This window comes from Polyodon spathula, chromosome 19, assembly GCF_017654505.1.
Source record: "Polyodon spathula isolate WHYD16114869_AA chromosome 19, ASM1765450v1, whole genome shotgun sequence".
Lineage (NCBI taxonomy): Eukaryota > Metazoa > Chordata > Actinopteri > Acipenseriformes > Polyodontidae > Polyodon > Polyodon spathula.
In genome coordinates, this window is record NC_054552.1 from 1,062,601 (window position 1) to 1,206,779 (window position 144,179).

Sequence of the window (144,179 nt, forward strand, 5' to 3'; positions counted from 1 at the left end):
AGGTCACATGAAACAGTGATTCTCATGAAGGCTTACAGCACTTGCCCCATTAACCATTTAATTTGCTCGGGACCTTTATAAGAATTTCCTTTCTTACCTAAATATAAAGCAAAAAGCAATATTGGTAGGTTTAGAAATATTACAAGAAATGTAGTAAATTCAATGACAAACCTTTTGACTAAAAAGTCTTTGAGACATTGAGAAAGACTTTTAGTCAGAACATTTGTTTTTAAATATTTTCAAACAGATCAGTTTTAAGAGATTAACTTTAAGTTAATCTCCAATGCACAGAACAGCTGTAGAATTCAGTATAAGTCTTAATAGGCTTGCTATTTGTATTTGGTATTATTTATATTATTCTACTACAGGAAATACAGGGAAAATGCTATCCCTTCATCATGCATAATGCGACCAATTACTTGACCTAATGGCCAATGCAGGTAGTCATGGAATTGAAGGTTGCCTGAGCATTGCCATGAATAGGCAGGAATATCTGTCTATTCTGCAGGTTACTGATCTTTGGTTGAAATACAAATGTCAATGGAGACAAGATGTAGCTGATTGGTCCCTTAGCTGTTACTGGCGAGCAAATGATGACCACCACCAGAATACTGAACAGGTGAAATTCTGCTTTTGGCTCCATTAGGGTTTCATTAGAACAGACGTAGCAGATTACATCACCTGGGTACCTAGAGTGTCTCAAAACACCTGCAATCCTCACTGTTTTATTAAAGCATTGCTGTTTGCCATTATTATTTTTATACAGGTAGAGTGCAGAGAGAACAGTGTATAAAACACGCATAACTTCCTTGTAAAATACTCACTGGTTAGTGTACATGAGTCATTCTACAGTCCACTTCTGTACCTTTTCAAACTAATTGCATACTTAATCTTAAGGAGTCTGAATCTCACTTTAGTTTAAGGATACGTTTCCCAAAATGTCTATTCATGTTATAGATGGCCATTTATTACCATAACATTGCAAAGATACATTAAAAGTTTAAAGCTTCATGTCATGTCATGTAATTATCCATTTTTATACATGCCTATTCAGCTATTTTAATAGGCTGTTGTTATTATTGTATTGTGTCATCCTTTAAAACCCATGTATGAATGCATTGATTGTTTGTACATATACTTAAAATAAAGGGTTACAGCAGTCTTCTATTTGCAACTGTCCAAATGCTGGGGATAGTTTTACAAAGCACTTCTCGTTTGTCTGTGGTTTCAGGTTTTTGGAAAGAAAAGATGTATACATGGATTTGACTTTTGCTCTGTGACCCAATGTCCTTTAAATCCATGGGGCACTTCTTCTGAATTACAGCACAGACTCTTATCCTGCCCCAAATTATTATGCCATGCTAGCAGAAGCACACAATCCGATCCTGCTCCACAATTCAGTTAGCACACTGTGGTCAGTGAAAGGGCTGAAATGTCTGCTGATATGCAATAGGTGTGATGGTGTCTTTCAGTGACAGATTATTCTTACCTGGGTTATAGGAGCTGAAATAAGTGCAGGTGTAATATAAAGGAAGCCTTGCTTACATTCATGAGTAAATCATTGTAAATACGGTTCAAGTATGCAAAATAAATGAACCAACAAACAATGTGCTTAATGCCTGTGTCTGGATCAGCTGACACAATTAAAACAGTGGCACGTTAATAAACCTGGCCATGAGATAAATAGTTTCCATTAACTTTCTCATTAGTTCAAAGTAGGATTGCTTCTTTAGCTCCGAGTCATTTGTCTCGGCGTGTGCGTTTTCTATTTACCATTGCAGAAAGCTTTTTTTATTCCTTCTCGGGCCCTTTCCACTTCCCTGCTTATTTCCCATGAGCCCACTCCCCTTTTTTTATTGTGCACTAGCCTACAACAGTAAAATCTTTTTTTATGCAGCAGACAGGAACACTCAAAGGAACAACAACAGGTGTAGCCCCCCCCCAAAGACATTTCAAACAGAGTGGCATATGGTTTTTGTTTTTGTCCTTCTGCCGCTTGATGTCGTTTGAAATTCAAAATGTTATTGACATTAATATATTAGTTGCAAATTAAAGTTAACCTGGTTTGATTTGTCAAAAAAACAGCAGACATGGAATCTAATATTGTGCTGGTGCATGCATTTATTATGTATTACAGGAAATCGGGAAGGTGATAAATAGAGCTAACCGGCTTATATATTTTTTATTTCTTTCATTCTTTCTGTCAACCAGGCTGCGGTTTCATGAGATACGCCTGGTTTTCTTGACGTGTCTTTAATTTGAATGGTTAACTGAACCAAATCCCAATAATTTGAAAGGTCTACCTCCAAGGAACACAGGTGCTGTATTAAATCATTCCACATTGCCTGGGAGTAATCAGTTCACAATCTGTTAAAATAGTCACGATTTATCTAACAGAAAACCCCAGAAATGGTCAATAATACAGAAGAGAGATCTGATGCCTGTTGTAACTGCATTGGAGCACTTGAGATGTGGTTACTGTATACATGATCTCAGCAAACAACAATTACATTTCTTATTCAATTTATTATGGTCTCTGATATCCGTCATAATATGTTGCTTAAAAAATCCTTGATCAAAGTGCAAGCCTAGCACCTACACATAGCTAATAAATAAGAAAGATCAGATTTGAAGTATTCGGCACCCAAACTACCATTTGAATTATTTCATAATAAAAGCTGTTAACTATTCTAAATTAAAGATCAGTTTTTTTGTTGTATTTTTTTTAGGAACATGCATTCACATTGACCTGTACATAATGGCTAATTCAGAACAAGACATCTACTTTGTTTAATTATAAACTACAATGTTAATTGCTAATTGTTAGCACTTAATTAACTTTTGATTAGTGATTAGTCAACAGTAACCATCTAAATGTGTAGTGAACGGCATTGAGGAGGCATCATTTAAGCCTCACACACACACACACATGCACACACACACACACACACACACATCCACACACACCCACACACACACACACCCACACCCACCCACACACCCACCCACACACACACGCACACACACACACAGCACCCATTACTTACCTAGTAGAGAGCAAAACACTGCAGTGTAATTTCTCTTTACACACATACACATAGCAAGCAGAGGCAGCTTTCCATTAGGTGAAGTGACACAACATAATAGCACACACTTTTTCTCTCACCTGCCCTGTTCTTTTTCTCTCACCTGCCCTGTTCTTTTTCTGTCACCTGCCCTGTTTAGTTTGCTGCAAGGATGCCACATGTTAGCTCAGCCAAATCTCTGTCAAACTTTATTCTACGAGGCTGCAGCAAGTTGCTGACAGACCGTGTTAAACCTTCTCTTCATGGCCAATGCACAAGGACTTATACCGGATTTACTCATGCTGAAAACATTCCCTTTGGTTTAAGCGCTGCTGAATCTTTTTGTTTCTGAGTAGGATAAATGCAAGAAGGTGTGCATCTATTCACAAACAGGAATCCCAGGCTACACATAGCGCCTTCCTAATTCTTTGAGTCTCAGCATTTATTGAGTAAGCATACGGCACGTAATGCATAGAGTTGATACAACATAAATAAAGGTTCCTAATAGCCTTCTTAATAGCATCGTCTTGGCTAATTGCTGTCTCCACTCTGTCGCGAGTGCTCACGCGGTTTTGTTTAATATATATTTTGAAGATCGGAAAGGAAGCCGTGTTGCTTACCTCATACTGAGAATGTGGTAGGCTACTGCAAAATCATGATTTAGATGTGATTTTAAACACAGCTACCATAAAGCATGACTGTGTATACAAACGCAGTGACTCTGTGTGTTCTGTGATACAAATATCAGGTGATATATAGCTGCTGGCCAATTATGTTGTGAAGGATGCCTCTCAATCACAGTGCTTTTTAGTTGCATAGTGCATGAGGTCTTCTCTCCAACATCACTGCTGAGCCTTGTCCAGTGGCTATAGATGAACATAAATGCACTTTGGCACTATGTGGCTGATTAAAAAGGATCCAGTTATAGACCTTTTGCTTAATACAGACCATTAGGGAATGATGGATCAATAAGTAAGAATGACTCAATCTGCACCTGGTCAAGACTAAAAAAAAAAAAAAAAAAAAAAATATATATATATATATATATATATATATATATATATTACCAGTATTGATATCTATTCAGAAACACCATAGCAGCTGTGTTGACCTAAATTAATTCTGATGGCATTTTTTGTTCATCAAGATCTCATGGATGACAATCATGACCTACAGCATCTCTTTACACTGTATTTAAAGGGGTCAAAAACCTTGTGCTTATTATAGCCTTTAACTCTGTAATGAGGAGTAATTAACTGATATAGATGTATTTATTATTATTGTTTTTGGTAACACTTTTGAGTGTCACCCACATTATTTACTATGAATTCCAAAATGTATACTCGTGACATTGTTTGTTGTAATACGACTGTGTACTTACACCTAAATGTGCAGACATTGTCCGATCCTTCGCCGGTATGTATGATCATAGTTACACATGTTAATTTTCAACGATGTAAAAGCAGTTCGTCGAACTTGGGTTTAGTTGAGAACAAAGTTGGGAATAAGAAACGAGAAGCAACCAGTCTGGCCCAGAGTACAGTACTTAAATGCTGAGACCCGTACACCCTCTAAACCAGGTTACATGACAGGTTCAAGGATGGTTTGAGGTTCAGGGTTTGCATATGTGCACACCCTTGCCACAACAAACCTACATTCTGAAAGCCTGTTGACAACCTATTGCATTTTACACTAGTCTGTAAACATGCAGGAGCAAGCCATCACATTAAACTAGTTCTGTTCTGTTTCTTATCTGGTTTCAGAATAATTGAGACCCTGGAGTTGATACTTTTAGTGGATGCAATGCAGCTGAACATAAAATCAACTTGCTTTTTCTGCCCTTATATTTGTGCATGTGCTTCTTGTCATATTTGCCTGTGCTTTCAATATGATTTACTACACTTTGCTATTCTTTTACTGTTACATCGTGGTGGGCACTTATTTTAAAAAGGAGCCAGACATAGGGACTCTACACCATGAGCACACTTGTCCTGAGCTGAACACCCCGTGCCATGCGTCCTGGGTCTTGTGATGAATTGTGTGTCGGTTTTGAGATAAAACCTCCAAACTCTCTTTACTTTCAACCTGAGTTGGATTCAACACAGGGTCTCCAGAGGTAAAAAGCATGCAAGACAAGTGAAGAGAGCTGTCTTTCAGGAATAGGCCTGACTGACCCTATCTACAGCCAGTGTCAACAGTCATTACAGTGGAATGACTTTTAGTCCCAAATGCCCAGCACTGAAGTCTTTAGAACTAAAATATCCAAAATCAACTCAAAACAATGTCCACCTCCAGCCTGCCTCTGTGCATTCAGGAAGTTAGAACTAGCATAGCAAAATGCTAAAGAAGTACAGGAAAAGGTTTTAGGTTAAAACACTGGGTGAATTTATATGACTTGAAAGGTCCCAAGCTCCTGTCAACACAAGGAGATGAAATATCCTCCACAGGGGACTGATCAAACCACAACATTTGAAAGCTTTCGTAATCAGCAAGTCTTAGAAGTTCTAGTGGAAAGAAAATGGCTTTCTTTCTTGTTTTCATAGCAACTGGTTGGCAGCACAGGATATCAGCTTCATAATGTGGATCTGAAACAGAGCTGATTTTCTTCTCCTCCTAATTATGTGTTTCTTTTGTGCAGCAAGCAGAAGGTAGTGCGCTTCACTTACTTTAGTGTCGGTCCCTGATTAAACTCAGCTACCCTTAATGATGAGCTGCTCCTGTAAGTTCATTTTTGCTGATAAAGGCCATTCCTATTGAAACTGATAAGAGCTCCCATAGCCATTACAGTCAGCTGCCACTGGAAGATATGAATAAGCTTTGTGGTGAATATGAATATACTGGATATCTATTTTTTTCTGGTTTATTTATTTCATTCTTGGATTTCATGAAACATTCTTGGAAAACCCTTGCTTTGTATACACATGTGACAATCCCCAATTAGCACCGTATTACCTAAATGGGGACTGGTCACATGCTCTTGTGTATTCGGCAGGTACAAAATTAACCCCATCCCTGCCAAACTGAAATATAACCCCCCCCCCCCCCCCACACACACACACACACACACACATTAGAAGCTTTGTGATTGGAGTCCTTTATCTCAATACTGGAGCACCAGAATTATTGATGATTTAAACTTCCTCCTGACCTTGGTCTGGTATATTTGCAGTTGCAGGTCAAGATAAGAGTCAAGGCCATGCAGAGCTGCCCAGTGCTCCTAATAAGGTCAGCTTTTTGAAGATAGCAGGGGGGTTCAGCATTACAGTATATATATTCTCCTTTAGTTAAGAGACCCCTGTAGTGATCCTTCTGAGCTCAAAGGACTAGGTTCATCAATGGAATTTATGAGCTGAAAAGTGATTAGAATAATAACTGTGTCTAGCCAAGCCTTCAACTCGCACACAGCTCTATTCATTAAGCTGTAAAAATGCTTAGAGAAATAGTATTCCGATGTGTGATTCCAAATAATGACACATTAGGGATTTATCAAAACACCTCCTGTAATAAATGTTACAAAGAGTACTCAAGTATTTTCTGTGGCTTGATTTAGATATAAAACAGACAGATGATTGTGTGTGGAAGTCATTTCGGACCAACTATTAGCTGGAATTGGATTGAAAGTCTACTCAGCCGACATGTCCTTGGAAGATAACTTCATACAGTTTTAATGAAGAGCACTTTCAATGAGATGGCTCTTCATTTTGTTGTAGGTCTGTCTGTTCACAGCACAGCATGGAAGTTGGTATTAAAAGAGGTGGGTGTGAAACCCTCCAGACAACAATTTATTATATTTCACAAGTGGCCTTAGAGCAAAATCAGCTGAGGGATGCTAAGCATTAAAAGGAGAAATCTGTTTTTACCTTTGGAGAATAAATTGAAAGTTAACAAGGCTATTTACCTTAACCCAAATGTGGCAGGCACCAGATGCCCTTACTGGTTATCGTATAGTGTTGTGTGCCATTTATCTTTGCCCATACGTTTGAGTTTAAATTCTGGAAGCTTCGCACATCAGGTAACTATCTTTAAATCAGCCCTGAAAATATGTTATCATAGTAATTCCACAGAATTATCATACAAAACTTACAAAGCAATGTAATTGTTAATTGACATTTCTATTCAAGCTGTCGGGTGTAGTGGGTGCCTAATTACTATGCAGGGCACATTACAACGCCCATAGACAATTTTTATACAACCACTTTCTGAGCCACTCTACCCATCCAAGGACTCCAAGTTGTCTCTTGTTGTTAACACTTTATATGAAGTGTCTCTCATTACCATGTATGCACCTAGTAGTTACTTAGTAAATATGTGTGCACACCATTACAATGCTATTATGCATAATTACAATGTACTTAATGTATAAATCTTTTTGCATGATATATGCAAGTACACAATTGCTTCAGAAAAGTGTTACGGTTAGAGGGGGTTAAGGTTAGGTTTAGAATTAGGGGTAGGGTTATATCAAGCAAAAAGGTCTGCACACAAAGTACATTGTAACTATACATAATAACACTGTAATGATGTGTAAGTACACATGCATTTACTAAGTAACTACTATGTAAATATTCAGTAATTAGAAACACTTCATGTAAAGTGTAACCCTCTTGTTCTACTCCCCCCCCCCCTTGAAATACCACCTTCCCATTGCACCAGCTATTCCATCTGAACCAGTTATCACCAATTAACCAATCTTATGATCAGCCGATCAAGACAAGAACATACAGAGAAATGTGCAGAAATAGCTTCCTTGACTGTACCGCCAACGAGATGCCCAATTAAAATGCAGACACCAATATTCTCCAAGAGGGTTACTGTACAGAACACTCTAGTCCTGAATTCTAGAATTTAGAAAATACAACACAAAAGGTGTAGGCTCAGAAGTACTCTTGAAAGTACATGATTAGCAAAAACAATTCAAAATGAACTGTACCTTTACAATAGGGTTAGAGTTCAGGACTGGTTTGTGGAAAGATATTGTACAGTATGTTAAAATGCATAATTAACTATTGAACTGACACATAAAAAAGATTGCTAATATGTTCAGTTTATGTAGCGTATTTGATTTTCTGTTTCCTTTGTTATATTACTACCTTTGATTTCCAATTTTGCCCCTGTCCTGTAATTAGTGGTTTAACTTTGGAAGTTTGTAACAGTCCTCTATGGCAGAACACCTTAAAGCAAAATCAGAAAATAGCTAATGTGAGCAGGCATCATTTCCCACAATGATGCCTCTGAGGGTTTGACTATGCACTCCAACACTGACAGACAAACACGCTCTCTTTGCTGCTGACTGATATACCCTGGGGACACACTATTGACTTGCTGTTTCCAGAGCACAAAGATAAATGTCAGCTCACTCAAAGGGTGCAGGAAATAAAGAGGATTCGTTTGTGATTGTACCTACACACCCACACATCCACACAAGAGCATGTGTGAGCAAGTCAGGCTGCAGAGCAAATCATGTGGAACTGGATCTGGAGTGTGCAGAGCTAAGTGACTGAGGAAAGTTTCCCACATATGGAGCAGCACATGAGCGTTTGCACAAACCCACCCTGTATTTTTCTATTTTTAGGAAGTCTACTGCAGGTGCACGAGCAAGAATGAATAAATCAATACATAAATATGAAGTTTCTTTTCATTAATAAATTGAAAGGTAACACTTTATATTAAGTGTCTCTAATTACTCTGTATTTGCATAGTAGTTCCTGAGTAAATACAGGTGTATTTACACATAATTACAATGTTATAATGCATAGTTACAATGTACTTAATGTATAACTTTTATGCATGATATAACCCTAATCCTAACCCTAGCTCTAACCCTAACCCTGACCCCCCCTAACCTTAACACTAAACCCAATCTTAACCCTTTCTGATATAATTGTGTACTTACGTATATTGTGTACAGAGATTTACACTTTAAGAACATTGTAACTATGCACAATAACATTGTAATTGTGTGTAAGTATACATGTATTTACTAGGTAACTACTATGTAAATGCTCAGTAATGAGAGACACTTACAATAATGTGTTACCAAATGCAATAATATATTTCTAAGCCCAGTTGTGTTTGCATGGACCCTTTTTGCAGTCTTTGGGCAAACCTTTGTAGATGCAGGTGCTCCAAGAAACCTTAGCCCTTGGCACTGCCTCACTAATCGTCATCAGGGAGTTATACAAGGCTGCCCTAATTACTGTATGGCAGTAAGTGACTAATACAAAGCTCAGTGAAGCCTGAATGACCCCCTGGTAATGATTGTCTGCCTTCAGGTAAGACATTGTTGCTGATGAAGCTGTTGAAGGCAGTTTCTATTCATTCCTGTGGTCCTTAATTACTGATTCAAAATTTGAAGCATCTAAGTTATGTAGCTCCACCTGGGTCTATATACATAGTCTGCCGAGTAAGTTAGAATGGTGCTTTGTTATGGAACCCACACAAAACAAGGGTTTCAGAGGACAGTCCAAATCTTGCTCGTGCTGTGTTGCCATCTTGGTCCTACAGGGGGCACTCAGGGTAAGCAAGGAACCGCGACTACTACTGGTCAAGCCCCCAATGAGATGACCAGGCTGTGACATAGTGTGCATAGTGTGCACCTCACCTAATGAATGTGTACTTTTCTGAACATATGCGGTCAAAGATTTGTCTACTACTGCTATAGGGTAGAGTTTGAATCTGCCGATCTGATTGTCTAGAAGCAGTAGAAACAACAGTTAATGGATGACAAAGGTACGAATCTCCTTCTATCCATCAGGTCTTTTCTTTCTCCAGTGTAGCACACTCAGGCATTAGGTCTACTTTGCTATACAGTTAAGGCTTCTGTTCAATAATCCCCCTGCATAGCTGAAGAGGTGCACTATTAGTTTCAGTCAAGAAACTCGCTTGAATGATTTATGTAAATGCATTTGTTTGAAAAATGAAAACGGTGAGCTTAGCCAAGCACTCCAGGGCTGCCTTGCAGCTGCTTCCTCGATGGAATATTGAAGAAGACAATGAAGTGAGATACCCAAGCTTTCTTATCCACATTCCAGGTTACACGTGCATACCGACGGCATTGCAAAACCCAGGAGAAAGACAGACAATGGTGAAAAATGCAACGGCAGGCGATCGGAGTGAAATGTGAATATAATTGGTGGAATCAGCTTTTTTTTCTTTTCATTTTAGCTGATTCACTGGTTTCTTGTTGGAAACATTAATCTTGACTTGAAAGATGTGAGCAAATAACTGATCTACCAGTCCATCACTAACATGTTATATATTAGTACATCTGCAAATCTGGAATCCTATGCCTTGTCACTACAGTGTTTCAGTTTTTAAAACTCATAGAAAATAATATCTTTTTGTCTGTTGTATCAAGATAATGAAATAAATTTTTTCAACTGGTTTTCATTTTCACTGTTGGGTATTTATTTACTTTACCAGTGAGGTAAGGAGATGTGTTGTTCACATCACTGACTCAAAATGACACAGATTTAGTGCAGTTGCTGCTGACTTGTTCAAATTGGAATTTGAAATTAAATGAATGCTGCTGTTGTTGGATGTTGAATTCAGAACATTCTGTATAGACTCTCAGTGGTTCCTACCTCCAGGCTGTCACCTCCACCTCATTCACAGGAGCTGATTGAGTCTCTTCCACTTCCCCTCTTCTTTTGAGCTCCCTGAGACCCCCAGGGGTCGCAGAGACAAGGCCAAAGCTACTCTAACCGACCGCTAAATCCAATCTGGCTGTTACATTATATGCACATATATTAATTTCAGCTTAAAAGAACAATCCATTTCGTCTTATTTAGTCTAATTGCCCATGTGTCTGTTTACTTGAACAAATTGGCTTTTTGTTATTTGGGTAATTCAATATCTTTTTTTTTTTTTCTCCAAAAATAGGACCACTTTTAATTAAATGTCTGGCCTTGGTGTTCTTCCTTGAATGATTTCTCTTTGATCAGAATTAATGCTGCCTTGTATAAAGCTCTGAGGCCTGAGGGACTGGAGACTGCTGTGGAGTTCTGTCGCTTGGATGTTGAGGTGAAAATGTCATGTAGTCGTGATTGACTTTTCAGAAAGTCAAAGCACTGCGTAAGAAACATGAGAAATGGCAGCACACAATTATAATAACAAAAATCTATCTGCTGCCTTATGGAATAAATAAAAATAACACTTTCCATTAAGTGTCTCTAATTACTGTGTATTTACATAGTAGTTACATGGTAAATACATGTGTGCTTACACATGATTACAATGTTATTATGCACAGTTGCAGTGTTCTGAAAGAGTGCATCGGTTTGCATGATATATGTAAGTCACAATTGTATTAGAAAAGGCTTAGGGTTAGGGTTATATAATGCAAAAAAATACACATTAAGTGCAGTGTAACTGTGTATAATAACATTGCAATTATGTGTAAGTACACATATATTTGCTATGTAACTACTAGGTAAATGCACAGTAATTTGAGACACAATGTAAAGTGTTACCATAAATAAATAAATAAATAAATAAATAAATGATTTATTTTGGCTGCAGCGACAGTGATTATTAAAGTGTAAATTATATATATACACACACACACACACACACACACACACACACACACACACACACACACACACACACACATATATATATATATATATATATAATTTTTTTTCTCCCAGACAAAGTGTTTTCAGTGATTGGGGTGTGGGGTGAGTAATGGACTGCCCTTTTGGCTGTGATTTCCCATTTCCCTTATCCTTTTGTCTCTGATCAGCTGCTTTGATTTACCAATCTGAATCTGCATCCTGCGGGGAAGCCAGGAAAGTGCCAGCTAATAAACCACACTGACATGCTCAATCTGCTGTGCAAGAATTCACTGACTGAAAAACAGCGGCAGGAAAAAAAAAAGATGAGCACAATTCTCTATCTGTATTTACAACCCTCATTAAAAGTTCCATCAAGAAACATTGATTATTTTATGAAATTATTTTGGAAAATCGAACTGATTTTTCAGGCGATCCCTACCCTCAATAATACACACATGCATTTGAGTCCCAACAGATGTGTTTTTAGGTAGAGTCTCGCTAGGTTGTGCTTCATTTTAAGTGCCACTTTGTAATCTATTAACTGCAACTGGCTTACTAACAGGCTGTTCATGTTTTGTTAATGGTTAGTTACTAAACTGATAAAAAAAGGACAGATGGAAATCAGATCCCTAGTTACAGATTATCAACTCCAAGTCTTTCACATCATGCAGATAAGACTAGGTTTTATATTATTATACATCTTATTTTACAATGTTTAAAACTGGTATACGAGCTAGTAACACAAAATAAGCTATTTGTTAACAGTTAATGCACTAAAAAAATAGTGACCTGTTTTGTGATAATAATAGATAGATTTTGATAGCTAGGTAAAAAAAACCCTATTCATTCCAATCACATTTGAACAGTTGAATAAACACTTCCTCCATAAACTGCAGAGCTTCGAGAGCCATGAACGTTTCTAGTGCCCCTTCCAGTTTCAACTGTATTACAATAAAACAGCTGGACTTTCTAGTGAACTGACAGAGAGTTTGATATCAGAAGGAATGTATTGTTTAACTGACAGTGCTGTTTAAACACAACATTAATATTGCAAACCCAGCTATACAGTTCCAGTGTGTTCATTTAACACCCTGTGCATATCACACATACTGCGAGACACACATAACAAGAGTAGTATAATATACTGGGTATAGGGAAGGGTGCAGAAGGAGAATACTACACCAGCTATGGGTGGCAGATAGGAAATAATAATAATAATAATAATAATAATAATCATAATAATAATAATAATAATAATAATAATAATAATAATAATAATAATAATAATAATACAAAAATGTTTTTTCCCTTGACATAGGCCATGAGTTTCCATTCACTTTGACAAGACCCAAGTTGAAATGTGACATTCTCTTGCAAGTTCATTTACAGTCAGCACCTTGACTGTGACCCAGACAGTTAGGTCACTCGAGTTAAGAAATGATAGGACATACTAAACTAGGAACCAGTGCACGCACACACAGAGGCTAGGCAGTATATGAAAACAGTTTGGTGAAGACTGATACAAAATCAAAACAATTATTGTGTTCGATGTTGATCGTTTATAGTGTGACAGAAGCAAAAATGTATAACAGATCCTTAACTTAACGCATTCCAATTGGCAGTTAAGTGCTCCTAAGCTTGGAAAATTCATGCATTCAAATTGCTACTGACATTACAATCCCATGTGATTAAAAAGTGCTTAAGCAAAGGTTCCGATCTCATTTTATTCCAATCAGGAAAATCACAGTTCCATATCCTTAATGAGCAATAACATGGGATGTGGGCTGTATCAGTACAAACCACACATTTTTGTGTGTCACAGCCTGCAGTGGTTTATAAATAAACTGCACCACATAAAAAAAAAAAAACAATGGAAATAAATCCTTGCTACAGAACTTGCCTTTTTCATTTCTCTTCGGGTTTACAAGTAGACAGGTATAAGAGGACTAAAAGGGGAGGTGCTGCTGAATAGCAAACAGTTCTAGAAACTTTAAATCCCTCACCTGAATTCACTAGGCTGGCAGTGTTACCCACATAACATCAAAGCAGCCCATTTTTCTATGCATTTGCATCTTTATGACACCGGGCAACAGGACAAGAATGCTAAACGGTGTTACAAAAAAGAAGAAGAAGAAGAAGAAGAAGAAGAAGAAGAAGAAGAAGAAGAAGAAGAAGAAGAAAGAAAGGGAAACAAAGTCCAGGTGGACAGCTTGAATGCAAAGTCTTGTCATGCCTTTGTGTCATAACTGTTTGCGTGGTTTAATAGTTGAACCACAAGGGACACACAGACCCTGATTGATGATTGTCAGCTAACGATAAGCAAAGGAAGGCTTTTTCAACCAAGTTCAAGCACTGTCTGTGTTTTGAATACAGTATTTCATTACAGCAGACAGTCCCTTTTCAATGCTTTATTAAGGTCTATTCATCAGACTCATCTGTGGTCTGTGTCGACTGCAGTTTCACGGTTTTACTTCACAAGTAAAGATTTTTGGCATCTGTGTATTTCATGTTTCTATAGCTCAGGCTTCTGCATATTATACTTTATTAAAAATGAAGCACTGTGGATGTAGAGAAAAGGAATTCTTTCAGCTATTTTTTTATGAACAATGCCCATACAGTATACAAACGATTCAATGAGTGTTAATGATTTAGAAAGTTACACAGAACTATAGAATGGCATGCCAATCTCATTTGGTTTTGTGGAATAACTTTGTCATTCAATACCCTTCAATTATAAAAATCAAGAGGAATGGATCACGGATGATTGCGTGCGAAAGCCCTTTGAATCTCCATGCTGCAAACATAACCTCAGCTGTCAATCCAATGTAAATTTGCTGGAAATAAAGCAAGCTTGGTACTTTGTAGATCATGTAATCTGACAGTGTTTAATCACTGAGAATGATTTCTGGAATGGACATCGAGGGATGGCAAGGCAAAGTTTTGCAGGGTCACTAAATTCTCTTTTTTTCTTGTACTTAGATAACTCTACATTGAGATGTCCTGTACCTTCCCAAAATCTCATCGCTGGCAGTGAAAGGGTTAGCATGGCTTTTGGGCTAATGCAGTTGTGAAAAAATAATGATCTTCTGATTTGCAAACATTCTGTTCTAGTTTGTTCTATTCGGTGTAGAGAAACATTCCATATTGCAGTCTGGAGGGACACAGTTTCCCAGATCGCAATCATTCTTTTCTCAATATTGAATGCATTTAAATCATTTACTGGGCCAGCGCTTCATAATGAGATCCCTTTTATCTCAAATTATATTGTACCTCAAGGTATACAAATGGGGGATATTGTAAACATCAAAGGAAGTGCAGGATTAAAAAATAAATAAAGAAAGAAACCTTCAAAGACTTGCTTCTTAAAAGAGCCTGTTAGGTACTTTTAGCAGCGAATATGTAATGAATCAATTAAAACTTTTATCTGGCATCTCCTTACTGTTCAGCTGCACTGCCAGCACGTGGCACAGAGATGTGGTTTTTCTGGAATCCAGGGTGTTCTGGCTCAAGCAGGTTTTGATGTCACCTGATCTCCACTCATGGCTCTCATGCTTCCCTATTGGATGGTCAACAAGATTGACTCTCTGTCTGATTTTAGACACTCCAATCTGCCTTGTATGCATCTAGAGTATGTTCACTATGTTTATTAAGACCAGCTATTTAAGACACTATTTAAGGCATGAAAAAGTGTGGTAAATATCTATTCATGCTGTTATTTCATCATTTTCATATGGTTACATTTCCCTTCATTGCATGTCCATTAACATAAGTTTCTCGATTGAACTTAAATATGTAATCAGTATTATCAGTTAATTGCCAAATATTTATAATACATTATCAAATATTTATAATACAATGTAATTACATTATCTCCAGTGACAATGAAGTCATGGTGCCCATGCTGAGAATCTGTATAAAGAGCTTACAATAGGAGAGCATCAGTGGTATGAGGACAGTGGTGGTGTGAACCCACACACTGGCAATAATTGCAATCAATTCAATGTGTTGCAAAAATTGCATTTGTTAACAAAATATGTGGGTCCAGATCTCATTTTAACTAAAAATGATTTACAAGGATTTACAGTGCAGTTAACTATACATCCAATTGCTCATTCTTCAGGTGATAACGAAGAGCAACTAGCCATCTTTTCAAAGTGATTGCCCCCATCTTTAATTATGCCAGTGTTGCAAAAACAAGAAACAAACAACCAAAGTTGAAGGAATGCATGTATAAAACATGATATTTATGATCACTATATTCATGAACACTATATTCATGATCACTATATTCTGTATTATTAAGTGGGCACTATATTGTGCACTATGGCATACGCTGCATTAGTGTGTCTGTAAGTTACAGCATAATTTGTAACATTGTGTCAAGATAAGCTATAATATAACATTTACATAAATAATACGTGCTTATCCAGATAAATACCACTCTGCCCCTGTTCCTGACTCAATTGCATATGTAGATAAACATGTAACAAACCATCCATTTTTTATCATTTTGCTTTTGCTGTCAGAAACCAAAGATTCCAGGATTTCAGACCTCTGCTTTCTTGACTTAAGTCTCTTATTAATCTTGATGATTCGGAATTAATGGGCAGCATTCCAGTCTTATCATCACAGGTCCAGAGGACATTAAAAGTGAAAATAATTTATTTTTCAAGCAGCTGGACTTTCTAATGAACTGACAGAGAGTTTGATATCAGAAGGAATGTATTGTTTAACTGACAGTGCTGTTTAAACACAACATTAATATTGCAAACCCAGCTATACAGTTCCAGTGTGTTCAATTTCTGACGTTGTTTGGGGTATACATGGTCTGGTGTGCTAACAAATGTATTTCTATGTATTATTTTTGGGATTCAGTGAGGCCTCCAGAGTTGAAAGTTCACTGCATTGCGCAATCTCTTTGGATGCAGGAATTACTTAGACCAGTCGGACAACTTTCAATTTTTAATAGGCAGAGATAATGCCAAACGGATTTTTGGTATAAATAAATATTATTAAGCTTTCATTTTTGAGCAACAGAACTCAGAATTATTTAAAAGGCAAACAGGCAAACAATCAGAGAAAATGCACAACATGGCATTTGAATGATTAGCTGTCGAAATGATTGTCTCCCCTTAGAATACTGCAAACTTCAGTGTTCCTTTCCAACCTCATCAAGAGGGTTCCGCTGTCTAAAGCAGAACTCCTGAAAGGGTTTGTTAAATCATTACCCTTAGTAGTGTCAAACCCAGAATCAGAGAGATCTTTCTTCAATAAAAGGAGAAATCAATAAAATACAAGCATAGGCTTTTATTTATTGGCTTAACAGCATTCAACATTAAGAAGGGGGCCTTTAGTAAATGTTTAAATAGAGAGCTAGGAAGGCTGGGATAGTTGTTGCAAAGTTTAGGAACGCTGTGTGGAATTCTATGTGTTCGGAGGAACCATTGTGTTGATGAAAGGAAAACAAGGTAGAGCAAGGACTTCCCTCCAGTGCAAATTGAATGCCATCGAGTCTTGGCATGAATGGGAGACAGTGCTCTTAAATTTGAAGTAACGATGGTTTTCAAATGAATTCCTTAATTCTAATTAGCTTCAGTAGAATTCCACACTTCCCCTTTGTTTCATTCAAAAGCCCTTTTCCAACCTGAATAATGCTGTCCATGTTTTTCCCAGTGCATTCCCTGCTGGAGTCCCATTCCTACAGTTTCAGTAAAGCCGGACATAAAGCCAATTCAATAATTCCATAGATCTTACCTAACATATATTAATTAGCAGGACTCACGTTTCCCATATAGCTTGAATTTAGAAATCAGCCAACATGTGTGCACAGTGCAGTTATATACAGTATTAGATTACAATTAAGCAAGCACATGTACACCATTACAGAGGAAAACAATGATCATAGCCTTGGACAGACCTTATAACAATTACCATTAGTTGTGAAACAGCATAGTTCTCAGTGATGATGATGGGCTGTAAAAATGCCAGTGTGATCGATTCAGTTCAGCAAGCATTGTTTTCTATCAAACATTATGGTCAAGGACAGTGTCTTGCAAACTCAATAAAGCTGACAATCCGAAGAGGGAAGTGAGGACAGGGGTTTAGTCTCGTACTTTCGCTTTTACCTCGTGTTTGCTCTCTTTGCTGTTGTTGTAAGGATAACCCCAAAAGAAAAATGTTCCCTCTCACTGGTTTCATTCCCGTCAAGTAAGTAAATAAATCAGAAAGCTATTGCAGTATGTTTTAGCTGAAGGGTTAGAGAAGTCACCTGGAGATTTTCAACATCCCAGGCATTCAGTTTGTATTATTCTTAGAACGCTTTGAAACCTGTTTGTTACTGTCAGGGTTGCAGATGAAAGTACAGTATTTATTTCTTGTTTAAGTGAAATCTCCCAACAGGGAATGAGCGCTCATATTGAAAAACAAAAACACAGAATGCAGTTGCTGTAGATGGGTGAAGGATCACATGTTAAATTGCAAAGCTAAACCAAGTTGTACTGTAGTATACCTAAGCACAGTAAAGTGTAGCAAAATCCTAGCGAAGGCACGGTAGAGCATAGGCTAGCATGGTAAATCAGTGTTTAGTGTGATTAGTGTTATAAAGCAACTCATTGCATGGGAATGGGAAAAGCATGGTAAACTGCAAAATTAGGGTAGACATTTACCATCATACGCTTTCATAAGGACAAGGTTTCTCAAAAGGATTTACAAATGGTAGCTTTTAAATGGTTACACAAACTTGTCCCCAGTTTCATCAGGTAAATTGATTACCTGACCTTTGAAAGCACTATATCTCCTGGATCCTAGCCCTCAGGTTATATGGGCAAGCATGACAAAGGATATGAAAACCCTATCTACTAAATTTCGAAGAAAGACGATAAACAGATACAAAGTCAGCAGCTGGACAGAGCTTTCTGTAGCCTTGCAGTCTCTCACATGTTTAATCCAGGCATCCTCAGTTGTTCCCAAGAGATACAGAACCTCAGAATGCCAGAACATCTACAACGGGTACTATTTGATAAATTAACAGTTATTCTGAGCTACTCATTAGATTCTACAGCTATGGGACACCCCTAATGAGCTCGATCCAAAGGTTTCGCTATCAATATCTAGACAGATTACTATATTTAAATGAGATTCAGAATGCACTGATTGGTAATTAAGCTGGGTGATATGCAGGGATTAGAAAAAAGAAATAAACAAACAAAAAATACTGCAAAACCTGCTGCTAATAACATGCTTTGGCTTTTAATTTCTACAATGGGTATCAGAAAGCTCATTTACAATTGAATATACCCTTGGAGTTATCGACTGCTGTCACCAGCCTACCCACAAACTGGAGGTCACCTTGTAACTTGAACAGTTAACACTCACCTAGTGTTCACTAAAGAGAGCAATGGTGCTTAATGCTGCCAACTAGCAGATACCAAGGGAAGTGCATTTCCGAACGGTCCTCAGTGGAAACCAAAACTGATGCATGTTTGTAGAGTATGCCTGTGAACGTATGGGTTGCGGTGTGCAGTGAAAGGGTGATGAAGGTGCTCCAGTCAAGGACAAACACAGCGTTCCTGGTTTAATTTCTTTCTTTAATCTCCTTATGGTCTCCTTGATCGGGTTTAAATTATAAAGCTGGCTCTACCCACCAATGGGTATTGCCAGCATCAAAACAAGGGGTTGCAGTCCCAAAATACTAATTTAAAAAACACAGACACCGGACAGTGCGTGCTCTGAGTGCAGGTGCGGTGCTGGAACAGTGGTGCTGGTTCAGTGCAGGTGCTGGTGGAGTCCGGGTGAATCGCTGGCCCAAGGCTGCAGCTCCCAGATCCGTGCTTGATCAGTCTAGTGAAGACAAAACACACACAGTTGCAAAACAAGACAAAACACTTAACTCTCATTCCAAACAGTCCACGTTTCCTCCCATCAACCACAACAAAGGAACAGATTACGGCGTCACATCCCCCTACAGTAATCTCAGCCCCGCCCCCTCCGATAGCTAGTTCAATCACGTCTCCTCCAATTCATGAATGAAACTTCACTTACCTTGCTCCTGGTACAGTGAAGTCGTCCCTTTCCTGAATGGCCGGCTTCCGACTGCCTCCGGAATGAACTGCCCAACCATTCAGTACGGAGCATGCAATTCCTGCTATACAGTCCTCTCACAGGTCGAGAGGAAGACTGTTGATTCCGATTCATTCGCTCTTTATCACAATGCCCCAGATAGGTAAAAGGGAAAATTCCATAGAACAATTAGGCCCAGATTAATAAAAGGATTACACATGTTTTCTCACTGTAAAACAGGTGCTGAGGTTTCTGAATTCTTGGATGATATTTATAAAACACATGCAATGGCATAAACACGCAATTAATACGTAATTTGCAGGGGCAATGTCTCTGTGCGCTTTAGCCCTTGATGCATATGTAATTCTGTATATGCATATGTAATTCTGGGCATTTCTGAACGAAACCTCTAAAACTGGGAGGGGATTTTGCAAATTAGGTTTATTAAATATTCTGTTTAATTTATTAAAGCTGCCGGTAATTGAGGGCCTCGTATTTGCTTGAAAAGCAGGTGTTAATTTGCGGCAGTCAGATGGTAGGCTATATAAAAGGCAAGGTGATGTGGGAGACTTGTCTGCAGCAAGAAGGAGACATCATTTTCAAGGACAAAGAAACATTTAATAATGTTTTGGAAAGAGCTTATTTTTTAACCCTTTTGCTCAAGTCAGTTTGTAAACTGGGGTTTATAATATTGTTTTGCAAACTCCAATTGTCAATACATGTTTCATAACTTACATGACAAAAAGAAAATCTGCAAATAGAGAATTTAGAATCTGTGTAAAAAAAGGTTCTTAGAAGCACCTAAAAAGGTCTCCCCACAGTGGCAAAGCAAGGTTCTGTGAGAGCCTTTACTTCTTAGAGTGCAGGCATTATTAAAAGAATGGTGGGGGAGATTAAGAAAATATGGAACGATATTCCGAGGCGCACTAAAGAGAAAGTCTCATATACAATGAGGGCTCATCCTTCACTCTTATTTCAGTAATGCCTTCAGAATGTATTTTTTGTAACATGGCATTGTGGTATTTAACAATACTGGTTCAGGCAGTATTGTTAAATTTGAGTTTGAAAGAAAACTGTAAAAAAAGGCATAGAGGGATAGATGACGCAGTTAGTTTGTAGCTAGAGCAGGCACAGTTTTTCAACCATATAGACCATACAGATATGCTTTAAAATCATACATAGAGTCAGAAGTACAGTCATACATAAGACATAGGAGAGTTGTAACTGCATAAGAATTTAAGAAGATATAAGTTGTGGATAAACTGAAGTTTGTATGACGCTGTATGGAGTTATTGTTGCTGAACATATTCAGTGGAAAGTTTTTCCACCCATTTGACTGCCATGGATGTAAGTAAATAAAACGTATTGTTTCTGAAGTTTGAAAAGTCTATATGCCTGGAATTATTCTACACAAAATAAAAATTTGAACTAATATGCGAAGCACAGTAACTGGATGATGCGTTGTAATGTATAAGCAACCTAGACTACAAACTCTGAAGTGGTATGTTTGTTTATTAAGAAGCCACCGCGCAGTTCATATTTTATTCCTTTGTCCTGGTGATGATCTTCATGTGTTACAAGTACTGCTTGTACCAAAATCTCCAATTCCATATTGGTAAAATTAAGTTTTCGCTTCTGAGCATCCTCATCACCATGGCTAGTACCAGGCTGAGGTTTTTGTGTGCCATTCATTTTTTTTGGAATGTGTAGTCTACACAGACAGGGTTGACCCAAACCTGTTATTTATTGTGAGAGATGTGTAAGTCTCCACCGCTTATTACAGCGAGGTGTATTTAAATTGGCTGATTGTCAGAATTCACCTTATACATGCTACCTGCAAATTAAACTGCAGCAAAACCCGAGCAATTTTTAATATACATTTCAGGTGCTTGGTTATTGAAAACAAAGTCAATGAAGATGTTTGGGCATATTCAGATTTAATAGGAGCGTCTTTAAATTCAGATTTAAGCTATAAATTCTCATTTATAAATAAAGTGACAGAGTGATTTGAATCCCAAAGTAGTTGTCTGTCATCAATTATATATAGTCTTTGGGATCACAGGCCTATTAATTGTCTGTTAAGTGCAGTCTTGTTTTCTGTGCCACACAAACTCTGAGAGTTTATAAACTATGCAGTGGTGGAAGAAAAGAAAAACACTTATCAAACATACAAATATTTATTTCCTAAAGTGTATCAGTAAAGTTCAAATAGATTACTACCAGCTTTTCTTTAAAAAGTACGTAAATAAATAAATAAATAAGGCCACAATACAGGCTTCAATTACCTTTTGTGAAAATTCACTTTATTTTCAGTAAACATCTCTTTAGAAAAGTCTAAAGTAAATGTAGTTACTGCTAATTATTGCCAGAGTCAAATACTTTGATAAATACCCTGTCTCTAATTAACTGATTGCTTGGTAACAGCTGGTGCTTTTATGTTTAAATGTCAGCTACTTGTTGATACATGGCCCCCAGGGAGTGAGATTCTGCATGAGAAAATATTTTAGCCTTTTCTATACTTGTGGTTATGAAGGCGATTTGGAATTTGCCTAAACATGGAATTTGCTTTAACGTATTTAATGCTGTCAGACTCCCCCCACACTTTATGTACATTTTCACATGCAGGCGTTTGTATACATATAAAATATTCTTATAATACTGTCAGTGTTCAGTAGCTACTTCTAATCAAGGTGTTGTTTATTTCTCTCCGAGGCGAGCAAAGAGTACCAGCGAAAATACATGATTAGAAGATTCACCAAATAGTTAATTATAAACAAATTGTGTATTAGGTTAGGGAGTTCTATTGTAATTTTAAAAGCTTAATAAATATATATAATGAAGTGTTACATACATGGTATACATGTGTAATATAGCTAAGAACTGCAAACACAGATGGCAAACGTATTTATTTATTGCCTACAATCGTACATACTAAAACAGAGATGGCATAGATGGGTTAGGTTCCTTAGTTTTTTCTTTTTAACCAAAAAAAGATTGCAAAATGCACATTAAGGGAGTTGTATATAGTCCCCCCGAATGAGGGGAAATGACTAGCGAGGTTTTATTTTTATTTATTCATTATTTTTTTAAATTTGTGCAGTCCGATTTTTTCCCACACACCAGATATTTGTAAACCAACATTTTATATGTGAAGTGCTCTAAATATATACACATTCTGCATGACAAAATGCACAATTTTAATTGAAGTTTATAAATTATACACAGCATAGATATTCCCATTATTTATTATTTCCATTTGGCTGCTGTTCGCTGGTGGGAGAGTCGTCTCCCTGTACGCTAGTAGTTTCCATAACAGCGAATTATGCTTCCATTCATTTTTCTTGATCTCGTTAACATGCATTTTATCTAGTCATTAAGACAGAAAGTGAAGTAGGTGACCTGTGACAATTACGCTTTTTAACTAGAAATTCGTTCATTATCGACCTCAACGACTCAATTTCAAAGCATTAACTGATGATTTAATTAACACATTTTTTTACTTTCTCATTACTATACCACAAGTTAGATACAATAGCACTTTTTTTTGAAAATCTTGCTTTAAATGTTTTATTTAAAGTTAGTTTGAAATAAAGGTTTTGAGTTTATTTCAGGAAACCTCGTTCGACTGCTAAAGTTAATTATTATGTACATTCTTGTAGTTCAGAACACTTTGTAAAAACACACACAAAAAAATATACAAATAAATTACTTTCTCTGAAATGATCATTCTGAATTATATGCAATTTACAACTTTTCACGTTGACAGATTTCTTTTGAAAGTGGTTTAAGCTATGCACTGCAGTCCAATATCCCTACTGCACGCTGATTACAATATTAAGCTGCACGGTACTTAGGCTGCAGTGTCCTATAATACACATTTTGAAAGGATGGTGGTGTAGTTTTTTCTTTTGGTGTAGTGAGTCCTTAAGGGAAGACCTCTGTGCACCAAATATGGCGCTTCTAACTCTCTTCTCATTCCTTTACCAGTTACATCTATTGATGTCTCAATCCTAAAATTCTAGGTGATGCTTTTGGCTATAGCTGTAGTCTCTGTCTAGTCTCTTCATTAGCTGAAAGACCATAATGGTGTATAAATATTACTAATGGTACCTCATGCCAGCACCTGCAACCACATTCTCTCAAATTCTGTAATAGCTCTGCTTTAGCACTCTCCAGCAGACATGAGACACACATTCACGTTTTCTACAGCGCGCTGTTGCCATAGCAGGTGTATGTTAAAAAATAAAAAATAAAATAAAACCTGTTCTCAGATTTACTTGCACACACATGGCTTGCCTGTCATCAAATTGTAAATAAATACAGGGATGCAGCATTCAGGAGAAACTCAACAGGAAACATGTGCATCATCAAGTTTGACTTGAAGCCATAGTTGGAACCAATGATCAATGGTTATGAAGGAGTTTTATTCTTTTACCCGGTACAGCTAATGCCAGGCAGACCTTCTTAATGCTTACCACTGTATTTTTGCACTTTATTTTTTGCAATTTTACCATGCTTTCCCCAGGGCTATACTATGCATAGTTTACCCTGGTTTGCCATGTTTATTAATAAGCTATACCTTGTTATTCTTTACTTGGTTTCACTATTCTTTAACACACTTTAATACACTGTGCTGTGCTTTTACTGTGGTAAACTTTTATAAGGGAGTAGCTAAAATGATTACTTGACTGTTGCTTCTTATAGCAACAGTGAGTTCCAAATGCTGTGATATGGCAACTTGTGCAAACTCCGAGTTGTTCTCAGTTGCTCTGACTGAAATGGATGTTCTGTAGCCACTTTGGAAACCTTCAGCGGAAGGAAATATTGACCAATGAGTTTGATAGATGGGTCATGATGGGGACACAGCCCCCAACTAGCAATGCCTCTTCATGCTTTAACACCCCTCAGACAGCTGCTTTGTTTGATACTGAGATAGAGCCTCCCCTGCATACTGACAATGGAATTGTTTGGCAAAAGTATGTGCCAGGAATATCAGATCCAGAGATTTCACTGGCTGGGGTTTTATACACAAAAACATGGGTGGCTTTTATTTTGCATTGGACTAGAAATGTTGAACAGGAATCTGAACCTGAAAACAACATAACATGATTTTGGAAGTTCAAGCTGGGCCACTTAATAATGTTTAAGTACCTGTAGGGTACAGGGTTTTGGATGCACATCAAATAAAGGTTCCTTTCTCTCTCTCTCTCTCTCTCTCTCTCTCTCTCTCTCTCTCTCTCTCTCTCTCTCTCTCTCTCTCTCTCTCTCTCTCTCTCTCTCTCTCTCTCTCTCTCTCTCTCTCTCTCTCTCTCTCTCTCTCTCTCTCTCTCTCTCTCTCTCTCTCTCTCTCTCTCTCTCTCCTACTCCATGTCCCATTCCTTCCAGGGTACTAGTTAATATAGTAAATCATCATATCAGCTCCTAAGTGTGAGTGGGACAGCATGCGAGACAGTGTGCATCTATGTTTAAAGAAAGACCCTTAATCCAGTGGACTTATTGATAACTGATAACATTTGCACCACACCCTGACCTTCAGTTGTGCAAGGGACTTGCTCCAGGACAGTTCAGAACATTTTGCAAAAAGGCACTTTGTTTTAATGATTTCTTTTGAGGTGTCGGGGATTGTTCTTCACATACAATAAGGAACCTTCAGGGAAGTGGTATTGAAATTCTGCAACTCAAATAACCAGACAGTTTTTCTTTTCAAGCACAAAAGCAAAAGCTCAAAGTTGCTTTGGAGTAAACAAAAGAAATACACGACTGAAACTAATAAAATCCATTTCCAGTAGGTTACCAATTGTATTGATTATATTTGAACGTCTACATTGATTTTTCATCTAAAAGGGTGATCAGGGGTAAGCAATTCTGATCCTCCAATGCCACTTAAATAATTCAGTCCTTTTAATATTTAAAGACATCATAGTTGGAAAAAAGATCTGATCTGGAAGGGCTTTGATCAATAATATTCAACCTGAGGGTCATTGAAACCTTCAGTTGTATTCCAGCCAGTTCTGTTCCTTACTGATTTATTTGACCCTGTTTGAGTGAGTGGTTTGTTCTCAAATAGATGCACAAAATGTGCTTGTTTTAATTATTTACCTGGACTACTATGCATTTGACAATTTGCATCTAGGAATGTATGGAACATTGCATTCCCCTGTGTGTATTATTTGTGACACAGCCATTGATGGTCAGACGTTACATAACTGTGGACAGATTGTTTCTTTGTGTGCAGCTTCATCACGCATGCAAATGCAAACTGGACACCAATAAGTCAGACTGGTTTTTGTTGTCTATTATGGCAGCCTTCACTCTAACTTACATAGATTTTTTTTTCAGGGAAATTTGTTGCAAGTAAAGGGGTTGAAAGCTGTCTTCTTTGTAGAGAGAGCTGACAAGCAATTATCGTAACTCATTATTATTTACTTGAGCATAATGCATATATACAAGAATGTTTTAATAAACACCAGCTATATTTTGGAGACAATGGATAATTACTCATTAACAGAAGCTGAGCACAATTTAGTTGTAGTTTTAGTACTGGAATACACATTTTATATTAACTAATGCATATTCAGGATTATCTTAACTGTCAAACAAATCAACAAATGTCAAACAAAATGTTAGATTTTTGCTAAGCTCTGAAAAAATGGTTACTACAAGCAATGTATTTATAAAAATTCACAGGGTGCTCTAAGCATACTAGTCTGAAGTGGCTATGTTAGCATATAACACAAACACATAATCTGTTCTTCAGACAGATTGTCCTGACAGTCTATATGATTCACGGCTATTCTCACACGTTGACAGAGATTTATATACTAACCGATAATCGATAATATGCCATTTTTATTTTGAAAAATTGCATCTTCAAGTTAATTAAAATGTGATTTGCTGTATAATGAGATTCTTTGACTATAATATTACAGTATTATTACCCACCTCCAGTCCAATATATAGTATATTAATCGTTTTCTTATAAAGAGTCACTGACCTGCAGTATTTATTACATCTCGTATGGTATGATACATAATACTGCTTTTAAATCAATCCAATCTGATATTGTAAATATATTAACAGTTCATTTCAACACTGGCATGTGCATAATTCTTGCATTAACTCAGACTAATTTTGAACAAAAGGTCAAGTTCATCTGTTCCAGCAGGGAGATACATAGCTATAATCATATTTCAACGTGGAATGTGCAGCCTCCTTCTCTTGCAGGTAAGCCTGTGTATATTTACAGTTTTCAACTCAGTCTACATTTGGGGAAATGTAACTGTGTAACACTTTCCATGAACTGTTTATTAATGTAATTACAAAAGAGTAAACGGCTGCCAGCATTTTTTATTTTATAATTAAGTATGTCGTTGCATTGCAATGACAACCATGTGTATAATTCCTGTGTTACTACAGTGTCATTACATTGGAGTTAGTGACAAAATGTCTATTGTTACCTAAGAACATACAGAAGATAACCATTAGTGATCCAGATTTCAAAAGCTTTGTCCTATTTCACCACTGTACACAATGTTTCTTATTATAGTGGGATTTGCAACAGTAACTATAAGTACGATATCATGACAAGCTGATCTTTTCATGTAATAATATTATGCAAAGCTGTGTTTTAATGTTGAAATTATGTTTTAAGATGCTGCTACATTAAAGTAAAGATAGGCATGTCATTTTTTATCAACATATAACTATATACAATAAATCACCAACAGCCTCCATTATGTGTCAGCTCAGTGCAGCCTTACAGATTGTAAAAATGACAGTACTGATTTATAATACAAATAAAAGTTGTTGCTAAAACATAATGTTGGGTGAAAACACGTTTAGCACATATCCATTGAAAACAGGTAAAGAGTTGAACAGTTGACATACAGTACTGTAAACATGAAGTCCAACATCTAGTATTACAATTACAGCAGGCCTCTATTAGCTCCTGGTTTAATGAGTGTTACATGAATACTAGTTAGTAAATACTTGTGCACTTACACATAATTGCAAAGTTAGCATGCATAGCAACAGGGCACCTAATGTGTAAATCTTTTTGCACCATATAACCATAACCCTAACCCTGTCCTTTTACAATTGTCTGCTTGAATATATCATGCAAAAAGATTTGCAAGCTAAGTACCTTTTAACTATGCAGAATAACATTATAATGATGTGTAGAAACAATGGGAGAAACAACAGAAAATTTGATTTTGATTCTGTCCTATTTAATTAATGATATCCCCTTAGTAGGAACATATAGCAAAGCCTCTGTCTCTGCTAAAGGATCTAATTTAATAAACAGGGATTAGAACACCCTCATTCCCAGACTGTTCTAATGTTCTTATATTCTTATTTGGAATGTTGCTTGGATACATTGACTAGTCAGTTTCTGAAAAGTCAAAACTAATAAGCTTAGGTTGTACAAAAAAATAGTAACTCCCCGAGGCAGACACGAGTAACAATAGAGAAGATTGCTTTCAGAATTAGTTATCCCCTTAATGAATATTTATTGCAGACCCCAATAGCAGGTGTAACTCCTGTATCCAGCATGGTTATCATGATCACACTTTATTATTCAAATTCTTCTTGCAACCCAAGGAAGCTTGTTATATATTCTGAACACACAGAGAGAAAAAATGATAAGGAGAGTGTGAGAGGGACTCACTTTCTGGGTAGTTCTGTGATGTGCATCCAATACAATGTCCAAGGAGACTCGAATATCCATCCAATGCACTTTACAGTCTGCATTGTGTTAGGTGTCTGTGCCAAATAAGCACGACCTTTCTTTGCATACCTTGCCCAGAGATGTATTGTAAACAAGACAAGGCTAATATAAATGAACACATGATGAGCAGGGTGTAATTATGTATCAGTGCACATGCATTTACTATGTAACTACTGTGTAAATACACCATAATTAGTGTTACTAAATTTAGTTTACACTCTTCGTAGGTACTTGCAAGTCTTCAGGCTGTTTCTAGTTCTTTTATTTGTCTTTTCCTTTTGTTGCTCAAACAAACTGATTGAACTACAAGGTAGCTTGAATTTTAATAATAAATAATCTGCTTTCCGACGAGTCGGTTTGCGTATTGAATTTATGCAAACGACACACACAGCTTAGCACACTGGTCTTTTCATTAGTGCTTTGTAAGTTGTGCAATACCCTACCTGCTTATTATATTCTATCATTTTTAAATGTGGCACTTTTAGAATAGAACACATTGAATTAAAAAAAAAAACAAACATAATAAATTCATCACACTGTCTTTAATACTGTTCTGCATTTATTTATTTTTTTTATACTTGATTGTAAAGAAAGGGAAAAAGTAAACAAAAAAAAACAACCTAAAAACAATAAGCTTGGGGAAAAAAAAAAACTTTAATTTTCTTCAAAACAGCGTTGCAACTGCAATTGTGAGTACAGTATGTCCAGTGGAAAATGTTATATATATAGACTGTATGTGACTACATTTGAGCAGTGATTTGAGTAAGCACAGGCAGTTCCTGGAAATCTTCAGAATGGTTGGATAAACAGCTAACAGCATATTGTTAGGGAGCTTTTTATACATGTAGTGTACTGCAACTTTTCCATTTGCACTGTGACTCCTGAACCACTCTGTGTATTTCATGGTTTTGACTAACAGTCGTCTAGTAATAAATCTGTTACCATGTCCAACGAACATGATACCAGTTCCATATATCATTCTGAATATCCCCAGGTGTTTTTTTGGTTAACAATATTTAATTTAACATGTAGGAGTTTTTGCATTAACGCTGCAGCCCGCAGGATCAATTTATGACAGTAAATGGAGACAACAAACATTAATAACATATCAAATGCCCTTCCATCAGAATGATTGCCACTGGGGTTCAGAAATCTTAATCGATTTGTGTACACCAGATTAGTTTGTTTGATGTTATTGGTAGTCGCTGTGCAGTACAAGTGTTTTCAAGGCAAACCCAACGGGGACGGGGTCTCTCCTCCTCCCCTACTTTAAGAAGAGTAATCTGGTGTCACACTATAGCTCATTACTTTCATTGCCTGGCAATATCAAAGACATTCTCAGGTTTGTAGTCCAGAACTGGAATCACTTCAAAGTCTCACCTTTGGGAATCCAGAGCTAATATCCATCAGTTTTATGTGGAGTAATAATCTCTACATTAAACTCCGAGTAATACAACATCATGGTGAAAGCTTGATGGTAATTAATGGGGATGTTTTTACTCATATTATACATGACATATGCAACAAAGAAAAAAAAAACTAGCAGTGACCTGAAGTGGATGCTCACTATTGCAAGTGCAGGTAAACTAGTGTCTGTGTATGCAGAACATGGATCTGTCTATTAAAGTGAAAGTCAATAGCCATGTGTCTGCTACTTTTCCTCATGGTTTTTCAGTCTCCAGACCCATTGATTCCTTCACCCAATGCTACTTGTGCAGAAGGTTGTTTTGGTTTGGTGAAAGCCACAGGCTGAGATCCCCACACTCATTTTAACCAATGAATCCAGAGCTCTAGACCCTCTTGGATTTGTCTCTGTGGACACAGCTCGCTTCAAGCTAACTATTCCAAGAACTGACAGATGGACAGCGCAGTCTATTTACAAGATAATGGCTCAATATCAAGGAGACAGCGCTGACCCATGGGGGTCCAGGTACTGTATCACCGAATGCACCCAATCAATAACAAAAATCAATGATAATGCTAAACTCAGTTTTCGCTTAGCATAATTTGCTGACCAAGTAATAATGTTGTTGAGCCTTTACTAGTATTTTAAGTTACAACTTGACAATTCCCCAATAGTATATTAAACTTTAAATAAATGGTTTGCATTTCCTGCATAAACTGTTTTACATCATTTCACAGCATTCTATCATGTGCCAAAAGCAGAAACAATAAGGAGACTTAATATAATTCAATTACGCTTTGACTGCATTTGAAAACTGTGTAACATTCTTATCAAAGGCAAAATTATGGCATTCAGTAATGGGGCTGAATTAATCTTTCGGTAGCATTTTGTTTTGAGTGATAAAAGTAATTAATTGCAATGTAATTACCCATTTATTAAAGTTAATTTATGTATTAATAAACAGTCAATAGATATCAGTCTTGAACAAAGAAGACTACGTGGCGACCTAATTCAAGCATTCAAAATTCTAAAAAGTATTGACAGCGTTGACCCAAGGGACTTTTTCAGCCTGAAAAAAGAAACAAGGACCAGGGGTCACAAATGGAGTTTAGACAAAGGGGCATTCAGAACAGAAAATAGGAGGCACTTTTTTACACAGAGAATTGTGAGGGTCTGGAATCAACTCCCCAGTAATGTTGTTGAAGCTGACACCCTAGGATCCTTCAAGAAGCTGCTAGATGAGATTTTGGGATCAATAAGCTACTAACAACCAAACGAGCAAGATGGGCCGAATGGCCTCCTCTAGTTTGTAAACTTTCTTATGTTCTTATGTTCTTATATGCAATAGGATGTGTCTCCGCCATTAAACTTCCAGTGTAATGATGCATCTACTGTATATTTAGGGTTAGCATTAGGGTTAGGATTATATCATACAAAAACATTTACACATTAAGCACATTGCAACTATGCATAATAACATTGTAATTCTGTATCAGTTCACATGTATTTACTAAGTAACTACTATATAAATACACAGTAAAGTGATGCTGATATGTGTCATTCACATATGGTTACCTGTTGATTTAACATTTAACTGAACGTTAACAGTGATTTATATATTAACCAAGGTCGATAATATGCCATTTTCATTTAGAAAAATGGTATCTTACTGTTAATTAAAATGTGATTTGTTGTATATACTATACAAATATACTATATGAAATATTATATAATATATATATATATATATATATATATATATAATATATATATCTAATATATAATATATATAAGTATATAGTGAACACATCATATATAATACTATCTGTGGTGTGGTGTGTGTTATATCAATAAGTTGACAGGAACTTCGCATACTAAGATAACACCATGTTTAAATGTCTTTAGCAGGGGTGTATTAAACCCAGGTGACATTGGGTAGTGTCCCATAGCCAAGGTTGCAATGCTAGCAGGAAATCATACGGAATGGTTGCCAAAGCAACCCTGTGGAGATGTTCTATAGTTTTTAAGAGCATTAAGAACAAGGCTGTATGGATTTAAATTATGGAAGACCAATAAAGGCAATTAACAAGGATTGCTGTTTCACTGTAAAGTTAATAGCAACTGGTTTTTGTATATGAATGTTGCCTTGGCATTAAATTCAGTCACAATAAGCAATAAGTACATAACCTTTGGATATCCACTGGGATATAATTAAATTGTGTGTGTGTGTGTGTGTGTGTGCGCGAAAACTTGTCATCTGAGATTTTAATGGCTTTTTAAAAACTCCTTAAATATGTATTATCCATTTTCTCTTCTCCGTCAATCAAAAATGGAAGGGTTTTATAGAGAATCCTCGCCAATGTATTATTGAATAGATTTTTTTAATGATGTTTTTTAAGGAAATTACTTTAGTGCAGTCGAAGTGCTGCCCCAACCCCCAGATTCATAATAACCATAACAAAAGCTCTTTACATTATGTGTGTGTGTGTCTGCGTGTCTGTGTGTCTGCGTGTCTGTGTGTCTGCGTGTGTGTGTGTCTGTGTGTGTGTGTGTGTGTGCGCGTGTGTGTGTGTGCATGTGGGTGTGTTTGATTCTTTGCAATAAGACTGCTGACAACTATACCAGTGAAAACAATCCTTTAGATATATAAATAAGGCATGCTGTAAGTTGTAAATCTGTCACATATTTAGCATTTTTAAAGAACGACAACTATTTAGGGTCCTTTTTCTTACACTTTGAGCAGAAATCATTTTGCTACTTTTCTTTTAACAGGTTGGGATCTTCTTGGTCTGCAGAAAACTAAACACAATGATATTACACTAACCCTAACCCTTTCCTTATGCAATTGTTTATCTACATATGTTGTGCAAAAAAATGTACACATTAAGTACATTGTAACTACGCAAAAGGTCTGGAGCCACTGCTAAATTTACAACATGGAAGAATATACCAGTCCTTCGGATGAGGCGTAGGACTGAGGTCCTATTGTAAGTGACTCTGCAGCAGCAGCAGTTGTGATGCATAGCTCACCCCCTAGTCTCTGTATGTCGCTTTGGATATAAGCGTCTGCTAAATGATTAAATAATAATACATAATAAAATAATTTAACAAAAAAAATAAACATAATCCCAGCTCAGCCACTGACTTACTGTGTGACCCTGAGCAAGTCACTTAACCTCCTTGTGCTGCATTTTTGGGGTGAGGCGTTGTTGTAAGTGACTCTGCAGCTGATGCACAGTTCACACACCCTAGTCTCGTATCTTGTAAAGCGCTTTGTGATGGTGCTCCACTATGAAATGCGTTATATAAAAATATAAAACACGCGTAATTTATTTAAATATAACAATGTATTCTCTGATGCAATATTAATTATATTCTTTACTAATCTGAATGTTGCTGTATGTTTGTGAAAAATCATAATACAAATGTTAAACATTAATATGCGTTTGTTACATAGGGTTTTGAATGATCATATGCTAATTATGTATTTACTTTTTTCTAAAATTAGCCAGCCTCCACTTAGAAGCCACTGTTCAATTTTTTTATGTGAACAGTGCCTTTTTCTCCAGGATAAATTACTTGTGACATGAGCCAGAGAACTTGGCAACTACATATGTGATAATACATTGAGCATCACATAAAACTTTCACAGGTCAAGGATAATTATGTTTTCTGTTTCGGAAAGCAATTTCATTCCTTGAACCTGAGGATATTGCAACATGTGCAATTTATTAAACCTAGCATCTTTGAGAAGCCAGACAACAGATCAAATTTGCATGTGGCTCTATTTTGTTCCACACCCCCAATTGTACATCTTAGATACTGTACTCCTTTGCCCTACGAAAATGTGCATCTGCAGACCTCAGTGGGTTAAACTATCACTAAGTTGAATTCAATCAATTCATCAAACTTGACCGCACAAATGTTAACCCGGGTAACATTTGTGTTCACCTGCTTCAATTTTAAATGTGTGTTTCTCTGAATATGCATTCACGTTTGTGTATGCCTCAGTGTCTGGAATGTGGTGCAGTGAAAGGGCAGGCTGGGAGACTTCACTGTGAAGTCTGTAAAGGTGCTGGTTCATGTCTGCCTGCTGTGTTTAAACAAGCAGCCTACGTAAATGAAACAGAACAAATAAAAACTGAACAGCTTCAGCAGACTGTCCTAAAAAAATGTACTATCTCTTCAGTGACTTTCTTAGATTATAGCAACAGTTAACATCAAGGGTCTCTAAATAAACTGTAATTACATTGGAATTGCATTAATGGTGACATAGTGATTGCATTCTAACTACTAACCATATAGTTTAAATACAAGCGACAATAGCAACTGATCTTATTTTTTGTAATTACACATGTTGTTGCATTGATACTTCCTTATTATTTGTGCAATTACTATATTGTTAAAATGGCGTTAGATACATTTAATGCAAAGTGATGCCCAGCATTATATTAAAGATTCACATGTAGAACTGACAACAATGTCAAGGGTAGAATACCTTATACTGTAAAGGCGGTGCTGTGTGTGTGTGTGTGTGTGTGTGTGTGTGTGTGTGTGTGTGTGTGTGTGTGTGTGTGTGTGTGTGTGTGTGTGTGTGTGTGTGTGTGTGTGTGTGTGTGTGTGTGTGTGTGTGTGTGTGTGTGTGTGTGTGTGTGTGTGTGTGTGTGTGTGTGTGTGTGTGTGTGTGTGTGTGTGTGTGTGTGTGTGTGTGTGTGTGTGTGTGTGTGTGTGTGTGTGAGTGTGTGTGTGTGTGTGTGTGTGTGTGTGTGTGTGTGTGTGTGTGTGTGTGTGTGTGTGTGTGTGTGTGTGTGTGTGTGTGTGTGTGTGTGTGTGTGTGTGTGTGCGTGCGCGTGTGTGTGTGTGTGTGTGTGTGTGTGTGTGTGTGTGTGTGTGTGTGTGTGTGTGTGTGTGTGTGTGTGTGTGTGTGTGTGTGTGTGTGTGTGTGTGTGTGTGTGTGTGTGTGTGTGTGTGTGTGTGTGTGTGTGTGTGTGTGTGTAGTTGCAGGTGTTTGTAGATAAAGCAAATAAAACATAACTTGAAGAAACAGAAGCTCAGAACTGTGGACCAGTTCATTCTAAACAATATAGGTGAAGCTTGATTAGCAGTGTTCTCCTAACAGAATAAAACATCTAACACTTTTCTGCTCAACTGTGTTAACGTCTTTACTTTTGATGAATGAAACATGCTATTTGCTTTTGTCGATTATTTTAAATGATGTTCTACCCAGGCCCGACTTCCTGTGCACCTTCAAGAGTGGGTCATGTTATGACAGGCAGCTTGTACAGAACAGATTACAACAGCAGAACTGTGTCAGGTGTAATGCGCATTGGCTTCCCTCAGGAACCTGATCCATGAAGAGAAGAAAGAAACTGCAGAAGATGGAATATGGTACATGAAACAAGGTCTTAACAAGAGGTCAGAGCTGGCAGCTGTACTGGTTATCAGCAGCAGGTTAAAAAGGGTATGCAGTTTGAAAAAAAAAAATCCTTTTAGGATTGTGAAGTGATGTTGTCTAATTGTAAGAAAACAGTAAAACACCACCTCACCAGGAGGGCTTTCAGTAAAGTGGGGCAAATGCTGTGTGTCCTGATGCTCCTGACATTTTTTAAATATACTGTGCAATATTACATTATGGGTATCACTATACATGAAGTGTCTCTAATTACTGTGCATTTACGTAGTAGCTACTTAGTAAATGTATGTGTACTTACACATAATTAAAATGTTATAATGCAATAATATAATGTAAACCTTTTTGCAAGATATAAACCTTATCCTAGCTCTCTAATCCTAACCCTAACCATGCAAAATGATTTACACGTTAGATACATTGTAACTATGCATAATAACATTGTAAATGTTGTGTAATTGCACATGCATTTAGTATGTAAATACACAGTAACTAGAGACACAATGTAAAGTGCTACCACATTATGTTGGTAACATCAGGGAGAAAGTTTCGATTCCGTGCCTCAAAGAGGGTCCTTTATTATTAGGTGGTCACTGAACAAAGTGCACTTTCCATCCAGCTGCTTTTAATTAAGCTAAATGAGATGGGTGAATGAAAGGGAAAAATATTGCAGGAGCATTGGCGGACAATGGACCTAAACTCCATTAAACCGGTAATGCAAACCATTCATCATGTCCTAATCATGTGAAGCCACCACATCCGGTGGGTGAGGCACATGCACACAGTATTGAGGAGCAAATGCACTCTTCTCCACTTGTGAGGTAATAAGATTTCATATATTCTGTGTGTAAATCGACACATACGTATTCAGATTACATGGCTCCCTGTCTGCAACTGATAAAAATTACAAATCCCTAATCAGGAGATTCTCTGCCTTGAATAATCACAGATAATCGGGAAGGAGGCTTTCAGCACTGGCTCAATTGCCAGTGACATCACTTCTCAATCTCAAATCACTACCAGAGCTTTTTTTTTTTCATCAGTCAGTCTGCATAGATTCTTTAAAACAGGAGTACCTCCTTTCAAAGAAGGCAGTGTCTCTCTCTCTCTCTGTTTGTGTGTGTGTGTATGTGTGTGTGAGGGTTAGCAAGAGGGAGAGAGAGAGAAAGCAAGAGGGGAGAGAGAGAGAGGGAAGAGGAGAGAGCGAGAGAGAGACAAAGCTATGAAATTCATCAGTGCGGTTTCCCTGCTTCTACTCTTTCCAGCTCTGAGCCTTAATACTCGGTGAGTAGAATACATGTTTTTACCCCCTAGCCATTCCATATACTACCTGAGCATGTACCTGTCCTGTTTGTTAAATGATGTCAGGACTTATGTTTTGTCTTGCTTGGGCAAATCAACTGAAATAGCTTTGTACTTGATCCCTTATACGACAGATTACTGGCATCTTCTGTAGCATGTTTTGAAGAGGCTCTGCAGTTAATACTGAACTTTAAAAAAAAAATAAAAAATTCACAGGACAGTGTACATTTCCATTGTATTAGTGCTTGTCTATTATAGATTTGCAATCACAAATCTTCGAATGCATGAGTCTGCACAAGCTAAACAACAGAGCTCTGGTCTCTGCTGGAACTGTAGAATTACTTGGAGGAGTTTTTTTTTGTTTTTTTTTCCTTGCGTGTTTGCTGTGCTTGGATGTCTATCCATTGCTGTTTTTGTGCAAAATGCTGACTTGTGAAGCAATGGTAAAAAAGAAAAAAAAAATGCTGTCTATAGGCAGGATTCAATGAGCCATTCACAAAATGTGCTTCTATAGGCATGTGAAGAAATACTACAGTGTGCTTCAGCAACATATGGTGTGCATTGTAATTAGGGGAATAAAGCACAGGACGTCAGATTGTTTCTTCAGATGGGTAAATTCAGAAGAGTGGGCCTCTTGAAAGCAGCTTCTTGTATTATTTTGATGGTGAATGCTTCACAAATGTAAAATATACCTGATCTATGCTAACCCTGTAATCAACGCTGTAGTCAGCTGTCTTGCACAATACAGTATACAATCCTAACAGTCACAGGTTTTATGCAAGTTTCATTCTTTAGAATGGCATTTTATTATAACTGCTTTGTTACTACAGTTGCAGTGCAGTTACCCATGCTAGAAGAAACATAACTGTTGACTGTCCGTCATTAATATTTAGTGCATACAAACTCCATTGTAATTGTAAAGTACTGTAACTGTATTTAGTTAACGTAAATTAAACAGAAGTGTTACCATTACCTTTAACTAATGACAGTATTTCTTAGGGAAGAATCTTCAAACCACACATATGTCAATTTGAATTCATTATGAATTAAATAATCTGGTTGTCAATTATGGGTTATGTATGCATTGATATTTTTATTAACAGAAGTAAAAATAAAGCATTACCCCTTTTAGTTGGAAAATTGGGTATCACATGACCATAACAATTGTAATAGACATTATAAAATTGTCATAGATATTATAATTGTTTTGTATTGTTTTATTTTTATTAACCTAATCTTAATCATCTGATATTACCAGGAAATGGATGCTTGTGCCTAATTAAATGCTCTGTAACTCCTGTTATTATTTCCAAGCTAACATCATGCATGCATGTTTTTAAAGTGTAAACCTGTATCTAATACAGCTCAGATGCAATACATTTCTGATTTACAATCACATGCATCTATCTGTTCTATAAATTACATAGATGCTGTTTTATGGCCATTTAAGATGCATCAGATAGGAGCAACTCAGCATTTTAAATTAGGCAACGGCATTTTTTTTAGGTATTGTTAAAATTAGGCAGTGTTCCACGTGTCTCTTTCCTTTCAGCTCCTAAACCACTAAAAAACCTCATCCATCTTTCTGTATGCAGCTAATATCCACGCTAGAGCTACAAAGACGGAATCTTCTGTAGTCAAGAGTCACAGGAAATAACATTCCATATTAAAAAATGCAGTGTTCAGGCTTTCAGACTTCATTCAGCAGTGTTCATAAATAACAGTCAATTGATTCCCTATAAGCAGTTACTGTCTTACTGGTCATCACCCAAATCTGTATTGTTCCTTTCCCAAAAGCCTCTGAAAGCCCATTGTCTCTGAACAATCATCGTCTCTAAAGCAATAACCCGCCTGTACAGCATGAATTATTCAACGTTCACCTTTAATATTGCACTGCCCTGGAAAACCCACCCCTTAATCTAAAACCTTTGAAACATCACAAGCTTCAAACATTCAATCATTTTATTATGAGGGCAAACAGTACAGTAGGAAACTAAGTGAAGAGGACAAACATTTTGGCATGCCTTCATGAAAGTTAGATCCACATAAGGGCTATGCAATGTACTGCATAACTCAAACAGAAATAAATTGTAGTCAAACGTGTATTAAACACTGCATAGTCAAACGTATAATAAACACTGCATGGACAGAACTACCTGGCTAAAACATCCATTCTGATGAATGTTTTCGCTTTCCTCTTGTAATAATGTAAGAGGCAGTGCTGTGTGATGCACTGCTGTTACGGATTCTGTCCCCAGTTGGTGAGATGAGACGAGGTTAAAAGCTCTAAAACCAGGAATGCAGACGAGCCTGGCTCTTTTGCATTGTGTTTAAGAAGCTCGCTTGCGGTTGCGCTGGGTTGCTGGTTACACTAAGCCAAGTTGTTTTTCCTTTGTACTCAGCCTTGGCTGTGTGTCAACTTCTGGTGACTCTTATTGTTCTTTGTCCAGGGGACACATGGTTAATGTAAAGGTTGAACAGAACACCCTGTACGGAGGTGTGTGAAGCTTTGCTCTTATCTCTAATCCACACTGTTGAGCAGCTCCTCTGTCCTGAGACTATGAGAAGCTGTCATTCCCACGAAGCTTTCTGCAACGGGTATCTGCGCCAGCACTGAAATCAATTGGTAATTACCTGAAGATAAGTGCAGGAGGGGAGAAGTCATTTGTTCAGTTGAGACAATCAGGAAAGATTGTCCTTGTCTCCTGTTCCTCACCAAAGCACTTATTTAAAGTACATTCGACAATGAATAAAACAAAGTTTAAACCTGCTGCGATCCTCCTGAAGGATCTAGACCTGGTCATTAATGTGCGTCTATATGTATGTGTGTTTGCAATCATGTGTATGTAAGTGTATGTACAGAATGTGACTGTATTTATTGATTTACTGTTTTCTTTTATTCGCATTGTAGTTGTACATTGTATTTCCAGTTAATTTTAACATTCTAATAACTGTCAGATGCTGGGCCATAGGAGATACTGCAGGCAGTACATAGTTTATGATAGGTGCCTATTTACATACAGTAACACCATAAGCACATTTATGTGGTTAATATAGTGGTTGTTCTGCTATTGTGGCACTAGCATTGCAAACACCTTGCCATAAATATTATAGAGAAATGTTCTGCCATTCTTACTTAGTTAATAAGTCTGTTTCATCAGCACTGTGCTTTGGTTGGCATTTCCAGAAGAGATATAAAGATCTGAGATTTCCCCCCAGGCTTCAGGAAGCAGGATACAATGTCTACCATGTAATTGCCCTGTACTATACTGGGGTGATGACCTGCATTTTAAACATCTGCTGGGATGGTAACATGTAGCTTGCAGGGAGGAATGTCCTCGTTTATTATGGGTTAGGGAATTGATAATAATAGGGTAGATCGTACAGATCTTACCAATTCTGTAAGTTCTTTTAAAGGTATTCATAGTGAAAAATTAAACTTATTATCTTGCCTCTTGAAGGGCTGGTTGGATGGCTTGATTTGAGTTTAAAAGGTGGAGTTTGTGTCGTTTTGTTGCTTGTTGAATGCCCCTGTCTCCATGGAGCTCTGAATAAAAGCAATGATTTTACTGTTAGGAAAATGTTAGTAGTAACTGCTCTCATAATCACTTTGGGTAACACTGATTTTTAGGATGCTGATTAAACAGAAGAAAACACAACCTTTAGGTCATGTGTTTAACATTAAGAAGTAGAGACGCTTTCTTGGAATCCCGTATGGGATTACGCAGGAGAGTTACGAGTCTGCAAGGGTTCGGCTGGCAGTAAGCAGACTGCTATTCGTGTTTGTCTTGTGGTTCTGCTTGTTCTTTTTGAATTCCAGCATTTATTTATTTATTTGTTTGTTTATTTGTCTTTATTATAATTTTTTAAAATTTTGTAGTCGCCAATTCTCCCGATTTGGACTATCCAATTATTCGTAGGCTCAGCTCACCACTGCCACCCCCACGCTGACTCGGGAGAGGTGAAGACGCGCACACGCTGTCCTCTGGCTGCTTCTTTTTTACACTGCATTCCCACCATGCAGCCACCTCAGAGCTACAGTGTCTGAGGACAACGTAGCTCTGGGCAGCTTACAGGCAAGCCCACAGGCACCCTGCCAGACTACAGGGGTTGCTGGTGCGCAGTGAACCGAGGACACCCTGGCCGACCGAAGTCTCTCCCCTCCGGGCGACTCTTGGTCAATTGTGCGCCACAACCTGGCGAGCAGGCTATAGGGCGCATCCTGCACTACACGTGGCGCGCCTTTACCGAGTGCCACTCGGGAACCCCTAATTCCAGCCTTTATAATACCTTGGGGTGCTCATAAATATTAAAACGAGCATGAAAATCATATACAGTGTTTTAAATGTCTATTTTAAAAAGAGTCCCTATTGTCTTGGGTACGCTTACTGCTTTTAAATCCCTCAGACTAAGATTGTTAACAAGAAGACAGGAGAGGGAAAAATAAAGAAGTGAGTTTAGTACATGCATTACTGAAATGACAATCTGTACCACTAGAGGGGACCCTAAACATAAATGTCAGTCACATTAGGCATCGAGACTGTCTGAGGCCACAATAGTGCAGCATTTTCACAGGGTTTGACTCTCATAAAAGAGAAAGCACAGTAAAGTGAAGTAAAGCACAATAAAAGCATATTGAAATCATGCCAAAGCACCGCTGATCTTGGTAAACTATCTTAAAAAAAGAAAGTGCAAAATTCGAAGCGTGGTAATCTTGGAGTCCAGATTGTAGGGTTTGAAGTGTTCAGTAAATGTAAGTGTACTACTGGTGTTTTGTTGTTGTTGTTGTTGTTGTTGTTTTTTTTTTAGGTAAACACATTTGCAGAAAGTATGTGTTTATAAATCAGAGCAATCGGTAACAGTGAGATCACCAATTAGCCAAGCACAATCTGGTACATTCTCTCAGCTTGTGGGCGCTCTTAGTATCAGAGAGGTCGACACTCATTTATACTGCATGCTGTCAGGTGCCTGCCCATCAGGTTAAGAACGAATAATACCACAAGCTCCCTGTGAGATGTTTCACAGGTTTAGCCATGTTTTTACTATTAATTTGCTAAGCTTTACCTTTTTTTTTTAAATGATTCTTTATCTTAGTTAATTATGGTTTACTATGCCTGCTTACAATACCTATGCTGAACCATCACTACTCTTCCTATTTATTAATTTAAAATGCAAAAAAGCATAATCAAATCAATATTGAACGTACCTCCTCTTATCATGCACAATACAGTACACATATATACGGGTGAAGATAAGTGAGCGGCATTGTGTTCTCTAAAAGATAAAAAAAAAGATAAACTTCAATGTTTGCAATCTTGCTTTATCAAATTGAGGCGAAGAAAGAAAGAGGTTCTTTTGTGGTGAGCTGTCCTTTATCCAGCCAGCGGAGGACAGTTTCTATTAACTGAGACTTCACAGGTGTACCAGAGAGGCATCGAGCTGATTGGAGACATTCCTGTAAAATAGACTATCCTTGGTAACAAAGTTTGGTAGCACTTTACATTCAGTGTCTCTAATTACTGTTTATTTACATAGTAGTTAATTACAATGTTATTGTGCATAGTTACTTAATGTGTAATTCTTTTTGCATGATATGACCCTAACCCTTTTCTCATACAAGATGCACATATTAAGTACATTGTAACAATGCATAATAACATTGTAATTATGTTTAAGTACATATGTATTTGCTAAGTACCGACTATGTAAATACACAGTAATTAGAGACACAGTGTAAAGTGTTACCAGGCAGTTTATATTAACTGACCCTCCACAGGTGTACTGGAGAAGCATTGTGCTAATTGGAGACGTTCTTGTATAATAGATGAGTTTCTAAAGAACTATCCTGAGTAGCAGATTTTACTAAACAAATTCACTGCCCAGTGTTAAATATCACCATTGGCTTTCATTAACAGCTACAAACTCAGACCTGGGATAAATATAGGAAAAATAGGGTTTGTGAAAAGTAACTATTATTGGAACATATTTAAATACAGATTGCAGAAAGTAACTATTATTGGAACATATTTAAATGTGGTTTGTGGAAAGCAATTATTATTTGAAACTATTTAAATATAAGTAAAGTAGTTGAAATGCATTGACATACTTTAAACTCTTCATAAATATGTAAACATCACATTTATTATTATCCTGCATTCTACGCAGGTTAAGCCTTGTCCTTGTTAACCACTCTATTTCAGATAGATTTCATTTGATCAATTAATTTAAATATTCAAATATTTTATTTCAGTGGATAAATATTTGAAAACAGTGAAATATCTTTAACCTCTGGTTTAATGGTCTGTTTTGAAGTTATTGATTTGAACAAGTTCAGCATTTTCTTCGTTAGAAAGTCCCATGCACCACTACCATGTGTTAATTGCAAGACTTGGTACATAATTATACATTTAGGGTAATAATTAGGTTTTAGTTTTGGATTATTCATTAACTATTAGGGAATAATTGAAGATTTTTTTTTTTTCAAATAACTTTTGAATATTTAAAAAGAAAATTGATTTATTTGAGCATATGTATTTAAATATTTCAACTATTTGAAATAGTTACAAATAAAATATCAAATACAACTATACTTATCCCAAGTCTGCTACAAACAGATCTTAAACTGAGCATCCTTGGATTGACAGGGCAGGCTATGCGTTGCGGCAAAGCTAAACAGAGACCATTTATTCTCTTAATTAAAAACTACACTTACTGTTCCTGAATAGGACAAGATGAAAGCATTTCTGTCATTCTAAATGCATGAGGTAGAATATGTTATCAGTGTGGAAAGTGCAGTTATCCTCTACACAGTCATGGACGATGGCATTATAACTGTGTCTTTAACTTTTAGGATGTAATAAATTATTATTATTTTTTACTCCTGATAATTTTTTTTTTAGCATGACTATAACTAAAAGTGAAAAACAAGCTAAATTCAATGTCAGTGTGCTTTCATTAAAATATAAATGTGCAAAGTAAGTAGGAAGCTTTGCTTTTTTTCTCTGCAGTTTTTCTTTGCTCATCTGCTTGCATGCTGTTCCGGCAGCATTCCCAGACATATTCCAAAGGATTTCATTTATTTTAAAATGTCCTATAGACTGCGTAGCAGAAAGCACAGGGTTGGTGTGAGGAGTCCTTCGTTGGAAGGAAACTGCAGGCTGTTTTACGAAAAAGCAATCTAAATGAAATAATTCTGAGCACAATATTGTTGAAATGGTTTGCGTTTCGTTTTTGTTACTTGTCTTTAGAAATGAAACACATGCACAACAGTTGTTTTGCAGCATTTGTCTAGCATTCAACAATGGCTTTGCGGAGTTTATAGTTCACTTTGCATTGTGTTGCCATCGCAAAGCCGATAATTAAACTCAATTCAGGAAAGGGATTTCCGCTAAACATGTTATCACGTTGTCTGCATCATACATTCAACCACTGGATCATTTAAATGAGAGTAAATAAGGTATTTGAAAAATATGAAAGACTATTTTACTAGAAATGTGTTTTATTTCAGTCTAGATCAGAGAGATCATCCATAACAATTCAAAATTCAATAGGGCTAAATTTAGAAAAACAATCATAATATGTTCAATGTTTTGACGAGGCGGTCTTTTCCAAAATCTTCGAATGTTGTACTGGCATTATAACAGTAGCTTTAATAGACTACACTTCTTACAATAGAGAGACAGACTGGCCTGTGTGAACAATGTAAGATATTGGTTAATGGAGTTGTCCTTTGTCAGTAGCCTAATCCTGTTCTGAAGTGTTTAAAAAGTGCACTCTCCAGTTTTAGGACATCACCTGGAATAGAATTGAGAGCGAATACTTTGCCAATCTGTAGCTGTAATCGCAAAGACTTTTATATTTGCATTTACTTCCAGTGAAACAGTTTGCGCCAAGCAGCATTGACAGCATGTGTTTAAATTTTCTGACAGACCTAGCGCTCAGCTCTGGTTTTAACTGTGGCGGTCTGGTGAGGAGTGGAGAGGAGCTTTTGTACATTAAGTGATGAAGGTTAGATAAGAGATGGCTATCACACAATCCATAGGCAAGCATCTACCACTGTGTAAAAAGGCCAGGCCCAATGCGTCTTTAGTCAATAGCACCTGTGTCCCATTGCATTACCTCCTCTCACCACCAGAGGTCAGCAAGCAAAAACGTACACCTGAATTTACAGCCGTTAGTTTACATGTTTATCAATTTTATTTTGTAATGCAGATGTCAAAATACATCATGCTGTTGCAACCCCTCAGTGAGTCTGATTTTGGGAGTGCAATATGATTTATCCCCTTATCTGTTGAGATTAACTTAAATTAACAGGCGTCATTCCCAGCAGACCAGAAACGTGTTGGGTTTTGTAATAATAACAATGATGATAGTAATAATGATAATGCAGTACAATAACTGTACCTGTTTCTGATATGTATTTGGTGTCTTTAAAAGCCTCTTGGCTCTCTTCCGAAGGCAGGTGGTTGAGCAGAATGCTTTGAGAAGTCAGGTGAATATATCTGCTAAAGCTGACAGCATCTCTCTCTAACTCAATTCTGGGTTCACTGACCAGAAGTGCTTTGCTCGCCAATGCAGCTGAACAATGAGTCTTCTTTCAATCCTTCTCTCCCACCTCGCTACCTGCTGCTACACAGTAATTAACGAAGAATATTCCAAAATGACACACCTGTTGTTTTTTCCAGTTGCTCTAAGGTAGATCACAGGGAGACTGCAGATGCCTGTGGTACACAAACGGATGGTCCTCAGCGCAAAATTTTCATCATATAGTTCCTCTTGGTAAATGATACATGTCTTAGTTTCCTTTAAGGGAAGTTGAAGCTTTGCTGTGGTAATGCATGAGGAAACACAATTTTCGCCCCCCGCTTTAGGAGATCTATCGTGTGGATGGCAATGGAAACATATTGTCTTTTCATCTCACATGCATAATGGAGTTTTGTTAGGTAAAAAAAAAAAAAAAAAGGAGCTCCCTTAAAGATAAGTGATATGATAGCCTCCTCGGGCACGGGCCAGTCTTTTTAAAAGAGAATGTAGTTTTAGACATTCTGAGCATTTAAAAATCCTTGCACGTCTTCATGTTAAATCAGTGGAGTATACCTGCCTAGTAACAGTGTGTTGGCAGGCGTTTCTTGTGCTGAAAAGGGCCCATAGTGGGCATGATTTGCGACTGTCTTCAAGAATATGCATGCAGTTGCTTGGGCATTTGCAGTCTGGCAGCAGATAAAAAATAGCCCCACTCTCTCCCGTAGCGCTGATTTATAAGAGAGGAGCACGAGAATGTATTGGAATTCACCTCCAGTCCTTTGTAGGCTTGGCATGTACTGTTGCTTACATAGTTCCTGAAGGGCTAATAAAAGCCAGCAGAGAAAGTGATATAAGCACTAGATAGCAATTGGAAGCATTACCTTTTTGATTGGCTTCCAGTGCTCTTACAACAGGAAAAAATAAAAACAGACTGTGCAGAATAATACGAAATTGATTCTTGCAGGAATTATCATTTACTCTATGCTGAATATTAAAGAGGATGTTCTTGTACAAATGCCAGTTCTAGTCAACTAGTCAAATGAGCAATATTAACGTTGCATTCCACATTTTTTCATTTGTTGTCAATTATAACAGAAAGAGAGAAAAAAGATCTGGAGCTTATGGAAATACATAGTTGCACCGTCCCCCACAATCACATGATCAACAATATCCCAGAGCACTGTCCCCAACCTACAAACACATGTATCAAGCTACCATATACTGTATGATACTTTTCTAGACCATCTCCAGTCTAGACACCAATGAAGTTTTTGCAAACATGCTCTGACTTTGTCCTCTTAACCAGTGTCACAGAGAAAACCAGTGGTTGTAAAACCAGTGTTTCCTGACCCCCCATTTCCCATCACTATCATTTAAATCGGAAAGAAAATGCCAATAAAAACACTCAATGAATCCATTCTAAACAGCACTCGGTTAGACAAGACCACACTGGCGTTGGGACTGGGGTGGTTGGAAGGAGGGTTAGACCTCTCTGGCTGAAAAAGAAAAACATATATTACCAATCCTCCCTTGTACTAAAACAAAAGGCTTGAGTCTACAGGTACACACTGGACATTTTTCTGGTGTCCAATTTATGACAGCCACAGGCGTGTGGAGCTCCCAGGTGGTTTCAGTTAATAGTTATGATTGATATTTGTAGCAATACCCTTAGAGATACAGTTTCAACATTAACCTCAGCCTTTGTGCCCTTTGCTGTATCAGTTGCCAGCATCCTATATAAAAAAAAAAAAAAACATAAATAAAGCTAGCAGAATTGGATTAAAGGCAATTATACGTGTGCACTGAGCTTTGGTGAAATGCACCCCCCCCCACCCACACACACACACAGAGCTTTTCTACAACGTTAACATAAAGGAACTTTAGCTAGATTTCCTGGGTTACAAAATGGCTTCTCGATGCAATAGTTTCCTGACAAAGAAATAGACAGCTACCGAGATTCATTGCAGATGTTCAAATTTATTGCAATTGGATTTAAAACTATTTCTTCATTTCACCATTTCAGAGATCTGTCGGCTACAATGTTGCCAAAATACAAATAGAATAAGTGATATTCCACTTATACTGGTATTGGTGCAGGTTCAGTATCTTGTCTTCTTGATGTATCACAGAGCTCACTAGTAATGCATCTGAAGTAGCAGCTATAATATGTATATTGCTCAGGACTCCTACAATTCTTTCATGATTTTGTTCAATAAAATCTAATGAATGTAGTTTGAAGGTCAGAGCTTTCCTCTTCAGTAGAGAGGGAAATTGGAACATACAGATTATTTTTGTTTTAGACATAATTAAGACTCCTATCCTGTAATGTCAAACAACTGTATCAAAAACATTTAGCATAGCAAATACCTCTATTATAAAGAGGCTCTTGGGATGAATTAGCACACTGGTGATTTCGTTTTAGTCGTTTGCATGCTAATTTCCAACAAAAATGAACTATAAACTATTACATTTATAATAGGAGCACACTGCCTAATCCATGCGGTTTATGAGAATGTGAGCTGGCAGAAGAACAAACACAAACAGGTGTCTGCATCTGAGCTACTAGTAATTGATGTAGATGCCTTCCATAAATAAATATAGTCTTTTAATGTACTTGTGCTGATGAATGAGAAGGAAACACATTTAGAAGCACTGTCAATGTCTCAACGCCGTAGATATTCCTTGGAGCATTTTTCACAGAACAAGTCTCCACCCTGCCATGGACCTGGACCTGTCAAGTGTGTTTATAATAATAATTATACTGATTATTCAAAGAAAGAAGGAAAAAGAAAGATAACCATGTCCACTTTTTGATAATTGTAGTTGATCTTGTAATTCTTGATTAAGGTACTGTATAACTTTCACTGAGTAGCACATGGAAATCAATGTACTGTATGCAATGCACTGATTTTATATAAGGTTGTTTTTTACCGCTATTTTGTGTGCAGAATGGAATACAGAAAGTCACATTCGATGTACCGCAGTTCTAAAAAAAAAAAAAAAAAAAAAGTACAGGAAAACTACAGATCATAGTGTTGTCTGACTGTGCAGCTGTAGCAGGGTCAGACCACACGATTATGTCTCGAAGCCAGAACTGTGTTCTAAAAAAATTAAAAAAACCCCAAAAAAAAAAAAATACATAAATAAAAATAAACAAAAAAAAAAAACATAAAAAAAAAATCATAAATAATAAAAAAAAAGCAAAATTAGTGCTGGTCTCGAGACTGTCAACCATCGTCCCCGTCAACCGACAGAGCTTGACCCGTTGGGCAACCCCCCCCCCCCCCCCCCCCCCCCAACCCCCCCCAACCCCCCCCCCCCCCCAAATGAACAAGGCTCATCTACATTTGTGGCATTAGAGCTTTTAACCTCATCTCATCTCACCAATAGGGGGCAGAATCTGTAACGGCAGAGCATCACACAAATATTGCAGTGGTTAAATCCTAGTTATATTTTTGCGTATTGTACTAATACTACAATACTATAATAATACAAAAAGTAGGTTAAAAAAAGCTTCTGTTTTCTAGTCTGTCAATGGCTTGATGATCACAAAGACATGTGCTTGCCTGACATTGTTGACTAGAGGCAAATTCATTCTAGTAGATAATGACAATCATTCTTTTCTAAATTAATTAATCATAGCCACAGGCAGGTATGAGCAATGAGCACTGACTACAGACATGACTCACATTGATTGTGGACAAACTAAACAAAGATGTTCACCTTGAGAAATCTCCTTTTGTTTGCATTGAAGTAGTATATTACCAGCTGCCATGTATCCAGATGGTCATAAACACAATGAAAATGCATTCATTTTCAGTCTTTGAAGGTTTTTCTCCCCATGTTGGAACATCGTTTTGTTTTGTTTGAGTGGCGCGGCATTATCCGGTTATTAGAAATGCATCAAATTCATCCGATGCGGACATACTTGATAATCTTCACATTTGCAGTGAGGTCTTCAATAAATACTAATTGTGTTTTGTTTATGGTCTGACTTTATATCAATTAATTTACGATAAGGCAGGGTATATATCCTTTGGGGATTCTACATAATGACTCCTATGGAAGCTTGAAAATGCCCACAAAATCTTTATTCAGATTTAAGAAATTGGTTTCAAGTTCGTGCACTAAGTGCAGTATGGCAGAAATAACAATTCTCCCCACTCCACTTTCATATCAGACTTCTGATGTTTGTTTTACAAAGATGCTAATCCATTAAAGAGCATTAAAGTGTTCTCATTGACAGAGCCTGCTTCTGATTGAAGAGCCCACAGAGCGGCCAGAGCTGATTAAGACTGACACTCACAATCTGGTCTCTGTCCAAACTGACTGGCTGAACTGGTGCTCAGACTCATTCGTCAGTCTTGTCCGCCCTGTCAAAAAGACAGTTCTGCACCCCTTTGCACTGTACGCACACAAATACAAAACAGCACCAACAAAAGTGATGGTGGCCATGTGTGAGTTTGTGACTATGTCTGCTGTTGGGCTCGGGGATGGGAAACTGGAAGTTTTGTTTGTAGCTGATGTTAGCAAAGAACATATATACCTTCTACACCAGGGCTAGACAACCTAGACTCGTGTTGCAGGACTTTATTACACCAGAACCCTGGAAGACATCTCAGAATGTGTGGACAACATTTGAGTCTAGATACATTATCTCAAATTATGGACCAGGAACCAGTATTTGCTATGATTTTACTATAAAAGACTTTTATAAGGGATTTCTTGGGCAACTTGAACATACTTCAGACAATTGCCAGATATCACCTAACTATTTATCAACATTCAATGGAACAGTAGCTTCACCTGCATTCAACAAGCAAGTATGAGTCAAGAAGCTCATTGCTTTGTGCTTTGTCTTTCAGTGTGTTTTTTGTTAATTTATTTATGTATTCTGTTGTTTTGCTTTTACTCTGAGAGCCTCACTTGTCTCTTTAGAGTCAAGTTGTTTCACTGACATAATGAGCTAAGCATGTCAACGGTTAGTAATTTGACCAACTGTTTCAAGTGGAACTGGACCAGATCATGCAGAGAGCTGGGGCAGTGCCTTCCTCTGATCCGCATGCATGTTGTTCATTCTGGAGTCTTGGCGCTATCTAAGCAGATGGCAGGAGTCTAGATGGCATCTGACCATGCTGTTTAACATCAACAACAGCGTGTACAAGAGTTTTAATAGTCCCATTTGTGACATTCATTACCCTGAGATCAAATACTGTATTTACTAACATTCGAATTACATTGTAATTTGATACTGCTGTACCTGTACGTGGATGCATGTGTAATTACAACAAAACAACAACAACAAAAAAGCTTTATTAACTTCTAAGAACTTAAACATATTATTTTTATATTGTTGAACCACGAGCAATATGATGTTAAGGTGAGCCTTTAATTATCCAAGTGTCCTATTGTCTTTGGTATGGTGCTACATAGTCCAGTGACAGTCGGTATATGATTAATTTGCAGAACTAGTTTGTGAGTGTCAGATAAGTTTATTTCCAAAGAGTTTTCACCAAATGTAGAAATGAGATATACAGTGGCTTGCGAAAGTATTGACCCCCCTTGGCATTTTTCCTATTTTGTTACCTTACAACCTGGAATTAAAATGGATTTTTTGGGGGTTTGTATCATTTGATTTACATAACATGCCTACCACTTTGAAGATGCAAAATATTTTTTATTGTGAAACAAACAAGAAATAAGACAAAAAAACTGAAAACTTGTGCGTGCATAAGTATTCACCCCCCCCAAAGTCAAAAGTCAAGTCAACTGCTCCAGCTCCTTCAAGTTGGATGGGTTCCACTGGTGTACAGCAATCTTTAAGTCATACCACAGATTCTCAATTAGATTGAGGTCTGGGCTTTTACTAGGCCATTCCAAGACATTTAAATGTTTCCCCTTAAACCACTTGAGTGTTGCTTTAGCAGTATGCTTAGGGTCATTTTCCTGCTGGAAGGTGAACCTCCGTCCCAGTCTCAAATCTCTGGAAGACTGAAACAGGTTTCCCTCAAGAATTTCCCTATATTTAGCGCCATCCATCATTCCTTCAATTCTGACCAGTTTCCCAGTCCCTGCCGATGAAAAACATCCCCACAGCATGATGCTGCCACCACCATGCTTCACTGTGGGGATGGTGTTCTCGGGGTGATGAGAGGTGTTGGGTTTGCGCCAGACATAACGTTTTCCTTGATGGCCAAAAAGCTCAATTTTAGTCTCATCTGACCAGAGTACCTTCTTCCATATGTTTGGGGAGTCTCTCACATGCCTTTTGGCGAACATCAAACATGTTTGCTTATTTTTTTCTTTAAGCAATGGCTTTGTTCTGGTCACTCTTCCATAAAGCCCAGCTCTGTGGAGTGTACAGCTTAAAGTGGTCCTATGGACAGATACTCCAATCTCCGCTGTGGTGCTTTGCAGCTCCTTCAGGGTTATCCTTGGTCTCTTTGTTGCCTCTCTGATTAATGCCCTCCTTGCCTGGTCCGTGAGTATTGGTGGGCAGCCCTCTCTTGCCAGGTTTGTTGTGGTGCCATATTCTTTCCATTTTTTAATAATGGCTTTAATGGTGCTCCGTGGGATGTTCAAAGTTTCGGATATTTTTTTATAACCCAACCCTGATCTGTACTTCTCCACAAATTTGTCCCTGACCTATTTGGAGAGCTCCTTGTTCTTCATGGTGCCGCTTGCTTGGTGGTGCCCCTTGCTTAGTGGTGTTGCAAACTCTGGGGCCTTTCAGAACAGGTGTGTATATACTGAGATCATGTGACAGATCATGTGACACTTAGATTGCACACAGGTGGACTTTATTTAACTAATTATGTGACTTCTGACTTCTGTATTTTTTAGAATTTTTTTAAACAAATTTTTTTCATTTCACTTCACCAATTTGGACTATTTTGTGTATGTCCATTACATGAAATCCAAATAAAAATACATTTTAATTCCAGGTTGTAAGGCAACAAAATAGAACAAATGCCAAGGGGGGTCAATACTTTCGCAAGCCACTGTATGTGCCACTGTCAAGACCTACAACAACTGCAGGCTTCTTTATTTTAATTAACTGCATGTCCATCCACATCATTATATTCTCCCATCACCACAGCAATCACTGAAGCTAATTAAAAAGGAATGTAATACAAATGATCTGTCATGGTCCATAGTACGGGAAAGATCCCTCTAATCCTGATGCAGGGTTAGGGTTATATCACATTAAATACATTGTGACTATGCATAATAGCATTGTAATTATGTATAAGCACACATGAATTTACAAAGTAACTACTTTGTAAATACACAGTAATTAGAGACACTTACATTAAAATAATAACAGAATGTGTGACAAAGCAGAGATTCACACATCTGAGGGTCTCTGTTTAATAGACATTCATTCCAGCCTTATTTGGAAAAGCGAAGCATGTTCTAATTTGTAAGGGTGGTATTTAACACCACAATTAAATTGCCATATGGCAGAAAATTGTTCAGCTTGGTGGGAATTTTTTACATGCACGTTTGGTAGGGATTTGGGTTAAATCCCATTCACCTCCAAATCCATACGCAGAATGTGGCAGATTGATGGGCCATAAAGCCATGATATAAAAGAGGAACCTGAGCCTTTGTTCCGGGGAGAGCGAGTTTAGGCGGACTGTGCGCTATGTCCTAGCACTGTGTTAATTTATGCTGATTTCTTTGTTTTGTTTAAAACTTTTGTGTAATTTGCTAATACAAGTGGGCGAGAAGTGCTTCTGAACTGACAGCTTCCACCTCTCCATCTGCCATTCCTGCTGAAGAGAGAGAGAGAGAGAGAGAGAGAGAGAGAGAGAGAGAGAGAGAGAGAGAGAGAGAGAGAGAGAGAGAGAGTGTTTAAAGTGTTAGACAAAAGTTTTCCAGGAAGTCTTTCTCAATCCCAGCAAGACATTAAATACTTCACCAAAACATTTAAAAAAGATTATACTATGTTTCTTCTTAGTACTTTTTTTAAATTACTCAATAAATAAATAAATAAATAAAAACACTGAAAGGCAGTCACTAATATTTAAAGCACCAGTAATCAGATCTGCAGTCTTAAGTTGCCAAGATAGGCTTATGATTTCCTCTCAAAAGGGCTGAGCCAACAGTCGTGGTACACTCAGATAGCCTAGCCAAGTAGTACGAGAGAGAGAGAGAGTAGATAACAACTTGCATATAGCTCTGACCGGGGTGAGATCTTTGCAATATAGAATATAATTAAAAATACAAATATTTTGTAAGTTTGCGTCATATGCATATGTTCAGTAATTATTTCAGTTCAAGTATGTGGCAGAGGTTTATCTTGAACAGATATGCTTCTGTGTCTTTTTAAAACCAGCACATACAAGGCAATCCCAATTGGAAGTTAACATCCCTTTAGTATAAGTGTCTCTTATTACAGTGTAATACATTTCAGCAGATGTGTCATCATTGAAAAACTCACAGAGTCAGTGTGGTTATTAAAAGTTGCTGTAAAACCATATGGGCGAATAATAGATTAGTAGTTGCCTGTTCTAAAATTCTCTGCATGATGCTTGTTAACCCCAAATCCAGCTCTAACCCTAACCATAACCCCAACCCCAACTCTGACTCTAACCCTTAATGTAACCCAACTCTAATCCTAACCCTAACCCTAACCCTAACCACCAGCTCTGACTCAAACCTTAACCCCAACCCTAACCTTAACTCTAACACTAACCCCGACCCCAACTCTGACAACCTTAACCTTAACTCAAACTCAGTTACAGTTACAAAGACAATGTCAGTGCTTTTAAAAATTACAAAACAAGAAAATAAACACACCAGGGTTTCAGGTCTCAGAAGTAGTTATGTTGTTTGTATTTAATTTCTAACTTGAAGTGAGCTTGTGATGGATTCACTCCTTCCCTCTATGAATACAGTGTATCCACAGCTTCCCTTAGAGAACACTGCACTTTTCATTGCCACTGTGTATCATCCACACCAGGTGTTGACTGAAGCATGGAATCAGTGTCTCAGGAGTCTTCAGTATCTCAATAGAAACAGTTATTTAAATAGATGTGGAGACTTGATGCAAAAGGGGAGGCAGAGCTGCTCAGGGTAATTATTTTTGCTAACAGAAAAAAGAAAAAACAGGACACATTACTGAAGAATTGAGAAGGAAATATTCAGAACCTTGCAACAGCTTTCAAAAACAGGAACTAGGAATATTTGAAGGCACAAGAAATGCGTCTGCCTGCACTTCTGTGATAAGAATAAAAATATATACTGTATTTTATATTTCCCATATATGCATTGTACAGTACCATACATATATATATATATATATATATATATATATATATATACACACACACACACACACACACACACACACACACACACACACACACACACACACACAATATTTGGAATGACGCAGTGTACATTATTTGCAAGGGTTTGTGGGTATTTCTTTTGATTGATTTCTTGACTCACACCTTGAAAAAACAGCAACATTCCACAATTTATTATTACTTTTTTTATTTTTCTGTTTTTTACTTTTGCACTGAAGGAATATTGGTTGCAAGCAGGAAAACAATATACTCTCCTGTTTATATACGGTGCAGTGCAAAGTATGAAATAAGCAGCATTTGCAAGGTGTGTGGTCTTACCCTTGTAAATGTTCAGAGCCTTAAAATAACTGGTCATAGAGGGTGTTGTTGTGTCTCTGCTTCACTGGGTTGAAATCAATACCTACACAATTACCGTATGACAAAAAGGAAGGCAACGAGCTAGTTCATAATAGAATCCATATAATGTAACAACACCTTCAAAATTTAATTATTGAGAAGCTCTCCCCAAAGAAGTTAATTCAACCTCAGAGAAACCATCAGGGGCAACAGCACACCCCCCAAAGAAGAGATGTCTAGAGTTAACAGCTGTGTGTCTCACGCTCCCTTTTTGCATGTGTTGTCAATCCAGGGTAGCTGTCATGCCAGATGAATGTGTAGAATTGCACGTGACTGTGCTGAATTGCACGTGACTGTGCTGAATTGCACGTGACTGTGCTGAATTGCACGTGACTGTGTAGAATTGCACGTGACTATGTAGAATTGCACATGACTGTGTAGATTTGCATGCTGTTTAATGCATTAAGACAGTTCCCTAATTCGAGCACCTAGGTTGGTGTCATCTCCAATCCACCTCAATTGATTTAATTAGTCACTCTGTTTTACTTAATTTGCCAGTAAATCCCAATAGACCATAAACCAGGAAATTCAATTCTCCCCTGTAAAAAAAAATCCACCTGTTAGCCTGCAAATCTGATTAATTTGCATATTTAGATTGGTAAATGTAACAAACACCTGATGAATAATGCATTGTTTGATGTTTGTCACACACTAAGTAATTGTGATGAACACTGTGTAACACAATGTTTTCCCTATATACCTGCAAATAAAGTGCAGATGAACACACTACTGAGGTCTAATGCATCACATCATGTTGTTGTCTTGACCTTTTTCTTAAAGTCTACAGTATTGTACAGTAGGTGTATCAGGCTTTTTATGCATTTTAAGATATTTTGACTTATCTCACCTGCCCATCCAGAAAGACATTTCATAGTAAAATATGTTTTTGGGCAGGTTCTATTTTTTTAAATAAATAATAATAAAAAAAAAATCTATACTAGTTTAAAGTTTTTTGACAGCATATTCAGTTGAAATAGAGTTTAACCCAGATTAAAAATACATTTCAGGGGGCAGACATCCTGCTTTTATTGGGTAAAAGTCCAAAAACCATATACTTTAAATCCAATGACTGTCCGATACATTGTCCAATTCAGAATGAGGCGCATGACTGGCAATGAAGCAGTTTAACCAAAACAATACCCAGAGAGCTTAGCCAATCAGAGTGAGAGGATGAGAAAAACACTTGTGATTCTCTTCCCTTGCTGTCACAGAGGCATTCAGCCCCCAGGATATTATAACAAACCACACAAACCCAAGAAAAATTATAAACAGAGGGCCTTTAATCACAAAGAACAAGAGCTTATGGTCTTATTGGCAATCTGGCATGTGCTGGTTGCTATAATAAAACACTGGTGATGGTTATAATTGCTGTTGTTCTATAATTGGCAAACACAAGCACCAGCAGAGCTGATCTGTCCAGTGAAATTTGACCATGCTTATTGGAAGTTGCAGTAAAGATGTCTGTTCCACCAGACTGCACTCTGTAGCTGGAGAGAAGGGTTGGGGATCTAGGTCAGTTTAGCTGGTAATTTATGTGCAATTAGGTTTTGTGTGCCAGTTCCCCTCCAGAGAAAAAGTCATGTGCCTTGCCTGTTGTAATTATGAATCTTTTAGAGTACTGTGAGCAACATACACACATGCAAGCTCTGTATTGCTGTAAGATTGAAAGCTCTATACTACTCGCACAAACGCACTGGTTAAGATGATCTATCAGAGAGTGCATTGTTGCTGTTTTACCATGCTTGTGCCATGGTTATGCTGTGCATTTACCATAGTTTACCCTCATTTGCCATGTTTATCAATATGCTTTATCATACCTTATTGTTATTTACAGTGCATATCTGGGTTTCACTATGCTTTATAACCGTTTGCTGTGATTTTACTGTGGGGAACTTTATAAGGGTTCCGAGAACTGCCGTGCCTGTACCACTTTCTACATCTCGTGAAGATTTTGTTTTAAGATTCCATATGCACAGCATTTCTATGGTAAAAAAAAAAAAAAAGGATACAGATGTCTAGCTTCCACAGTATAGTTAGCAAGGCAGTCCCCTGATGTTTAAAAAAGAGCAATCTTCTGTAACAAGTTAGTTTGTCTAATACTTACCACCCTGTCACAATGTAGCAGGGTTCTTGCTGCTGTTTATTATTGGTTTGTACCAGTGCATCCTAACTTACAGACAGCTCTCTCTGTTATCTGTGCCTCAGGGCTACTATTGTGATGCTATTCATTTCAAAGTCAAGGGGGAATGGTGCTTTGCATTGAGTACTGGTGGGGCATGGTTAAATCTACATGGGTATCCACAATGTACTTGGAATTTGCCCTTTACATCACAGTTTTACTGCTGTATAACCTATAGTACATCTAAACCAGCTACCTTATACACACATAAGTAATGAAGAAGTGTGATTAGAAAGTAAGTAAGGCACCATGTCAGTATGACATGCATGGAGATGCAAGAATATTGTTAGGATGCATGCTGGACAGCAGTGCAGTAGGCTCTGAAATAAAATTCTAATGTAGTTATATACATTATGCAATAGCAGGCTGGAAAAAGAGGTGTGCAGTGGTAATGCATTTACTCAGGTTAGTAATTCCGTTATCAAAAGTTAAGTACATTTAGTTTTCGGGAAGCGTGGAGCATTGCTCACCCTGAGCGACCAGCTTCCTGAGTATTAGCTGCAGGTTATTATCTCCTTGAAGAGAAAGTTGACGATGTAAGGGAAAAATAATTCAACGCGATTAGATTAGGTGTCCCCTAATGTTATATTCATGGAGATAGCATTATGCATTCTTTATGACTGCGCTGGAATGAACTGGAGAAGAAAAAACAAAAGCAAGAAAGAGAGTTCCATTCTTTGACAATGTGTCACTATTTTCTCGCACCCAAAGAAGATAATATTAAGGGTGAGACAGAGCAAGAGAAACAGCTCTGCTTGTATATAGATATTCAATTCCACTCTTCTTCCTTGTTCTTTTTTTTTGCTCTGTTGATAACCCTTTCAAGCATACCCAATGGCAATGACAATGTAATGTCAATATTGGACTATTTCTCTGGAGCAGAGTAATGCTTGCAACTGAACCAGAAATACCATTGCAATACAGTTTTTAGCAAATAAATAAAGACATAAACAAGTAAATACATAAATAACAAATGCTTTTTACATACTGGGACTCAACTGCAATACCATGGTACAGTATCACTTCCAGTGTGTTGCTGTATCAAGATCGCTGTACAATATTCGTTTGCAATGATTTGTGTTGTCGTTGCTGGTAATTGTATGGTTTTCTAATCGTTCTACAAGGTGTTCCTCTGGGAAATTGGTATTCAGATAGTATGGTTGCTTATGAGTTGTTCTAAATTGCTTATGAGTTGTTCTAAAGCATTACTATGATGTTTGCCTAAATAGAAAAATGATAAGAATAAATTGCCCGGATTTCCTGGAACTGGGCGAATTCCTTCAGTACATAAATGCCAATCTGTCAGTCACTTACAGGAAAAACTGAGGGGATTAAGATGAATTAGTGACCTTTGTTTTGAGAAGACAGCATGTCGTGCAAGTAAATGTGGATCTTAGCACAAGCAGGACTCTGAATAATAGCTTTTTTGTTTTGTTTTTGTTTTTAATGCAAATAGTGGTATTTAAATGTTATCTGCTTGGCACCTATCGGCTTAGTATTTAAATAAGTGCATTGTGTTGACTGAGGAACCAGACACTGCAGTATAATCATTTGATCTCAGGGGTGACAGATCTAAATGCTGTCCCTACTGAAATAACTACCAAAGGTCCTTGTTACTTTGCAACCCGTGCATTACTGCCCAAAACCAAAAACCAAAACCAATTGTTTGATTATATTTTCCGACCCATAACATAACTAATTATTATTTTCAACTGGAGACTTTTACTGCAAAATAAGTATCCCATGGTTCAAACCAAGTTTTACAGGCTCTGACCTTGTTTAAAGACAACAGAGAGACAAGGAAAAAATTGTAGAGGAGGAGCAAGCTGCAGTTTACCGCTATCCTGTAGATTACTAGAGGTTAAAATAAGGAGCACCCTTAAGGAGAATGAGGATACAGCTGCATATTAAAAAAATAAACAAATAAGACGAGTCACAGTCCACTGTGTCCTGTGGTTGTAATTCCAGTCCTCCCTAGAGGTGGTCTTCACAGCTATTATTTGAATATATATACATTGTCACTTTTGACAGATTCTCTACCTGGCCTGGTGAACCCACCTGGGGACATACAAGCAGCTAGATACAGTGGAATCCCAGCCGAGAGGGGAAATAGGAACAGTTATCTATCTTAACTAATAACTGGACAGGGTGGCAATAAATAACCATCCTTTCCACAACTCAGAACCAGGGATGATTTAGGGCACCATTGATGGAGCAAGTGAAACAGTGATTGGTTCAGAAACCAATGGCAAATTCATAGTCATTATGCTGCTTTATTAAATGAAATATAATGCTTCAGCATCTAAAACATGGGGTAAATATTCATAAGAATATAAGAACATAAGAAAGTTTACAAACAAGAGGAGGCCATTCGACCCATCTTGTTCGTTTGGCTGTTAGTAGCTTATTGATCCCAGAATCTCTTGAAGGATCCCAGGGTGTCAGCTTCAACAACATTACTGGGGAGTTGGTTCCAGGCCCTCACAATTTTCTGTGTAAAAAAGTGCCTCCTATTCTCTGTTCTGAATGCCCCTTTATCTAATCTCCATTTGTGACCCCTGGTCCTTGTTTCTTTTTTCAGTTCGAAAAAGTCCCTTGGGTCAACATTGTCAATTTTTTGAACGCTTGAATCATATCACCGCATAGTCTTCTTTGTTCAAGACTAAATAGATTCAATTCTTTAAGCCTGTCCGCGTATGACATGTCTTTTGAACCCGGAATAATTCTGGTCGCTCTTCTTTGCACTTTTTCTAGAGCAGCAATATCCTTTTTGTAGTGAGGTGACCAGAACTGAACAAAATATTCTAGATGAGGTCTTACTAATGCATTGTTACTAATGAAATGCACGAGAAGAGCAAAGCCTTATGTTAATACAATACACTGATACAAAATGCTGAAGCTGAAGAGTAGGACATCTGTGTTAAAAGAGTGCAGACAGAAGATGCTAAATAAGAAAAGGGAGGTGAATGTTATTAGAGGGTGCGAGAATATTAGGTTCTGTCTCTGTGAAAACTGCAGGCTGATACAATGAACCCATTAGTATTATTTAATTCACAGGTTTTTTGAAAGTCAAATAGGAACGTCAGCAGCAGCGTTGATTTTCTTTTGTTTGGCTTGTGAGTTGATTCTGCTGTTCTGATAAAAGCCTGCTTTGGTAGCCACAATTATCTGCAATCATGATGAAAATGGGCATTGATTGCAAAAGAGAGAACAAGAATTATCAGGATCTGCCTTTTTTAAGTTGAAATCATGGGGAAAAAATATGACCTATATAACAGCATAACCCAGGATTGCATGTACTGTATACAGTTTAACAGGCAGGCCAGTGCTGGAAGCCGAACCCTTAATATACCGGAAACATACCGAATTTGAGTGCATGCAATAAAAACCCAAGGCAGGTTTCAGGTCTTGAGTTTGTGCACATTGAAAACTGCCAAGCGTTCGCTGATCAAAGGGAGGCGAGACACTCAAAAGGCATGACATGGCAGAAGGTGTCTAAAAAATGCAAGTTATTTTTCACTTTTATCTAAAAAAATACATGTTATTCTTTACTTTTGAATTAAAAAACGAGAGATGGCAATCTGATTCTTGCGAAAAACTCATGATAGCATTTTTCAAAAATGTACAGTGGCTTCTATATAAAAGTCTTCTATCATTCAAGTGGCCTTGAAACAGTAAGCCTGGTGATTAGAAATCATTAGTTGTACAATTCTACCACTCACACTGTGATATATCTGACAGGGTCCCAACCTTTGCTGCTTTTTTTTCCTGCAGGCATGGTACAGTCAAAGAACTGAGAGCATGATTCAGCCATTGTGGCAACAAGCATCGGGGCGCAACTGCTGCTGTTTCCGCTGACTTTCTTATAAAAAATAACATATATAAGGATATTATTTACAAAATATATAAAATATCACATGGATGATTTTCCAGTTATCAGTAACACTGTAAAAATGTTCTTACAATATTAAAGAACCACTAACTGGTGTCATTGCTGAGTGCTTGGTGCAGCTGAGTCTTAATTGCAGGCTAAATCGAAGGTTGTTGGATCAGTCTTTATTGAGGCTTGCAGTGGATGAATGCAACCTAATGATTGCAAAGAGGTATTATTGAAACCCAAAGCAAGCGTTCCAATCATTTCTGATGGATCTCAGTATAGATGCCACGACAAAATGTCCACCCACAATCACACACAAACACACTTTCGCTAATCATTCATTGACAACCACCTTTTGCGATCTTTATTTTTTAACCTTTACCTTATTGATCTAACCCATTTGACTCTTTACTAAGGGGCTTAGAGTTATTTTGCCTAAAGCTGCAATCAACTAAGCAAATACAAGCTAGCAAAAGCACCTCTGGATTAAACATTGTGCCTCTAATGCCCCTGGCTGGGGCTCTCGCTAATCAGTGTGTGACGGAAATGGCATTGACAATGGAAATCGTGGTAGGTGTGCATTGTTTAGGCAGTGTAAGTATGGGATATTAGCCTTATAAGTCTAATGAGAAGCTTTCTGCACAGCCCCAGCAGCACATTTGAAGTACAAAGAGAAGCTGTTGGAGGATTTAAACAGTGAGACAGTGAACGGTTGTATAAAATAAAGAATGTCTTAAATTTCGCCAGCTGGTTAAAAATTAGAGCAGCATTGCATGGCTGATTGTAAAACTTCTTCTATATGGATCAGTATTATATCCTTACTGAGATCTATTAAAAAGGAGATGATTTAATTGAGTTTTTCTAGGATCTCATTTCTATCTGGTGACATTAGTCAGTATTCACTCAGTATTCCTAGGGAAACTCTTTAGTTTTACAGGTCTTGTGCACTCAGATCTCTTTAATTGACCCTGTGCTTTTTCAACATTCAAACAGGAAACTGTTTTACATGCACTGGGTTAAACTCCCAGGAAACTCATTCTGTCAGATGTGCATGGAGTGACTCCAACGTACATGGAGTATCAGTAAATACATTTATTTTTTTCACCAGATCCCCAGAGCTTTCAGCAAAGCCATGCAGTCCAAGCACTTAATGGGGTTAAGGCAGCTTCCATAAGAGCATGCTCTGGGTGGTGTTATGAATTTCAGAGTGGAAAGTTCAAGGACAGACCCTGGTCCCTCAATTCAAATTCAAGGGTCAAGGCAATTCAATTCTAATGGTGTTAATACTGGAGTTTGATAGTTTCCAATCAGTAAAATGGTTAGCAACAAGTGCTGTTACCAACGCAAAAGATTAATGACAGAATATATATAAAGACTTAATGATGGTCAACAGAACACGGACAAGGCTGCTCTTAAGGAACATTCAAGCAAATTGTCTAGAATTATTCTTCTTTCAAGCAGAAGCAAACCCAAAGATCTTTAAGGAATAACAAAAGTCCCGTAATATTTTAACATCTAATGCATCATTAAATGCACTTGATACAGTAACCGTAACACTAAGCTGAGATAAAGAGCAATCTCTATCACCCAGAATTTTGCAAGATACCTTTTAACTAAGTATTAAAACAAAATCTTTATAACATACTCTGTAATGACTTATAAACTAACTTAATCATAAAGTGTTAATAATGTATTTATACAATACCTTGTTCAAGTAGAGCAAGTTTATAAATGCCATCCCCTCTTAATAGATGCTGCTCATGGTTTATTAGCTAATATTTAAAAGGCATAAAAAGATCTCTGCATAAAGCTCTAAATCACTGGTTCCCTTCAGCAGCAAACTGAAGGAGATCCTGCAGTATGACACTTCAATATATTTTAGTATTGTAATCACATACGGTTAGATCAACTGATACTCGTTCTTGCTAAAGTTCAGGCCAAATCAATAGGACCTTTTAAATGTTATCGGGCTATTGGGGTCAGTGATTGGACTGGATTTGTTTTTAACAGTGTTTTGTGAGCTTAGTGATTGAGAGAATGTTCCTCACAGTGCTCTCTCATTATTGTATGTCTCGGGGCTGGAAAGGCACTGCTGAGGAGTGTTAATTAATCCATAATCTATGCCAGGGCAGAAAACAATAATCACTTACAAACAGGAGGAACCTTTTTTTTTTTTCCCTAAAAAATGAAAATTATTTCCAATTTTTTTTTTTTTTTTTTATTTTCGGCGGGGAAGACTTTAGATCTGTCTGTCAATATTTAATTTTGAAATTAAGCGTACAATTTAACAGAAAACGCTTCATGTGCTTGCTTAGAACAGGAAGACCGGGGTTCAAAAACTCTAACTCAAGCTGTGATTTTGTTGTTCTTTTTGCCTAGGAAAGAACTCTTGTTCTGTTCCAAGGCCACGTGTTTTATTCACTCTCTTTGTGTTAGAATTTGTACCTTTCAGAATGAGACGTGGCCACATGTGGTTAGAAATTGAAGCCGGAGACCAGAGTGCCCTTCGTATCTGGTACACAAACACAGTTATGCAGCTGTATAAATCTTTGCATTTATACTGAGCGTTTTCATGCACAGAAATCTCTCAAATGCCAAACAAAGCAAGCGACAGTGGAGGGTGCAGTGACTGCATTAGACAAACGCAGCATCAATTTTGTATTCATTATTATTCCTCTATAGTACGTACAAGCATGAATGTCACTGCTCATTTATATTCCAGTACTAGATTTTGTGGTGATTTAGGACAACCCCAGCCATGTGCCCTGGCTAATTAAAAAAATGGCTTCTGGAGGTAAAGGCCACCGCCCCATGAAAACACAGGCTTCACCCTTATCAGCTTCTTAAAGTTGCAGACACAGCACAAATCCATAAGCTGTGTATTGTACTGGGTTGCATTTACACAAACACGTGTTACTCTATACGTGTCAATATGTATTTACATCTTTTTATTTCATTTTCAAGTATTGTGTTTTCACTTTCCCAGCCTTTCCATGTGAATATTCTTTCTCTTGATGGAGCCAATCCTGTTGCAGGTTCAGATACGGGTTACATTCTAAGCACCTAAGTGAGGTGTGTGTATAACAAATTAGATACTTTATCTTGCAAAACCAAGTTAGAACAGCACCTGGGGTTTCTGCTCAGGCTAAGTATTGGTATCAGTTTGATTTGTTCCTGAGATGTTGAAAAATTGCCATAACCACCGTGTATAAATGTGCACCAAGCTTCACAAAACAATCTTGCATGTCAAGCATAGAGGAAAGGAGATGCAGTTTTGAGGGCTGCTATTTGTCTTCAGAAGATGGATTGATTACGAACATTTCTTGTCAATTTACAGGGCCCATAAGACTTGCTGGAAAGGATGTGATATTTGTTTCAAGTTGTCATAGGACTAGCTTAGTCTCAGCTGGCAAAGCCAGGCAATCGAGAACTAATTTAGCAAACCCCATTTCATACATGCTGCTCAGCGAGTTGTAATTTGTCATGTTCATAAACATCACAGTAAAACTGAATTTATTTATTTACTTATTTATGCTACAATCTGCAGTTCTCAAATGCCATACTCTCATTAATTTGCATTAAATGAGATAAAAACAAGATCTGCAGGTATTGGAGACCCTGATATTAGTTATTAAATCACAACTGTATGCCAAGAAACTGCTTTGCTTTATTCACATGCAATCACTGTGAGCAAGTCTTTAACTTGATGGTGTGTCAGTCAACCATTGTTTTGTTTGTTTGTTTAACTATTTATGAGAACAGATATTGTTTTAGTATGTCCACATTATATTGTGAGCCAGCTATAAAGAAGAGTGTTATACATTAACTGAGCTGTAAGCAATTTCCAACCTGCTCTTGAAATGGGGCTTATTTCTAAAGAGACACTTTATTGCATTTATACAAATTAGAATTAAGTGCCATCTTTAATTAGCTGCTCTGTATATCCAGGAGCTGAGATGAATCCCTAAATGAAACAAATGCTTTTTTTTATTAAGCCACTTGCAATACAAGTTATTTAATAAGTTACATAGTAGTTACTTAGTAAATACATGTCTAGGTACACATAATCACAATGCTATTACGCATAGTTACAATGTACTTAATGTGTACCATATTTCTTCTAATTTAAGATAATTATATTATCTTAAATTAGAAGAAATATGGTACACATTAAGTACACATTTAATTATAGTTACTAGAAGCTCCTTCTTAGTGGTATAAGCTTTGGTTAAGGCACAGAAGCAAATGAACAGTTACAGTGTGACCATATAGCTAAAAGGGCATTTAATGGCATTTATCCACTCATTCACTTAGATCAAGCTTATACACATGCTTATTGTATCTGCAGGGCGAGTTCATAATAAACAGCATTGTGAATCACTGCCCAGATTATCCTCAAACCGGGGAAAAGTGTTGCTTTGTATTGGGTGGATAATGGGTTTTGTTTTTAATAGCTTTCTGTACTGCAAAACACTTTTTTTTAGTAATAGCTTTCTTTTTTGGTGATGCTGTGCAGAGGTAAATACATGCTGTACATTTATACTGTTACAGCATTTAATTTCATTGCCGCAAGTTTTTTTTTTTTTTTTTCTGCAAATGCAATTGAAATAAAACAGTGGAAACCACTTAAAGCGATAAGTGCATGCATCTTTTACATTTTTAAGAAAAAAAAATCTTTAACAGACAACTGTCAAGTGTATGATCGCTTTATACTTTTTTTTTTGCTGGAGGGCTTATTCCATCCAGCATTACAAACTGATAGTTTAAATGCATCTGCTAATTACATCATATTGATGTGTCTAAAAGCTCACTGTTTTAAAAGCCGTTTTTAAATCATGATGCCCAGCTGACAGAGGTACATGATGATAACAGGCTTGGAAGATTCTTAAAAATACAATTTTATGCTTCCTCCATAGCTTAAAAAAAAGTAGCTGGTATATTAAATGTCCCTTTAGAAAGGACCTGGTGTAATTAGGATTAGTGTTAATTAAATGAACCGGTTATGTACACATTAAGCTGCTGGGTAATTAAAATTGGCTTTCAAATAATTGCAATCTGCATTAAGCACTAGCATGGATGCGAACATTCAAATAAAGAGGGGAGAGGGGTATTTGCCAATGTACTGTAGGTGCTGTCATTAGTGTCTCTGCTGTGCAGACAATTTGACAAGGAGTCATTTGGTTTATTTACTATGTGTGTGAAATCAGACCTTTTGTAGGACAATTTTGTGATGTATTAGCATCGACAGGCATTCTTCTAAATGAAGACTGCCAGTCTATTATCCGGACACGTTGCTCATCTCCAAGCAGGCTGGCTATCCCACTGAGACTCTGGGATGCCAGGATGCACTGTGGCAGGGAAGCGGGATGGCACAGCATGCAGTAAAGTGCTGATTTTGAATCTGACTCATTGGGACCCAAAAGTTTTGGGATTTACCAGATACCAGGAACGGGACAAGCAATGATAGGCCAAATGGCCTCCTCTAAATGTTCTTATGTTCTGATTCTGCATAGTGGGGATAATGTGACATGTCACATGGTTCAGTTTCTTTGCAACATGTTTTGTCATTACAGACCTCTTCTGTCCAAACTAGCTGAACTCGACTGACTCTGTCAATGGGATGCTCTCATTTTATTTCCTAATGTACCAGGGCAGAAATTCAACCAAAAAGGTAATAGCATCAGATGGCTTTGTAATGTTCCAATGACCTCTAGAAGCAAGAACTTGACATATCGATAATCCATGCAATGCAATTAAAACGGTTACATTAAATTGATATCTTGAGACCACAAACCAATACAATACATTTCAAAAGAAAACCTGCTTGGTTTGCAATTTTGTTTCCAAAAGAAACAGGGAGAAGGATGCAATTACACGCGGAGCAGAAACTTGTTTGTGAAAATCATTTAAACTAGCGTTAAATTATGAAGAAGCCTTTTGATCACAGAGTTCATTAACTATTTTCCTAGCATAGGAAGCAAGAAAAATAACATTCTTAGTGTTGATTTAATATTATTACTTTTTTGTGATGATTGAATAATTTTACACTAGTTCTACAGTGAAACTGGCGGTTGGGGGTCCCCCCACCCCCCACCCGAAACCCTTTGGGAAGTAGAGCATGTAGCTGCACCTCTTGTAGGAGGTGCGAAGACTCGGGGGCCATCCGGTCAAGTTTCGTCCCTGACTTTCTTAAGTTTCTACTTTACGTGGGAAAATGCCATCTTGACCTTTGGACGTTAGCAAATCTTTTCACCTAAAAACAACACATGAGTAAAAAAGACGTCTCAGGACGGGATGTGCACTATTTCTTGGTTTCTCCGATGGTTTATCTTCCCTTCGGAAGTCCTTTTGATGAAACATTCAAAAAAGCACGATTCCCCAACTTGGGAAGTGAGTGTTGTTTTATGTATCATAACAGGGAATACTGTTGAAACACAGAAAACAAAGTGTGACTAGCTTTGCAAAAACATCAATTGACAGCTAGTCCCGGAATCCTTACATAGCTTGCAGAATACAATAAATCAAGATTAAAAATTAAAAGGTAACACTTCACATTAAGTGCTTTTAATTACTGTGTATTTACAGTGTAGTCAGAAAATACAAGTATGCTTACATGCAATACAATCATGCATAGTTAACATATTTTTGCATGATATATGTAAGTACACAGTTGTATCATAAAGGGGTTAGGGTTAGGGTTAGGTTTAAGGATAGGATTAGAGTCAGGTTTAGGGTTAGGATTATATCATTAAGGGCATTGTAAAGTTGTCCATAGTAAAAAGATAGCAAAATGTAATAAAGCATAATGAAAGCACGGTAAAGCACAGCTAAGCCCAGAGAGGTATGGTAATGCATATTTAAAAAATCTATGATAAATGCATAGGAAAACCATGGGAAAAACATGGGAAAACTGCAACATTACAATGTGAATTGACAGTGGTGAGTTGTGAAATGTGATGTTTGAAGGAGGGTATTAGAAAGCATTGCAAGAATGAGAAAGGGATCCAAAATACTGAAATCCTTTTAATATTTCTTTAACTAGAATGTTCATCTCAGTTGCTCCACTAACTCTCCATTATAATAGAAGTCAAATGGTTTCCCATGGGTCCTGTTTTGCGGTGTTTGCAAAGGCATTCATGTGTGAGTTAGGCATTGCAGTCTCAGTAAGGTGCGTAAACAGAGGAAAACAAGAAAGAGGAGGACATGCATAATTAAAGAAGCAAGAAAGATCAGAGTCTAACATGGGTAAGAATACCAATGGGAGCTGAAAACAAAATCCCTGAATACTGCCTGCGGTACTCTGTTTCCATGTGCTGGGAATTTATATTGAAAATATAGCACGTTTCTTTTACACAATGAGCTTTACAGGTCTATGAAAGGCAATCGTGTTTAGGGGATGGAAAGTTTCTCAAGTCAATTTTTATTCTCCTACTTGGCCTGGGGGCTGTTTGTGTCAAGGAGAGTCGTTTCACACTTCTCTCTTCTTACAAACACCTTACTGCCTTGCAGTCTCTCAGGATCTGTTATATGTAATCATTAATACAATCCTTGTAATTAAAAATAAATAAATAAAAAAACCATGGAGTGGGATAATTGTACTGTAGTGTCCAATAGACTTTCTCAGTGGTGTGTAGTCCTAAATCTGAAGGTACTGGAACCCAACTCAAATTCACATTGTATTTGTATACAGTCGTTGTCGACGCACTGTGGCTTGCATCTTCGTCGGCATTTTTTAGCCTACTTAAAGAAGTAGTCCGTAATGAAGAAGATCCTAATGCTCTTTTCATTGCACCACTGAATGTTCGCATCCACTGACTAGCTTGTGTATTATGTTAATTCTGGCTGGACTACACTACTGGACTAGCTAGATTACACAAATGTGTGCTTGCAGGTTGTTGATTCATTCACAGTTCCAATAGCATCTCTTGTATAGAGGATATTATTTTTATTTTCAAGCTGAAGACAGACAGAATAGATACTGACTTTAAGGTTAGGATATAGTTAAAGCTTCCTCCTGGAAGGATGGAATGTTTCCTGAGCATTTTACAAAGCGTCAATGTTACGTTTGATTGTTCCCTACACAAATCTGCAGCAAAATATTTTCTACAAATGCCTTACACAATGCAGTATTGTTTTCACTATTTATGTGCAAGAAAATGTGGGTAACACTTTACATGGTGTCTCCAATTACTATGTGTTTACATAGTAGTTACTTAGTAAATATACTTGTACTTACACATAGTTACAATGTTATTATGCATAATTACAATGTACTTAATCAGTACATATTTTTGCATGATATATGCAAGCACACAATTGTGTTAGGGTTAGGGTTAGAGTTTAGGAGGGGCTATGTATAATAACGTATAATTATGTGTAAATACATGTAAGTAACTACTATGTATATACACAGTAATTAGAGACACTTAATGTAAAGTGTATTTGAATGCAGAAACACCCAAGCAGTACAGAGAGTGCAGTGAGAACTCTTGATAAGGACACTAAATGTATATTAAACTATAGAGTGCAGCTTGGTTCAAGTTCATTCAGTTCACGTTGATGTAACTGTTACAAATCTAAATGACATGTCCTTGCAGCTTTGCATGTGGACTGTTGATTAGAGGACTAACATAACACAGCCATGACCTTACATTAGCAATACAGATGTCTCCAGAACACCCTGCCATATTGAGCAGCAGTAAAAGTTTAATGCCGCAGTGTGTCTCATCTGCTGGGCCAGAGTGGTTTTAAATCAAATGCTTTCTCTGGCAACGAGTGGTCAAAACAGGAGGCTTGAAGCTTGTAAAACACAAGCAATGAAATTCAAAAGGACAGATAAAAAAGTGAAGAAAAAAAAAATCAAGCTAGCATTTGGTGTTTTTTGTTTATTTGTTTGGCTCGTCATGTTTAATCGATGTTCACTTTGCTTTGCATTCCGAGAAACAACCGGTTGCATTGTGTTTCAGCGTGAGCTGGTGGATTTGAAAACAGCCTGCTAAAAAAAGAGTCACTTGCATCAGGATAAAAAGGTCCATCTCATTCTGTTAACAATACTTGGAAAAAACACTGGATAATTCTGTGAGTCATTTTTAATGGAAAAGTCATTACAACACTAACCTTTTCAAAATGCTTTATAAAATTCCTTGTTCGCAAATTATGTTCTTGTGGGCCCATTAAGTATCTTTTATTGAACAACAAGTGCTTTTTGCTGTTTGTTTATTTTGGATATGTTTTACTAGGACCTATGTCGTTGAATTAAGCCTCAAGATAGTTCACAATGTGTTTTCTATGTGTGTTTTATGCTTTAGGCTTCCAGATCTAAATGGTGCAACAGATTATAGACCTTAGAAGAACTGTAGGGAATGTATCCGTTTATTATCTCCGGAAAGTACTGTGCAGTGGAATGAAAACCAACATGGGATGTGTCAGAATTTTACAATTTATTAAGCCCACACAGTGCTTATTACACAAACCAAACATGTGCACTTGCTGTAGCTGAGGTAGATCAAGGGTGGATTTGATGCCTGCAAAATTGTATAATGAAGCTGGCTCATAGAGGTTGCCAAAGCCTCTAATACCTAACGGGAGGGCATTGTTTTTCACTTCTAAAAACGTTGTGGGTAGGTGGATGAGTGGGCTTGGGGGTAAACAAGCAGACTGGCAAAGCTGCACATTCACTTAACCATGAGATGGATGCAGCCACCTTTAACATCATTGAAAAGGGTGTTTGTGAAAGCCAGCATCTCTCACATTGAATGTGAGTGTCTGAAGTGTACTTATATCTTTAAATGTAAGTCGAGTTCAAGCATTGGTCCTATTTTAATATTTAAAAGGTGTGGTCACTGTTGCTTAAATCAATTGAATAGAAAAAATATATTATTCATAGCAACATTATTATCAACAGGCTTCTTTTTTAATGTTGTATATATCCTTTATTTAGGAATCTCTAACATTATTTTTCTCTTCTATCATTGTTTCGGGAGGGGCTGTTTTTTTTTATGTTTGTTTGTTTTTGTTTTTTTTTAGAAGTATGCTACAGTTAAGTAATGAAATGCTAAAACGTTTGTTCAAAAAGTGTGAATTCCCCCGGTGCTAAATCCCTTTATTGTCAATGAACTCATATTTAGATTTGAGTCTGCGTGTGTTTGCCTAACAGCTGTGGAGTCATTAAGATCACTGAGCAGAGCGTTGTAAATAATGTAGCTTGATGGAATGTTGGCATGTGGTCTGGATTTGATGGGCTTTCACTGCCTGATGAGTTGAAACCAGTGATGCCAAGCTTTAGATGCCAAGGGCCTGTGTCTAGTACCCAGAGGTTAGTGTTAACCCTCTGTAACAATGAAAGCCATCAGACTGGCCAGCAGATTATCTATTTGAGAAAATAGCTATCCTTGATTTCCCCTCCTGACAAGTCTTTTAGGGCTGGTGACCATGGAATGAAAACTTGCCTACAAAGATGGATACTAGCTCTCTACAGTTTGTGTCGCTGCATGGGTGTGTTTGTGTTACATCGAGATGTCTTACTGGTTTCTAAAAAGGCTGTGTTGTCTTCAGTCTTCTCCAGTTCTCTGTTTATGTGTTTACAGCTGATTTATAGCCCTGGTTTAATTATCCGTTTAAGTTTCAATTGCATTAACTGTTTTTATTGTATTAATTTTTTTAGATTAGAAGTGTGTTGTGTCACAGCAGGGGCTTGTACGTGTGTGTGTGTGTGTGTGTGTGTGTGTGTGTGTGTGTGTGTGTGTGTGTGTGTGTGTGTGTGTGTGTGTGTGTGTGTGTGTGTGTGTGTGTGTGTGTGTGTGTGTTTGTGTGTGTGTGTGTATGTGAAAAGTAAACAGCTGAAGAAATGCTTTTGCCCGAAACGTCCTGAAAATAATAGATATTTAATCTTTTAAACTTTTTGTGTACAATTTTTAAAACCTTTTCTTTCATGTGCTTTCAATTTTGTAATTTGAATAGTGAACCAGGAGTTCACTATTAAAAATGTAATGGCTAAAACCCATACAGCAATATCCAGAGATGGTAAACAGATACATACCCCACAGTTCTTTTAAGTATTTTAACCCATTGCACTGTTTAGATAGGAAGCCTAAAGCATAAAACACACATAAAGGAAGCACACAGTGATATAGATTACAGTGCTTAGAAGAACTGTAGGGAATGTATCGGTTTATTGTCTCCAGATATTGCTCTGCAGTGGAATGAAAACCAACATGGGATTTGTTTGAATTGTACAATGTGTTAAGCCCACACACTGCCTATTACAGACGGGGTGTAAGTGCTTCTTGGTCTTCTTGTTTATTTAGGATGTGCAATACTAGGACCACAAATGTACCAGGGCAGAGACTGAACTCACACTGGGGACCCAGCACACTGCAAGCAAGTGTCTTAACCACTATGCAAAAGAGTGAGCATCATCTGCAAGTGTGAATATTAATCTGGTGTTTCACACAGCACTGCCTGTTGCATAAGGGACTGCTTCTATATTTCGGAAAGTTAACTTCTTATAGCCATCAGTTGTTTGACCCCCTGTGTTGCCACCGTCTGTACATCATTAGTATTAAGAATGGCTCAGTTCTTAACGAAGAGTCCGTCTGTCTTATGCAAAATAAGCGTTTTTCAACAACAAAACAAGAGGCCCCTCCCACTTGTTGCCCTAGCTCAAGGCCCTTTCTTAGACTGCTGTCCACATCACTGGAAACTGTTCTGACAATACGAGAGATCCCTGTCCTTGTGATGGAAAGGTTATTACAGAAATATCCGCTGCTGTATTAAATGACATTTAAATTGCATTTGTGGACCCGATCGATACATTGTACAGAGAGAACAAACAATTACAGGCCCGGTGTCATGGATGACCTCCACATATTGAATAATTGCTAAGCGGCCCTGTCTTTTACCTCCGTTTGTATAAATTCAACATGCTATTACAGTCAAATGGGCCATTCATACTCTCCACCCTCCTATTAATTTCCCGGCAATAAACAAATTGAGATTCAAATTTACTGCTGGAAACTCGACTGACAACACAATTACAAGTGAAGCAGCCTTGTTATCTGATGAGATTAAATGTAGCAAATCTGAGTGATTAGTCGTGTTCCATGAGCTAGATTGGTGGCTGCCTTATTTGCATCAACTGCAAGCTCTGTTTAAAACTCTATTGAGTTTATTAACAAAGCAAAAAGGTAACATTTTACATTGTGTCTCTGATTACTAAGTAGTTACTTAGTTTTTATTTATTTATTTATTTTTTTAGTGTTTTTCTCCCAAATTTGGAATTGCCAATTGTGTTATTAACCGTGGTTCACCGCTACAATCCCCCGGGCGACTCTGGAAATGGAGGCTGACACACGTGTCCTTTGAACCGTGTCCCTGCCAAGCCATCATTTTTCACACAGGCGCCCTTTCAGCCAGAGGGGGTCGCTAGTGTGCGGTGAACTGTGAAATGTCATGCGAGGCTACGGGGCGCAACCTGCATCCATGCAGAGCGCCTTTACTGGATGCGCCACTCGGGAGCCCCATGCAAAGTTGTTACTTAGTAAATACATGTGTACTTACACAGTTACTATGTTATTATGCATAGTTACAACGTACACAATGTGTAAAAATGTAGACAATGTAACCGTAACCCTAATCTTAACCCTAACCCTTTTCTGATACAATTGTATACTTACATATATAGTGATCTTTGGAAAGCGTCATGTTGGCCTTATTTTTCAATATTTTTATAAATATTTTTAAGGTTTTTTTTTTTTTTAAATGCATGGGGAGAGTGATTACCACTGGCATTATAGGTGAGGTTACCGGCTGTTTTGGGAGGTCTGGGGGACAGACGGGGATGGACTGGGATTCTTCTGTGTCAATACATTGTATCCTTTTCATGGCAATGTGATCACTATTGAAATGCCAGCAGTCATGTTGTTTCATTGCAGTTTTATTCGCTTCATCCCTCAAACCAGGCAGTCAGGCAGTAAAAAGAAGTCCCGGGTGTCACTTTACATTCTGGCTCAATGACTGGTTCCATTTGTTTCAGGTTTATTTAATGCATGTTAAAAAACAGGGAGTATGGGATCTCTGTTCGTGGGTTCTCTACCAGACATGGGGCCAGCAATTCTTCTCATCAAGAAAATTTAATACTGGTTTAATACAGGGCTGAGAAACACAAAATGCTTTACATTTTCCTACTGGCGTTACCTAATACTTTATGTCCTTGTCCTGGGGTGTCCAATCACAGTCCTAGAGGAGCATTCCACTCCAGGTTTAACAGGTAAGATGATATAATGAACTACTTCAGGATCTGGATGGAGTTTTAACTGGTTGAATTAAACAATATAGAACAGGGTTGCAACAAAGACCAGGAGTGGAAGGGTCAACTTTGGACACCCCTGGTCTTTGTCTGTTCTGATTCCCTTAAATTGGGCATTAGGATCTGTTTTCAGTTTCATGCACATGCTGTAGAATTATTACCGCAGCTTATAACGTTTTAATGTAGTTATAGTTAGTTCAACTAAATCTGAGGTCCCAATACAACAGCATAATCATTAAGCCATTGTGATCTTTCTTTCAGAGCGGGGTTTCCAAATCCTGGTCCTGGTGGACCCCTGTGCCTGCTGGGTTTTATTACAACTGAGTTTGCAATTACTTAATTGAACCCTTAATTGAACTATTCATTAGCTTAATTATACCCTTTTAATTGTTTTCATATTTTATACAGTTGGAAGTTAACTATGCAATTTCATAGGTAACTTGAAATCGGCAACTTTTTAGGAGCTGAGAACAATTTAAAGGGCCTAATTAAGCACATTATTAGTTCAATTAAGGGTGTAATTAAATAATTGAGAACTTAGTTGGAATGAAAATTAACAGACACAGTGAGTCACCAGGACCAGGATTGGGATATCCCGTTTTAAAGTATACTGTGCATGTCTTATATCCACTAGGGGCAGCGTTAAAGGGGTCAGATTCATGGTTACTCTGGTGTACCAGATGTACTTAGAGTTTAAAAATGATGGTGGAGCCCTATCGAGTCCACAGGTTTCACTTCAAACATCTAATGACACTTTAAAATGAAGAACAATATAGCTTGGGTTGTCCTTCAAACTGAAACTATATCTGTGCTAAAAGGCCAAATTAATGCACATCACTTTTCTAGGTGAACACATAATCCAGAAGTCAGTTCAGAGCAAAATCATGGGGGTCAACTATAATTAGTTAACATTATTCTGTAGGTCAGCGAGGGAGCCAGCTTAATCAATGGAACACAGTGAGACAGCCTCTGTTAATGTGTAAAACATATTGACCTTCATTGAGCAGAGCATAACTGTGGACTTAACCTAAAGTTAGGGTTAAAAGCTGGTTTCAAAGACCAGAACAGACCAGATGGCATGGCTTTCCAATTGGGAAGCACGACAGGGGCATACAAGTTCAACCTGTGCAAGCTACCAAGTTCCTGAAGTAAATTTAATAATTTAGCAGTTGGCATCTGCCTTGCTTTTACCCAGTGCCTACTGCATACTTAGCTGCATGTTCTAAAGTCCTTCAAATGTTCTTACAACAGCTACAAGTTCTTATAGCACTCAAATGCTATAGCCTGTTGTTATTATGAATAATTGTCTCGTGTTGCTTAGCACGCATCTACACATGCGTTACACATATAACAAGCACTAAACTATTCAACTTTAATGTTTTGTTCCCTATCCAACTTCCTCTTGCAAGAGATTATTAAATTGAAAGAAATGAACATTACTGCCATAACACAACACTGTGAAATCTAATTTTGTGATCACTTTATACTGGACAGAATCCATTTTCAGGTGTTAATATAGTGATTATCTGTTCTCAGAATAAGTACGTTAATGAATTATTCCCCATGACTTATACCAGAGCCCCAAGCGGATTGTGACAAAATAAATTCAACCCAGCATGAGACCAATATATTTATTCAAAGAGCTTTGCTTTTGTTTATGAGACTTTCAGAAATAAATCTTAAACAGCTTAAAAGCTACGGCCTTATGTATTGTTTTTTTTTTTTTAATTAATTTTTTTTTACAACATCTCATAAATATTTAAGAAACAAAGAGACTCACGCTTCTGAAGGCAGTGGAATACATTGGTATGACAAGAGCAATTTCCACCAGCCCACCAGTAAAACAAACAAAGAAAAGAAAAAAAAAACTATTAAATTCTGGCACTTTGCTGACAAGGGACGCCCAGCCTGTCTGGGCCTGTGTTTTTGCACATTTCATTCAGCTGTTAGCTGGGGACGGAAAGTGAGTGAATCATGCTGCCAGCCTTAAAAGATGCTGATTACAGTGCTTGTCTGGCCATCCAGAACTTTGCATCAGTGTTTGAGCGATATCAATTTTACGCCTCACTCCATTTCCAGGCAATTTTTGCTTCATTCTGTAAAAGATGGTTCAAAGCTATAGTAATGTTTTTTTTGTTTTTTTTAAAACATGTTACCTTCTGAGAGTATTAATGCATGGCATTGCATGGAAGACACCAGCACTTATCATAATGCATCGCAATATTTTACTTTCAGGAAGTCCTTATGATTACAATCTAATGTCACATGTCCATCTGTGCCAGGCAGCCTGTCTGCAATCTCATCTTTTCCATGGCATTGCTAGGATTTTGGCTAACACTTTAATTTAGAGATCTATTGTAAGTGGTTATATACGATCTATGAAAGTGTTATTGATTTGCAGTTTTAGATTGCAGCTTGAATTAATAACTCCAAATTACAATGCTTTCGAAATCACAACCTTTTCAAAGGTGTAGTTGCACCCAACAACCCCGTCTTTGCCATGTTTGTGATGCTACTCCAGGTTTCATCCACATTCTACAATCCAATTTGCACCTAGCAGTCACCAAAAAGAAAGCCACCTGTTTGAAAGGTTTATCAGATTGATAACAAATATAAACGGCCTTGGTTTTGAAATGAATGGTGTCGTATCAAAAAAAAACCAGCACCCCCCCCCCCCACACCCCGCCCCCCGGGGGCAGTTACAAATGCAACAGGATGTTTCCATGATTGTTTGATATGTCATTAAGAGTCCATTGACACTCCTCAGCAGAAATGATTGTCTGAAATGGTAGCTTCTTAATAAATGTTGCCTCTGGCTTAGCAGGGAAACATTTCATGGTGTATTTCCGCTCCTGCGCCATCTATTCTACACTGTGGTTTTTACACTCCCTTACAGTTTCCGCAACTGTGTGGTCTGGTTGTTAAAGAACAGGGCTTGTAACCAGGACGTCCCTGGTTCAAGTCCCAGCTCACTCACTGTGACTCACTTAACCTCCTTGTGCTCTGTCTTTCAGGTGAGATGTTGTTGTTGTAAGTGACTCTGCAGCTGATGCATAATTCACACACCCTAGTCTCTGTAAATCGCCTTGGATAAAGGTGTCTGCTAAATAAAATAATTTAAGGATGTGAACTACAGGTACATCAGAGTTCTTGATCTTAGTCCCATGAGCCTCAATAGAAGCTACTAAGCTCCCTAGTGCTAAGATGATGGGTTTCTTCAGGAGGAAAGGGAATTATCACAAATACTTCAATGGGATACAGGGTTACACTATACAATTGTCCAGTCTCTGAGTTATTTTTTTAAACAGCAGTTTGACAATCATTGCATGTCCATAACCATTGATCGTGATTCAAGAGTACTTGCAGTTAGAAGGTTTCAGTTTGCTTTGTATCGCTCAGCCCCTTAGCCATAATTACCTTTAATATACCCCAGCAAGTTTTAATACCACACAGGCTACCTCTCTCCTGCTGGCAATTCTCCACACAGAGATGAATGCTGTGCATACAAAGAGATTTGCTCTGGAAAGTAGGGACGTCCATGGACTAATGTGTGCTTTCTCTTATCATGTTAGACAGGGCTATGAGGATCTGGAAAGGAAGCTGAAAGAAGTGTTCATGGAAAGAAGTGGAATCCTGCGACAGCTTTCAAAAACATCGAAGGAGTTGGACGGGATTAAAGGGAACTTACAGGTTATATCTTTAGTGCTTTTATTATACAGTGTTAATGAAAGATTGTTATCGGACTGACTAGCGTTATATTGATGGGATATTGTGTTTGCGCACTTTGAGCTGGAGAATGAAGCCTTTTTTATTCAGAGGTCAGACTGAGTGCAGCACTAAGCTGCTTTCTCTGTTCTCAGACAAACTGTGCGACGGCAAGCTAGGAAAACAGCCTCAGACAGCATCTTCTATTTTTCGTAATCAACGGCTTACTTCTTTGTCTGCTTATGATTCTCTATGTCTTCTGGGGTCTGGACAATTGCTCTGAATTATGTGAATATGCCTGCTTGTGGATTTAATAACTTTTTCCCCCTTCGGCTCTCATAATACCTCTGGATGCTGGACTGGTAACATCCAAGAGCATTTCAGTTTCTCTTATTAGACTCAGTAAATCACTTGATTATGTAACCCTAACCCTAACCCTAACCCTAACCCTAACTTGAACGCCCCTCTTACACTTGAATAGTGCTTATAGGGTTGTCTTAGTACTGGCAGTATGTGGCAGTGCTGGATAAAGCCATATTCTCAATCCAAGGTGACGAGGCTCCCCCTGGGCTTCTTGTGTAAACTCCCAGCCTTGTCGTTCTCCGAGTCAGAGTGAAAACCAGTCTGATAGGATTTGAATGACACTGCATTCATCTGTACTATTTGTGTTGACCTAAATTACTTCCATACAACCTGCCAGTGTTTTGAATGTTTGTTTAAAAGATAAACACCTTTTGCCAAGTGGGTAATGGACACCCTGTTTTTGTTTTGTTTAACACAGTCTCTGAAAAATGACGAAGCGGTGACCAAGAAAGATGTACAGCGAATTCTGGCCTTGAGCCAGAAACAAAGGTAAAAAAATAAATAAACACATAAATAAATAATATATAACCTGCCTTCCATTCATTCAGTTGCTTCATGTTATCATCTCCTTGTCTGCCATCATCAAATAACTTTTTATCTTTCCGTTACTTGTAAAAAGGATTCATTCTAGCTCCCTTCTTGATATCATGTCGACCCTGTACGATGCGCTATGGGAATGCAACATCCTTTACAACTCAATGTTAAATTAATATTGAATAGATATGCAGTTGATATTAATTTTATGTTCAATTATTCCTTGTTACTTTCTATTTACATTTAAGTCAGATTAACTGTATTTTCAATAAGAACATGCAAACAATAGGAAATTATTACATATTTTCAGGGGTATAAATGGACATGATATGCAATTACATTTTCAATCGACATTTGATTAACATTTAGCAAGAAACCAGCTATTGCACATTTATTAATTTAACATTAATTTAATATGCAATTTCATATCTATTTAATATTAGTTTATGCCACGAGATATAAAGCGTTACTATTATATCTTTGTTGCCTTGGCTGTGTTCTGCTACAGGCCTCTGAAGGAGAAAAAGTGGGCTATCATGAGCTCAGGATGACCGTTCTATTGGGTTTGCTATTATGTGTCCTTGGATACTCGGCTCTCCATAGATTAAAAGCTGTCTGTGCACTATCCTGTTTTCTTGTGCCCTGTATCTGGTGTAAAGAACACCCACATTGTTCTGTTCTTTACCATGAAAATAAACAACCCAATTAAAAGTAGTATCATTATTATAATAGATGTTTTACTGCACAGTGCAGGAAAGAAGAAATCCAATTGGAAACCTTGATTATAGTTCAGTTGGATCAAATAGTTATATTCTCCCAGGACATTAAGCAAACCGAAGGTACTGGTAGGGGACTTACTTTAACCATGATCAAATCACATAAACGTATCTTTGTATTTGTAACGTCTATTTCCACCTGAAGTGTCACCCCTAATATTTCCCTTAACAAATAACGTTAGGAAGTATGGTGCTGTTCCTCTCGGTCCTCCCTGTCACAGATGATGTGCTATTTTAGTCCAAATTCCACCCACGCCCCCTCAGCCACACAGAAATAGAGTGGAACAAAGCCGTTACTCTGTGGGAATGTAGGCTTTCATCACAGTCGGTGACCTATCAATATTGACTCCTGTGAGTCCTTGAAGCTGCTATCTGACTCTTGCCTCAGAGCTGGAAGGTGAATGCTTATCAAATCAGCAGCTCAGTATAGATAGACATCAGTGAAGGCTTATCACTTTCCAATCTGGGATCTCCCACTTATAGCAGTGCATTTATGTAGCAGTTACTTAGCAAATACACGTGTACTTACATAAAAAGTGGGTCTTTTAGTGCTTAACTCTTCATTGAAACATCATTAAAACCTTTTCATTGTGCACCGAGCTGATGGTACAAGCAGAGAATCCCACGTCAGCTAAAAACTTCACAAAAAGTAATTTATTACAAATTTATGGCACTGAAAATGTCAAAATAATTATTTATTTATTTATTTATTTTTTATCAAAAAAAGGTTCTTTGTATTCATGATGTGAGCTGCGTTGATTCCCATGTTGTAGTGTGTGGAACTATCCTGAGAAATTAATACCAGATCCTTGATAGCAGTGCTTATGGGCCAGATGCCTTGACTGCAAATGAAACAGCGGGTGTTGTGCAGAGTACTGACATTGCTGTCTGACTGTCTTTCTTCTGTTCCAATCAGGGAGGAGATGAAGTCCTTCCAGGAAGCCTTGCAGAAGCAGCTTAATGAAGCTGCAGAGAAAGCCGAGAAGCAGCAGGCTACTGTAAGTGTCCTCAGACCCTCTGTGCACATGTCCAGTGCTCTCAGTTTGCTTCTGCATGTTTAAGCCTTTTGTTATGTTTTTCTTAATAAAATCCTTCTGTGGCAGAGCAAAGCTCTGCTCTTTAGAAATTGGCAGGGATGGGGTTAACTTCCCCTACCTGCCTGGGTTTATTATGTTCAGGTGGCTGGGGTTGATTAGTTGATTAGGTTGATTAACGATCAATCAGCGCCCAGCCACCTGATATAAAAGGAGGCCTCTGCTTCTCATTTAGGGAGAGGGAGCTGAGGAAGCAGGTTGGTTTTTTTTTGGTTGTTTGGAGAGCTTGAATCCAGTGAAGGCATTGCCCAGCCTGGAAACCTTGTTATTTTTGTAAATTTTGCTTTTTGTCTTTCTTTGTGTTTAAATTGTTTTGTTTTGGCCCTTGTGTCCTTTCATTTTGTGTTTATTTATAATAAAATAGTTATTTTTTTGAACTGCAGTCTGTCTCTGGGCCTCTATCCACTCGCCAGCCTGCCACACCTTCATATTCAGTATTTTATAAAACATAGATTCTCTGAACACAATCTGTCAGCTTAATTATCCACTGTCCCTGTGAGCTCACAAGCAAGAATATGATCGTACAGATGAGTAAAGCAGAATTGGAGTTCAGCCATTATTACTTTCTCTGCTTACAGCTAACCTTCGAGGAGAATGTAACTGTTTAACATGTTGGTTGTTTTTTATTCTTTTTCTAGTACTTCTATTTATTTATTTATTTATTCATGTACATTTACCATCCGTAAAGCAGCAGATTGAAATTGCCTGCAGTAAAATCCTTGTTTTGTTGACTAATGCTAGAATTTACTGCCCAGAAGTCATCTTGACTGCTTGATTTATTATAAATGAGCTCTTTTACTGATATTAAGTGCCTCGAATTACTGTGTAGTTACTTAGTAAATGCATGTGTATTTATTATGCATAGTTACAATGTACTTAATGTGTAAATGTTTTAATTCTCATGATTTACTGTTTTAAAAACAGTTAATTCATGAGAACTATTAGGAATAAATAATAAATAGTACTGACACATAATAGAGCTATATTGTGCAACAGAACTGAACAATCCATGACTTCAAGCCTTTGATCATCATAAATGCCAAAGGGCATTGTGTGAAAAACTGGTCTTCTCGACACATTTTCCTTTTAGTATTGACATGTCAAGTTACTAGAGCAGTGTGCTGTAGGGGTTCGATATTGGCTAGTTAGAGCTTTGGTCTGCGACTGCAACTAGCAAATCAAGGGATACAGAAGGAATGGCAAATGTCAAAGCCAAATACTACTAATAATAATAACAATTAGCTTTATAATGTTATTAGTACTGGTACTATTGTCTTATATGGATGTACAATTATTAGCAAATCTCTTTATAGATTTTGATAATGTTAAGAACATTTTGTTATTACTTTCCAAAGACTGGTGAGGCAGACAAAGCTATGTCTAGAGAACATGTGAGTTAGTAGTTTAAATATGATTTCTTCCACTTCATTACTATGTTGCTAAAGAAACCAATCTTATTGAATAAGCAGATAAATGCTGCAGTGATTCAGCTGCGATGCTGCTGCCAACTCTGCGATGTTCTGACTCGCGCCGGGAATATTGGCTGATGCAGATGGAATTTTTGAAAACAGAGATTCAAACAGCCAGTGATAGCACAGGGACTGGATGCCAGCCACTGCTGTTTTTGAACATGGCACAAGATTAAGGGTGCAATTAAAGTACTTAAATTTTAGAATGCCTAATTATATTCACTAACAGCAGCAATCCCCTGTACAACTCAATTGAACTGAAGGGTCATGTCTGTCCTCCGATCCCACAACCAAGCCAACTGCCTCATTACAACTTAGAGATCTACAGTGGTATCTAGCAAGCTGGTGGGCAAAGGCCAGCCCTGCCAGCATCTGCTTTGAGCTCAACAAGCACTTGGTCAGTAGGGTCTGCTGTAGTGCAACAAGGAGAAACAGTCCTTGAACAATATGCCTCCCTACCCCCAGGAGCCAATGCAACGGGGCAAAAATCCCTCTGGAATCCCTGTAAGAAATGCACAGGAATTATCTTTAAAAATGACAGCATATCTACTATGAAATACAGTATAAACTCAAAGTCACAATCCCTACGGCTAAAAACTGACCAGTGAACACCTTGACACAAACGAAACCACAAATAGCAGCTTCAGGGCACTATAAAAAACATAGAAGAGTCTAGGAATTTAACGAGTTAGGCACAATTGTATTTAAAGGTGCACGGTTTTTCTTATTATTTTACTGTACCAACTGAAATGAAAGGTAAGCAACAGCCTTAAGGGGGAAATGGTTTTAGTCATGGTTCATGTTTTACTCTGTGCTTCATGGTGAAATACTGCACAGTCTGTGTGGCTCCACGGGCCTACCATTCTAATAGCCTTCACACTCCTCCACTGGGCTCCCTAAATCTTCTGGCTTTTAAGAGTTATATTCCTGTCTGGGAAGGTTGTCTCTTAATCTTTTTCATTTTTATTTCTAGATTAATTTCCTGAAGGCAGAGATGGAAAGGAAGACGAAAATAATCAAAGACTTGCAGCAGGAGGTAATAGTGGCACTGTCCAATGCTTGCAAGAGCATCACTTATAATCCCCTTCACTTCATTGCAGCTGCAGAGTGTCAAAACAAACACTCCTGCAATACCTCCGAGATTCATTCTGTTATCTATCTATCTATCTATCTATCTATCTATCTATCTATCTATCTATCTATCTATCTATCTATCTATCCAGAGAGAGAGAGAGAGAGAGAGAGAGAGAGAGAGAGAGAGAGAGAGAGAGAGAGAGAGAGAGAGAAATCGTGTGAAAGTTGCCTAAAGGCTTCTACAGTCACAGCATTTTAAAAGTCAAAATATAGTAGCTGCAAACATGTTTCGCCCTGTTTGGGGTTCACCAATGTACTTTGACTTCTGAAAAACGCAGAAGAGTAAAAACAAGTATTGTTCGAGTTAAGGTAAATGAAAGCAATGAATAGAGAATTACCCATTGTTCTCTATTCACTGCTTTAATTCTCCTTAAATTATTATATATATATATATATTATATATATATATATATATATATATATATATATTATCTATATATATCTATATACATATATATATATATATATAGAATATATATATATATATGAATCAGTGATTGGAAATCCTGGCCTGTGATTGGTTAAAACCTCATCATAGGAGGAAAAATAGATTAAACTATTGCCCTAACATCCTAACACCACCGGTGAATAGTCTCAGTCTGTCATGTGATAGGTTCACATCACTATCAGTCCCGCCCCTTTTCAGAGGAACACCTTTCTCCCCTGCACTCTTCAATAGAGGCAGAATACCAATTTACACTGAGCACTAAATTATAAAACATACCATAAAAGAAATATGCTCTAAACACTAAAATAGTGATTAAAACTTCACTGTTTTCTGACTTTCTGTAATCCAAACAAATTCAACTCGAATCAAATATGATGGGTGGGAGATAAACAAAATTATCCAGACAGAGATGGAGAAAAACTTTGCTAACTATATGGTATGAACATTTTCTGTTATTTATTTATTTATTTATTTACTGATGCTGTAAAAGCTATATTTAAGCACAATCTATAAGTCAATATTTATAATGTGGCTTTGGGCATTATAGCCCCCTGTCGGTAACAATAATCTTTACTCGGGTCAATAATTTTCTATTCTAGTCCTGCTCTCCAGTCCATATATATATATATATATATATATATATATATATATATATATATATATATATATATATATATATATATATTATAATATTATTTTTTATTATATATAAATCAATAATATTTAATATATATATCCATATTATATATATATATATATATATATATATATATATATATATATATATATAAAAATCATTGGTAAAATTAGCTACATATGTTTTGGCTCCACCTTTCCCAGCTATTTGTTTACGATAATGTTTTGGCTTCCACCTTCTTCAGCTATTTGTTTACATTATATTTGAATGAACAAACATATGTATATCTTTGTTCTTGTTCTGGCATACAATACAGTGATTGTTGAAAGCACGGCTGTCTGGCACTAAGTAGCTGAAAAAGGCAGTACCGAGTTCAATTCCCATTCTTGGGGTCAGAATCACAGTGGGTTCTGTGTATCCCAGATTGAAACTGCACGTTGCTTTATAATGTGCAAAAGACAGAGAAGCAAATATTCCCTTGCAGGGTTTTGTACACAGCTGTGCAGCCAGTGACTACTAATGATGTATGACTTTTATAGCATCAGTCTGATTGCTGTAGAAACAATATGAGGAAATAATGGCATACAAGTTTTATGTCTGTTTGTGTGCTTGTCTATTCACAGAACAAAAGCCTAAAGAACAAACTCCTGTCAGGCAGCAAGCTCTGTGGCATCCATGCAGAGGAGGTAGGAGACAGTCTTTGTTTCTTCTCTATACAGCATCAAGCATTTTCCAAACCAGCATCCTCGGTAGATATAATCATCAGGTGCTGTGTACCTTACACCTTGCCCGAATGTACAGGCAGCTCTTTTATAAGTTTATCGTGTTGTACCGGACCCCCCTGCTAGTCATCTAAGTGTCAAAGCATTGCAATATACAGTGGAGGCAAAATAACAATAAAATCATTTTAACTTAAAAAGCAATTCTGCTTGGATTTGATAGGGTTACAATTGTTTTTTTTAACTCCGTGAAAATGTAGAACTTGAAATTGCTTGATATAAAAAATTTTCTGTGCAATTTTACTGTGGGATTCAACATTTTGTAATGGAGTATTTGAACTCCATTATTCCAGGGTCTCCTACATGGAAGAAAACTCAATGTGATTTTTTTATGTAGCTACGCATGACTAGGAAGGAAACTGCAATCCACAGAAACTGCTGAGAAAATATAATTTCACATGTACTAAATCCCTCCTAAAATGAGACTTAAGTGATTTAATACCATCAGAACCCTCCTGAGCTGCAGTTTGTATTTGCGTTACGTTGGCAGCTGAGTTTGCCTCAGCGGTGAAAAAGGCAACATGCTTTGTAAACTCTGCCTGCACTTGAAAAAACAGTGACAGTTTGAGAGTGTGTGTGTGTGTCTGCGTGCGCACGTGTGTGTGTGTGTGTGTGTGTGTGCATACACTGGTTTGTGTTTCTCCTACAGAAAAAGGTTTTCTTTTTAAATTGAGACTGTTCCCTGAAAAACTGACAATAGGTCCTCAAAAGCCGACAGAAAATCAGTAAGTGAGCCAAAAGTAATTTTGATATTTAAATGAAGCCAATTTATATTTTCTTATCTTGTTCTTGCAGTCCAAAAAAATCCAGGCTCAGTTGAAGGAGCTGCGCTACGGCAAGAAGGATTTGATTTTTAAGGTAAGGGCAGGACTGCTCTATTTGAAATTGTTTTCATTTTCAACATGCTGGATTAAGGTTGGCCTTTTGACTGTGCGTTAAAAGACTCATTTATATGCACTGCTGACTTATAGATAATTACAAGGTTATTATGCATAATTGCAATGTACTTAATGGGTAAATATTTTTGCACGATATATGCAAGTACACATTTGTATCAGAAAACGGATATGGTAAGTTTAGAGTTAGGGTTAGTGGGGTTGTGTTTAGAATTAGGTTTCAAGTTAGGGTTATAGTTAGAGTTAGGATTATGGTTTTATTGTGCAAACAAAGTTACACTTTAAGTACATTGTAACTATGCATAATAACATTGTAATTGGGTGTAAGCACACATGTATTTACTAAGTAACTACTATGTAACTACACAGTGATTAGAGACACTCAATGTAAAGTGTCACCTATGGTTGTACAGACAGTACTATTTTTTTCAGTTTATATAGTTTTGCTAGGAAGACACTTTTAAGGGGAGATTTAGGCTGGCTGTGCTACACATTTATTTATGTGTTTTTACATATAATTGAACCCATAGATTATTTTGTACAAAAGCATCAAGTGGTACTTATTCAAGTGAACAAGGTGTGCAAATGCTTATTAGACAGCAGACACCTGCAAACTCATTTTGCTATAATTTACTAGCAATCGAGCTCATAATCAGATACATGATACATGCACATTTATTTGGGTGACTGCTTCTATATTCATATGCCTTTCTGTTCTAAAATGCAAGTGGCTATTAAGTTTTCATTTCAGCAGGAGATATAATTTCACGGTTTACATCTGTTTCATTGAAGCCCTCTTTCTCAATTATTCTTTTATCTCTCCATTTCAGCATGATTACATCCATATAGCTTTTTTCTAAAACTGGTAAGCATTCCTTTTAGGTAATGCAGCAAATCTAAGGTGTGTCTGGAGTCAGTACTAGTGAACTCACTAACACTGTGACACAGCATCACTTACAGAAAGTTACTTATAGTAACATACTGTTGAGACTTGAACTAAACAGATCTGCAAATCAATACAATTATTCTTTGGTCTACACCTACTTTACCTATACATTTAAATGTTGGATCGTAGCAGTAAGGAAAGCTGTTGAGATGCTGGTATGAATAATACAGTTTGTATGAACTCTATGGAGTTCAAGAAGTTACCCTGCTAAAACTTTGAACATGCAGTATAAAATAGATTCATGGTACAATTGTGCACACTGTGACTGAAGGGGATAGATATTAAAACAAAGGCTAATCTGCAGTTGGGTGGCAGGAATGGGGCACTATGCCATCGTCACTATATTATAATGATGTGTATTTATTAATTTCTCTTTTTTTTTTTTCAGGGACAGCAGCTCACAGATCTGGAGCTGAAACTAACTGCGGCTAAAAAGGAGTTGGAGAAGGCAGCGCTAGACAAGGTACAGCCGCAGTGTTTAGTGATTTAAAGGCTCCTCACACATGGCCTCGAGAAGAAATAGCAACACAGAAACCCTTATCTTGGATCCCTAGAAATAGAGAATCCACTCTAACGCCCTTCTGTTTTGTAGTGCTGGCCCAACTGATAAAATAATTTGCAGTGTTCCAACTAGACTGGACACAGGATTTCAAGTACTTGTGTCTTGTATCAGTTTTCTGATGCAATTTCATAAAAATAAATGCATCCCTGCAAGCAGCATATTAAAAAAGAGCCCCTTCATGCACAGCCAAGTGATGTTTTGAAAATATTTCGTCAGGGATGGCATTTTGTATCTAGAGGAGTGCACACAGAAAGCTAATGCTGCAAGTCAAACCCCCCCACTCCCACTTAACAACTTCACTAAATACAATAAATAAGAAATCAGCCACATAGGTGGTTTTTATAAAATAATAAAACTCAGAAGCACAATCATAATCTTACAAATAAAAAAGGAACAGTATTGCATGTCAACCAAAACTCATTCTGTGTTTGTAGAAAGTCTAGTAAAGTTTTAACTGCAATTTGGAATCATGGTAGCCACTCACTAACAACCTAGAAATCACTATTTTATTTTATTACCCACTCCTTAAATGTTAATTTGAGACTTTAATCGATTCATGGACCTTTAACTAAATAACAATAACAGCTAAAATTTTAAATGAACCCTGAACTTCTGTGACGTTAATTATGTGAGATGGCTCATTATAAAACATTACCTGCCCCCATAAATGACTATAAGCGTAAGGTCCTAATGACCCCAGTGACTTTCTACCTTTAAATGTAGAAGCATTCTGTCTGTTACAGCTCTGAATCTTCCTTAGAGAACCGCACTGCAAGTCACAGAAAAAGATCAATATGATAGAAATCTGTATGTATGTGATTGCTGCATCACTAGCAAGTTCATTCCACTAGACTGTTTAGACAAAGCATGTGGCTATAGATTGTGATATACATTAGACACAGAAAAGAGAGCCCTTTTATTGTCATTAATACTAACGACTGTTATTATCACTGCTACTTAATGTGTCATTTTGGACAACAGACATCATATTATCGTCATACCAGGTCAAAGCAAGGTTGAAGTGTTCCAACTTCGTAAGACTATATTAAAGTGCTGCTTGTTAATGTTTTATAAATGTTTTATAAATATATAATATGTACTTAATAACTACTTTATAGAGTGTTAATAAAGCATTATAGATGGTTTATAACCATGCAATAGCCATAGACAGACTTACAGTTTTATAAAGGAGGCAGTTTTTAGCCACTTATTCTACTTTGGGATGTTTAACACTGGATCCTGTACATTTATTAAAATGCATTCTCAGTTCTGTAATGGAAAAGTTTACTAATAGAAATAGACTGATAAAAAAACAAAAAAAAATAAAGCAAGTTTTGAAAACACGTTGAAGAGGATACCTCAATATGCGATGCAGCTATTGCAGTGTGGGGATACTCTATATGATGTAACTATTGCAGTATGGGTATACTTTATATATGATGTAGCTATTGCAGTGGGAATGCTCTAGACACAAGTAAAAACTACTTAAATGCAATGCAGGGTACTGGATTTCCCTCTGCTGTGTTTCATATCCCACCAGTTCTTTGCTTAAAAAGGTATTATAAATATTAGAAAAGTGAATCTTTAGTTAAATCCTACCATATGTAGCCAGAAGCTGACAAGACACATCCAAAACATTTTAATAAGCAGCTTCTCTGGAGTCCCATAATCATTAGACAAAAAAAAGTCTTAATTGAAGAAAGAATATCTTAGAGTGTGTTTAGTTAAATGGATTTATGCAGAAAGGTTTTTTGCCAACCAGACAATACAATTAAATGTAAATAGTCTGAATGGGGAATTGCCTTTCGGGATGACTAAACCAGTGTTACAGCCTTCTTATGACATTAGATTAATTTAACATTGAAATAGATTCAGGTGGGTATAGTGAATGCATTTTAAAGATAACCATATATTAAAATATCAGCTGGTACTGAAACAGTCACAAACTCAGTAATAAAAGTCTTCATGGAAAGCAGATTCCACTTATATTATTTTCACAGTATGCTTTAATGTGGTTGCAATTCACATTACTCAGAGTGGGGTGCTGGAGGACTCAGCGCCTGGTGCCCCATTGTTTCCCATTGTCGGGGGATAATTAGCAAGCTTGTCAAATCTGCGGACCACTCAAAGCTTGGGGAAGTGGCAGGCATGCTTTCAGATTTTGATCCTTGGATCTTTTAAGACCCAATTTAACAAAGTTTTAAGACCCAATTTAACAAAATTTTGAGAACACCGACTCATCTGTTTTAAAGTAGAAGCCAGGTACATGAATATTTATATATCTATTCTAAATCCTAAAGATTGGGTTTGAAGATCGAGCGGGATAATTACTTAAATATTTTAGTTAAGTATTCCTTTAAGAAAGCAGTATAATCAGGCAGGAATCGTTGAATCATTTAAAGGACTTGAACTATCTTATCTAATCTATATTTAGGGTCTGGCGTAATTGACGAATATTGGAAAATTATAACACACAGGGAATCTGCTCTTAATAGTGCAGGATTTCCAAGAACAAGATCAGCTCTGCTCGGGTTGGCCAGTTGCCTGGACTAAATGTCCTGCCTCAAAGTCACTGTCACTTTAAATGTGATTTGATGACAAACGGGGTCCTCGGACTGAATTTAAATTATGCGAAATTAAGCCAAAAGACAAATGGCCGTCCTTGTAGATTGCCTGAGATGGTTAGTGTCACTTTTGCTATGTCACTCGCAATATCGCCGGCTGATGAAATGACGGATGACCTTGGTTCCAAGTAAAAACAAAAAAGGGAAAAATATAATTTAAAGGAGACAAATAACAAAACAAAACAGTGACAAGCACACCGATAAATACATTTCATTGTTTTAATGAGCGCAATCCGCAAAGGGAATAGATTTGAGTTTAAATGCATCCATCTTTAAGCAGCGTTTGATTTCTCATTTGGCACAGGAGTCACAGCTGAAGGCCCTGAAGGAGACAGTACATCTCTGCCTGTCGTCAGTTCTGCACAATCAGCCTCCCACTGCGAATCGAATCCCTTCAAAGCCATCGGAGAGGTTGACGTCCCCGCTCACAAACAGCTCCGGAGTTCTGTTCCAGCAGCCACACACCAAGGTGGTATGCCGCAAGTATATTGAACAGTTTAAAACAAGCTGCTTCTCCAGCATGCATGTGTCTGCCCCGCAGATCCACTCAAGCAGAGAGGAATGTGATTCATTGAAAGGTACGATCAAATTTAAGATACTATTTTTACCTTTTAGAACATCTCTAGGGCTACAGAGAGAGAACTGGTCTGGTGGTCTGGTGTGTCTGCCATATTTAAACCCATATTTACCCAATCAGTTTAACATCAATGCATAGTAGTTTAAATTATTTCAGCTCCAATCTTGTACAGCATATCTTATCTCAGGTATGATCAATTAAGTGATTGCTATTCACTTATCTGTTATTCTACCGTTTTCATAGTAAAGTACTTTGCTGTACATTGATATTGAATTAAGTTGTATTGGAGCAAAGCCCATTCCAAGCCAGGAATGAAGTTCTAACACGGTCCCTAATCATTGGTTCAGTTAGCAAGTTCAATTATAAAACTATTCCTACGAAATTCCTGCTCTGGAATGCACTGGAAGAACCGCACATGTGTGAATCACTTTCTTGAAGTGTCAGTTTAAATTGATTGAAAGATGAAGGATTATATTTATTACTGGTTACAGCTTGGTAGGTCCAGACTACATTAGCTTCACCTTAAAAGTTCCATCAATACACCACCGTCCTTGAACTTATTTTAATTGACACAATATCAGAGAAATTGTCCAGTTTCACATATAGTTCTAAGTTAAGGGATATGTTGATCTGCTATTTCTAATGCGAGTTGTATGTGAATCTTTCTGCTTTCAATCACCCATCAATCCCACCTTGGCCTGGATGGCTAGCAGAAAAACCACTTCATTGTTAGGATAAAGAATACTATGTAACACTTTACATTAAGTGTCTCTAATAACTGTGTATTCACATAGTCGTGACTTTGTAAATACTGGTGTGATGTGCTTAATGTGTAAGTCTTTTTGCACAATATATCTAAGTACACAATTGTATCAGAAAAGGGTTAGGGTTAGGGTAAGGGTTAGGGTCAGGGTCAGGGTCAGGGTTAGGGTTAGGGTTAGGGTTAGGGTTAGGGTTAGGGTTAGGGTTAGGGTTAGGGTTAGGGTTAGGGTTAGGGTTAGGGTTAGGGTTAGGGTCAGGGTCAGGGTCAGGGTTAGGGTTAAGGTTAAGTTTAGGGTTAGGGTTATATCATGCAAACAAATTACACAAGTATATTGTAACTATGCATAATAACATCGTAATCCGTGTCAGTACACATATATTTATTAAGTATCTACTGTGTGAATAACAGTAATTAGAGACATTTAAAGTAGTGTTACCGAATAATAAGAATAATAAAAATTAAAAACTTACATAATTTCGCAAAAACTGAAGATAAATTCAACAGGGCACACATATATATTTTGGTACCCTTAACATTTAAATTAGACCATTGAACTTGGGAAGGTGTAACGCACTACTATGAAGTCTGTATAATATATTCCAGTGACTGTATTTTAAAACAGAAGCAACATTTCAGAATACGTATTGCACATCCTGGTGTTTTTCTTATTACATTTCAATAACCCAGAAACGATGTGCTTCATGAGTCTTCTGGGGCATGGAAACAGAGCATAACAATATAAGCTATTCATGTTTTTAATATAGGAATGGATCTCTCAGGTGAGTTTCTCATGAATTCGGTCACATTTGAAAAGCAGTGACTTTCCCTTTAGGAGGCTGGATGGTTCAGCTGTGAGATTTCAAAGCCCTTTGCTTGGAAATCGTGTTTTATTAAATGTCAAATTTGCATACATTTAGTCCTTTTCAAGAAAGTTAAACGAGGCTCTTAGGGAGGGATTTTCAAACTCCAGTGTTATTGTATCGAACGAGTGGTAAGCAACGAAAGCTTTAGTAGCAAGTGATTGTCAAACAAAATGTGTTAATGAGCGCATTTCTCGTTATAAAGCTTAATTTTTGCAGGTTACCTACATCACTTCCTGACTCAACGATTCGATAAGGGGAACTCGTTAATCAAAATGCATGTTAATGAGCTCAAGAAAAATGAATGGAAGCATAATTCTCAGTTATGGAAACTAGTGCTAGCGAGCAGCAACCACATGGAAATAAAAAATAATAATAATGGGAATATCTATGCTGTGTATAATTTGCAAACTTCACTTAAAATTATGCATTTTGTCATGCAGCGTGTACATTTGTTTAGAGCACTTCACATATAAAATGCTGATTTACAAATATCTGGCTTATGGCACTAAATCTGACGGCACGGATGAAAAAATAAATAAATTAAACCCCATTAGTCATTTTCCTCCATTCAGAGGGATATATTTTGCCTCAGCTTACTATGCACACATCTTTTAATGCGTATTTTGCAATCTTTTTTTGGTTAAAAAGAAAAAAAAAATACTGTAAGCTCTTTATGTGTATTGGTTGGCAGTTCTTTTGATGAGATCTGCTTTTGTATGTATTTTAGTATCTATGATTGTGGGCTATAAATATATAAATGTCAAGTGTCATTGGTGTTTGTAGTTGTCAGTTATTACACATGTATACCATGTATGTAACACTTTATTATATATTTATTAAGCTTTTAAAATTGCGATAGAACTCCCTAACCCAATACACAATGTGTTTATAATTAGTTGTTCATGAATTCCTCTAATCATGCATTTTTTAGTGTTATTCTTTGCTCGCCTCAGCGATAAATAAACTCAGCATAGTTAGATAGAAGTAGCCACCGAACACTTACACTATTATAATAACATTTTATATGTATAGAAACGCGTGCATGTGAAAATGTGCATTGTGCGTAAAGTGTGGGGGGAGTCTGACAGCATTAAATACTTTTAAGCAAACTCCATGCCAGTGAACTCGATCACATTCCTACTGCATTGCTGTGTGTCCTTGTAAGCCTGTTTTCGTTCTTGTGTGGATAAGACTCAGGTGTTAAAGCCAAGGACGCACTGCAAATCTGCAATCTAAAGAAACTTTATTGTAATATCTAACATTCTGTTTTCTATACCAATATTTCAGTTGTATAATTCAAATAAAAACAGTAGAGGTCACTTGTCATATAATGTACGTGTGCACAATTCAAATAAGCTACACTTGCATTGATCATTTCTTGGTAGTAACAGTACACTGTGTGCAAATAACAGTATATTATTTTAGCAGTAAAACAAACGTTCTGCAAGGTTACAAATGGTTAAAATAAGTGAATAAATCTCATTCATAACCACGAGTACAGAAAAGGATAAAATATTTTCCTAACTACAAATACTGAATTATCGGGGTGGTCTGTAAGAAATGAACCCGGGTCCTGCACATTTTGTATTGTTAGCATCACAGACCCTGGTTTTCCAAGTGCAAATTAACCCCTGATAAATGGTGACAATTAACAAGGATTTGCTTTTAAATTCCCATGCAAACAAAGGAAATAGTCGCAAGAAGCACTGCTCATTAAAATATTAACATTATTTTGTAAATCAACATAATTTTCGGAAATCATATTATAAAATGCCTAAATGAATGCTACATACCGATCTCTTGGAGTTATAATTTACCACCCTTTGAAAATCCTGCACTGAGAGTTGGAAGGCACTGGAAGAACGATAGATTATATTATGATTTCCATGTTATAAAATGTTTTAAAGTTAGTCGAAAATCATTCATGAAAGTTTGTCATAATTTAATTTCTTTACCAATCATGTCAGGAAATGCTTATTTTCTATAATTAGGGAAATATAGGTTTACTTATGAGGCATATCCTAATTCTATTTTCCCACAAAATGAAATTGGTATCGCACAAATCTCTGTAGGGCAAATCTATTGAACACAAAGTGAGTGTGTTGAACGAATCTGTCAGGACTCATTAACACATGCTTCAAAGTTTCAAAAAGGCAACTGTCAAACAAGACTTCATTCTGTAATGTGTTTCTGTGTTATAATGATACACCTCTTTGGAAAGGATGTGTAGAATTGCAGTGAGAATTCCTGGGAAGCTAACAACTGTAAACTGAAACTAGAAACAATGACTATGTACAGTATGGTACAATGTATTTACATAGTAGTTACTTAGTAAATACATGTGTGCTTACACATGATTACAATGTTCTTATGTATATTTACTATGCATTCAATGTGTTAATCGATTTGCACAATATAACCCTAAACCTAACTCTAAACCTAACCCTAACCCTTTTCTGATACAACTGTGTACTTACATAAGTTGTGCAAAAATATATACACATTAAATACATTGTAACTGTGCATAATAACATTGTAATTATTAGAGATACTTAATGTAAAGTTTTACTGTCAATTATTAAAAATGAACTTCTGAGTGAGACTTACCTCAAAGGATGAATTCACCATTCTCTGCATGCTGCAACGCGACTGGATAACATAATTATGCTCTAGGAATTCAGTCCTGGCTCATTACTGTCAAGTAACGTAATCCAGAGTAAATAATTGTTTATTAAACATTTTTACATAATGATCAACCCATGCACACAGTGGTTAAACCATGTTGCTTCATGTCCAGTCTCTTGCAGGTCCAATTTTATTAATAGAATATTATCGTTAATCAACAGTTCACAGACATGCTTATACATCATTGTCTGAAATGGAATCTTTAACTAAACATTGAGTAATGTATCAATGTGCACAGTGGAATCTGTTTCAGTATAAGAACATCTTTTTGCATGCACTTTGGGCTGGCATTTACGCACCTAAAGCGTTCATTAGCAGACCCAACATGTAATGGAATGTTTTACTACCAGGAGCAAAACATGCAAAACATGCAAAACAGGTGGTGTTGTGAATCACAGTATTTTTTCAGGTTCCATGGGGTGATGACCTCTGTTGGACTGTGAATTGTTTAAGCTTAAGGCTCCTTCTCATTTTTGTTGGTAACAGCTGCCTCTCTAAAACAAACACCCTCTGGTTTTCTGGCTTCGTTCTCACTGTCACTGGAGAATGCATACTGCACTGTTACAAAACGATTTCAGCTTCATCATGCACGAAGTTCAGCCCAGTATAAACTCGGAGTGTACATTTTTAATCTGATTATCAAAAACAAGATTAATGTGGCTAGGGCCTGTTTAAAAAGTTTGCCTCGCCACCGTTGGAAATCATGCTATATCAATAAAGGAGGGACCGGCAGATTCTTAAGAGCAGAATACTTATTATTATTCCCCACCACGCCTGTCTGATGCAGATTTTCTGCAGCTTTGCTTTGTTCTGGCTTTGTACTTCACATACCTGTTGTAATGTATGGGGTTGCCATGCTTTGTATTTTCGTATTTGGTCTTTGGTGGATTACACCTAAGAATATGCATATTAGCGACGTCTGAGCTGGACCTAGGGCCATTGACTTACACTGTGTAGAATGCAAACCATTCCTACTGTGCCACCAAAATGAATAGCTAATTCCATACATCCTGAATTAAGCTGAAAATACGCCCTTTACATGAGCATTTTAATCCAACAAACATCTTTTTTTTGGGAAGGAAATGTGGAGCTTCATTCTAAGGAAGCACATTGCTGACAAATGAAAAAATCTGTTTTTACAACTCGTCAAAAGTCTAATTTGTCTCTGTAGTGAGAAGAAAGCATCCAGTGCTCTATTGCTAGCGTACCTGATTTGTGAGAGAGTCTGTGGTCTCCTCATAGACCTACACTGCATTTCATTAAGTTTGTAAATACATGTCTTTTATTATTCCTTTTTTCTTTTGTTTAGGATTTTTCTTTCTCTAATTCCAGGCTAATGCAACCTGTTTGATTTTTCAAGCTTGTAAAAGTTATATTGAAGAGCCATTCCCCTAGATGTTCGCATGCTTCTTCAGTTCACAGTAATTTGCCTTTGCATGGGAACAGTTTGATCATAGTAAAGCTATATATAAATTACAAGAGTATATCAGGGGCACATTCCCATGTCTAAGTTGGGTCTTACTTTTCCTTATGGTTCAATCATTATTTTTTTTTCACAGCTTTGAAAGTCTGCAGTATATAGTATATGCCCAATTAGCTTATTGAAAAAAAGGATGTACCGTGCACTCATCCTGCAATTTGCCTGGAAACGGGAACAGAAATGCTGTGGGTCAAACCAGAAAATCTGCTCTGGCCTCAGTCCACCCCAGCTGCAAAACTGGCAGTCCTCCATTGAGAAGCTTTGGCCTCTTAGTTTGGCTGCCAGTTTAAAGGAATACATTGATTGATGAAAGGAGATTAGATTTGGATTACAATGTAGTGGTTTCAAAAGGATTATAGATGGGCAAGCATGAAAAACATTTTTTTTTTTCTTGACCAATTTTCATTTATTTAACCTCATGCAAGTAAACTGTATTGTCCCGGAGGTAATGAAATTGAAGTGTGGGATTGCTTCTCCACAGCATTAGAATATATTGTTACAGTCAAAAATGCTACATTTGCAGTAAATAGCTTTTGAAAATAAATAATTCTAATACTAATACTAATACTAATACTACTACTAATACTATAATAATAATAATAATAATAATAATAATAATAATAATAATAATGCAGCTGTGAAGCATCTTAAGATGTTTTGCATGTAAATACAGTAGGTGGTTTATTAATATTACAGCCATTGCTACAGCTATAAAGTGTTTAATTGCTACCTGGGATTCAGTCTGGGACATACATATCTCCCAGTACATATCTCCCTATTTATGATTACTAATAAAGTGAGGCAAGAAGCCTCTGATATGGGAAGCACTACAAAGAAAGGGCAAAAATGGCTTTGTTTAATGCCAGTGTTTAATAAAAAGTTAATGCCCCATCAGCAGTGTGATAAATCTTAAGACATCTGCTGAATTAAGCCTCTAATGGTATTGCAAGTAGAATGAAAAATATTGCAGCAATCGCAAATGATGATAAATGTAATATCCTGTCTCCCTGCAGAGCACATATTAATTTACTTTTTGTATCTGCCTGGTGTAAACCAGGACTTTGCATGTGCATAGCGCTGAAGTCAATGTTTAGGTACATGTAGGCAACATCTATTTTTAAACACATTATTCTTAAATATTCTCCTTTAGAACTGAAAACAACCAGATGATATTCTTTTAAGGATTTGCATAATTGTTGCTACAGATGTGAAGTCCTATCTAATGTGTCCTATCTATAAAATGTGATCTTCCCTGGAAATGTATTGTTCTTATTCTTATCACAAGACAGCACTGGCAGGTATAAAATGCAGCTTGGGTCAATTTCAAAGGAAAATCAAGGGATGAAGGCAGTTACGTATGAAGCTAATGACAAGATAAAAGCACATGAGATATAATGGAAAATCGTGTAAAGCCTAAATAAAAGGCTATTTTAAAAATATATATATATGTCAAAAGGTATTTATTATGCTGCCTGCTCTTCGCAATGCCTGTTATGTAAAACTTGCACAGATTTTGTTTTTTTACTTTGTATTTCTTTGTTTTACTGGAGAACACTAATGCACAATACAGTAGATAACTGCAAATGCAAAAGTTAACTGGTGCTGTTTAAACGGAGAGCTCCAATTATATCTAATCCTTTCTATGCAGGATATTTCTCTTCCTTGGAAGAGCGAAGCATCGAAAACAGGGACCACGAATGGCGAGCCTGTCAAGAAGGGTAATCGGGGGCTCCCAGAGTGTCATCCTCCAAATGTAAGATCAACAGATTGTGAGCCAGTTGAAGCTTAGTGACAGAATCTTTCAATCTGCTTTCTTTTGAGTGCTTATCTACATCCCACTCACTGTCACTGAAGAAAAGGAATGTATTATATACTCAAGTTTATACTTGGCAGTGCATGTAATAGTCACAGTGCCAAGAAAAGAAATCCAACCATATACTCTGCTGCAGGTCAACAGCCATTGCCAAATTAATATCGGAGCCTTGTGATCTTCAATGGTAATGCAATAGAATGATTCCATATTAAGGGGCAATTCTAACGCAAAAGCAGCTACAATGGCATGATCTGTTGCTATATTGGTGGCAGTGGTCTTGTATGTTTGCTACCTATTGGTTTCCAATCCATTGTGTTGACACTTTTGGAAAGACCAAATCCATAATAACCTGCTCCAATAAAAACAAATCTCAAATTTAGTCAAAAAGTTTCTCTGCTTGACTGATCTGTTAATGAAAACAAACCTATTGAGCTCTAATTCTTCTGGCTTGATAAATTATTGCACAGTGAAATTAGGTGAGAGCACCATGGCACATTTTCTAGCTATCTCAATATAGTGAAGGCACTAATACAAGTACTTAGCAGCTGGAATCTTATCTAAGAAGTTGCTTGTTTCATTGCTTATTCACACTAGCGCCAAAGCACCTAATTGCTTGCTATATCAATCCCTTGTGTTGACATTAATGCTGCTACACACAAGGCATAAATGGTTCCCTACCATTCAAAAAGTACCTCTGTCTGCAGATCATCTAGGCGTTCAGTATATCCCCAAGACTAGTACACAATTAAATGCCTAGTTAGGAGTTCCACATCACTGAGCAAGAAACAATAAAATGTACACCGCAGCTGAAAACAAGTAACATTAGTAACCTGTTTCAGAAACGCATTGATTCAAATTACATGTGGCCTTCAACACAGAATCCAATCTACTCATAAAGGCACATCAATAATTAAATAACCATGGGCTTGTATGAGTTATTGCAGCATTGTCAAGACACCCAATATGTACTGTAAATACATGCACATGCAGTTCTTTTACACAAACGTTCCGGTAACAGAGGCAGAAAACCCAGTAGGGCACATCAGTGAGAGTACTGTCATTGATCAGCTGCTGAGAAAAAGTGTGCAACCAGTAATAAACAACCCAGGGCCACGTTGATACCAGGAGCTTTATGGAATGTTATATTTCCTTCATTTAAGTGATCTTTGACCTAAGTCCGGCTGCAAAACAAATTGTATGCAGGACACAAAGTTGGCTTTGTCCCCGGTTTGATAGCTACTTTACAGTCTGGTGTCGTGTTTCAAACATCCTTGTTTTTATAGAATAGGGTTTCCCATTCTCCAAAAATATTCTCTCATTTGAATGTGTTGGCATACAGCATATAAAGGCCAGGTTTTCTACAAGGACGCTTTTTTATTTTCTGCGATTCCCAAATGCGATTTGTGTTTAAGATGTGTTTATTATGTTCAGTAAGCTTCCAGGTTCATTAATCATTATAGGTGCATATGGATAATAGGGCCCCCGAGTTCCTGTTCAAATGGACATGACTCACTGCTGATGAGTTCTCATTTGACTGAAACAAATACTTACAATCGAACCCACCAGTTTAGCAAACTCCTTATCACACTTTGTATTAACCACGAAGGTTTTATAGCAAGTTATAAACTTTAGTAACACAACAGAAAATAAGTTGAATACCTACTGTATAAGTTGAATAGCTGTTGACTAGGCAGGCTTTTAATCCCACTCTGTAATATTCACAAACATATCAAACATTAAAATAAATTCAAGGCGAATTACTCATTGATTTATCGACTGCCCTTGCCACAACCAACAGCTTCATAACATTCATTCAGCTAATCATGTTGCAACTTAGATAGAATTTACCCAAAGATAATCTTAATGAAGGGGCTGTAGAGTTGCCAAAATGTGCAAGGTTGCAAAGTTTCTGCTATTGAACCAAGTGATAAATATGCAATCTCAATACAGCCATCTCAAGGCATTTTTTTTTTTGGTAAACATTTATTTCATTCCCAGGCATTGCTTTAGAGTATGAATGATGTTCTTAATGATTGAAATGCATTAGCTTAACGTGAACCGCATACCTAAGCATATTAGACTTAATGTGCATGTTTGAATGAAGCATGGCCATGCCCTAGTTAGCCACCATTTGCAATAAACACATTAAAACCTTTATTAATTAATTACACATAATTACAATGTCATTATACAGTTACAATGTACTTAATGTGTATATTGTTTTTGCATGATATAACCCTAAATCTAGCCCTAACCCTAACTCTAAACCAACCCTTAGGTAAAAAGAGGTACATGTTAATTACATTGTAACTGTGCATAGGTACAGATGTATTTACTATGTAACTACTATGTAAATGCACAGTAATTAGGGACACAATGTAAACTGTTACCATTTATTTTATATCAAAACAATTTATTGCTCCTTACAAGATGCAACCAAGTGGCATGCCTGCAGAGGGAGGGCACAAAATGAACAACACCTGTAATAAATGGTATAACCCAGGGCCCATGAAAGCGCTTGTCTGTTGAGCTGAAGGAAAACAGTAATCCTGCAGATTGAAACCATTTTGTGGCATGCCTTATTGTGCATTACAGACTATATTTAATGACGCTTGATTGTCACCTCTCTTTTCAAAGAAACTGTTAGCTGATGTCTGCCGTTACAGATTCTGTCTCCAGTCAGTGAGGCGAGCAAGGGTCTTGCATTGTGGTTAGGATGCTCGCTTGAGCTGCATGGGGTCGCCGCGTCACACCCAACTGACACCCAAATTCATTTCTTCTTCTTCTTCTTCTTCTTCTTCTTCTTCTTCTTCTTCTTCTTCTTCTTCTTCTTCTTCTTCTTCTTATTGCAGGCTGGCAAGTATTGTTCTCAAAACCAAACTGAACAAGGGTCATTGGAGAAGAAGGCAGTTCAACTAAATCTATATGATCAGGTACTGTAGAGACATATTCTAAATAAAGGCTCATCCAGTATTCTGAAATATTTTACTTGTGCAGCATGTAGAGAAGGTTTTAGGGTCTTTCCTTGAAAGAATGAAAAGGGATTCTGTTTCCATGGGAACACATTAGAGTGCAGTCTGTTGGCAAGCATTGTTCACAAGATGCTGTTTTAACAAAAAATATATATATTATATGACTAGCAGAACATCTTGCAATAAAACAGTAAATTGCATTACGTTTGGTTTAATTTAGTTGCATTTCGAGAAAGAATATGGGAAAGACACATAGAAATGGAATATTGGATTATATTCGTCTTGAATGATGAACATTCATTTCTTTTATTGAGTGAAATGTTTGCCAACTAAGTACCCTAAACAGCAATAAACAGGAAGTATCCCAATCAGTGACAACATAGCTAATGCATGAGCCGAAGCTGGCGTGCAGATTGTAGTTAAGGATAGGATTGTCCTCTCACTGGAGCTGTGTAAAATGATCTCAATGCACGGCACCTTCTCAGACAAGAACCTGAAGACAGGCTGTTGGAGAACGTCCCTGCTGCACTGTTACTGAGCTGTAGTACACAGTGATTCAGTGTGGACTGGGGAGAAGGGGACCCAGAATGAGAACAATGACACACTTCAGTCAAACTCTGATTCCCAAAGCTATTTACTCCATATTGTTATTTGCACTGCTAAGTAAAATAAACAAATAACAGGAATAAACAACTTGAGCATTTAACTGAAGTGTTTGTCAATAGTCTTAAGCTGTTTTTAAATTTGGTTTAAAATTATTATTTGCATTTAAAATAATAACAAAGTAACTTATGTTTGTTTTCTTGTTTTTTTTTTGGTTACAGCAGAAAGCCCTCGACCCCTCATGGGAGAAAGCTGACGTATTAAAGTCAGTTGAAGACAGCAAGAAAATACTGGAAAACGAGGACAACAAGATGGAGGCCAAAGGAATATGATTCACAAAATTGTAACAATCCAATTGTAGATATTGTCAAGACTTGCATTGGAACATTCTGTATGCTAGGCTGTCGTTTCTTTCTTGTGGAGGTGTAGTTCAGCACTGAGGCATGCCCCCCCCCCACACCTATCTTCACTTTACTACTTGTCTATTTATTAATGGAACTTCCCTTGTGAAAATGAAACATATTGTAACAACGTGCGTCGTTTCATTTCATTAAAATAAAAACTCTGTTGACAGACCAATATTCAGAACGGTTCATTTATTAAAATTAAATGAAATCAATTGCCAGATGATGCCAACGGCAAAGTTAATAATGTGGAGACGTCAGTCACTGTAATGTCTAAAGCGATTGTATAATAATAACACCCATAGCACATGCAGATATTTGTCTCTTCTTTAATAACAGTCAGCTATTAATTGCATCATAATGGCATCTAAATAAAGACATATTTCAAAGCTGTATCACCTTTCTGATGTTTGCTTGCTGTTACAGACAGAAATCCACTGAAGAGATTCATGAGCATTGTTAATAGAATTGTTCCAAACCAATAATTCCATTATGCAATCTTACAGTTCTCAAAGATCAAGTTGAAATGCTGAGGAACATGCGCAAAATAACCCATGCATTATTCTGGCTTCATAGATCTAATTTTCAGGTTTCATACACAGTTAATAATACTTGTACGATCCTAGGGTGTGAGTTGTATCACGAAGCAAAGACCTGTTAAGTGCCAGCAGCTTTGCCTCAGAAGATATATAACAGCTACCAATGTGGCCATTACCCAATGAAATCACTACTGCCTCCAGAAGTAATTGCTGAAATAATAAATATAATATAATGCTGCAGTAATTCTTTAAATGTGAATCCTGACATTTGTATATTGCTGCCGAAATGTCACATCACACTCTGTGACTCGAATATTAATGGCCAAAGAACAACTTCTTAAGGTTGTTTTAGTTTCTCATTAATTCAGCAGCACACGCTCAATCTTCAGTCACGCTGCAGCTGTATTTATTGATGAATACAAATCTTTAAAAGAGAATGTGTGAATAGATTAATTCCTGGAATCACAAGGGCGACACTAGCAACAGCTTCTATGTAACATAGTTATTCTCCCAATGCTTCAATGCTGTTCAAAGTGCCTGTAATAAATGCAGTAACATGTGTGTAGCTTGTATTTGAAGTGCATCATACCTTTCATAATGATAATGAAGAAGATTACAAGAAATTAGTGACATACAGTACACACGTTATAATAGAATAGTGTTAAAAAGAGTGTATTGCCTAGAGCCTGACCAGAAAAGTGTGTCTTCTGCCATAGTTTGTCATATATTTATTTTTGTGTAACTAAAAGTTGTTATATTTATTAATAGCATGATCTGGATCATTAATCAACATGTGCATTGATTCAAAAGTTAGAAACAACCCCCCCCCCCCCCCCCCCCCCCAAAAAAAAAAAAAAACCCACAAGAAAAAAAAAAAAAACCCACAAAACTCTTTAATTCTTCAAGATTTTCTATTTTTAAGATTAAAAACAGTTTTTCTTACCTTTGATCAATTACTGGTGGGGCCCTGCAGAGAGTGTTGCACACGTAAAGTGAAACTTTCTACATGGCATTAAATGAATTTTATCAAAACTTCTGTTGTTTACTCAGCACTGTGTTAAAGAATGTAACCAACAGTAGCTCAATATATTTCATTTTTGCAAGGGTTTTCTACCTATACTATACCATGTTTGTGTGTTTATTTCAAAGCAATAATTTAAAGATTAAGAAAAAAAAAAAATGATTGTGTGCATTTTTTTTATAAACAACTTTGTACTATGACTCTTTTACCTGTAGGCTTTAGGACTATTGTCAGCTGTTACTAATGACAATCAATATTTTTATGACAGAAGTTTCGATGTAACGGAAACTGTAGTTGCTATCATGTTGTTATTATTGTGCTGGTGACATTTAAATAGAAAATGTTCAACGATATTTATTTTGTTATGTTTGATCCCCTTTTTCTCAGCAAATCACTGTGCCATTAATAAAACAAAAAAGAAAAACAAGGTTTGTAGAATGTTCTGTTTCACAATATGTTTATGTCAGTATTTCAGCATTATATATTGCTCTGTGCACAGACTTCAGAATATTTAAGAGGCCATCAGTGAAGGTATATAATAATCATCAGTAGGGCTTTATAACTTTACCGCAAGGAATATCCATACAGGACTGTATGTACAAGTGCCTTCTCTGCCTTCTTAATGTATTTGCACATTTACAAGAAAATTCGTTGGAAGTTTGGAATCATTTATGCCAAAGGGTGCTCAAAAGTGAGCAGAACATTTCTATAATAAATGCATGCCCTTTCAACCCACAGCTACTGTCTTTGAGTATCTAACCATTTGCCATCCTGTCACAGTAACCAATTTTTCTATAATTACTGTAGAAAATTCAGTTCCAGGAACGCACAAAATTATAGCAACCTGTACCTTTTCAAGTAGAAATTTCAAAGATTAAGGGCTTCTGTTGTGAAAAGTTTTTTTTGAAAGCACATGTGCCAGAAGGTTATGAAAGACATTCTGGGAACTATTCTCCGAAGTCGTGTGGATGCCCTCCAGGAATCCACTACTTATATAATTTTGCTTCCATTAAACACAAAATAGAAGAGCAGTTGTTTTTTTTTTTTGAAGGCTCTGCCAGCAGGTGCTACCCATAGGGAGAGGATTGTGAAGAGCATACACATTGATACAAAGCAATACTCAACAGTGAGTGCCAGTAAGTGACTCCTGCTTAAAGGGCTTCTCTTTGTTAATGCATTCGATTCTGAAGTTACACATTGAGGGACAGATGCTTCAGATCCACACACTGATCCTAATGTGACAGGACATTAGCACTCAGTCAACTGAAAAGACCTACCAGTACAGTATCAAGTCTGGATGCATGCAAAGCAGTATCAAGGCTTTAAAAAAAAAAAAAAAAGAAAAGTCATTTACTGTTCTGTAGCTGTTTTGTTTTTCAGATTTTATTTTAATTTTGACTAAGTTCCTTTATACCCCCCCCCCCCACACACTACATTATATATTCACTTCCTGTGCAACAGCTATTAGAATCTCCTCTGAAACACAGAACTCCTTACACTGCTGGTGTATCCTAATACCTGCCGCACAGGGAGTGACTCTGCAATGTTGTTGCTAAGATAGTTGGGCTCCACCTGATTCAGATAAAGCCTGGAAAAAAGAAACAAACTAACCCATGGTTTGTATACCTTAACATAAATGTTCAAAGATATTTGGACGTGCCAACAAGCACTGATTGGTCATTCAGTATCCTGCAATATGTGTTAGCCCAAACGAAAGAGAAATATAAAACTTACAGAGCGCATCTTTCAAGTAAAGCCTTGCATCTTAAGTCTCTGACTCATTACCAGAATTATTCACCATGATTCCCTTTTTAAGAGCTGCATTTACTGGTTAGTGATGTGGATCTGTCCTTTGTAATGAGAATAGTTGTTTTTTTTTTTTGTTTTTTTTTTGACAAATGAATGTACTTGGCAATGAATCATGACATGCAGCCACATATTGGTCTCTACAGTCACTGGATCAAGACCACTGTCACAGTTGTCAGTCATACCTGATCTTCAAAGTCATGTCTTTATAAAAAGGCAGTGTTTCTTCTAGATATAACACACATTTCAACCAGTGTGTTGTGAAAATGCACTGCTTAAAAAAGGAAAAGGAGTTGAATTGCATTCATTCTGTGGTGCCCTTTTCTACTGTCATACATGAAATACAGTTGTGTGAGATCATTGCCTCAAGAGTCTTCTATGGTTAGATGTATAAAATAATGAGCACAGAGGTCAGCCCCTAAAGTAAATAATACATATAGCTGTCTGATGCTGGAAAGCTGAATGGATACACAATTAGCAAAGATGTACAGTACTTTTTTACAGTTCGCAGAGAAAGATAATTGGATACATAGAGGTCAAGGAAAATTAATCCGGAGACTTCAGGATAGAGTTTATTAAGCCAAAGTAAGTTCTGATGTGGCACTTGTTGGAGACAAGTGAGTAGAGTATAATTTACATGCAAAAGGGTATCTGTATATACTCTCTGGCATCAGTTTACTCCTGAAACCACTCTACACAGTTTTTTTTATTACTTTTCTTTTTTTTTTCTTCTCATGTCAGGTAGTTTTATATTAGTAGACAGCAACCAGGGTAAAGATATCTCGTGTCACTACATGCTTAGAAATTTACTGTAACTTAACATGTTGCAAAGGCATGTTTTTACTGCTCACGTGTGTCCAAGATTAGAGAAAAAAAAAAAAAAAAAAAAGACAGAAGAAGGGCAGAGGGTAAGGGATTCTTCTTTATACAGGTGGTGGTGAGGGCCTGCAATGGGTTTCCCAGCCATGTTGATGCTGAGTTACTGGGATACCTTTAGAAGCTGTTTAGCACAAAGTCTCTCTGGAGGAATGAGGGTCACCTTCTGCAAGTAAAGCCCAGGGAGATATTTCACAGTTGTTGTCAATATGAGTCTTTCACAGCAATGCAAGATGACAACCTTTTATTGCAAAATACCCAGGCATGGTTTATTTTAAGGGGATGTTTTTTGTTGTTACTTTTTTTTTTGTTAAATAACTAGATCACTAATTTATTACCAAATGGTGTTGACGTTTTGATAATGGTTATTTAAAATTGTGTTTCAGTTTCAATAAAACATTTTTTTTTTTTAAGGATTGAAAACATTCAAACCTATTTTACTGTGCCTTTTAAAATAAAATATGCTTTTCTTGACTTTACCTTAATAAAAAGGCAAAATTGTCTTGTCCTAGTTTGATGTGTACCGTTGGATTTAAGTGACAAACCCACTTTATTTCTTCATTTCAACTGTATACGATGTGCTGCATTCATATACATTTCATTAGCTCTTTAATATTTTACATCTTACCTGATTATTGTGTGTTTTCATATGTACCACGACTGACAGATTATTCCCAGAAAGCTCAAGCCTTGTGGGGTACAATGAAATGAATAATGAATTAGTTAGAATCCAAGAAAGCCCTGCTATTAAAATGTACTGAAGGTTAAGCTCGTTTAATTTCTTTTGAAGCACTGGATCTGAAATCCAACACCTAACCTTTCTGTAATGAATTTTTTTCACTCATGAGAACTCCGTGGTTCTCAGTGCTGTTCTCGTTCAGACACCACTGATTTCTCGACACTCATCTCTGAACCTACAGGTCACAGCACTGTACCACAGTCTCCTGGGGTTAACACAAAGCTGTGGTATAAATGGGAAAGAGGCTACAGAGTGACCAATTTCAGTTTCTTTAGCTCAGGAGGTAGCAACTCAGCTCAGGACCATAGGGTCCATTTTAAAGCCTACTTACTGAGAACCATAGTTACATTATACTCCATTATATCCAGTGTTGTGCAGCGTATTGGAGATATGATTCATCCACCTGCAATTCATCTCTCCTCACGCTAGCAAAGTGCACAAATAATAATAAAAAACACATCAAATTATTTATATATATATATCAAGTGCTTGCACAACCTTGCAAAAAAAAAAAAAAATCGCATTGCAAATACCTTTTATTAGATGTACTGATGTATGGATAGTTTAAGGCAGAGACAAGAATCAGTGTATTTATAAATCCTGATCACCTGAATAAAAGAAAAGAGCTTTACTTCCATGAATGCTGCCATTTCTCTCTAACATTTCTGATTGCTATCCATGACAAGTAATGTTAAGCTTCAAGATCTGACAATATCTTCCCTCAGACCGCTTGGGATTCCCCACGAAATCTTTAAAATCCATGACTCCAGCCTGAAACCCACTCCATGATTCAGCATGACGAATTGTGATATTGACAGGAAAGCAGAGCATGATGACAGCACTCGATTCCCTGCAGACAAATTTACAATTGCAGTTGCTGACTGACATTTTGGTGTATAAAACACAAAAAACTGGAATTAAGTATCACAACCATGGGAACAGAGTTTCCAGAAACTTATAAGAGAAGCAAAGTTGTCCCGACAGAATAAGCACAAGCGTCTCCTACTCTTTATTCAACAGCAACACAGAGCCTGACTAATCTGTATCTGGAGGGGAATCAACGGTAGATGAGAAATTCAATCAATAGATGAAGCAAAATGAGGGAATGGGTAGCAATATGTTCATTTATTTAATCAATATGTTTATATATATATATATATATATATATATATATATATATATATATATATATATATATATATATATATATATATATATATATATATATATATATATATATATCCTTTTGCAATAGTAAATTGAATTGGGACCTCAGAGGTTTTCTTGATGGGTCCCCCATGTGGTTTATAATAGAAAAATTAGAAGTACAGGCTGATTAGAAAGTAAGCTTACCACATCAATGCACCATATCATTGATTACTTTCTAAACGCCCTGTACATTTCACTGTGGACTTCAAGTTAAATAGAAATGGATTAAAGCATGGTTACGGTCTAAGCGTGGCAAACCTAAATAACTCTTAACGCTATATGAATCCTGTAACCCCCCCCCATGTATTGATTAGTCTGTAACTTGCTATCTGGCCTTGGTCCAGCAATTCAGCCGAGTGGATAAGGAGAACTTTAAATTTTAAGCATTCCGTCACGCAAGGCTCATTGCAGCCAGTCAGCTGAAAGCATTCCCCAGGAGTCAAGACCATATTCAATCTGTGAAGAACACTCATGAACTCTCTCACCCAGATCCTGCCCATGCTGCACAGAGCACTGTGGAAAGTCCTACGAGGATAGAGAGATATGAAGAGAAAAAATATATATATAAAGCTACTATAAATTCACTATCCATTTTGCTTACTTTTAGCTTTCTATAAGCCTCTCACTCATTCAGGTTAATAGACCTTTGAGGACAAGGTCTATTACTAGTACTTACCAGCAGAACAGCTAAATATATTACTCATTTTAAATAATTGCTCAATCTTTCCTCTTTGTAAATGGCAACACAGGGATGTCTGTCTAATTCTTAACTGCTCACAGATTACACCTCCTTTTTTATTGTGTTCACCAGGTAGTTGCAACATGCTGTCATTTAAGGGAGTGATTGATTTGGGATTGTCCCAATTTTCAGACTTAATCTTTTTTGAAGCGACATTTAAAATAAAAAAATAGCAATCTATGTCTATGAATGTGTGTGAATTTTGAAAAAAAATAGAAGATAGTTTTTAATCTGGGTGAAAATGAGGATATAAGATAATCGAAAGTATTGTCAAGGCTGACATGCCGAGATCGAGATGAAGACCAAGACCAGATGTGCCAAGACAGAGATCAAGACCAAGATCAAGACCAGACCATTGCGAGTTCAAGTCTGTGCAGCTGCGAAGGAAAGAGCAGGAGACACTTGTGCTCATTCTTTAGTGAAAACAGTGCTTCTCTTACAAGTGTTTGAAAACTCTTTTGCCATGTTTATGATACTTAATTCTAGATCAACTATATTATACAACATACTTCTTCAATGCTATGAAATCTTATCTATCCCTTATAAAACTTTTGATTTTCACTATGGTAAACTTTTAATGGGATTTTGTTAGAGCACAACAGTTACTGTTATTGTTATCTGCATTCCACTTGACTTTAAGTGCCTCATCCTCACACAGCTTTGTAGTGACATTATACAAGATTTAGCAAGCCTTTCCCTGCAAATCTGACAGCCTTTTTGTGTTGCCAATGTACTGTAATCTGTTTTGTACCTCCCCTGAGACTTTGCAAAGTAACTCAGTAATCCAACAAAAACCTGTTGGATATTCACACAAGTCTTACTTGGCTCTAATGATGAAGTCAATTATATTGAAACCATGACTCCATTCACTCTTTTTCACACCAAATTGTAAAGCTGACCCATTCTACAAATTGACTCCGTTTCACCTCATTGCAAGTCTTGACATCGTACAGAGATGGATTGCTTTTCTGGTGATCACATGTATTGTAGCTTGTCAACGCTGGAGGCTCAAGTCCTCAGTTTATTCACACATAAAATGTAATGTCGTTTTGATAGCTGCTTTCTCAGTGCTCCTGAAATGTAATCTGGAGGTTCTGCTCTTGTATCTGTGTCTCCCTCTACTGGTGACTGGTTGTATTGCATGCAGGGGATCGTAAGGCAAATCAATGAGTTGCTTACACATACAGTAAGTAGACTTGCTCCTTTTCGACATTTAGTTTTCAGGGTCTAACAAAATACTATAATAAATCACTTATCTTTTAGAAAACACATTTGACTGCGGTTCTTCATTGGAACAACATGAAAGGGGGTAATTATACCACGGGTTCTGACACTTTCACTTAATTAGTCATTTCTGAATAGATGAGCTCAGGAAAAGCTGTGATTGAGTGGGCAGAGATACTAGCAGTTACCCCAAAGTCAATAGGAAAGTGTCAGATGTGATTGACAACAGTTTAATTTGCTGTGATTTTCCTTGTAAATGTCTGATGGGCGGGATTTGGTCAGCTGCTGGTCACAATAAACAGGTTTCACAGTGTTTCAATTGTTTCCATATTCTGTGAAAAATAAACATTGAAAAAGCAGCAAGTCTACTTATACAGCCAGTCCCAATAATATAGAAGAATAATATAGAATATAGAAAAAAAAGAAGTAGATGTCTACAATCATTTATTTCAGCATTTTTTTTTTTTTTTTTTTTTTGCAAAACTCAAAAAATGCTAAAAGTATTGATACCCTGACAAGGAAAATGAAATTAATCACTAGTTGAGGCACCTTTAGCAATAATAACCTCTTTTAAATTATTAGGATTTTTGTCAATGAGCTTCTGGCATGATTCTTTAATGATTTTTGACTACTCTTCAACGCTATTTTTTTCCAGTTCATTCAAATTCCGAAGACTTCTCTTGTGCACAGCCTCATACCATACTCATACCAAAGATTCTCAATCAGATTTGGATCAGGACTTTGACTGAGCCATTCCAGAGCCTTGATTTTACACTGCACATCCAATACATCTTCAACACCCAACAAAAACAAACAAGCAGGCTAACAGCAACAGCCACCTCCTGCAATTATTACACCCTTCTCTGTGATCCTGAACTAATGACTGGGCCCTGGTCAGAGCTGCTCTCTATGGCCCCCAGGACTAAGTAATGATGCCAAGACCTTGCTGTCTAACTGAGACATCAGCAGTTAGTATCTGTTTCACACCCATAAAGTCTGACTATAAACGTCTTTTAAATTCAGAAATAAAAACTCCCAAAAGTAAAAGGAGAACAGGGTTTATTAATCACTGCTGCCGTCAACATTCGATTACAGTTTGCATCAATTAACATTGCCCCAAAGCTGTTGACACTTCAGTAGGGTTGCCATCTGTCCGTGTTTTCCCTGAATCGACCTAGTTTTGAGGCAGGTTTCCCTGGATTTCAAAATGCCTTCCCTGGACACTAAAAGATCACGTTTTTTTTATTTTATTTTTTTGAATATTATCCCATTGTTATTCTTATGGTTCAACATCCATGTAGATTCGTACAGCAACACATCAATACCAGTAACGTAAATTGAGCACAAGTTAGATAAATCAAAATGCAATATTACTGCAATAGACGCACAATATTTACTATCAATGTTACGTGTTGTATGATTATACGATTTCTTGACAGTTTAAAAAGTGTTTTTTTTTTTGCTCATCTCTTGCCTGCTCTAAAACCTGTGTTTCAGGAAATTGTCTCCCCATTCCTCCGCAGCTGTGTCCACAATGAACAGCGGGGTCCTGCAAACACTTCTGTTGATCCTTATTGCAATCACAGATGGTAGCAACTGGTACCCAAACATGGGCAGGCGTTTGTTTGTGGCTTTGAGGGTATGACTGGAAATGGACAGCTGGGCCAAAGGAGTACTGTATATTATTTGTACAGGTGCACACTGTGTGACAGTCAGTTTTATGTATTTTAACACATTGAGATCGTAGTATTCACAGAATGAGTGTACAGAGGAATGAGGGGTGGGGTATGTCTCTTTGTGATATAAAATGGTGTAGTCATCTCCCAGAAGAATCTATTCATCTGTCCAAATTTCAATGTCTGAAAAGTGGGGTGCGTACCTCACCATAACTCGTAATTAACATTCTTACCAATCCTGGCAACAGTAAAGTGAATGGTTTTCAGCGAGGGACTAATGCTCAGTGGCTACATCCAGACTCTTCAATAAAAGCTGATATAACATAGATAGCCTTTGTGTATTGGACCAGTAATTACCCCTCATTTTTTCCATTTAGGCGATAAAAAAAAAAACCCACTGGCAGCGAAATGGTTCATTTTAATGATATATTCCTTCTTAAAGGTAATTAAGAAAATGAACACTTTAAATCAATTCTGCCCTGACATAATGTATAAATCTATTAAATCATGATAAATAATTCTGAATCTCTATGTTCAAAAGCTTGATTTTATTTATTTTTTTAATCGTTAGATAAATTGTGTTTTTGATTTCATATTGTTCCTGGTCCTCTTAAAGGTTGTTTTTATTGTTAAAACAGGAGATTGGTTAAATGAAAAGCAAGGGGGCATGTTTTAACTGCTGCACGCTTATTAGAAGAAAAATGAAACTTATAATGGCTTTTGCATGAATCATAAATGGATGTGTTGGAATTCATAAATGGATGTATTGGAAATTGGAGTTGATTGAAGATAATCATTTCCTAATTACCTTGGCTAGGAACATTGCTGTACTTGATCAAGGACGTGCACCATGAATCCCAGACTATGACATCAGATCCAGTTTGCACAGCTGTGACCTTATAATACTGTGTGCAGCCTAACTTTCTTAAAGGACGTTCGAAGAGTCACATCCCACGTCTCTTGCTCACAAAGCTGTCACATCCCATGTCTCAAAGTCACAAAGCTGTAATTAAAATAAAACCATAAAGCAACTAGAAAAGATGGAACTTGTATAGAATTGACTCTATTGAGCCTTGTAAACACCTGTATCAAAAATGAATCTCAATGGGTTTGAAAAGTTTTCCCACCAGCCTCCAGTGATCCCCAGCCAGCAAGTTATTTGCTTGAGATGCTTCTATCCCTTCAAGCTGTTCTTCTGAGTGCAGGTGAAGCTATTTGACTGCTTTCCCACTGAACAGAAATGACATGCTCTATTACACAGCTTTTCACTTTTCATATACATAAAGTAGCAGCAGGGAGGAAGCCAGTGTTTATTATTAAACCATGTTTAACATCATGCATTTGCTTTTCCTGCTTGTCCATTTTCCAATTTTCTCTGGATACTAATTACCTTGGCATCCAAGGACTCATTTGTGAAGAAAAAAATGCCATTCATCTATCCGAGAGGGGATAACAAGGACTGATAACAAGAGAATTAATTGCAAAGCACAAACAACGATTGCCAATCCTGGCTGCCCTGGATACTGAGAACGCCGCTCTGGGAATGTTATTTGCTGTTATGCAGAATATTTTCTCTTCCACCTAAATCAATATTCTATTTGGCTGGAAAGTCGAGCACCAGCCAACCAGAACATCAAATAGTATGATTCCATCTCTTTATTATTGCAGTGGCTGCAATCAGTTTTCTTCCAAGGAAAGCTGGGATGCTAAATATGTGTCATGGATGGAATTACACAGAACTTCATTTTAAACTGGCTCTTGACAAAGGCCGGTCGCTATATGGAGAGCAGAACACAAACAAATGTGTTAAGAGCCATTCACACCCACAGCATTTAGCAGGGTCAAATGCATTAGCATTCACAGACTCAGTTCAGTAAATTAAAGAAAGCACAAGTATGACATTTCTTGTATATCCCTGTTCATTCTACTTAAATAATATGCAATCTGTCATTCCATCCACATTTTCATCATGGGTTGACCATGCATGATTTATGTGTGAATATGATATTAAAAGGTTGTGATTGTGTTATTTCTGTTATTAATGGCCACAGATCTGTATGATGCCAGTGAAATGGATATTGTTAATATGATTTCCCATTATGTTATTACGCATAGTTACAATGTACTTAATGTGTAAATCTACCCTAACCTGATACAATTTTCTGATACAATTGTGTACCTACATATACCAAAAAGATGTACACATTCAGTACATTGTAACTATTCATAATGATGTTGTAATTATAAGTGCACATGTATTTACTAAGTAACTACTGTGTAAATGCACAGGAATTTGAGACACTTCATGTAAAGTGTTACCTTAATGTATTTCCAAATCCACCCTGTGTTAGATAAGATCTCACAACCTGTGGGAGGTTACGTTCTACCAGTCGGGTTTCTGTTTCTGAAAGTAAGTAAATCTAAATGTTCCTGGAGGCATGTCAGGAGGCAAGCTCAGGAGTGTGCCTCAGTGTTGCAGCCCTGTGGCTGTTGAGGAATTTGAATGGAGGGATACAAGCCGTCATCCTCGTGAGACACAACTAGCCCGGTTGATTGCTTCCCTGAGGTTTAATACCAGCTGGAAAAGCACATGGGTTACATGGCTGGGTTCAGTGATGATTCTTTACCTAGAGTGCCGTTTTTGTAAAGCGTGATGATTAGTATTGAACTAGATGGAAGTCACAGTGACACTCAATTTAAAACTTGAGTCTGAAAAATGTCAAAAATTGCTGAGGTCAACCAATTAACCTCAAGTCTTGTTTTTGTGATGGATAAACTACCAGTCTGTCAATTATAAACTGACTGGATAAGATGCAGGTCTTGATTTAACTGAGATCCTATGCTCGTCCCATTGATCTAAACAATACATAATGGATCTCCCGGTATGACAAGGCACATCATTAAACGAAAGAGCCGTAGCATGTGACACTGAACTAAGCAAGATTGTCTATGAAAGTGACTAAACATATATTTGATAGAGAAGGGCTATGTCAAATATTGCACAATACATGTGTTTGAATTATTTACACATTTTATCAATCTGTCCACACCAATATTAACCCCCATGAAACTTTGGCATGCAGATAGATAATTGACCATTTTGGTTTATTTAAATCTTATACATTGTGTCTGCTGTAGTGTGATAAGTAAGCCCAAGAAGAGAATCTTTTGGTACTGGATTCAGGGCTGAAACAAAAACCTCTATCTGGGATTCAGGTTCTACCTTCATGCACACCCCAGTTCTTATCATGGAACAATTTGACTGTTTTATTGTGAAAATCTTATCTACACCTAATGTCATGAAATTACCACTAAATAAAGAATATGACCAGAAGACTACAATAATAATTACAGACATGATTTAGCAAATTCCTTACAAGTACAAGACTAATATGCATACTTCATTCAATTTTAATTGCATTTATTGTGAAGCGTGGGTTCAGTAATCTCTCCTCTGCATGTAATGTTCCTATAATTGAGTTAAGATAAAGCTGGCTTGGGTAAGATAGATATATTTTACACACACACACACACACACACACACACACACACACACACACACACACATATATATATTATAGCACTGTCTAAACCTTCGTTGCAGGTTCCTGACTAGCTGGCAGGATGGCTACGCCATTTACCTGCAACATTAACAAATAACCACACAGGTTTAACACAGGACTTAGAATTCTTACACGACTGCTCGGAAACACCCTAAATACCCTGCACCCGGTTCTAATTTGCAATGACTCCCTGGTGCAGGGGAAACTTATTACAATTAACACAATTAAATAATTGAAGAAAAACGTGCATACCCACTTGTTTTTGGCACGGAGGATATTAACCCCCCTGCAGTGTTACAATATATATAGAAGGGTCTGCAGTAAAGTTCCTTTTTTTAAACAGTGTTTCAGTGCTGTACAGACATTCTATGTCTATATACGTTTCTCCAGATACAAATGTACCAGCTTCACATCTTTTTTTTTTTTTTTTTTTAACATATTCTCATTTTCTTGATCTTTCATGAACATTTCTCTAGTGTGGGTGTTTTTATATATACACACACCATTGAAATCTCATTCTTAAGTAATATTCATGTTATTGAATAAAAGGCCAACATATAAATCTATTACAACAGAATGCTGGTCACTGAAAAGATTATCATCACAACTGAAGTGGCAGGAAGCAATTAGCTGATCTGAAGTAGATGCTTTCAGCTGCTGTTTGATATTTGCTTAATAATGATGAGCGAATACAATAGCTTAAGATAGAGTTCTATGAAGCCTGCGGAACTGATTCCAAATCACATATAAATATATGCAGAGTAGCTCGAGTAGCTTGCTGTGGAGTCTCTGGTTAATACAGATACATACAAATGAGCTAATCGCCTGTTGTTAGCTGGAGGTGGTGGATTTCTCTGTAAATAGTGGGGAACAGAATGAGACTGAAAGAGGTTTATGCTAGCCCATCCACGGGAAAAATAAAACATTTGCACGAGTCTATAAAATGAATGGTTCTGTTTGTGTGTGTCAGAAAGAATTGCATACCAGTTTGCTAGAGCACTGCCAAGAACACCATGGTCTGAGTTTATTAAGATAATCTATATCCATCTGGGTGGATTACTTTACAAATAGAGAAACAAAAGGATATTGCTTTTTGTGTGTGTGCATCCTTGAGCATCAAGCTAACTACTGTCACCACAATCTAAGGAAAAGCAACAGTGCAAATCCCAACACCAATGTCTTTCTCTGTTCCAACAACATCAGCTGTTTATCTTTGATTGTCATCATATTGATCCAATGCTTTACCATACAATTCCTAACTGCAGTCCACCCCCAACAAAAAAAAAGTTAAAGGTACCGTAGCACATGACATTGTACTTACCTTCAAAGGTAACCATGGCGTAACATTATTGTAAGATAGCAAAATTCTGCACCATGTTTTGAAGAAAGTGTAGTTCTACATCTCTGCAAAGGCTGAATACACATTAATACATGATATTTTACTCTTAGTGTCTTTGAACTGAGGTGCCAAAATCTGCTGTTAAAGGTTAGACCAGCTCCTCCAGCAGCATAAGCCTTGATACTCGGCTTCCAATTTAGCTGAGACACTGAAATCCTACTAAGCAATTATATTGCTAAGCAGAACAAGTAAAAAAAAAAAAAAAGTAATTAGTACCTCTTGTACGGAAGTGAGTAATAAATATGATTTATCACACATACAGTGACAGAAGCATAATTAGTAACCTGATAGCCAGGTCTTGTTTTTACTCACATATGCTTAAGTACCATAATTGTCAAGCATTCATCGGGTATTAAAAAGTGTGCAGAGTACCATTCTCAAGCTGTGGTTTTACATACCCTGTGCTTTTACTCAACGACATGAATGAAAGAGCTTAAAACGACAACCGCAGCCCCCTGCAGGGCAGGTAAATAAACAGAGTCTTTCATAGAACACAGACAGGCTCAAGTCAAGAGATCCTCTTGAAGTGTACTGCGCTCATCCATTATTCCTCTGGAGTAAGCCACCTTCACAGTAGTTCTTATAAAGCTTACTACTGTAGTTCAAGCCTGTTTTGGGGTTATTGTTATACTTTGTATCAAGTAGTTTTATTTTCATTAATTTGCACTTCACTGTAGCTTTTCCTATTCTTTATGCCTGAACTGTTTGTTCCAATGTAATGCTATAGACATTCATTATTCAGTGTACGGGGATATATTATCCAAAATGGAACTTCTTAAGTTCCATCCATAAATGAGTTAATGAATATGGCCTTCAAAAAAAACAGTCCTTAACAAAAAAGAGTTCTTAAAGCTTCGTGAATAGGGCCCCGTGCTCTCGAAAGTCTGATTGCAAGAGTGTATAATGTTGGCACATGAGCATTTCCATTTTTTGCTCTCCTGATATTTTCGTCCCGCTTCTCCCTCCACTCCACCTGCTTGCAATGTGGATAGTGCTGTTCTGATTATTCTCAATAGAAGTCTGAGGCAAAATGTCATAATTACAAAGACAACAAGCATTGAATAATCAAAAGGTTACTGGTACTCTGGAGATGAGTGGCCGCAGATCTCTACTGGAGAAGAGCTAAAGAGGACTGTGGCAAGATAGAGTCAGGTATGAGACTCACAGGCTTGGAAGCTGAAGTTTAAAGTGCTGGTGCGCACGTTTATTGACAAAATAAGCAAAACACAGAAACAAATTAAAAAGGCCCAGTGGCCAGAACAGGTTTTCACAAAAGCTAACAAAAGTGTTCAGGCTGGGCAGAGCCTTCAATGAACTTTACTTACTAGTTCTTCTCTCCACATAGCTGGGCTTTATATAGCATGTGACTGAGTAGTTGATTGAAATCTCCCAGCCACACACTCACATTGAGTTGGCAGGGGTGGGTTTTAACATCAGTTTATTCATACAAAGTCAATAGGTGTATACAGAAATAAGAAACAACCCATGGACACAGTACTGTTCCTCAGAATTGGCAGACCACAGAAAGGAAGTTCCTTCTCTCTAGTTATTATAACGCACACAGCTGCCGTGTTGGCGTCTGTAATTGGCATAACATTCTGGACAGGAGCGGACCACAATTACAGGTTAACAGAGACTTCTAAAGAAAGCTCTCTATTAATCTCCTTCCGTTATATCTGCGGTGCTATTCATTCAAGATTTATCTCCTTCCACCAGGAACACTGCTCCATCGCAGCTAATAATTCACATAATCTTCTTTTTTACTTTTACAAAAAAAATAGCAGCTCTTAGCATTTTCTTTACAAATGTTTAAATCAGCAGAATCTGTATGGGCACCACTTGTGGATTAGCGGGGGTCAGAACAGTACATTACTGACACAGTATAAGAACAGAGAGCTACATTTAGTGACAAAGATTCACGGTCTACTAAATCCGAGTAAGGGTCTCCTTCAGCACAGTTTATAAAAGGTATCTTTAAAATGTTCAAACCAGCAATTGCTTGGTTGACTATAAAGTTACAGAAGAGTATCAACTGGCTTGGCAACAGCATGCCTGTTTTCATATTCTCTATCAATGTGGGTGACGGGGATTCCTCTTATCCGCTTTACAAATCAGCTTCCAGCGCAGCTCTCCTCTCGTAAAAGCGTCTGTTAAAGCCAACCTTGATCTCCTCGAATAAACAAGGTCGACGATGGTCAGATTTCAAACCCTTTATCAAGGAGATTGGGAGATGGCATCACAGATAACATCCCATAGATCATCGACAGTCCGAAGCCACCTTATCTCATCTGCGTATTACACAAATGAACAGCCTGCCACTTAATTCCTTGGTCACACACAGGAATTGGAATGCAAACACACTGCAGTCACAGCCAAAGCTGACCTTGGTCCAGGACATTCCAATAATGTTTCATGCTGCTTCCAGAGCTCAGTCTGTACCGCAGTTAACCCGTTGCTTTCTTGGTAAAATTGTATTAGTGTTTCATAGAAACACTTTTTTTTTTTGTAACGTCAAGGTAATAGAAAAAAAGGACTCCTTTAATAATTAAAAGGATTTTATTATTTTAGATCAAAATTTAAGATTTTATGAAACTGTGAAATAGCTTACAGTTCAAAAAAGAGATTCATATTTGAAGATGTTCGATAATGGGTTTTTAAATGATTCCCTTGGAAATATACTGAATGGTTTTTGGAAGGGTTTGTTTCTGATTAAACTCTAACCAGTGCATATTAGTTCAGAAATACTACCCATATGAGGGTGAATGAATGAGATGTGTTATATATATATTTTTTATGGTATTCACATATAAACATAGCTGGGGAATATAATATCAAATGCAATGTTCTCCATCCGACTTTGTAGAGTTAGAACATAAGAACATAAGAAAGGTTACAAACGAGAGGAGGCCATTCGGCCCATGTTGCTCGTTTGGTTGTTAGTAGATTATTGATTCCAGAATCTCATCAAGCAGCTTCTTGAAGGATCCCAGGGTGTCAGCTTCAATAACATTACTGGGAAGTTGATTCCAGACCCTCACGATTCTCTGTGTAAAAAAGTGTCTCCAATTTTCTGTTCTGAATGCTCCTCTGTCTAATCTCCATCTGTGACCCCTGGTCCTTGTTTCTTTTTTCAGGTCGAAAAAGTCCCTAGGTTCGACATTGTCAATATCTTTTAGTATTTTGAATGCTTGAATTAGGCCGTCGCGTAGTCTTCTTTGTTCAAGACTGAACGGATTCAATTCTTTTAGCCTGTCTGCATATGACATGCCTTTTAAACCCGGAATAATTCTGGTCTTTTAATAGATTTGATTCCCATAAAAAGACTCTTTGCTTGACCAGTGTCTTAAACTCCCTGTACCAGTATATTAACAGTCTGCCGGACATGCCCCACAGCAAGGGGGCAAATGGGAAGGTTTGTGAGCTGTTGTAAAGTGCAGATTGTAATGTTTGTTGCAGAATGATTGTTCATTCTTTGCAGGTTAAGATTGATTATTGTGCATGTGGCCACGTTAATAGCTGATTTGTACATGTATTGTAAGTTGATCAACAAGGAATACACAATGCTATTGAAATTGTGAACATAGCTGTGGTGGTTTGGACCTCAGGGACTGGAACTGTGCACCCCTGGTTTGGAACGGTTTCAGTATTCTTCTAGGTGTGCACGATACTGAAAGTCAAAACCATACTGCTGGTATTCAGGATGAAAGATGAGCAAACAGTTGTGTTATTACAACACACCCGTAAACGTGTTATTACACTGTAGCTACGTCATCTTACGTGTAATTACTGTGCTGCTACAGAATTACGGTGCAGTTAGAGGCACTTCAAGTAAAGTTTTGAAATATGTTCAGTTCATTTTTTAGCTAAGAATGATAAACGTTTGCCTAGTCCACCTTTTGGCCAAATAGTGACCTTTACTATTAGAGAGGTAGAGGAAGGGAAGAGGAATAAGTGTGTTTAAATAACCTATGGTCTAATCTACTTGGATTCCATAGATAGAAAATCAGATCAAATGAACGATAGAAAAGAGCAAGGCTTTGTTTCCCTGCACTATGCATTATGTATTATAACGTTTTGTTTATGCATTGGTAGCAGCAGTTATGCCGAGCCCTTGCTGATAATGAGCTATCGCTACTCTAATTGTGATGGCTTTTTCCCCTCTTTTTTTCCTATGGGGTTTAAACGCGTGACATTATTCTAGCTGCCTGTGTGCAAAGCCATTTGTCATACGTCACAGTATGTAGCCTTGACACTGTTGGCATTATCCTCCCATACAAAGACTTAATTTCATGATTGCATCTTAACTGTGATTTTTTTTTATCCTGGTTAATTGCTGTTATTACAATAACATCCTGCAAAAAAAAAAAAAAACAAAAAAAAAAAACACTTTTAGTTGAGAAAACCGCTATAGTTTTGTAGGCATTAGGCACAATTCAAAAAAGTTTAACAAATGCTTAAAAAAAAAAAAAAAAAAAAGTGTGTACTTTATAGGATATTTTCAATTAATTTACCTTACCGGTAATGCCAAAACAAAACAAAAGGAAATCTAGTTAGAACTCTGCAGGTGTATCTGTTGCATAGACCTGCCAGTCATCAACTTCTCATTTCATTTAAAGATGAATTGTGCTGCACAGCTGAACCATAATCACCTTGGACACATGAACCAGACACTTCAGTGATCGCGCAATAAAACTCAAAAGGAGATAACATCTGAGAGGCTGGTAAAAAGAAGAAGTCCTAATTGTGAACAGGGGTCATTTAATTGAATCCATTTCACAGAGTGATTACTTTTTAAGTATGTTCACAATTCATAGTCCTGTCAAATAATTGCTTTTCAGATACGATGACAGATTATGAACCCAGGTTATGGGTGCCAAAAGCAACTGGGCTATTTTTAGATATCTATTTTTGAATATGTGATTTGCAATATGACAGGATGATGTAATTTTAAAAGTAAAGTTCAATAAAACCATTTATAAATACATGATCGAGCTAAACATAAATCTGCCTTTCACTGGTTTATTGGGCCTGTCTGGTTTAGTTTTTGACACCTACTCTTGTCATATTAATAAGAGGACCTATTAACACAATTGATTGCTTGGACATTTTAGACAGCAGTTAGGAAACTAGTAGCAAGTAAAACAATGATCAAACAAATGCTGATTTTGAAAGTGTTTTGTGAATGATGGGTTAATTCTTACTCTACTACACTGTGAAGATCCTAGCATCATTGTTCTCCGGGGTCCCTAAGCAATACACAAATCCAACTCATTGATGGCTCAATCCATACTGAAGTGGAGATGAGGGTTGAGATACAGCTCCACTGTCATGCTGTTAGGAGAAAGGTGACTAAATTTATGAACACAACACTGTTCGTTTTACTTCAAGGGGGTTTTGACACAATGAATTACAGATAGGATGTTGAGTGACCCTCCGGTGTTTTCATCCAATAACAGATCCTGTACTGATGTGCAACTATCGGACCTCTGGATGGTGTCAACAATGAAACACATACAAGCACGTTGCATTGACAGTGGTGCACTCACTAGCTGTAGCAAAGAGGCCACTGATATGATGTGGTCTCTCCAAAGTGTGTGATTGCATCAATGTTAAAAAGGTCATCAATAGAACTCACGGGCAGTTCAGAGCAACAGAAGGCTGTTATTGAAGTTTTTTTTAATGATCTTTAACAAGGAGGAAAGGTTTTTAACAAATCACACTGATATCAGTGGAAGGTTTGATTTTGCATGTTCATGTAATTATGATATTTTCTGATTCTGTTCCTGTACTTATACAATAAACTGTCATTTTTTTTTTCCTCGCTAGATTCTGGATACTAATTGCATAACAAAATATCATGGGGTAGAGAAACCCCACTGCCTGTTATCAAAATAAAAACCATTTTCTCATGTTCAACACTTAAGTCTTTGTGAAATAAACTGCAGCTGTCAATGTAGTGTCATATCCTCTCCCTATGTTGCACACAGCAGGGTTGATCTGGGGTTATGCAAGCTGTTTTAGAGCATTAGGATTATACACCCTGCAGAGAATATGTTTCTGAGATGTTTTATCCACTGAAAACCTCTGGAGGACAAGGAGAGGTGAATTGTGGCATCCCACTCTAACACAGAAAGATGAGTAATTGAACATCAACATAAGTCTTGTTCGGTTAAATTAAAAAACCTGGCAGTTAGTTTCAACCAGAAGCTCCCAGTCTCTCTCTAATAAATTGCAAATGTTCTGGGAGCAATAGAGAGTCTAAAGGCCAATATACCCTGTTGGAAATGAGCTCATATCAAAGAGGACTTTTGCAGAAGCTGCAGTGAATAGACGGCCCAACAGTGGCATTAAGCAACTCTGCATTATTTAAATCCCCGCCTGGATAGACTGTCGTTTCAAGGACTGTCTGTCTGGGTTTTACTGACAAGGCTGTCCATCTTGAAAGGCTTCGCTGACATGCAAAGATTTCGAGTTTTTCAACCTGATGCAGACCGATAACTCTAGGGAATTGTGAATGCCCAGGATTGTAGCTGCAAAAAACCTCACTTCTGAAGATGAGCTTACAGTGTTTATCCTTGCATAGGGTTAATGTGCAGGGGCCATGTGAAAACACAATGAGCAAGGCAAAAAATCCTACAGTGTGGACCTTTGGGGTTTAAACTAGGTAGCAATGTTAAAAGAAACGCAAACATGTCAAGTGTTCAAACCAGTTGCAAGGTAATCAAATGTTTAATATTATAGCCTTGAACGACATGATGGATTTGCTCTGTGATGCACTGTCCTGTAAGATCGCACAGTATCTTAAGTGACTGTTTTGGAGTGTTCTATCATCATTACGCACTTCTGTAAAGACTTCTCTGTTCACTTGAGTGTAGTGTTACTTCTGTTTCAGAATTACAGTTTCTTATATTTCAAATTGAAGACACTTCAGTCACTGCCATGCATGTGAAAGAAGATGTTATAGTTGCAAGCGTGTTGTAGTCTCCCCCAGTCATGTGCATTTTAAGGACACTATCTAAACATTGACTGTCCTTTATAAAAGTTTACCACTATAAATTTGCAATGTCATTTTATCCCATACGTTCGTACTATGTGGATAAATAAAATCTATAGACATGTTAATAATTGTGCTGTTAGCAGTTATTGATTAAGATTAGACATAACAATACAGAATGAAAATATAATGCAATACAAATAACGTTTATAATATCAATTATTACATGATTAATAGATATTATTGCATGAATCTCATCTAGCATACAATCTCTGCTTATTTTTCAAAGAACTGCAAGTCATGACATTCATTTTGACCGCTGTTACTTCTCCACTACTCTCTGTGTCACACAGTTCCCACCTATCTCAGGATCAAACAGAATCCTAGATGAAACGATTGGGAATAACACAGTACAAGAAGTGCCAGGTCACAGCTTTAAAGCACTTTTAAAAAGCTTTGAGCTATTGTGAAATAAGTTCAATGCATAGCCTTCTGTATTTCCATACTGAGAACTTCAAAACACCAGCCCTCAGGCATCCCTTTGGTGTTTCGGTGAGAATATTTTATACTATTTTCTTGAACCGGTTTTCATCTTAAATTGATAATGTAAGCAGCACATAGCACATACGTCTACTCTACTGAGATAAAGACTACTTAGACTCTGATTTGATATACTCAATGTTATCGCTAGAGTTGACTTTAACAAGGTGATCTAAACATCCATATCTAACAAAAATATATTGATGCTGAGATGTGGTGGGCAGCAGATACACAGTATATGGTCTGTTTTGAAAGCTGCGAGTGACTGTACTGTCCTTAATAGCCTTTACCCTGATCTACATGTGCATTAGCTGTAGCAGTCAGTATGAAGGAATGCATATTAGAACAGAAGGGAGGTCACTGGCAAAGTCATAGGGAATTTACTTCTGAATAGCTGCAGAGCAAGAATAGGAATTGTCTCCAATTGCTATTTTACATGATGTGTATACAATGCAGTGGAAAATGCAGAGAGAACCACGGTGAAGAACACAAGTTCCCAATCTAAAGCAATCAGACAATCAGTAGATGAGCAGATCATGTGTGATTTTAGCACTGTGATATCGAGGCGGATGGACAGCGTATAGGGATTATAATGCAGAATGTGCAGTAATCACTTATCTGACTGTAGAAGAGTATAAAATGCACCACAGAGATTCAGCTGAGTGATTATGCCACCCAACTAGGTCATAACATAGCTATATATATTCTTTGACATTCTGACATTTAAGAAGGCTGAGGGGGGGTGTGATGCTTTTTTAAATGTAGTTCTATCAAGAACCATTTTCCACTGAGTTATTGCTTCGGGTCACACTGAACTAATATAATTCTCTTACCCTCTTTTATCGTACATGCACGCTCACATTTTTTAGGGACATATTCAATTATTAATATCTACTTTAAAATGTCAGGCATCTATTTGGATAGCTAAACAGTAAATAAGTGCCAGTATGAGTAAAATGTATGCCTTGAGTCTGCAGGTTAACAAAACTGCGCAGGTCTTCTTTGATTAGTATTAACTCTAGTTGGGCTTAGGTAGTCCCCTAAAAGTATAAACTTGTAACCTTTATCCCTTATAGAAAATGCTTGATCTAATAAAGTCCAATCCTTTTTTTCTGTAGGGAAATGATTTTCTTTTTATTGTTTATCAAGTGTATCCGTTTTTTTTTTGCAGGAATGAATGTAATCATTTTTATTGTGCTTTCTCTCAAAATAAATTAAAAAAAAAACTCTAACAAATGAGGGAAATAAAATTTTATTAAAGAAACTGTTGAAGCTAATGTAAAACTAACCCTGTCCTCTGTAAAGTAAAGGGGAGCCATATACAAGGTAATAAGCCATAAACTCCCCCACGAGACCCAGCACAGCACAGAGCCTAATAAAGCACCGCTGTCTGTTACAAAGAGAGTGCAGTGATTTATTCCAGTTAATAATCCGGTGGCCCGTTCCTTTCTGGAAAGAGGCGCTATTACAATTTGTTAAACTTTACAGTCATATCTGGGACAGCAGATAACACCTTTCTGTGCATGAAATGCTTCTCAACCAGGAAGGGGGCCATTTTTATTATTTTGAAAGTTTTGTCATGTTATTTATGAAAATGAAAAGAAAGAAGTAAATAGTTTGCATGTCATAAATTCTGAGGCAAAACTAGAATGTGAATCCATATTAAACAGCCTTTGAAACAGACTGTACAATGCTCTTTAAAAGCCAGCCTGCTGTTTATCCCATTGGGTGAAGTTTGATTAATGAACACTTACCTTTTCTGTGGCTTTATCTCTTGACAGAGTTTTAAGATTTATAATACTGAACATTATTATTATCGAGAGATGCTTGTTTTTCTCCATAGACTCATTTAACAAGTCGGTAATACTTTAGTAAAAGGATCTGTTATAAACTGTGTATATAGCATCTATACATGTGTTACATTAGAGGGTAATTAATAATAATAACAAGCTATAGCCATGCAATTTTAGAAACCATTCAACATTTCACTAGTAATGTTCCAGTATGTGAATATCTCTCCAACCTGCTGACCTGCTATGTCCCTGCCAGCAAGCTGAGGTCCTCTGACTCTGACCTGCTGGCTATACCCAAGCAAAAGCGCACCACACTGGGAGAGCGGCTCTTTTAACTTCATGGCCCTGACTCTCTGAAACTTTTTCCCAGCTCTAGTGTGTACAGCTCCCAGTCGCTCGCTTCAAATCAACTCTCAAGATTCGCCTGTTCTCTCTTGCTTTTAATGTTCTCTAAGCCTGGTTTCTGTTATTAGCTGTTGTGTGAATTGCTATTTCAGGTTTTCCACTCCCTCTTATTCGTATGATTCTGCTTGACACATGCATCCACAATGAACTGAAGTTCAAGCTAAGCCATGCTGAGACTTTAAGATCTGACTAGACCAGCACCATGTGTGATAAGGCTGTTAGCCAGCCATCTGATGTGTGCCCCAATATATATATATATATATATATATATTATAGATATATATAATCTATATATATATATATATATATATATATATATATTGGTCATATTACAGAGGTAATTCAAGGCTTGGCATGTTTGAGATTGCAGAGATACTGACATTAATACTTGCATGCTGCTGGTCACGGTGGAAACCTCATATTCTTTTAGTTGCGCACTTTAATTATGGACGCACAAGGCACTATTTCACCCAGGATTCATCAGACAGACATTGCAGACTGTGCCAGAGGACACTTCTCTCCCACAGGAGCACATCATTGTTCATGGTCTACCTTAAACTCTGCTGCTCTTTAGATGGCAATGGAAACTTTTACACTGCAAATGAATCAGTCATTGAAATGTGCGGTGCCGTTTTTGGTTGCCAGTGGTTACCTGACAGCCTGATTGTTTTAGATCAGTAGCAGTCGTTTTGTATAATTGCTGGGGGTCTAGCTTGCTAACATGATGTAGCAGTAGTTGCTTCTGTTAGCCCTTGCATCTAAAAGAGAATTATTTGGTAATAGTGCCACCTAGTGGAATAAATTTTAGAACACCCATTGAGCCTTGATTTAGTGCAAGGGCGCATCAGCTTCATTATTTCCAAGATAGTTAAACAGAACATTTAAGTGATATTCCCTCATCTGCATTGTATACAAGGGCTATCGTCAGTGGCGTAGATAAGGTGATGGTTGAATTACGTGGGACAGTAAAAAATATCATCTATGTGGGAAAATCTCAATCCATCACCGGCACAACCCCACCTCCACGAAACGTAATCCAAGCGATTCACCACCAGCACACACACGCACACACACACACACACACCCCGAACTAAATCCGTGTTATTACCCATTATCAAAAATCTCCCTCCATCCACGAAACAAAATCCTGGCTACGCCACGTAATCCACTTGAATTTTAAAAGTCGTTTCATAAATACCCTGGCGTCGCTAGACTCTGAAATAAACATCGTCTACATGCAAAGCTATTTTTTTTTTATTTTTTTTAGTCTTGGTTATTATTTTTATTTTTTATTTTTTTTGCAAAGTATACTGGCCTCGTTGAATAGGGAGTGTGTTGTAAGAAATCTCGACATGGTCTTCTTGGCATTTACTTGTCTCAACAGCAACCTATGCAAGAATTGTCCACCAGGGGTCGCTGAAAAGCTGTGTTGCGTTTCTTGCAAGGGAGACTGTATACTAAATATTAAAACCGTGAAATGCTGTAGGTGGGAGATACTCTAAGTATTTTTAGCAGTTCTAAAGACGAAATCAGTGTGCATAACACAGATGCAAAGCAATAACTTAATTAGGAGCCTCAAATAAATAAAGAGAGAGAGAGCGAGAGAGAGCAAATAATGAAAGTCACATTGTTACATTTTATCCAAATAAAAGTTCTGCATTAAAAATTAAAACTTGTTTTCACTGATCCATTTCCTACTTGACTCAGATATAAAATACCATCACAGCTCAGACTGTCTCCAGTAAACGTTAGGCGTTAAATAATTATAGCTTGACCGTGCCGCTCAGCCCCAGTGAAACGTACTATGTATGAATAATAGCATGACCGAGAAAGCCTGCGAGTAGCCAGCAAAGTGAGCTAGTGACTGACTGTTGCACAATTTAATAACAATAACATCAAGTGAAGAGACAGCACAAGCGAGCGGCTGAGCAACCGACCCACCGCACATCTGTTCGTGGTCCAAGTGGGTCCGCTTTCCTAACGCATGGAAGTAATGCATGTAGTGCTGGATGATAAACTACATCCAGTTGTTTTATTCTTGGTTGCATAATGAATAAGAGTGAACACGGTGGCAAGTGACAAGAAAGTGGAAGCTTGAGTTTGAACTGGCTCGCTTTAATAACACCGCTAATGCCAGAAGATCTACAGGTGAGCGTGAATGTCATACAGACCGGCACTAGGACTCTTGTCAGCGTAACTGATATCCTTGCGGGGCGATAGTTAACATATAAATCCAGGAAACAGGTTTATAATCTCATAGTCCACGTGGAATACGATTTGTTCTCTCTCTCTCTCTCTCTCTCTCTCTCTCTCTCTCTCTCTCTCTCTCTCTCTTCACTTTGAATGGTGTCCAACAAAAAGGATTATCATCACATAACTGCACTAATGAAGTTAGTTTAACTCTCTTGTCCTTAACTAAGAAAAATATCTTCTCAGTCTTGGTGGTGGAGTGAGAAGTTAACGAACAGTTATGGATGTTGAACTCGGGGATTTGTCTCCGGACAGAACTGAAGCTAGCAAACAGTCACAATCAGATAACACGAGGACTAGGAATTCAAGCGACTATAGCAATGATACGCACAGCCTGGACTTGCCTTGTCCGTCATCAAAATCCACTCCCAGTGGTAAGTTAAAACTCTGGAATTTACTTTTTTTTTTTTTTGGTTACATAATATGTCCATAGATATAAATATTATTATTTTTATATTTAAGAAAAAAAATGGACTGTCCAGTCTTTATTGCACAAATACAATGTACAGAAGACAATAACAGAAGTTGCTTTTAAATTACCCCTTACCGTTTCCAATAGTAAAAGCTTAGCACAATGTAATAAAGCCCCGTGAAAGCATGGTAAAGCACAGGTAAGCATGGTGAGAAAGTATAGTAATGCATATTTATTTTAAAAAATGTTAATAATAACAGTAAACTATGATACATCTTTGGAATTTTGACATCTTTGGAATTTGGAAATTAGTAATGCACCATGATTCCTGGGTTTGCCCCTATTGCTCTTGTTAAAAACATGTGCCCTGAGAACTTCCATGTGCAGTGTCCGGAGATCCAAAGATAGACACTACTGTCTGCACAGTGTCCTCCAGCACTTAACCAGAGCTTAGGTTTTGACCCAAAGTGAAGACTACACCAAACTGATCCTTAGGGGAGAGTAGCCAAACACTAAGGTCACAGATGACAAAGACTGGTTTTTAAGACCTACTTTCTACACTGTCATAACACAAAATAAGTACCCCTGCGGTCGCCAATGGGTGACCAGTCTGTGAGATGCTGAGAGGTTGCTTGATCCTTTAGGAACTGTTTCATTTGTGGAAGCTGGGTATGGTACGGTATATGGGTGGGAAATGCATTGCTGTCATCATTGCATGCAAGACTGCAAAGTTAAACCTTATGGCTAACATTTTACCCATGGAACCCAGAGAGCAAAATGTTTTCTTTTACATCCATTGCACACATATGTAATGGGTTATGATTCATCAGCATGCGATTGCCCCACAGGCACAGTCTAAACCACATCAGCCAGATCAGCTAATTCTGAATGGGAACCATGTTGTGTGAGTAAATATAGCATTCCTGAAGACAGCACAGACTGGGTCTCTGCACTGGGGACAGACCCCTGTCACATGATCAGCTAGCGAGGGATAGCAACTATTAAACAACAGTAAAAAAAGAACAACAACATGTCTTTAAGGCTATCGTCCACTGAGTTTAAAAAGTGGTTTCAGATCGGCATTGGATTGGACAGCTAATAGTGGCTTTTCTCCCTTAGATATAAAGGTATTCTTTCTCTGATTGTTAAGATTAAGAGTCTTATTCCATTGAGGCTAGGCTCGTGTGAATCCCTTTAAATGAAATGCAGCAATGATGTAATTTTTAAATGTTCTGCTACTATCGAAACATCTCTGCAGATACTGAATTATAACTTTGATCTTAGGGTGAAGAAAATTTGGCTCTTTGCTGATTTTACATGTTAATCTAGGATATCCAGATATGTAATGCAGATAAAAAAAGAACAAATAAATAAATAAACTGATTCTTCCTGGCGTGATGAAGCCTATAGACCACTAATAGACACACAGTGCCAGCTTATTTATGGCTTAAATCACTGTGTAGATTTTGATGAACAGCTTCTATCCTTTGTTCATAGAAACTGTAGCTATGTTTCTCAGTGCTCTGTCAGTCAGCCCGGATTAGTGCACAACAATGGATTAAGCACATTGCCTCCTCTTGCCAGCATTCTTCTGTTCTGTGAGCTGAAACAATTGTGATCTGGTGGTGGGGAGGGGTGCTGTTACACGGCACTTGCAATACAGAGCTGGCAGGTTCTTACTGGGATAAAGTCAGGATGCATTCAATTTGCAGTAACAATGAATATACTTTCCCAGGCTCAGCCCCTGCCAGTTTATCTACTGACAAATCAATAAGGGGGTTTGCGTCTATCCCAGATCAGAACAGTTCTCATCTTTCACAAAAAAAGAAGGCGTTCCTACATAAAGACAGTTTCAAAACTTGTGTTTACACCCTAAAAAAAAAAACCCTGCCACCTGGAACATGCATTACAGTGGTCTGTGTCTGTCACTTGCAAATGTTACACAACATGTACTATGAACTGCATAAAGGCTCCCTGTTGCTTATTATGCCTTTACATCTCTATTGCAAGCCTTTATATATCATGTTTTAAGGGGCAGATGTTTCTTCACTCGGAACTATAAAGCAAAGCCAAGCATGAAGTTCAAAATAAATATTAATAACAGGATAGATATTCCATATGAGAACGGGGAAGAAAAAAGATCCTTTACTTATTTAGGTTTTTAGAGCTGCAGCTTGTTTAATGGAAGGGTTCACTCGGTCAATGGCGTGCACTACGGTGTAATCATGAACAGCTCTTTCTTGTCATTGAAACTGCACAGGCTTTTCAAAGTTTACAGGTTACAGGTTTTTTTTTTTTTTTTTTAAACCTCCAAGTTGCTCAGTTTTAATGAATCACTTGGTGCATTTGATGGGCTGTTTTTGGTCAAATTATTTAATTTACAGGGGGCCTAATGCATCTGCTTGTCAGAAGCATTGTAAAGGAGACACCAGTTCTTTATGTCTTGACTTTTTTTTTAAGTAAAACCTCCAGAATGTATATATGTGCAAAAAAACCCCCAAAAACAGTGTGTCTTAACCACTTGTTCTTATTATGCCATGTTTATTGCAATTGGCACTCAGAGAACGGAAAAGCATCACAATTCAATATAAAACACGCCTGTCTGTCATGAGAAGATCTTTGTAAACATCCTCCCAGTAAGCTACTTCATTTAAAACAAAATGCAATCAATGAATTAAAAAAAAAAAGCACAGTTGCTTTGTCTAAAGCTGATTTGTCTCAGAGCATTCTGCTTCCTTCATCAGATATGGGCTCCTGGTTTCATGCAATCACTTGTTTCAGTGTTGAAAGTAGTTCTGTAAGGGCACAGAGTTTATTTAATATTGATACTGAATATACTGCGTGTAAGGTGGAGATGTATTAACCTGTATTGTAATGAGAATGGTTTCCCATAAAGAACACTGCACACATTGGGCTTATTCACAACACCTCCTGAGTATGCTTTTATGAATAAAACAAGTTTGATATTCTTGAAACTGTTGTGGAGTATTGATGGTTTCATTAAAAAAGTTAAAGAACACACACACACACACACACACACACACACACACACACACACACACACACACACACACACACAGGGTGAAAGTCGACAACAAACTAAATATTTTGGTACTTTCAGTTTTTTTTTTTTACAGCATATTTAGTTCTTAAAAAGGTGTTTTACAAAGTGGGGATGTCCTAGGACATGGATATTTCTTTGACAGCAACAATGCACATCAGAACTCTCCTGTTCCAGACGAAAAGAAGGGTTTACAAAAACATGCATACATTTGGCACTGCGAACGTCATTTAAGATACAGTATTGGAAGTCTTTTTGTGCCGTAGTGTCTACGAACCTAAAACCTGGACCGTGAACTATACCGGGGTATTCAGTTCACACCCAGAACTGAACTTTACTGTAAATACAGTATAATCGTAAATCTTGAAAAACTACTCACTTCTAAATCTTTTGTAGAGATTTTTGTATTACTTTAGTATAAATACATGTTAATTTGGATTCATATGCTGTTTTTTTCTGATTTTATGTGAACGAAAAGACACACATTTGCCTGTTTTCCTATGGGAAATAGTGATATTTTGAAATATCACTGTACTGGTCACAAAAACAAAGAAGAATAATAGCCATTTTCTATACTTTTGAGGCATAAGCAATTAGGAAATAACACTTACTACCCAGGAACAAAAATTGTGTTTCATAGTGTAATGTATCTTCTGCAAGGTCAGGGTTAAATAATTTATTATAATGCAATGCAGTATAACAGATAGGACTAACCCCTACTGTAGGGTCAATACGTTAAAAAACCATTATACCCGATCTCCAGCTCAAGTGCAGTTTGTCTGCTTAACTATCAATCAGTCAATCAATCAATCAATTGCAGGCGCACTAGAAAATGGGCATACAAATACAAATGCGGAACTCAATTAAAAAGCATCATTCAATATCATTATCCAAGAGGTAATGATATTCAATGATGCTTTTTAATTGAGTTAGAAAGAGATTCTCAGATATGTCAGTGTTACAGTTTTTACCTAATGAAAGGTTAACCAGATGCACTGTCTCATTTATCTCAGGCTAACATGACTGAGGTTTACTGAGGAAAGGCTCTGTCTGTCTGCCATTGCACAGCATGGGATTCATTCAATTGTTTGACTAATGGACTGGCCTGGGAAGCAGCCTGTAAAGCTACAGAGACAAATAAATAATAAGTGTGTGAACAACTCGCTCTCGCGCTTCCTGTTCACAGTTTATATAATATTCAGAGCGTTCGCCTGCTTTGTGTTAATTTGCTGTCTGCTGGCTAGGACAGGTTAGGGAAGTGTGCAGATGATATAAAAAACAGAACAAGGGAAAAGAAGAAGAAAAAGTAAAGTAATGCCCATTTAAAGACAAAATATGTCCTTTTGAACATGTCTGTTATAACGTGTGTCAATATTGGCATTTTTTTAAAATTGGTGGTTAGATTAAGCAGCCTTCATTCAAGGCGCAGCATGAAGCATTGTGACTAATACAATAACCTGCCTTGGCAAAACATCTTCATAATGAACTAAAACCATTCCTACCATAATTATACCGTATGAGAACATCTCTAGAAGTGTCTTCATACTGAATTGGCACAAAGCAGAGCCCCAACCCTGAACCATTCCATATATTTAATAAAATGCAGATTTATCCCTGAGGGTTTGGCTGGGATGACAGGAATGATGAAAGAGATAGCTGCTGGTTCCTCCTTTAATGGTATTTGGGAAGTTACCACATAATTTGTGTCAGCTATACTGTTGGTGAGGAATGTGAATTTACTGCACAAAAAAAAAAATCACATCTCTGTTATTTATAAGTGCTCTAAAAATACACACACAGATGCATTATAGCCCTCTTAACATGCAAACCTAAGCTGTTGAGTTAACAATGAAGATAGCGTGAAGGAATGGGCTTGATGTCACAAACAAACCCAGGAGGCCCAATCTTTACCAGATGTGTACCTGTTACAGCTCAGTGTTATAATATCCATATACAATAAACGAGCATACCAGGTTTGGGAAAAAAAAAAAAAAAACATGATGCGGTTTGAAATACATCTCTAATCAGAGCTAATGACTCCATTACCGCACTGGTAAATGTGTTTCCGATCAAGTGCACAGCAATCCTATAAGGTCATCGGTGCGGCGATTGCTAATGCCAGCCAGAGCCTGGTGAGTGTCCCACAACATACTCTTCAAATGAATCAGTGCTGGCACAGTCCTTATTAAAGTTCAGAGACTCTTTGTTGCAAGTGTGGGATGATATTCCTTGAGCCCAGTACATTCCTTGGCATTGTTAACAGCCCCCTTCTTTATTGTTTGTGCTTGTTTGTTGTTTCTCGGAGATGAGGACAAGGGATGATCCTCATATTCCATCATACGAGCCAATCGATGTGACGCACTTTACAGAACACTACTGCACATTACCGGGATTCCGCTATTTTGGAGCGAAGGTGAGCGCAGAATGGCATGTGGGGGTGTTTAGAAAGTTGCAATGTCCTCCCCATTCACCTACTTTTAAATGAAACGGGACATCAGCGGTATCCCGAAATGTGCTTTATAAGAGCAATGCTATTTAATCTGCAGAGTCATACAGGTAAAATAGTTAAACATGCCCACACTTTGCATTGGCCTATAGGCCGAGTTTGTTTCAGGTAGGGCTGGGATTCGAACATGTGGTGCTTAGAATCGGTGATTTGTGCAGTGAAACTTCTTTATTTATATTTTATGCTAGTAAAGAAATCTCTTCACTGAAATCTGTAGTGTAGCTTTTCCAGTCCTACAGGCACCAGGTAAAACAAGCAGACTGTGATGATTCCTGAAATCAAACACTCCCGCTAAAGAGTTCCGGTATAATTTATTCATGCAGCTGTGCAATAATAATGAGTTAGTGGGTGGGTTAAGATACACTATGGGCTAACGATAGAGCTGTACCACAATGGCAACATGTTCATATTTGTGATAGTGGTATGACAATGCTATGAACCAATTCAGTACGGTAGCACTATAGAGATTAAATGAGGTACTACATTATTAAATGAAACACGCTAAGGGGCAGTTTAATAATGTAGGACCTCGTTGAAATAAAGTTCTGGACTGGAACCACACTCAAGGAGTTGAATTCCACTGGGCTGAGCAATAGTAATCTTTGTGCGATATCATTTTCTTGTGTGCGTTTCTGAATTAATCTTGTGGCAGGTACAATGCATGGGTAGACTGATTAAATGGGGCTGCTGCCAACATCATTGCAGTCAGCTAATGTGATATTAAAAATAAGAGATTGTCATACAGCAGGACTACTGCACAAGCAACTTGACTGATGATAATGTTGGAAGTGTTGAATCCACCAAGAGAAAGAGAGAGTGTTGCTATACCCGATCAGAGCCTCAGTTCACACCAAGTGATGCCTTCTCATCAGGGAAGTGTTTGGAAAGAGCAGAGTGCTTCAGCTCAGTTTTCAGTTTGATATTTTTTGCAGATCAATGCAAAGAGGTGTCCCTGGAGTAAGAATTCTGACTGGGCTGTTTAGCATGTAGTACCACACACACACACACACACGCACACCCACACACACACACACACACACACACACACACACACACACACACACACACACGCACACACACGCACACGCACACGCACACACACGCACACACACACACACACACGCACACACACACACACACACACACGCACACACACACACACACACACACACACACACACACACACACACGCACACACACACACACACACACACACACACACACACACACACACACACACACACACACACACACGCACACACACACACACACACACACACATCTCCCTCCTCAGCTCCCTGACAGGATGTTTAAAATAAGTCGTACCAGTAAAACAAGCAGTGAGATCGAACATTGGCGTCTCAGTGCTGAATTAGAACAGAATCGGCGAGTGTGGAGCACAGAATGGTGTTACTGTGTGGAGAGCTTCCTGTGGGATTGCCAGCAAATACAGTTTAATACACCCCATGAGCCCTGCTCTGTTTGCAAGACAGTGTGTAATGATACAAAGTGTACTGTACTTCAAGGTGGTAAAATCAGCTGGAAATCATTCCAGAGTTCCCAAACCCAACCCCAGGTGGAGATGTACAGGGTCAGCAGCATTTATGATTGATAATCGGAAATAAATACTCCGCTTGCCACAAAAGATTGAAAACAAAATTAGCTGAGAGGAATGAGGAATTTTCGTGCCATAATCTGAATGGGAAATGATCTCAGTGACTTCACAGGGGCATGGTAGTGGATGACCGTCCTTCAACAAAGTGGCTGCATTTGACCAACACATCACCACTGCAGCCCTAGTTTAACCCTAACTGTATTTACAGTACTATATACAATCATTGCAAAATGCAAGCTGCGCATTGCGGTAAGTATTTCAGAACAATGCTTGTGCTTTGCTTTCTCCTAAAGGCTATAGTCTGAATATTAAAGATGAATAAAAATGTTAGCCCATCTGTAGCGGCTTACTCTTTAAAGGTTGAGCCCCTGATAATTCATCTAATGGGGATCATTTATCATGACATAAGTTTATTATTATAGTCACTGGAGACTTTCTCAGGTGGATGGGTTATTATTAGCTGAATGTGGTTTGTCTTTTCTGAAACGATCTCTCCCTCTCTCTTATAAATGAATGGAATTTGAAATGCGTTTTTACTGTCCTATGTAAGAAAGATTAATGAAGGAACTTGGATAATAAATGACCTTGCAGAGAGTCCTGTTTATTCAGTTTACTATTCAATAATACCCTGTCCTCTTGCTGTGTGATGGCAAAGAAAAAAAAAAAGAATATTGGTTTCCTGTAAATTATTATTATACTGTTGCATTCAAAGTATATGCATGTACCCTTTAAAAAAAAAACTAGTTAACCACTCTCTGCTGGGTTGAAGAGAATCTTAGGTGCAAATGTTGTTTTTGAAGAATATCTAGCTGTGGTGTCTATTCGAGGACTGGGCTTTGATGTGTATTAAAACATATTGTACTGGAAGAGAGGAGTCGTGTAAAAGGTTGGGAAGCCTGCGCAGGGAAGGTGAGAGGTTAAGCTGTGGAGTGTAAATGTTTTGATTCATCGCAGGACCTCGCTGGTTGAGAAACGATGTGCAGGGCAGATACACAAGCGGCTCGACTGCTTCTTCTATAACTGTTTAATAGCCCTCCGATAATTTTGGAAAGCTATTAAGCAAGTTCCCCATGAGTCATCCAAAGAAGAGACAAATAACAAGTCAGATACTGTACTCTCAACAATTATCCAAACTATCAAATCAGACAGTTTTTAATGGCTATTATTGTTAAATAAAACACATCTACACAGTAAGTAAGGGACTCCTCTCCAGTCCAGCTATAGTCACATTAAATGCAGCTTTGCGGGATTTCTGACAAACTGTATACCAGAATATGTGGTGTATTTTCTGAATTATTAACTCTATTTTATTATATGATCCATTATTTTTTACTGTGTTGGCTCCACGCACTCTGTAATATAATATAGTTTAGTATGTTTACAATGATAAGGGATGAAGAAACCATGCTTAGTGTATTTTTACAAATGCAGCAGAATATGCTTTATAACTGAGTTGCCCAGAACCCATGTGCTTTGTTAGGGAACAGCTTAGCAATGGAACAGGACCTGCTGTAAGCGGAGTGCGCCACCAGGACAGCTTCTCATTATCATTCTACTGACTCATAGTTATCCAGGAGTGGTGTGGAAAGCAAAAAGAAGCTGTGAGTAAAGATGACATGCTGCTTTACTTCTCACACTGTAGAGGACAAGCTGTTTTAAATATGGATGAGATTCAAAACCCAAGAGTGAAACATGCCTGTATGGTACAAGTGTGTTGTTCAATACCTCCAAGGGGCTTTTCAAGAACTGAAAGAGAAGACCAGATTCAGATTGGTGTCATTGTCTTTTGATAGGGGTTATTGTGGTGTACCTACATATGGTATCTCCATAACATATAAAATGAGGTACATGGGGGTGGAGGGTGGGGGGTCCCAAGTTGCTTTAAAGGGGTCCCAGATGAGAATATATTTCAGTATCATAAAATTGCAGCTTGTTTTCAGGGAACTTGTCCAGTTTTCTTGCTGGAGGCATCCCCATACCATACCAATTTCATGTGCAATCATCCCGGAACGCTTTACTAAATAAATAAATATCAAGCCAAAAGAGCCACTTTATAGCTATGCAGATGGGCAAGAACCATGACTAGCCTTGGAACTGAGGTGCAGCCTTTTGAAATCAATCCACTGCTTCAAAGGAAGCCAATGTAGTGACCTTAAAACTGGCTAAATATACTTAGTGTGTGTAAGTATTCTTGCTCTTTAATGAGGCTTCAGGGAGACCAGCAAACAAGGCACTGCAGTGCATTGCAGAGACAGCAACAGAACACTGTAGCATTGCAGAGACAATTGCTAAAGAGAATGCTGTAAACTAAATTGACGAGGTTATGGAAACCATTCCGTCGCTCTTGAAAAAGATAAAAAAAAAGATCAACAAACACTGAACAGGCTTCCCACAAGTTCACAGGCATTCTGCTCTTTGCCACACAGAGGGGGGTTGGCAGTTAGAATCCTGACAGCCTGTCTTCACTGGAGCAGCATGGGGCAGTCTGATTATAAGAGTTTACATTATCATTAGCTGTAGTTTGCTGACAGAGTTTTGGCCTACGGAGTCTCTGGCGGCCGGTGTTAGTGGAGGCCACCGCACAGGAATAGCTCACAAGAACACTTTAATGAGCATCCAAAAACCAAAACACAGGCCTTCATGCATGAGTCCTACATTGCAAGCTTGTTTTTATTGGAAATTGTGTTTAAGTGTTGTTGTTTTTAAGTCTTTGCTAAAGTTAGGACAGTGCCCTGTTCATTGTTTGTGTTGTAACCTGAGCCCGTTGGATATTTCTGCTGTTGTTTTCAGAAAGAGGGTACATCTTTGTGTCTTGCGTCTATATTGCCTTGTAAACTGACACATGTTGTGGCTAGGACTGAAGTATTATATATATATGTGCATACATGGTGATGTATTAATATACGCCATGCGCTAGTGCCTGTAAAACATATTCACCCTGCTGATGCCCCCTAATCTAAAGTGCTGACAGGGTGTCACGTGCGTACGGCACTAGTGACAGTGCAGTGGGTGACAGATAGGGGTGTAATGATACAATGATGTTACAATACCATATGTATTATGATATTCAGGTCACGATACAGTATTTATCACAGTACATGTGATGGTCCAGATTGACTAGTTGTACAATGCATAAAAACATCAAATGATCCATCCCTTCATGATGTATCGATACGTGATGAATCGGTACTCCTCTAGTGACAGCCCCTCTCTCTGTTTTCTCGCTGCAGTATTGTCGAGTACCTGCCCCCTGCAGAAGCGCTACTACAGCCCCTCCCTCTCAGAGCACACTGGGTATGAGGACAGCAGCCAGTCTCTGCTGAGACCTGCTGGGTTACACTGCTCCGGGTCCTGGGAATCCTCACTGACCGCCTGCCCCTCCAGCATGGAGACTCACATAGGTAAGAGCAGCGGAACCCTGGAGACTCACACAGGTTAAGAGCATCGGAACCCTGGAGCAGGGGTTATAGAACACTGCCACCTGCTGGAAATCGCACCCAGAAATCAATATCTATTCTGTTGACACTCCCCCCTCCTTCGGCCTCATACACTGACTCTCTTTTTCTGTTTCAGTCTCCTAAGCCAGCTGTTGAATGATTTCAAAAGTATTTATTCAATGAAGTTTTTTTTTGTTATTATTATTATTATTATTATTATTATTATTATTATTAGTAGTAGTAGTAGTAGTATTATGCAATGAATTATATATATGAACAAAATTCAATAAAAATAATTCGAACAAAATATAGTGTTGATATTGTACAGTAAGCTCTTTGTAACTTTCCTGTAGACGTTTTAAAAAATCCCAATTAAACAGAATGCAAGGATTCTACTGCCCTCTTGGGGCAGAGCTGTGACGCTGCTAATAATTAGTTGTAAGATAACTTTTTCATAATCATACTGTTTATATAGGTCAGCATCCCACATTTACAGTAAGGGTTGTTCTCTCCTCTCCTCTTCGTTGTGTACTTGAGATCATATGGCAAAGGGAAGCAAGTATATTGTAAGAGCTTCCTTTTCAACATGACTTTTCCGGTATCAGCACAAATAACCCTATTATCACACTCCATTAGGCAGTCAACATAGTCTGTTTGTATTTACAGGAAATTCACCCATTTCTGTACCAAATTTATCATTGTGAAACATTCACACAGTACAGCGACTGTTATCAATCCACAGCCAGTATCAATCCACAAGCTGGAGCACACTTCCTGAAAGAAATATACGTCCGCTGATTAGTTTGTCAAATGAAACGAGCATCAGATAATGAAAACGTTCCTGTGTTTATTCTAATTCTAACCCTGGAAAACACACACAAGAAAATAAAAACAAAGGACCGAGATAGTAGTGTTAAAAGTTTAACCTTTAACCTTTCAAACCTGGCTTCTCTGGTCACAACAAATAAAATAAAACACGATTAACTTAGCTGTGCCACATCTGATAGCCAGCATCACAAAACTACCACATGGTTTCAGCTTTAACAGATTCAGCAGGAGCTGCAATAGCAGTTTCTTTAAAAATAAATAAAAATAAAAGTCTGCTTATAAATGAGAAAGCCAGAATTTGTATTTTTGCATTCGGTCTGGAATTTCCCTGCTTGACGGCAGCGTTGCGACAGTTTGTGATGCACAGCTTTTGTCTGTGCTGTGTATTGTTTGGTAGGCCTGAGTGTTTCTTTTTTATTTATTTTTTTAAATTAAAAGCAAGAGAGACCAGAGATTGGACAGTGTAGAGACTGAACAGAGGACTTCGGGGACATAAGAGAGGGTTTCGTTACTCAGTGCTTTTAACCCAACACCTACAGAGACCACAATATACAAGATAAAAAAAGAATCAAGCAGGACTTGCTTCTGCTGTCGGTTTCATTTGCTGCTTGATATCTGACCGTAATTATTTTTCATTCCCAATCTTAATGCAGTGTATTACTATTTATTTATCTTAGCAGATGCCCTTATTAGGACTCTTGTGTTTTGTTAATTGGATTTCTTTTGCCTTTTCAACAGCCTTATTAAATATGCAGATGCGTTATAAATAATCTATGGTATTAATGTATTGTTCTGAATACTGTTAGAATCTGTTAGTCCTGGGCCTAAAGTCACATGCTTCAAAGACTGGAAACGAGAAGATAATCATGTACCCGTACTGACGTCTTTCATTATTAATAATTGCAAATAATTAGAAGACATGACTGATAATTACTAGGCCATTACTTGAATGTATCAACTACTACAGCAAAAATATCTACAAATCTAATACAGTAAATTTGCGTACCGTAGTTAGTCTTGTTTAAGCTGAAGATTACTTGCATTAAAAAGCACTGCATTGCATGAGTATTTGTAAGTCTCTTTCATTGAGTGTACATTTTAGTGATGGTTGGATTGATGTACAGTGTGAGTGATAGAAGCAGAAAGCCAGAACACTACTGCCATTGGAAGAGAGTTCAGACACTTTTATTGTTCACCCTTTCTCTCTGCTGGCACGTGGTAAGCACATGACGTCTTCATAAGCCCAGCCCAGCTGTCATCATTTTTGGAGGGTAACCGTTCTCTGATCATTCCCCCACCCCTGACCGGTGTAATTGAGTAGCCTGACGATCATGAACGACTGCCCTGCCTTGCAAACAGAAACTTCATCAGCTTGCACCTGTTGTTTTCCTGCTCTGCAATCACTCATGAACGATGAGCCATCAGGAGGCTGTATTCATTTCCTGCTTCTTGCCATTACACTGTGCATCAATTTAGTGTTGATCTTTGATGGATTAGGATTGAGGGGGAGATGTTCCCAGGCAGGACAGGATCTTATGCAAGCAAGATCTAAAGCAGGGTCCCCAGAGAGACATGATTCAGTGCTTCTTTATATCCATAAACTCCCTTCTCTCCAAGAAAACCTACAGCCTGATGGAAAAGATTCAAACAAGCAGCCTAACCACAAAAACTCTGATCATGCATTTCACTGAGACCATGCCCTGTAGATTACAGTGCATTAGTAATTTTTCCAGTTTGGGAGACAGAACCTCATGCCAACCAAACACCTACTAGCTATCCTCTCTCAGAGTGTCAGATGCCTTACACAACTTGCAACTGGGATATGCATCTTTTATATGTTACATCATATTGTGTATAATTGTACCATGTTGCGTTTCCTATTTATGTATCTATTTTAAAAAGCATCCATGTTTTTTTCAAAGTTTTGGCAACTTCTCAAACGCCATAGTGTCCACACAAATGTTTAACATTTCTAAAAATGTACATAAAAAAATCATGACCGAAAGGAATATATTATGGTTTTAGAATAGACACACAAACAAAAGCCTTATTATGAGGTAATCTATTCAACTTCATGTAAAAGTAGGCCACTGTAATCTTCTAATCCTGCAAGGATGGTTGCACTGGGTAGAGATTCCTGCCCTGCTGATATTCCACCAGGGAGCCACAGTGTTTAAACATCTTCAGAGCGCTTTCACACTGTGACAGTATGGCAGCATATTCCTCAACCATAATGAGCAAGAAAGCACTTGAGAGAGACAGTGTCTAACCCATTTGCATCATGTTTTATCACCTCAGAAATTCTACATCCCAGTCTGCATAAATAATTATGTTTCGTACTGCACTCTGCACAAATAAGGCAGTCAATTCAAACAGTGTTATCTGCAGCAACAGAACTTTAGTAAAAAAACTGGGATCCACAAATGTACAATACTCCAGAATTTTGTTTCTTAATATATCAGTGGTGAAAGAAAAGGGAGTTAACTTGTCATGCGTTAAAGTGTCTCGCTCCAAGGTTTATGGAAATATTGGTATCTGTGCTATAGCATTAGTCCACCACTAGAGGGCTCTATGACACGTCTTTCTCTCTGTATCGGCTCACACACCTGCACTGTAACAGCTGATCTTAATGCTGTAAAAAGGTGCTTGCCGTTGAGCAAAGAAAGCTTCCTCGTGTAAAATGAAAGTAAGTTATCTTTTGGTGGAAGCTGATTTTTCATTAAACAGAGATCTCGTTTTTTGTTGAAATGGAGTCTGCCGTGGGATGATTGAAAGACGTATGTTTCAATTGCGCCACAGAGGACTGTAGACATGGCACGCAGACTGAAGAGATGGGCAGGGGGCGAACGAGCAGCAGATGGTGTTGACAGAAAAGAGAGAGAGTTGAAATGCACGCCCCACACGCTGTTCCTTTACTGAGTAAACATTGAACGTGCAGGGCTTGAAAACTGCAAACACGTGCAATACTGTAAGATGGTAGCCATGCAGAATTTACAGAAACGCAGCCCCTGTCTAAAACTTGACATGGGTAGGACATATCGAAATGCATCCTAACTAATTAATTCTTCCTTTAGTGTAGATTCACTGTGTATGAGAATTCTGTTTCAGTTTCATAGCCTAGTGATTGTTTAAAGGACCCCTTTGGTGCCTGCAACACTTTAAAAAATACCCCATAGCAAAAGAAGAGATCACTGTTTCATTCAAGTTTCTGATAGTTCCCCACAGTTTACCACAGTATTTATGCACTGTATTTTTGCAGTTTCCCGCATGCGTTTTCCCATGGTTATGCTATACTG

The 144,179-nt window shown here is 37.5% G+C and overlaps 1 protein-coding gene across 2 annotated transcripts; it reads left to right on the forward strand.

The window, feature by feature from the left end:
• The first annotated feature begins 36,271 nt into the window (after positions 1-36,271).
• LOC121294269 (leucine zipper protein 2-like) lies at positions 36,272-103,622 on the forward strand. 2 transcript variants are annotated; one of them, XM_041217833.1, is made up of 12 exons: positions 36,272-36,508; positions 77,697-77,814; positions 78,611-78,681; positions 80,419-80,500; positions 83,039-83,101; positions 84,908-84,970; positions 85,859-85,921; positions 87,294-87,368; positions 90,396-90,560; positions 98,108-98,212; positions 101,125-101,205; positions 102,072-103,622. In XM_041217833.1, exons 1-12 carry the CDS (start codon positions 36,447-36,449, stop codon positions 102,177-102,179), a joined length of 1,056 nt encoding a protein of 351 aa, XP_041073767.1. In that variant the 5' UTR covers positions 36,272-36,446; the 3' UTR covers positions 102,180-103,622. The 2 variants fall into 2 exon arrangements, with proteins under 2 accessions (XP_041073767.1, XP_041073766.1); XM_041217832.1 differs by having other exon boundaries at positions 36,275-36,508; positions 102,069-103,622.
• The last annotated feature ends 40,557 nt before the right edge of the window (positions 103,623-144,179 follow it).

What these genes read in the sequence shown, in the direction of transcription:
- LOC121294269 (XM_041217832.1), top strand. Translation starts at nt 36,447, where the DNA reads ATGAAATTCATCAGTGCGGTTTCCCTGCTTCTACTCTTTCCAGCTCTG. An exon ending in GCTCTGAGCCTTAATACTCG is followed by an intron (nt 36,509 to 77,696) that starts GTGAGTAGAATA and finishes TTATCATGTTAG; the next exon opens with ACAGGGCTATGAGGATCTGG. An exon ending in TCCAGCAGCCACACACCAAG is followed by an intron (nt 90,561 to 98,107) that starts GTGGTATGCCGC and finishes CTTTCTATGCAG; the next exon opens with GATATTTCTCTTCCTTGGAA.